The 104461-nt window shown below is 39.5% G+C and overlaps 2 protein-coding genes across 2 annotated transcripts; both read left to right on the top strand.

Annotated features, from left to right (window-relative positions):
* Positions 1 to 285: 285 nt before the first annotated feature.
* DENND6A (DENN domain containing 6A) lies at positions 286 to 72366 on the top strand. The gene is made up of 20 exons (XM_049861979.1): positions 286 to 594; positions 28255 to 28293; positions 28394 to 28436; positions 34439 to 34551; positions 37049 to 37129; positions 38129 to 38234; positions 39755 to 39834; positions 42002 to 42064; positions 42824 to 42879; positions 48553 to 48675; positions 49172 to 49267; positions 54023 to 54117; positions 64766 to 64831; positions 64920 to 64984; positions 66371 to 66460; positions 67828 to 67881; positions 67989 to 68098; positions 68221 to 68323; positions 69506 to 69580; positions 70087 to 72366. The coding sequence occupies exons 1-20, from the start codon at positions 358 to 360 to the stop codon at positions 70216 to 70218; spliced, it is 1827 nt and encodes a 608-aa protein (XP_049717936.1). The 5' UTR covers positions 286 to 357; the 3' UTR covers positions 70219 to 72366.
* A 12771-nt stretch (positions 72367 to 85137) lies between these two features.
* ARF4 (ADP ribosylation factor 4) lies at positions 85138 to 103456 on the top strand. Its single transcript, XM_049862621.1, has 6 exons — positions 85138 to 85512; positions 93944 to 94024; positions 94389 to 94498; positions 97980 to 98051; positions 100643 to 100768; positions 102512 to 103456. The coding sequence occupies exons 1-6, from the start codon at positions 85446 to 85448 to the stop codon at positions 102596 to 102598; spliced, it is 543 nt and encodes a 180-aa protein (XP_049718578.1). The 5' UTR covers positions 85138 to 85445; the 3' UTR covers positions 102599 to 103456.
* Positions 103457 to 104461: the final 1005 nt, after the last annotated feature.

The following is a 104461-nucleotide window of genomic DNA, read 5'->3' as shown; positions in this document are numbered from 1 at the left end:
TTTCAATGATTTAATAATGGACCTTGTAACTCCAAGAATAATTCATCCCCTGGTCACTGGACTGCGAACGACGGTGACAAGGATTCCTTAACCACCGTTTCAGCTTTGGAGAGCTTAAAGACAGGAAGACAAGGCATTGCTTAACCCCCTAAAGCGCCGGCGTGACGTCCCCACGTCCGCACGGTGGCCCGGGCGCCCCGCGCGCAGCCGGGTCCGTGGGGTCACGTGGGCCGCGGCCCCGCCCCGGTGAGCCGCTCCCCGGCGGCTGCGGCAGCGGCGGCTGCGCCTGCGCGGAGCCAGGCGCGCTGTGCGGCGCGGTCGGCTGTGGAGGCGGCGCGAATAGCGAGGGGGCGGCCGATGGCTCTGCGGGGCCTGGCCGGGTCGGGGCCCAGCTCCCGCGGGCCGTTGGACGAGGCAGTGGCGGCGGCCCTGGAGAACGCGGCTCCGGCCGTGGTGGCGGCGGAAGGCGCGGCGGAGGAGGATGAGGAGGACGAGGGCCGCGGCCGGGGCCTGCTGCGCTGGGACGGCTTCTCTGCCTGGCTGCACTGCGTGTGCGTGGTGGGCTTCGACCTGGAGCTGGGCCAGGCCGTGGAGGTGAGGCCCGGCTGCACCTGGCCCCCGTCCCGTCCCCGCACGGGGCGACCGGCCTGGACCTGGGCCGCCACGCATCCGGGCGTGGCCGACCCCTCGGCCGGTCCGGCCGGGCTGCGGGCTGCGGGCTACGGGCAGCTCCCCTGGGACTGTCGTGGGCTGCGGCTAGGGGTGGAAAGCTCTCTCGGGGCCCCTCCTAAATACTTGTTAATGCTCTGGTTTTGTTTTGTTTTGTTTTGTTTTAAACGCAGACCGAAGGACTGTAACCAAAGGGTTAGCGGCACCCGGAGAAAGCTGCACGCAGGATGCTTGTTTGGGACTTTGAGGAGGGAAACAATGCCTGACACAGGGCGAATTGCAGTAGTTAAACCTTGCCCACCCAACTTTCTAGACACAGACTGTTTGGTAATTTGCAGTAACTCTTAGAACATTTCGCTCAGACAGCCCAAGTGCTTATTCTCAGCATGCGCTTTCTCTTCTTCTGTTCCTCATTTCTGTTACTTCTTGATGTTGCTTCAGGAAGAGTAAGCCTGAAATCCGATGTCAGGATGAATGAAGGGAATATATTCTGTGAATCTGTCAAGTTGTCTGTCTTTATGGCACTTTAATGAAAGGCCTTCGAATACGGTCTGTTCTTGATGAACTTTTGGGTCCTTTTTGTAGCTTAAGTGCATGCTTGCTTTGTTTTTTATGTAGCCAAGCAAAACATTACCAAAACATTGTATGTTTAGAAGATTTTTTTGTTTTGCTGGCAATGCCAGATTTTAGTGAACCCTCTTATTCTGACATTAGTGGCATGAGCTGGCTGAGAAAATTGACCAGGGAGGTTTTTCTGAATGCAGACTTACTGCATTTGTATTCATCCTGCCTTCTTGGTCTTTTATGGTTAGGCAGTGCAGTAAACATTATCACTAAGATCTAGGCATTATGCTAGTTGCTCGGCACACAAATGTGAACTGTATGCTCTAACCATGTATTTGTGGACTGAGACTACAATTTAGACGAGAACCAAGAATTAGTGACAGAAGCGGATTGGGCCAAATGCAGTGCCTGGTACATAGTAAAACCAAAAAAAACAAACCCACCGCCATCGAGTCAATTCCAACTCATAGCCACCCTCTAGGACAGAGAGGAGTGCCTGGTGGATTCGAACTGCTGACCTGTTGGTTAGCAGCCGTAGCACTTAATCACTACGCCACCAGGGTTTCCTGACACATAGTGGTGTTGATTAAATACTTGTTAATATCATTAGTGAATTCATGAACAATTCTTTACTGAGGTGGAAACAAGAGTCCGTCCATAAAGACTTTGAAGAAGAGATTTATAAGCCATTTGTCATTTACATTGACATGCTAGCATGAAGTTGTTATGTACAGCAAAATACAATTTAACCAGAAAGCATAGGATTGGGTTGTTTTAGTTGACTGCGTGTGTGTGTGTGTGTGTGTGAAAATATACACAACAAAACATACACCCGTTTGGCGATTTTCACAGGTAGTTCATTGACAGTGATTACATACTTCACGTTGTGCCTCCATTCTCACTGTTTCTGCACCTGTTGTTTCACCACCCTTGGCATATACAATCCGCCCCTTAAAGTCCTCATGTGTGCTTTAGGGTTACTGTTTTCACTTCAATCTCATATATCTGTTTCTTCAATACGGCTCAATGCTCAAAGCAGTCATTATTTATGGAGCTGAATTTTTATGATGACTTCATAGAACAAGTTTTGGCTCAAGGTTCAAAAGTTGTTTCTAGGCAATAGATTTGAGGGTCCCGCCGGTCTCAATGTGTCCAGAAAGTCTATTTTCCACTAAGAATTTGAAGTTTTGTTCCACAATTTTCCTCCTTGTGATGAAGATTCATCTATTGGGTCCCTTATCAAAAGGCTCAGTAATGGTAGCTGGGTACCATCCTTTTCTTCTGGTCTCAGAGAGGCAATTAGACCTTCTTGATTCCTTGGATCTTGATTCCATTTTCTTCTTGATTCTTGGATCGCCTTATTTCTCTTTTGCTACAGGATGGCCATTCACAAGCTTTTAAGATCCCAGGCACTACCCACTGAACTAGAAGGAAGAGCAGAAACTCTTAAAATAATATTAGGCCAATTGACTGGACAGGCCCATGAAACCACCGCTACAAATACTTGAAGCAAGAAAACTAATTCCATGAGGTGTTTACTTGTACCTAAGTAGTATAAACAGCTGCAGCCTTTTTTTTTTTTTTCTTGTAAAATTAAATGTAGCATTTTATTTGTCATTTTACACCCCCTTTTAAAAAATTTTCTCGGGAACAGTTTAGTGATAAATCAGTTGAAACATTCAAATTCTGTAACCATTATGCTTACGCAATTTTCCCATCACCACAGGCAGACATTCAGTACTTCTAATACAATGATTTCCACTCATCCTAACACTCCTGGTAACCAATGGTAACCACTGATTTTTATATGTTTTGCTATTCTTGTCATTTTATATGATTGAGACCATGCAGTGTTTTTCCTTTCATGATTGACTTACGTCACTCAGCGTGGTGTCTTCAAGGTTCATCCATTTTGTAGCATGTGTCAGGTCTTCATTTTACCTTAAGGCTGAGTAATATTCATGGTACGTATGTACCATGTGTTATTTATCCATTCATCAGCTGGGGGGCACTTGGATTGTTTGTCTTTTTGCCATTGTGAATAGTGCTGCATTGAACATTGCAGTACATATGTCTTTTCATGTCTCCACTTTAATGTCCCTGGGGTATGTACCTAGGAGTGGAATTATTGGATCATCTGGGAGGTCTGTTTCTGATTTTTTGAGGAATCACTATATTGTTTTCCAAAACAGTTGTACCATTTTACGTTCTCACCAGCAGTGGATAAGGATTCCTATCTCCCCACGTCCCGGCCAATATTGTTCTCAGTTTTTTTTGATCATTGCCATTCTGATAGGGGTTAGGTGGTATCTCATTGTGGTTTTGATTTGCATCTTTTTTTTTTTTTTTTTAACGGCTAGTGATGATGACCATCTTTTCATGTATTTGTTAGCTGCTTAAATCTCCTCTTTGGAGATGTGCCTGTTCATGTCTTTGCCCATTTTTTGATCAGGTTGTTTGCCTTTTTGTTACTAAGTTGGAGAAGGTTTATATATATTTTGGATATTAGATCCTTATCAGATATGTGGTTCTAAAAGATTTTTTCCCAATCTGTAGGTTGTCTTTTTACTCTTGATAAAGGATTTTGATGAACACAGTTTTTATGAGGTTCCAGTTAACTATTTTGTTTTCTGTTGCTCATAAGTTTTTTGTTGTATTTAACAGTCTGTCATTAAAGAAAACGAAGTCCCATAGATTTGCCTCTCAGTTTTCTTCCAGGAACTTTATAGTTTTGGCTTTAATATTTAGGCCCTTGATCCATTTTGTTTTTGTGTATGGTGTACAGAATGGGTCCTGCTTTATTTTTCTGCATGTGGAAATCAGTTTTGCCAGTATTACTTGTTGAAAATACTGTTCCTTCCCCATTGAATAGACTTAGCGCCCTTGTCAAAGATCAGTTGTCCGTAGATGCATAGATTTATTTCTGGGTTCTCGATTCTATTCCATTGTCTATGTGTCTATCATTAAACCATTTTTGATAACTAAAAGAGATCCTTTTGAACTGTCATTATTTGGAGTATTCATTATAACATGGGGACCCCGGTAGTGCAGTGCTTAAGAACTCGGCTACTAACCAAAAGGTTGGCAGTTCAAATCCACCAGCTGCTCCTTGGAAATCCTATGGGGCAGTTCTACTCTGACCTACAGGGTTGCTATGAGTTGGAATCGACTTGACGGCAAGTATTTTTTTTTTTTTTAATCATATGAGCGTATTTTTCTGATTAAATAAACGGAATACTCCATAATTGAGGTGCTGCAAAATGTGTATCATTGAAAGACTTATTTTTAATTTGATTTCCCGCAGTATATGCTACAGAGTTTAAGTCCGTAGTTCTTGACTGTTTTTGCATCTTGAACCTTTTAAAAAGCTTATTAAAAAACTTCGTTCATTGGAAGAAATGGTCACTGATACAGAATTACGTATATACTTCCATGGACTGTCTCGGGTAATCCGTGGATCCTCTATTCTGTCGTCCCCAAATTTAGGATGATTTGATTTTAGCAAATCCACTCTAGAAGTTGTAGGAAGAAGGAGGCATTATATCTTTTCACCTTACTTATTCAGTCTGTCTGCTGAACAAATAACCTGAGAAGTTGGACTAGATGAAGAAGAATGTGGCATCAGGATTGGAGGAAGACTCATTAACAACCGGTGGTATGCAGATGGCACAACCTTGCTTGCCGAAAATGAAGACAGCGTGAAACACCGGTGAAGTCCTTAAGCATGGTTTACACCTGAATGTGAATAAAATGAAAATTTTCACAATGACTGATAGAAAACATCATGATAAATGGAGAAAAAATTGAAGTTGTGAAAGAATTCATTCTACTGGGATCAATAATCAGCATCCTTGGAAGCAGCAGTTAAGAAATCAAATGATGTGTTGCATTGGGCACATCTGCAAAAGACCTCTTTAACGTTTTAGAAAGCAAAGATGTAACTTCGATAACTACGGTGCGCCTGGCCCAAGCCATGGTATTTTTCAGTTGCCTCATATGCATGAGAAAGTTGGATAATGAAAAAAGAAGACAGAAGAAGAATTGATGCATTTGAACTGTGGCGTTGGCAAAGAATATTGAATATACTGTGGACTACTGGAAAAAAACTGGAAGAACAAACAAATAGAAGAAATACAACCAGAATGTTTCTTAGAACTGATCTTGGTAAGATTTCAGCCTGCTTACTTCGGTCATGTCATTAGGAAAGACTAATTGCTAGAAAAGGACATCATATTTGCTAAAGTAGAGGGCCAATGAAAAGAAGGGAAGTCCTCAGTGAGATGAATTGACACAGTAGCTGCAACGATGGACTCGAAACATATCGACAATCATGAGGATGGCGCAGGACCAGGCAGCGTTTCATTCTGTTATACGTAAGGTTGCTGTGATTTGGAGCCAACTGCATGGTGACTAACAAGAGAATGAGAATGGGGGTGATTCCCTAATAAAGGATCCAAAGAAAGATAAAAATGTTAAGATGCAAACGTAAACATGGCCCCACCAAAAAAAAAAAAAAAGTTGCAAAACACAATTTTGTTTTCCTGAGAGAGAAATGTAGGATATTGTACTTTGCCACTTTTAAAATGAAGAAGAAGGGAACACAGATTAGTAATTAATGTAATTAGAAAGTTGAAAATGTATTTCACTTTTGTATTATTGCATATTAAGGAAAGTGACGGGAGGAATGGCTGGGAATGGACTAGGTGAGTGTGTAATTGTGTGGGGAGAAGCAGTCTCATTCCTACTCCTGCAATACACAACCATGGGGACTAAAGGAAAATTACTTAAAGAATAGATAAAAACTTAAGTTTGGACAGTAATATCCTGGAACCCACCTGTATTATCTAAAAGGCAGTTATTGAATCTTAGACTTGAGAGGTACTTAAGAGGCTGTTCTGCCAGGCCAGAAAGTACACGTTGCAGGTTTTTAACAAATGGGTAAACTGTGCCACTTATTTGAACTTAAATCCCTACTAAAGAGGCAGTATAGGAGAGTGATTAAGAACTCAGACTTAAGAGCTGGGCTGCCTAGGTTTGAATCTGTGACCCCAGGCAAGTGAGTCTGTCTGAACCTCTTATTCCTCCTCTGTAACAGGATACCCATTGCCGTCGAGTCGGACTCAGCGACCCTGTGGGACAGAGTAGAGCTGCCCCTAGGATTTCCAAGGCTGTAATCTTTCAAGAGGAAACTGTGGTGGTCTAGTGGTTTAAGAGTTCAGCTATTAACCAAAAGGTTCACAGTTCAAATCTACCAGCCACTCCTTGGAAACCCTGTGGGACAGTGTTCTACTCTGTCCTACAGGGCCTCTATGAGTTGGAATCGACTCAACGGCAACAGGGTTTGTTTTTTTTTTTTTTTTAAATCTTTCGAGAAGCAGACTGCCACATATTTCCCCACAGAGCCGCTGATGGGTTCAAACCACCAACCTTAAGGTTAGCAGCTGAGCACTTTAACTGCTGCACCACCAGGGCTCCTTCTATAACGGGATAACAGTACTTATTTCATGACATTGTGAGGATTAGGTAACTTACTATTAGTAAAGCCTTTGGAACAGTGCCTGGGACATAGTAAGATGTAAGCCTGTACTTGGGAAGCATTGATTTTCTTGAAAGTCACTTTTTAAAATTTTCGGTGGAGTAAACTCCTAACTTTTGTGAAGTTGTAGATTTGGGGCTTTAGTATTCCCACTTGTAAAATGAAGCCGATGTATTAGAATCAGTATTTTTTTTTTTTAAACTGGGGAGCTTCTTTTCCTCTGCATAAAAACAAATCTAATGTGGAACCTTAATAGTTCTACTCTGGTTTAATGAGAAATTTGCTGTAAGACGATTAGGGTGTTTCAAGTCACAAATATAGTGGCACTTCAGAAAGTGGGTAAAGCCCAGAACTGCACAAGCCTCTTATGTTCTTTTTCATAGGCCTTGTTTATGCCTCATGCCATCTGCAAACTGACTTCCTCTGCTCTTAGCTTTATGCTGGGGAAGCTGCCCTTCTGGCCACTTGAAGAGGTTGAGTCTGTCTGTCTCATTTTTAACACCCGAGGAAGGTACCCAGTCTGGTTGGAGCAGATTCCCACTCTGATACAATCAGCTGAAGACCTGGGTGGATGGGGATGTACTCTACGTTGTATGAAATGTGTGCCAGGGGCTCTGTCCTAAGTGCCGGGGACAGTTAGGGAGGTCTTTGAGCTGGGAAGAGACCCCAAGGGGTGTGCTCAGCTTCTTTTCCACAGAATCCAAGTGTGCTCTGGAACAAGGTATGAAATTCTCTGGATTTTATCTACTCTTTGTCACTTCTAGCTCTGAAATAACCTGATATATAGTAAAGCCTTCATTATCTGAACCCAGAATTGCCTCATTTATTCACAGTTGGGGTTTATTTATTTATTTTTTTCTGATTGAGTAATAACGTTCATTGTTGAAAATTTGGCAAGAAAAGAAAATTATAAACACCAGAAAATGTCACTCAGTTCTGCTACTAAGAGGCAACTGCTTTTAATATTTTCCATTTTGGTTAATGCTTTTTTTTCTTTATTCAATTTTGTATCTCTCAAGGATTTGATTGTTAGGAACAGAAACCTTCTCAAATAAATTTAAGGGAGATTTATTACAGAGATTCCAGGCAGTCTTCTGGAACTCAGTTGTAGGAAGCAGGAATAAGCCTTATGGGATTTGGAAAGCCCCAGGCTTTTGCCTTTGTCTTTGTATCTGGACCTATGTGTGTAGTCTTTTGTCTCTGCTGCTTTTTGCTGGTCTCTTCCGTTTTCCATGCTGAGGCTGGCGTCCTCTCCACGAGTCTCAAGTCTCTGCCCTCCCCATAATTTCACTTGACTTTGAGTTACCATGGTAGTGATTTTAGCTTAGCTCTACTCTTATTCCAGAGCCAGGCTGAAGCTTAATTCAAATCCTGGAGTATCTGATTGGCTCAGCGTGGGCACCACTGTTGTTCATTCAGCTGTGGTCAGGAGACAGGGTCACAGTTACAGAGTGGTCACTTAGGCTCATCCCTACAACAGAGAAGGGGTCACTTCCAAAGCCTGGACTGGGCAGCAGTCCCTAGACATGTCTGTTACAGGGTTCTGCTTTTATTGATAAACATTCTCATAAACAATTTGCCAGATTAAAGACTTTATAAGTAAAATTTTATGGAACATAATATGTTTCCTTAATTTTTTTTTTTGCAATGCATGGGGTTATTTGCTGCCTATATACACATGTTGGAGATGTTCTGTCTCTCGTGAACTCTTAGCAGTTCACGTTGTTGTTACTACTGTCGAGTCAGCTCCTACTCATGGTGACCCCACGCACAATGACATGAAAAGCTGCCTGGTCCTGTGCAGTGAGGGCAGTGGTGGTTCAGTGCTCCAGTTCTCGCCTTCAGTGTGGGAGATCCAAGTTCATTTCCAGCCAGTGCACCTCATGTACAGCTACCTCTCACCTGTCAGTGGAGACTTGTGTTGCTATGATGCTAAACACGTTTCAGTGACACTTCCAGACTAAGACTATGAAGAAAGCATTTTGTAGTAGGTTGTTATTTCTACAATTTGAGATCACCTTCTGAACATCTCAAATCCAGTTGTTGCCAAGTTGATTTTGACTCATGACGACTCCATGTGTGTCACAGTAGAACTGTGATCCATAGCATGGTCAGTGGCTGATTTTTTAGAAGTAGGTTGTTGACCTTTCTTCCAAGGCACCTTGGTCAGCAACCGAATGCGTTAAGCGTTAACCGTCTGTATCATCTAGGGACTCCGTGAACCTCTTAGGCCCTAGATTTTACAAGAATGGAGATATCATTGAGGAATTTTTTCTTTTTAAAAATTATGACCTATCAATTTCTTAGAATTTGCAGCTTATAAAATAGTCATAAACTTTGAGTTTTTGAACACCTGCTAGTTGATTTTGATGAATTTTTTTAACTGCGTCTCATTTTCCTCAACTGTAAAGGGGGAAATAATACCCTGAGAGTGTTGTTGGAGGTACTAAGTGAGATAACGAATGTGAGAATTTATGCCTCAGTGTCAGTCCCTTTTTCCAATTAGTGTCCTGATACATTAGTGTTTGACCATTCCTAGCTGTTCCCTCAACCCGAAATTGATTTATTTTTTTTAAAGATACACAGTTTTGTATGTGAATCATCAGTATTAAATGTACTTCCGGGGAGTCGGGCTTATTAGATTTGATTTTGCTTATAATCTATTATATAGCATATATGTATATACATATAGTTTATATTTCATCTCTTGTTGAAAAGAATTTCAAGTCACTTATATAAAAAGCAGGACAGTTTATCCTTAACATATAGTGTAAGTCATAGATTTCATTCTGATTACTGATTTCTGTAAAAATAAATTATTAACAAATTGATAATTTTTTTTAATATTTGGGGGCATAAAATAGCTTTATGTATTGAATGGAGTGTTCTAGCTCTGGCTTGGGGGTGAAGGGAAGCTTATGTTACATTTTTTTAGAGCACTTATCAGAATTGACTCCTTTCTTCCCCATTTCTGCTTTTTTGGGCCACTGCTTAGTCCCCCTCCTCTCTTAGCATGGTGGAGTCTGGAGAAGTCATGGCAGTTTACTTTATCCGAGCTAAGTTTCTGTTTATTCCTTTGAGAAGGATAAAGGCAGTTTCATGAAGGGTTGTTTCCCTTTTGTTTGACCTTGCTTTCTTTCTTTGCCTCTAAACTGGGTGATCCTTAGCTTCAGCAGTTGATCCTCACTAAGTTTATTGTTTTAATTGAAATGTGTTGTGTGTAGTTGTTTGTTACTCTGCGTCTCATTGAACCATCTGTTTTGTAGATATTAATGGGGCAACAACCATCCCCCAAGCATAGGTATGTGCTGGGGATATAGCCTTGCTCATCCCTGCTGTAATGGAGTTTATAATGTAGCAGGGGAGATAGGCCATTAAACAGTGAGTGTTAGGATAGGAGGAAGTGCAGGGTACTGATAATGGCCTTTAAATTTCCTTGTGAACTAGTAGCACTTAAGAGTAAAAAAAAAAAAAAATTTTTTTTTTTTAGTAGCTTGACATAATTCAGTGATTTGAGGGTTAAAGCCTTGGTGGCCTCGTGAACTTTAGGGCCCCAGATTTTACAAAGGCTCTGATTCTGTTATGAATTTGTATGATCCCAGTCTGGAGATGATCTGGGACATCTTTCTGTCCAGTTGATTGCTCACAAGTGCCTCATGTGTTTTGTTTTAACTATGATAAGGTGGCGTAGTGGTTAAGTGCTATGGCTGCTAAGCAAAAGGTCAGCATTTCGAATCCGCCAGGCGCTCCTTGGAAACTCTATGGGGCAGTTCTACTCTGTCCTACAGGGTTGCTATGAGTCGGAATCAACTCGACGGCAGTGGGTTTATAATAAGTGATGTGAAACACAGACATTTGCATCTAAACTTTACTCTTTTTTGAGAAAAGTGTTTCATTGATCAAGGTTTCCACTAGTGTAGTTTAGTTTAGATCTTGGGTAAACTGTAGGCTTAAAGCAAGTCCCAGCCTGGTCCTGATACTGTGATATCAGGCCATTTTTTCCCACTTTTAAAAATAAATAAACCTTTTTATTGAAGTATATAACATAATACAGAAAAGCACACTCATCCTAAGTCTGTAGTTTGATATATTTTCACAAAGTGAACATACCCATGTAATTACCACATAGATCAAAAAACAATATTACCACTGCCCCCAAAATTTCCCTTATATCCCCTTTCAGTCACAACCACCCACTTCCCCTCCCACAAAGGATAACCACTTATCCATACCAGACCAGTTCCTGGAATCTTAGGTGAACACAAGTTGATTCTCAGAGCTTTTCTAAATTCAATTAGAGGTAATCTGACATCATTACAGGTCACCCAGGCATACTCTTGTCTTTTCCAAGAATGCTTATGCCCTCTCCCCTTAACCTGTTTTACCTAGTTAACTTATTTTTATGATTGAGCTTGGATGCCTCCAGCTCTTAGTGTGCTGTTTTTTTATTTGTAACCCTGGCACAGCTTAGCCCTCCTGGAGTGAGACTGCTGTCATCATTATCCTTTTGACATCTGATCTTTATTACTCTGCCTGTGTTTCTGACCAGTTACCCTTGGTCCACCAGATAAATCTCCCTGAATTATTTTGCCTAAGTTTATCTCAAGGTCTTTATTTCCTCTTTAACCTTACCAGCTGAAATTCCCAACTCCCCAACTCAGACCATCTTGCCACATACACCATAACTTGTTTCTTGTCACATACTGCATATCACCAGTATCCTTCCAGCTCAACTAGGGAATCATTCTGTTGATTCCTATTGGTCAGATTGGGTAATTTTAAATCCAAAACAAAATTATGCTTTGGGATGGTGGAAAAAGGGTGGCAAAACTCCTGCTGGTGCTCATTTTGTGCATGTTAGCAAGAGATCACCATACAGACATTGGCATTTTGTCTTTCATAGCTTTAAGCTTGATTATAGCTTGATCAGAGAGACTGATATACTGGTTATCGTGTTAGTTCAGCTGCTATTACAGACACCCAGAATAATACTGGCTTCAATCAGATAGAAGCTTATTATTTTCTTGTGAGAATCGTAGGAAGGCAGTTAGTTCAGGCAGGTGTGGTGGTCCACAGTCATCCTGGACTCCTGTCTCACTCTGCCATTCTCAATACATGCCATCAGTTTTGTGGTGTAAGATCACTGACTGCTCATCATGTCTGCGTACTAGCCATTGGAAATTTTTCTGTAGGCTTAATTTGTTTTTCTTTTCAACTTTTTATTTTGAAGTATTTTTAAACCTGCAGAAAAGTTAGAGGAATAGTCCACCAGATACCCTTTTAATTCAGTACCGAATTCACTTCTGAGGTTCACCCTTCAGCCAAAGATTAGACAGGTCTGTAGGGCCAACAGTAACACATGTGAGGATCGTGCTTCATGGTTCAGTCATGTCTTAGGGACTAATGGGCACATGTGCCCAAAAGCAAAGATGAGAAGGCAGGAAAGGGCAGGAAAACTGGGCGAATGGAAACAGGGAACTTGGGGTGGAGAAGGGGAGAGTTTTATACATCACGGTCTTGGCAACCAGTGTCACAAAACAATTTGTGTATTAACTGTTTAATAAGAAACTAATTTGCTCTGTAAACTTTCAAACCTAAATGATAATAATAATAAAAAAGAGGAATAGTGTTGTTATTGCTGTTGAGTTGGCTCCAACTTATGGTGACCTACCTTAAGTAAAACAGAATGAAACACTGTTAGGTTCTGCGCCATCTCCATGATGTTTGAAATGTTCGAGCCCATCGTTGTGGCATTTGTGTCAGCCCATGTCATTGAGGTTTTCCCTAATTTTTGCTAAGCCTCTACTTCATCAAACATGATGCCTTTTTCTAGCAATTATTCTTTTCTGACGACGTGTCCAAAGTAAGCAGACAAATTTATGACCAACTTATTAGTTCTTCCAGCAGTCCACAGTATATTCAACATTCTTTGCCAGCATCACAGTTCAAACGCATCAATTCTTCTGTCTCCTTTTTATTGTCCAGCTTTCACATGCAAGCATGAAGTGATTGAAAAGACCATGGCTTGGGTCAAGTGCACCTTAGCCATCAAAGTGACATCTTTGATTTTTAAAACTTTAAAGAAGTCTTTTGCCACATATATGCCCAATGCTGTATGTCTCCTAATTTCTCAACTGCTGCTTCTGTGGACGTTGATTGTTGATCTAAGTAGAACGAAATCCTTGAAAACTTGATTTCTTTACCATTTATCATAATGTTGTTTGTTGGTCCAGAATAGCATAACAAATACTTGTAAACCATTTTACCATATTTGCACTCTTTATTTCCTCCCCCCTTCCCCATTTCTCTTCTTTATGTGTGTATATAAGGAGCCCTGGTGGTGCAGTGGTTAAGCACTCAGCTGCTAACCAAAAGGTCAGCAGTTCGAACCCACTAGCTGTTCTGTGGGAGAAAGATGTGGCAGTCTGCTTCCATAAAGATTACAACCTTAAAAACCCTATAGGGCAGTTCTCCTCAGTCATGTAGGGTCACTCTGAGTTGGAATTGACTCAACAGCAGTGGGTTTTAGGTTTATGTATATACGTGTGTGTTTACATATATGCATGTATGTGTATAAAACGTCCATTTGGGCAACATCCGACTTTGTATACATCTGTGGTCGCATAAAGTTATAATAAGGTTCAGAAATCTCCATTGGAGAAGGAGAAACGTAGTGACGTAACTGGACATCGAGAACCCAACAGCTTCCCACGCACAATGCGTGTATCTCATGTCTCTTATACAAAGTGATTGTGCTGTCAGGTGTATAATGGTACAGTACATATATAACCTATAACACATATATCTTGGTAAACCTGTTGCCGTGGAGTTGATTCCGACTCATAGCGACCCTACAGGACAGAGTAGAACCCCCCCACAGGGTTTCCAAGGAGTGGCTGGTGGATTCAAACTGCCGACCTTTTGGTTAGTAGCCGAGCGCTTAACCACTAAAGCCTGTGTTACTGGCTTACGTATGTACTGTACTGTACTTTTTATTGTTATTTTAATGCGAACTGTGCCTACTTAATGGAAACCCTGGTGGAGTAGTGATTAAATGCTACGGCAGCTAACCAAAAGGTCAGCAGTTCAAATCCACCAGGTGCTCCTTGGAAACTCTGTGGGGCAATTCTGCTCTGTCCTATAGGGCCCCTATGAGTTGGAATCAACTTGATGGCAGTGGATTAGGTTTCTCCGTGCTACAAATAAAAAGTTTACCATATAACAGTGTATGCTTCAACTCGTAGGCAGCAGCATCCAATTTCATGTATCACGCATCTCTTGAGTGTTGTAGCGTTATCTCTGTTTAACTTTCTTTCAAAAATATTACTGCGAAGTGTATCACAGCTCCCCCAAACACAGCAAAACCAGTGTTAGTGATGGCAGCAAGAGGCAAAGGAGAAGTATCGATTTAGAAGTGAAACAAAAGGTTATTACGCAACATGAAGGTATTAAGGGACACATGACTGTACGTATATATATACATGTGTATGCCTATCCATATTTCTATGTATTATATATTTTTTGGGAGGAAACAATACAACATAGATGATATATTCTTGCCGTGTCCGTTTAAGAACAATACCTGGAAGCTGTAAACGCTGTTTGTTACCTGCTGTAGGTCAAAACCTAGTCACATATCCACAGTAGCTGCAAGAAAGGTTGGGAAATCTTAATCCTGGGCGGTCATAGGCCTGGCTAAAATTCATGGGTTCTATTAATAAAGGGAGAACGGAAGAATGGATGTTGGGAGACAACAAGCAGTTACTGCCATGTCTGGGAACAGTTTTAATCTTACACAATCGAAGATGTATTTTGACATGTTTCTAAGCTTGGGTTTTACAATATGATCTTTTATAAATAAAATGGTAACTTGGAAGTCTTTGGGAGTCAAGGATATGTGTGCATGAAAATTTTACACCGTTCCATAACTTTGAATTAAAGGATTGTTCTACCTAGAATATGGAGGAATCTGTTAATGCTTAATGAAAATGAGGCTAAATATTTACATTTCGATAAGTGTAAGCTGTTTTTATATCAATGGGAGTCTATATATTTGAGTTATTTTGTGTTTTCCAAACTTTTCTGATCATAAAAATCATCTGGAATTCAGAATCAGGTTTCCAGGTGATTATTATGGGGGAGCATGTTTGTTATGTAAGTTTTTGAAGTATCTCTTTAGATAACACTTTGTTTTTCTTGTAAACCAGCTATTCTCAAAATGCCGGGTAAGTACTTCTGGGGGTTTCTGAAACCATTTCAAGGAATCTGTAGGATCTTTATTTTTCCAACTACATATCTGTGATCTGAGCTTGTCTTCATATACTTCAACCAAAGCAACATTTTGCAGTAGTGTGAACGCAGAAGTAGCTATGAGGATCTAGCTATTTTTATAAAGCCAGGCATTAAAGAGATTTTGTGTATTAAAGGTGTAAAACAATTCCACCCTTCTCACTAACTTTTAAAATATGTATAGTTTTTTTTTAATAAAAATGTAATATTCATGTTAATAATAGGTTATCTTTATTTTAAAATAAATATCTGAAAACTTTGTTAATTTTAATTTCTAATATTGTGAATGTTGTTAGGTATAACCCAGATAAACTAAAGCTCTTTGGGATCCTCATAATTTTTAAGAGAGTGAAGTGGTCCTGGGACCCAAAATTTTAAGAGTTGCTGTTTTAAACTTGAAGTTTGAGATGCTTTGATTAGTTGACTTGTGGGAGGCAGGATAACGTAGTGATTAAGTAGACTGCAAAGTTAGACTAGAGTTGGAACCTTGGTTCCAGTACTTCGTAGGTGTGGTCTTCGGGAAGTCACTCAGAATATGCTTCAGCTCCTCTTGTATAAACAGGAGTAATGGGACCAACCTTCACAGAGTTGCTGTAAGAATTAAATGAAGTGTATGAGGCACCAAGGGCAATGCCTGGCGCATAGCATGCACTCAGCAGCTCCTGGCCATGTTATCACCGACATGTGGTGGACGTATGGTTGGTGGGTTTTGTGGATTCTACATAGAGGAAGCAGGGCTAAGAGCCTGGGTTGCTTCTTTGATTGCACTACTGCTTTAAAAAGACAGTTTGTTATAATTGATTTACCTATAACTTAGTTAAAAAATCTGCTTCTGACTGGCCAGTGATGTTTGATTTCTTCCTAATAATTCCTTTTTCCGGTGCTCTTTCCATTATTATAGTCCTCATGCCTAGTGCTTCCTAGTAGTTTCTTACTAAGGGAATTGGAAAATAAATGGGAATTAGAAAAACTAGAGAAGGTCAGCCTTACATGTATTATCTCATAAATTCCTTTAACCACCCTAATTTTTAAATACTAATTATTAACCTCCGTTTTAATGAGGAAACTGAAACTTAGGTAACTTGCCCAAAATCACGTACTTAATAAACTAGGATTTAAACCCAGGTCCTTCTGACTCCAAAGCCCTTCTTTCTTGACTATGTTATCCTGGTAAAAAATTAAACCAGTTTTTTTAATACTTAGAGAAAATTGAAGCAAAGTAGAAATGTGAAATGCAGTGGTAACTGAAGCTAAACACCTCAGTTACTGGGAGTGAGGATGTACCTTCATTCCTGTCTTCTCCTTTATATCTAATGCTAAGTGGATTATTAAACTGGAGGCAACCTTTATTACCTAGGGCCATTTTGTGAGTTGTATATGAGATGTTTTTAGCATTTTTATAGTCCTTTAAATGGCAAAATGCTTTAAAATTCCTATGAAATGAACAGTAGACAACTTCTATTTGGAGAAAAGAGTAACTGAACTAGTGTGACCTATGTCAGTGACATATAAGTGTTAGGTTTCTTGAATGTAGGTATTCCTTTTTTTTTTATACAGGGCTTTAGGGACCAGTTCGTATTTTTGGACCAGGAAAAAAACAGTGGCCACGGTGGGAAAAGGCTTGTAGATCTGAGTATTTGCATTCAGGGGTGAATAGAAAATCTCAAAGATGATTTGGATTTAGGACTGAAAAAACAATTGCAGTGGTTCTTGGCAACTGAGTTTTTTATTTACACAAGAAGAAAGCAGGTAAAGATAATTAAAAGTAAGCTGATTTGAAATTGCAGAAATTATGACACCATGTTTCTTGCTTACTTCACATTTCATGGAGTGATGCTGCTGTGAAGACTGCTCATTTCCAGCTTCAGTTTCTGTAAGAAGCTCTGATACCTGTGGTGCATTAATGACTTTTGTGTGTGGCCTTTATGTAACTCCTACCTAGGTGATTGTGTGATAGGGTAATTGTGACCTACCAACGGGATTGGTCAGTTTTGCCTTAAAAGAGCTAATTCCAGAGAAAAGAGAAGAGCCCACCACCACCGAAGAAGGAGAGACCTGCAGGAGATGGTGCATTGGGCTTTCTGGCCTATGGAGCGAGAAAGCTGAGTGCAGAGACCGAGGGCCAGGGAGAAGTTTACGCCTGACCCATGAATTTGGTACTCGGCAGCCTCCAAAACCTCGTGAGCCATTTCCTTAGTATGGTTTGTGAGTTCTGTGAGAGGTTGCAGGAAATGAGGGAACCCAAAGACAGAGAGTACTGAGGTGAGAGGGAGTAGTTAACGTTAGAGATGATGGAGTGGTGTAGCAGCTTGGAGAAGTTAGACATTTGGGACATCCTTAACCTCTGCTTCGCAGGAACCAGCTTTGTGCTGATCCTTACAAAAGAATTATTCGTGTAATGACTATAACTGATGTACCTGCCATTGTTTGTGAAGCCAGCTTCCAGTAAATATCCTGGGATTCTAGTGAACATGTTTCATACATCTTGAGTTTTTACTAAGTGAAATTTGAATCTAAACTCCTTAGAGGGAATGTAGGTACAATAAACTTGTCAAAACATTTTAATTTGTTTTTAAAATAAATTTGTTAGAATGAGACTTAGAAAAATTGACTTTTACCATGCTACTTGGAATAAACAGAATTAAAGTTGAATTTTAAAATCATTAGGAAGATTAAATCTTGTAAAAAGTGAGTATACTGTCAAAATCCTTTGTTGAATGTGAAAATCACCTTTGTAGATTAATCCTAGGTTTGGACTCTTGATCTCTTTTGGACGGGTGATTTTACTTACATTGGCCATTAAAGAGGTGAGAGTGGCAGGCCCTGGCTCAAGTTCTAGTCCTAATACCAATTCATGACCATGGTCTGATGCTGAAGTGGGATGATAATAGTTCCCACTTTTCAGTGTTTTTGTGAGGATTAATTTACACAGTGCAAGTGTGTCTAGCACATTGCCCTGCACACGGAAGCACTTGATAAATGTTACCTGTTAAAATTATTGAGTTTTTCTTAAATAATGAAGTCACCTTTTTGGACTAGTTCATTTGAATTCTATCAGTATTACTCATTCAGTGAATTCCTGCCTGACTACAAGAGTTCTTCATAACTAACATAGGGTCAGTGCAGGGGAGAAGAAGGCATCAGATTTTTGTTGGTGCCTATAATGGAAGCGAGGATGGCACAGGACCAGGCAGTGTTTCGTTCTATTATACATAGAATCACTATGAGTCAGAACTGACTTGACGGCACCTAACAACATCACCATAATGGAAGGACTGAGGCTGTTTCGTAGGCCATAGTAACTTATTTATTTAGCACCTACCATGTGCAAAGGATTCTTTTAGGTACCTTAGTCAAAAGATGAAGATATAAAAATGCCTGCTTTCTAGGAATTTAAGTGAAAAGATAAATAAGAGCAGTCAGTAGATGCTGAATGCCAAATGAGACATCCAGAAACTAAGTGAGAACTTCCTGTGGAAAGTGAGAATTGAATAGAACCTTAAAGACCATACGGAGTCCTGGTGGTACAGTGGTTAAGAGCTCAGCTGCTAACCAAAAAGATCAGTTTTTCAAATCGACCAGCTGCTCCTTGGAAACCCTATGGAGCAGTTGTACTCTGTCATATAGGGTTGCTATGAGTCGGAATCAACTTGACGGCAGTGGGTTTGGTTTTTTTTATTTTTTACCTATATATATTTTAATTGAGATGTAATTGACATACATAAAACTCATCCTTTTAGTATAGTCACAGTTATGCAACATCATTATGATCTAATTCCAGAATATTTTCATCACCCCAGAAGGAAGCCGTGTGCCCATTTCCCCCTCCCTCAGCCCCTGGCAATCACTAACTGGCTGTGGTGCGGTGGATGGCTTTTGTGTGGCCTTTCTTACCATGATCTTGTAACTCCCACCCAAGTGATTGGGTGGACTGTGCAAATAAGGTAGTTGTGGCCTCCCAAGGGGATTGGTCAGTTTTGCCATCCCGTGAGGCTTAAAATGAGCCATCCCAGAGGCGGGAAAGAGGATCTTCACCACCACCAAGGAAGAAGGGCCAAGAGCAGAGCACATCCTTTGGACCTGGGATTCCCTGCGCTGAGAAGCTCCTGGAACCAGGAGACCAAGAGAAAGAGAAAGCTGTAACACTGAAGACGGTGAGAAGCAGGGGCAGAAAAATGGCAGTAGACACAAGAGACCAGCAGGAGATGGTGCAGTGGGCTTCCTGGCCCACGGAGTGAGAAAATTGAGTGCCTTCAGCTGAGGCTTACTGGCAGAGCAGGGTGTCTCTGGCCACTTACTGGCAGTTTTATTATAACAAAAAGGGTACAAATGAAGAGATGCACAGGGTGAGGTTTGGGAGGGCTCCAACTCAGAGCTTCCATGTCCCAAAAAGGGATGTGCTACCCTTCTGCATTCATCAGTGTCTTCCACTGACTAGGGGGTCCATGGAGCATCTGTGTCCAGAGCCTTCACTGGGGCATCGTTACGTAATCATGATTGATTGAATCAGCCCATCTCTCCCGAGGTCAGCCGGTATCATGAGGTGGTCTTTTCTGTCCTGGCCAGCCCCCACCTGAGTCACCTCATTTGCATACCTCAGGTGTGGTCTGAAGACCTCATCAAAGATACTTCAATCATTGGAGAAATTACAAGGTTTTACAGGTTATCTTTTAGGAATCAAGGACAGAGATCAGATTCTTTGGCTAAAATTAATGTAAACCCCAGAGGACTTGCATAGACATTTCTCCAAATACGATACGCGTGTGTCCAGTAAGCACACAAAAAGATGCTCCACGTCATTACCTGTTAAACTCTTTGCCGTGGAGTCCAGCTAATAGCGAACCTGCGGGACAGAGTGGAACTGCCTCTAAGGTTTCCAAAGCTGTAATCTTTACGGAAGGAGACCACCATATCGGAAGGGTTTGAACCCCTGACCTTTTGGTTAGCAGCCAGGTACTTAAACACTGCGTTATTAGTTGTTAAAAAAAAAAAAAAAAAAACCCGTTGCCATCAGGTGAATTCTGACCCATGATGACCCCGTGTGTAGTAGAACTACTCCATAGGATTTTCTTTGCTGTAATCTTTATGGAAACAGATTGCTAGGCCTTCCTTCTATAGTGCTGGGTAGGTTCAAACTGCCAACCTTTATCTTAGTAGGCAAGCACAAACCATTTGCTCCACCCAGGGACCTTCATTAATCATTAGAGCAATGCAAATCAAAACCACAATGAGGTGCCACTTCATATCCGCTAGGTTGTTTATCAGAAAAATGGAAAACAGCAAGCGTTGGCGAGGATGTGAAGAGATTGGAATCCTTATCCATTGCTGGTGGGAATGTAAAGTAGTGCAGCTGCTGTGGAAAACAGTTTGGCAGTTTGTCAAAAAGTTAAAAATACATGTACCATGTGACTCAGCAATTCCACTCCAAGGCATGTATCCAAAAGACTTGAAAGCAGGGACCTGTACACCAATAGTCTTTGAGGCACTATTCATAACAGCCAAAGGTGGAAACAACCCAAGTGTCCATCAACAAATGAAAATGTAGTATATCCATACAACTGAATGCTATTCAGCCGTAAAGACAAATGAAGTTTTCATATGTTCTGCCACATGAACGAACCTTGGGAACATGATGCTGGTTAAACTAAGAAACAAAAGGTGCAATGCTATATGACCACACTCACATGAAACACCTAGAATAGGCAAACGCATACAGACGACTTTATTGGGGGTTTTCAGGGACTAGGGGAGGGGAAAATGGGGAGACATTGCTTAAGGGGTGCTGACTTTCTGTTTGGGGTGATTTTGAGATGGCTAGTAGTGATGGGGAAACCTGGTGGCGTGGTGGTTAAGTGCCACGGCTGCTGACCAAAAGGTTGGCAGTTCGAATCTGCCAGGCGCTCCTTGGAAACTGGGGCAGTTCTACTCTGTCCTCTAGGGTCGCTACGAGTCAGAATTGACTCAAAGGCAGTGGGTTTGGTTTTGGTTAGTGGTGATGGGGAGCTCTGGTGGCACAGTGGTGAAGAGCTTAGCTGCTAACCAAAAGGTTGGCAGTTTGAATCCACCAGTTGCTCCTTGGTAACCCTATGGGGCAGTTCTACTCTGTCCTATAGGGTCACTATGAGTTGGAATTGACTCGATAACAATGGGTTTGGGTTTTTTTTCTTTTTTTTGGCTTAGTGGTGATGGTTGCACAACATGGTGAATATAATCAATGTCACTGAATTACACTTAAAAATGTTAAAAATGGCAAGCGTTTTGTTATGTATATTTTACAATAAAGGGACCAAAACAGACAAACCGACCAACCATCGGGTAGTCCAAACAGAAACAAGGTCTATTAAAATGAAATTCTAAAATACTGTTTAGCAGTCCAGTCCAGAACTTCTAAAAGGCAGACTTGATAAGTTATGTACTTCTTTTATCCTTTTAGCTTGCTTAAATTTGTGTATGTATATGTATCTATGGAGTCATGGTGGTACAGTGGTTAAGAGCTTGGATGCTAACCAAAAGGCTGGCAGTTCGAATCCGCCACCTGCCCTGTGGGGCAGTTCTACTCTGTCCTTTGGGGTTGCTAGAAATTGGAATTGACTCAACAGCAACAGGTTATCTGTATCTATCTATATATATGTATAAAATATAAGCTCTTGAAATACAAACACATGCATATATGTAAAAATGGCGTGGCATCAGACCTAGGCTAACTTCACAAAGGGGAGGAGAGAGAATCATCATGAGCCACAGTAGCCCAAAGCTGATTCCTGTGAGGTCAGACGTGCCTCTTCTCTCCAACCTATTTACCAATTCTGACATCAACCATCCCTCCCACGACACTCTACTTCTCTGCTGGGTTCGATAATTCGTTGCAGTGGCCACACAGAACTCACAGACATACTTATGGGGTTTATTAGGAAAGTACCAGTTTCTGTCTGGGATCAGGATCAACAGACTACAGACTACAACTGGGGATCAGGATCAGGAAGCCTGTAGGCAAAGTCTCCCTTCTTCAGTGCAGGACAACTCTCAACTCTCTTGTCCTTGTAGGGTGCCTCTCGGGCCCCCTGAGGACAGACTCCTGTATACCCTCGGCCCTGTTTGAGCAGGTGTTACAAAGCGCTTTTAGCTCTGTTGATAAGTGCCTGGAGGCACAATACTCTGCCAGCAAGCCTCCTATCTGAAGGTGCTCAGCTCTCCTGCCCCATGGGCCAGGAAGCCCACTGCATCGTCTCCTGGCTCTGTTCCTTTCTCTGCTGCACTTGCCTCTGTTGCTTGCTGTCCCACATATTCTCTGATGTTACAGCTATCTCTGTCTCCTGGGTCTAGGAAGTTCTCAGCTCAGGGATCCTGGGTCCAAAGCATATGCTTCACTCCTGGCTCTTCTTATTGTTAGTAGTGAACTCCCCCTCTTCTTGCCTCTGGATGGCTCATGTTAAGCCTAGGGAATGGCAAAACTGGCCAATCCCTCTTTAGGGTTCCATACATCTTTTACATGGTCCCACCCCTCAAGGGTTCCATGTACCTTATTTGCATTATTAACAAGCTGTCCAATCCCCTTGGTGGGCCATGAGTACCTTATTTGCATAGTCCCACCCAATCATTTTGTGGGATTCACAAGACTGTGAGTGGCAAGAAGGGCCATATTAAGTAATTCACTGTACCACAATACATATATACACCCATGTTACATGTTTTTAAGGTACTTTTTTTACTCATGTATATGGGTAAAAGATTTTTTTTCTATGTTGTCATGCTGGTATTTTAAACCACAGGAAACAAAAGTTCAAAGGAACCACTGATCTCTTTGTGTAATGAAGGATGAAATTTTGTGTGTTTGTTTTTGAGTTGATATTTTAATTGCAGAAAGTAAAAATCTGAAGGATACTCACATAAAACTGATTTTAGAGTTTTAAGATTAAGCTGTTATAGGCCACTAAATTTGCCAGTACGAATCAGACCAGCAAAACTACATGAAATGAATTGTAATGAGATTTTCATAAAATATGGCTAAATGGGGTGGTTTTATTTTGATAACGTCAGGAGGGATGGTTATAAGCTTGCCATTTCTGTTTTAAAGATGACAAGGTAAGATAGTCTCAAGGTGAAGCAAGGGCTATCTAGGTCACATAAAAAAAGGATTACATATTATTCTGATTTGTTGAATGGAACTAATTCGAAGCTGACCGAACATTATTTATTGAGTACCTGCTATGGACCAGAGACTGTTCGAGATGTAGAGATACAGTGATGAATAAAACAGACCAGGTTCTTGCTCTCATTAGTTGTAGAGACAGAGGTTAAATAGTCAGGAATACATCTGTAGTTAAAATTTGTTCTACAAATAAAAAATAGAAGTGGTCATGAGACAAAATCACATGGCGACCCAGTTACCCAATGTAGTGGTGTGTGTGTGTGTAAAAGAGAGAGAGGCTGAGAATATATGTATCTGCTCAGACCTGAATTATCCTTTGGAATTAGCAGGGGAAGGGCTCTCCAGAGTCACTGATGGAATATCCCCCATGGTGGACAGAGCCGAAGTCCAGTGATCCGGGAAGGGAGTGGGGCAAGATGAGGCTGAAGTAGGCAGAGGCAGGATTAAGTAGGGGACTGTGAACTACATTAAGGAAGCTACTGAAGAGTTTTCAACCTTGAGCGAGTCAGAGGTACAGGCTGGGAAGGAGACAGCTCAGCCACTGCTGGTGAGGAGCTACAGGAGCTGCAGATGCAAAACAGCCCAGAAGCAGCTGGCAGGGCGAGGCGGAGGTGGAGAGATGGCACAGGGCCCTGCGCATGCTTTACAGAGAGAACTGGTGAAAGATTTATTAAAGTTGATAGTAGATTATCACATATCAACGGGAAGTAGTCTTTTGTTTGGAACAAATGTTGGGAAAATTGGCAACTTGAAGAAAAAATTAATTTGATCTCTAGATCAGAATTAAATGAAGGCCCACAAAATATTAGAAGAAAATATGCAAAAATGTTACTCATTGTTAATCAGCCTATACCTCAGTTGCTGCTTACACAAAATAAGGAAGTACCTTCCAGATTAACAGCCCATTGCCGTTGCAGCTGCTGTTCTAACAGTTCTCATTTTTCACAAGGAGCAATTGAAACAGCACTAGTGAGATAGTTCCTGCTGAGACAAGGAGGTGGTGGCAACCAAAGGGTAGCTTTGTTTGGAGCTCACCTGATAGAAAAGAAATAGGAGAGAGAGAATACCAAAAACAAAACAAAACTGTAAGTGCAAAGAAAAAGTCAATAAGCCCGTTATGAATGAAATCCAGTTTCCAAAAGAAATAGAATTGGGGAAAGTAGCGTCTAAGCTGAGAGATGTGGCAAGGAAGAAATTGAGATGCAGAGGGGAAAAGGAAAAGAAATTGAGATGCAAAGGGGAGAAGGAAAAGGCATTTGGAGGAAACTTGAAGGATCATTTAAAGTCATGTGTATCTGAATGCACAAAAGTATTCATGTACCATCAAAATTCATAAAGATGGAGAACATTGGAATAATGATTAATTACTAGTTGCATGGATGGTAATTGTTGCATAGAATGATAGAGAATTTGAATACCCATTACCCATTGCTGTCCAGTCGATTCCGACTCGTAGTGGACCTATAGGACGGAGTACAACTGCCCCATAGGGTTTCCAAGGAGCACCTGGTGGATTCCTACTGCCGACCTTTTGGTTAGCAACCATAGCTCTTAACCACCATGCCACCAGGGTTTCCTAGAATGTGAATAGTAGGCAGAAAGATTTATTAAAGATGATAGTAGATTATCACATATCAACGGGGAATAGTCTGTTTGGAACAAATATTGGGAAAATTGGCAACTTGAAGAAAAAATCTAATTTGAGCTCTAGCTCAGAATTAAATGAAGGAAAGGCCCATAAAGAATTAGAAGAAAATATGCAAAAATGTTGATTGTTGTTGCTCAAATTTCAGAAATTACCTGTTTTATCTGTACTATTTAATTTTTATTTATTCAGTTACTTATTTAATGTTGTTGTTGTTAGGTGTTTTCGAGTCAGTTCTGACTCAGTGACCCTGTATATCTCAGAATGAAACACTGCCTGGTCCTGCACCATCATAATTATTGTTATGCTTGAGCCTACTGTTGCAGCTACCGTGTTAATCCATCTCATTGAGGGTCTTGCTCTTTTTCACCGACTCTCTACTAGGAAACCCTGGTGGTGTAGTGCTTAAGTGCTACGGCTGCTACCCAAGAGGTCGGCAGTTCAAAATCCACCAGGCGCTCCTTGGAAACTATTGGGCAGTTCTACTCTGTTGGGCAGTTCTACTCTGTCCTATAGGGTTGCTATGAGTCGGAATTGACTCAACGGCAGTGGGTTTGGTTTTTTGGTTTTCTACTTTACCAAGCATGATGTCCTTCTCCAGGGACTGGTCCCTCCTGATTACATGTCCAGAGTTATTTAATATTTATTTAATAGCCCTCCTATTTTTTACTAAGCCATGTCTTAAGCAGTAGTATCCATGATATGTTGGTTTTGAGTGTTAGGTATTTTTTTTCCTAATATACCTTAAAATAAGTACATAAAACTAATAAAAAGTCTGTGTACCATATAATATCTCCACTGGCATGTGTGCCATGCTTTAGAAAATAAGGATTTAACTGTTAGGCGATTGGGGGAGGCCTTTCTAAGAGTAAGAACAGAAAGAGAAATCACAAGTGAAAAGTCTATAGATTTGACTACATAAAAATGTAGAGTTTGTTTCCATCAAAAAAGAAAAAAAAAAAACTGCAAACTGTATACTGGGAATTTGCAAAGTTTACAGAATTCTGAGTCATACTGCCAGGTATGTAGGGAAGACTAAGTTGTGCGTGTATATGTGGGGAGCCTGACTCTTAGCCCCTCTTGGCCTCTTGGCACCACCACGTGACCCCTAAGGCACCTGGTGTTCTGTTTGAAAATCACTGGTCTAAATAATTGATGACATGAGGGAGAGGCATTACTGCCTATACCACAAGATGCCTGCTATACATCAGCAATGTAGCAGGCCAGTCAGTCAAAAAGTATTGAGTATCTACTTTTTGTCATTTTGATAAATATATTGTTCACCTGCTGAGATGGTCACGTTGGTCATTACATGGGATATAAAATGGAGTAGGTAGAGAGGAGCCCCAGTGGTGCAGTGGCTAAAGCACTCAGCTGCAAACCAAAAGGTTGGCAGTTTGAACCCACTAGCTGCTTTGTGGGAGGAAGATGTGGCAGCCTGCTTCCCTAAAGATTATAGCCTTGGGAACCCTAAGGGCAGTTCTGCTGTGTGTTATAGGGTCTCTGTGAGTTGGAATCAACTTGACGGCAACAGGTTTGGTTTTTCAGTTTTTAAGTAGAGTATTGGCCTTGGTGCCCCTCTCTACTCCAGGAATGGTGGGTGGTTTTCATGTAACATACCAGCTCTATAGCCCTTCGCCATGGCCCTGAATTGAGAAAGATGTGCTGCATCTGGCTGGGGGAGCAGAGGGCTGCAATTGCTTGCTGGTGATTGCTACTATGGGTGGTGCTTGTCTATCTCTCAGTGTTCTTGGGAGAACTGACTAAGATAAATTTATAAAACTACTTTAATAATGTTCATAATGTGATGTTACTATATTTTGTTTCTGGAAATGGAAGATTCTCAAGTTCTTTGGGCAGCTCTGGAGAATGGGAAAACTCATGTATCCTAGAAGTAGGAAGTCATGGATTCCCACATTAATACTCTATCATTAACAGGAGTTAGTTACTCTCTGTGTTTCTGGTTTTCCTCCCATTTGTTACCAGCCAGTAGCTAACTTGCTGCCCCTAATTGCACCTCTTTTTCACATTCCCAAGAGAATCTGTTGGTCCACTTGAGCACCAGTATTCTTTTGGGCAGAATTTTCACACCCAGCCACTTCTAGGCAGCTGGGTGGTCTGCAGGTGCCCTTGGATCTGGTATTTACTAGTTTATTGCTGCAGAGGGAGCCAGTGGCACAGTGGTTAAGAGTTCAGTTGCTAACCAAAAGGTCAGGAGTTCAAATCCCCCAGCTGCTCCTTAGAAACCCTTTGGGGCAGTTCTGCTGTTCCTGCAGAGGCTGGTTAGGCCTAGTCCTGCTTACTTTGTAGGGGCTTTGGGAGTTTGCCTCAGAAGGTGGATGTGGTCACTGCAGGCACTAAACCTACTTGTCTTGGAAAGTGCTTTATGATTATGTAAAGGAATTGGAGAGAATTAGGATAGGCTTTATAGTGGGAAATGGCCTGCAAATAATTATTTCCTTTTTATTCATTTCAACCATATCTGCCACCTGCCCCTGATACCACTAATAAACTTAGGTTTCTCTGCATTTACCTGTTCTAGAGAGTTTATATAAGTGGGATCATGCAGTATTTGTCCTTGCTGTCTGACTTACTTCACTCAGGATAATGTTTCCAAGGCTCATCCATGTTGTAACATGTGTCAGAACATCATTTCTCTTTATGGCTGAGTAATATCCCATTGTGTTTATCCTTTCATCTGTTGATGGACACTTGGGTTCTTTCCATCTTTTGGCTGTTGTGCTGCAGTGAAGATTGGCGTACAAGTATCTCTTTGTGTTTCTGCTTTTGGACTTTGGGTGTATACCTAGGAGTGGAATTGCTAGGTCATGTGGTAAGTCTTTTTAAGGAACTGCCAAACTTATTTGTTACAGTGGCTGCACCATTTTACCACCAGCAGTAGATGACGGGTCTGGTTTCTCCACATCCTCACTGACAGCTGTTGTTTTCTATTTTTCTGATAATAGCCATACCCATGCACTTTCTTGGTAAAGTCCTTTGATGCGTAAGTTTTTTATTTTGATGAAGTTCAGTTTATTGATTTTACCTTTTTTTGCTTGTACTTCGGTGTCATATGTAAGAATCCATTGTTGAAAATTTAGGTCCTGAAACCTTACCCCTATTTTGTTCTTAGAGTTTTATGGTTTTAGTTTTTACATTTAGGTCATTGATCAATTTTGAGTTAATTTTCATATATGGTATGAGGTAGGGACCCAACTTCATTCTTTTACCTAATGTAAATTCTACTTAATTCTCCCAATTTATGCCTTGTTTACTGTTAAAGTCTGTGAACTATTCCTTAAACCTATTTGATCACAGCCAGTATATCTTAGAAGTACGTACTGGTGTTTACAGTATACACCCAATACATTTGTCTAACAAAATTTAACTCTTTTCTTTCAGGTAATTTATCCTCAGCATTCCAAGCTTACTGATAAAGAAGTAAGTACAAAATTCTGCTCTGTACAGTCTGCTCATGTATTTTTGTTTGTTTTATTGGTGTGTGTGTCTCAGCATATATAGCTTTTGTTTTCTTTTTCAGAAAACCAATATTTGCTATTTGTCTTTTCCAGATTCAAATTCAGGTAACTATTTTTCATGTGGAGTTTCTGTTGAATTTTATACTAAGAATACTGATTATACTCTTAATATGTGAAAATTAATTGAAATATACCATATTAGCACGTAAACTCAAATTTCAGCCCAACAGGTCAGTGATTTTGACGCCTAGTTTTATGATACCTGGTCATGTCATTGTTGCTTTTGTTTAATTCAGCTTTTAAAATAACTGGTAAAACATCAGCGCACAATATTCTTTTGAAATGATGAGGAGATTGAAAATCAGTGACATACGTATGTTTGAGTGATTCGCAGTCATTTACTTTTAGTTCAGGGTTTGAGAGCTTGCCAAGAACTCTAAAAGCAGTCAGGCTAAGAAAAAAAAAAGAAAAGTAGGGTGTAAATCTGGTTATGAAGCATGACCATCAGTTATTTGCAGTAGTTTATGTGAGTTAATGTATGTAAAGCTTATACTTGGCTTTACTTGGCTCATAGAAAACACCATGTAAGTGTTTGCTATTATTTTTAAGTGTAGTTTTGCTGGTCTTTTTCAAACTCTCCATTTGTGTGGTCCTAATTGTTGAAATCTTTCAGCTTACCTCCTGTGTTCCACTTTCAAAACAGCTCTGCAGGCTTACAGTGACCAGAACATTAAACTTCTTGGACCACACACAGTTAGACACTCATTTCTCTTTTCTTTTGTGATTACTTCTAATATCCTGTTAATGTAGTTCAGTTAATTTGATTTGGGAAATTTGACGTTTTAATTTTTTTTTTTTTTATAATTTTCTCCTTATAAATGCTTCTGGTTTTTTTTTCCTATATATTTGAAGCTCACCTTTTGTGAAATATGTAAAAGAAAAGTAATGCCTTGGTGTATCAGCTATTGCCTTTGAGAGATTCCAGTAGGACTCCCATTCTGACTTGGAATTACTAGACTCTTCCAGTATGTTCTGCCTGTTAATGAAAATGATGATAGGGAGGTCTTGTACGGTCTACCCTTGCTTCAGTTAGCATTTTCTTTAAAAATCCCCACGTGTAATTCTGAATGTAGTGAGTATTGGATTGGGTTTCTTGGACTCAGGGTAGGCTGGGTTGTATGGATTGCAGGATGAACTGACTTTGTATGATTTCCAGTGGATTATACTGCACACTCTTCTCTTTATGATTATAGCTGGTTATCGTGGCTTCTTCTCTTTTTGCCTCTTCACCTGGGCATCAAGGCTGAGAAGTTAATTGTATGGTGTTTGGATAGGCTTTTTTATTTCTAATTTTATAGTCAGTCTCTCCATAAGCTGTTTTCTTGTCGGAAGTTAAACTCAAGCATAAACCTGTGTAAATCAGAGCTTATATAGGAGGAGTTTAGGCATATGAATGACCTACAGATGTTTTGTAATACCTTTTTATAAGCTGCACATCAAATGAAGTGTGATTCATTTCACCTAAGTACGGTTGGTACTTACAAGTAAAGTCGACACACTGTCTTGAAAGCAGGCATCTTGCCATTTTAACAGATGAACATGAATCTAGACAGTCAAGAGACTGTGTGTTTTGTATGTGTTTGAGATCAGTGTTCCCAGTTGTGATTATTCAGTTTGTTTCTCTTATGTATATATTAACTGAAAGTTAGGATTATTGTGCCAGCCTTGTAATGAATTTAATTTTTCCCAAAATGGCCCTTACTGCTATGGAAGGAAGTGTGGGCACAGCAAAGCAGTCTTCAGAAGAGAGTCATAAACAAGATTTCGTTTCCATGGTGCACACTTGAAAAAGGAAAGCAACATTTTAGACCCCGTGGTTGGCTGTCAAGGTAAAGAAAACTGCTCTTGAGATTTCCAGTGACATGGCTTGCCAGCCTCTTCCCTCGTCCTCCACCCACCCCAGTACACCTTAGGATTCTTGTGACTTTAGAAAAACATTTTGTTTAGTTCGGTGTTAGGTTTCAGTTTCTTCTTGAATGATGGCTATTATCTTTAGGAACCTTAGTTTAGTGTGCCTTTCTTCTGATAAGTATTTGTCAGATTTTTTTCTTCTTTCTTTTTTACCGTTAGCATCATCTAGATGTGGTATTCTCGAGGCTTACCTGCAGTGGGTCCTCAAGGACATTTAAGCATGTTTAGAGAGAAAACTCAACATTAACAGAGAGTTTGAAGCAATGATGAATCTGAGGAAAAGATTACCCTTGTTCTGAATGGACTTCGTGCATAGGCAGTATTAGTCTCAGCATAATTTCTCCTCTGTAAACAGCAGGGGTGTCATCAAATACTTTACGCTTCCCAGGGGCTGAAGCATTGCCTCTCATGCTATGTGTGTTAAAGGGCCAGTTTGGGTTTTTTAATTTCCAGTACGTTGTGGAGCAATACTCTGATAAAATGCAATTTGAATGAATTATTAAAAAATGAAATAAGAAAAAAACAAGTACAAAATAGAAATCCACATTTGTCACGGCAATATCAAATGCTATAACGGTTTCTAAATGTTTACTCTGAGTTTGTGTGTTTGCAGTAACAAGAGTTTGTGGACTAGCATCAGTCCGTGGACTACACTTTGAGTAGCTCTGGTCTAAGAGCACTGGTTTTGGTTCTTCCAGCCCAACCACCCTAACCTCAGCGGGAGTGATTACATAGAGCTGAGGGCCAAGAGATGGAGCTAGCTTATTTTTTCTTGGTCTTATGCATTCTTATCCACTCTATAGCTGTGTTTGTGCTAATGTAGAAATAATCTTTTAAAGTTTGTCTGTTACCTTCAGAGGAGCCGTCATGGTGAGTAGCTAAAGCGCTCGGCTGCTAATTAAAAGGTTGGTAGTTCAAACCCACCAGCTGCTTCTTGGAAACTCTATGGAATAGTTTTACTCTGTCCTGAAGAGTTGCTGTAAGTTGGAGTTGACTTGACGGCAGTGGGTTTTTCAGTGGGTTACCTTCAGAGAAAAAAATTGAAGTTTTTTCCTTAAGTCTTTGAATGATATCGTTGGTACAAGTTTACCTGTAGCTTTGCAGTCTCAGCTTGAGCTGTAGAGGTAAAGGAAGCTTGCAAAGTACTCTCTTGTCCTTGACAGTTTTAAAACGGGAGGAGATTGCTTCCTGGCTTACCACATGGTATTCATATAGGAGGAGCTGTGGTTGAAAGGATGTGCTCCTTACTTGAATGAGCTGTTGGTACAGAGACCAGTGAGTTAAGAACCCTGTGATCTGAGGGGCATTTTTCAGACAGCCTTTTTTTTTTTTTTTTTAAAAAAAAAAGGTGTTTGATTTTTGATTGAGGTAAAGAAGATTTATTGAGATATAATTGACATACTGAACAATTCACCCATATAAAATGTACAATTTAATGGGTTTTACTGTATTCACAGAGTTGTGCAGCCATCACCACAATCACCAAAAAGTACCCTGTATCCTGTTTCCTCCTACTCTCCCAGCCCGAGGCAGCCACCAATCTACTTTCTGTCTCTGGATTTACCTTCTTTCCATCAGTGGTGAGGTCAAGACGGAGAACGAAGGACTAACCAAATAGGGGTTGATATTTTTTCAGTTACTTTTCGTGTAACTGAACTCGGGGGGACAGAACCCTGAGGTATAAAATGAGGACGACTTATCTTGCGGTTCACAAAGACACTATGCCAGAAGCCTTTTTGACCAAGTGAACTAGCTTCCTGATCAACTCTTTACAGTTTGAGGTGTGCAGCAGGTCATTGGAAGGTTCTCACATCACGCCCTTGATTTGGGTATGGAGCCAAGTGGGTAGAGATTTGAGGCTGCGGCAGCTTCATTACCTCCCTTCCACAAAGCTCAGCAGTCCTTACACTTTGTAGATGCTGTATCCTTTTCTTAAGATACATGTGTGCTCTGGTGCACATTTCCTGCTCTAGTGTGTCCTTCTCTGTGGGCTTCCTTCCTTCCTTTCTCTTTTTCTCTCTCTTCCTTTCTTTTTCTTTCAGATTTAAATGTCTTTTAAAGAGAAAAAATGAATCATCAGGATATACATTCATTGAATAAAATAATACTATACCTGTGTCACAGAATATTTCCCATTATCTCAGGTTTCATTTGTTTGCCTTGTTAATTTTAAGCTCTCTGCTCTAACAAGTAAAAGAACTGAATTGTCCCACCCTCCACTTTGCTTTGCTCACTCATCCCCTCCGCCACCAAAGAAATCCCGGTTTCTGTAATTGCATCTGGTTGTGCATTCTGGAGGATCCCTAGTACATACTCAGTTGCTTTTTTTAAAATTTAAACATATTGTTGGGTTTCTGTTTTCTTTCTTGAGAACTTCTTATGCTAAAGAAATGGAAGTACTTCTGAATGTAATAATAAAAGGCTTGAGCTCATTGCATGTTTAATATAACCTTGTCGTTGTTGTTAGGTGCCATTGAGTCAGTTCCGACTCATAGCGACCCTATGTACAACAGAACGAAATGCTGCCCGGTCCTGTGCCATCCTCACAATCGTTGCTGTATTTGAGCTCATTGTTGCAGCCACTGTGTCTGTCTCCTTGAGGGCCTTCTTTTTTGCTGACTCCCTACTTTCCCGAGTATGATGTCCTCCTCCAGGGACTGGTTCCTCCTGATAACATGTCCAGAGTATGTAAGATGAAGTCTGGCCATCCTCGCATCTAAGGAGCATTCTGGCTGTACTTCTTCCGAGGCAGATATATGTGTTCTTCTGGCAGTCCATGATATTTTTAATATTCTTCACCAGCACTGTAATTCAAATGCATCAGTTCTTCTTCAGTCTTCCTTATTCATTGTCCAGCTTTTGCTGCATATGAGGCGGTTGAAAATACCTTGACTTGGGTATGGTGAACCCTTAGTCTTCAGAGTAACATATTTGCTTTTAACACTTTAAAGAGATCTTTTGCAACAAATTTGCCCAGTCAGTACATCATTTGATTTCTAGACTGCTGCTTCTATGGGCATCGATTGTGAATCCGAGTAAAATGAAATCCTTGACAACGTCAATATTTTCTCTGTTATTCTAAATATAGTAACCAAGAAGAATTTGAATAACAAGCTACTTCATGTATTTTTAATAGGCTACTTTTTAGAGTATTTATGGTTTTGTGTAATTAGTACCTGACATTTAGTTTAGGTGAGGTTTACATGTTTTAAGAGATTTGCTAAAATGATTAAAGTAAAACAAATGATTTTTTAAAAAATGATTAAAGTAGTAAATCTATTACTTAGGCTTTTTCTTTCTTTTTTTTATTATGATGTAGGTAAAAGTTCACAGAGCAAATTAGTTTCTCATTAAACAGTACATCTTGTATGACTTTGCCCTGGTCAAGTTGTGCTAACTTCCCCGGTATTGTGTACTGTCTTACTCTTTACCAAAGTTACCACTTCACTGTTCCGTTAGTGTTTTTCCCTTCTCACCCTCATAATCATCACTTAGGCTTTTTCCAAGTCTTCTATTTTATGTCTTTTTTTTTTTATTCAAAATTCAGTAGAAATTAAAACACACACACACACAGAAGGTCAAGAAATAGAACTTTGCCAGCACCTCACGTACTTCCTCAAGCCCCCTCCCAACCACTATTCCCATCCTCCTCCAAACGTTACCACGATCCTGACTCTTATAGTCATAAGTTTCTTGCTTTTCTTTACAGTTTTATCACCCGACCATGAATCTCTAAACACTGTAGTTTTGTCTGCTTTTTTTTAAAACTTTATATAAATAGAGTCAAACAGTATTTGATCTTTTTGTTTGACATCTTTTGCTCATTATTCTGTTTGAGTCAACTTTTGTGAAAACAGTTTGCAAAAAAAATTACATGGGCAAAATGGAATAGAAAAGAGAGTAAAGGGACTTAGGAATTAAGATACATGTTTTACTTCTGGCTTTGCCTCTAACAGGCAAAGATGATTTTGAGCAAGATGCATGAATTCTCAGGATTTCCTTTTTCTTCTCTAAAACATGACAGAATGGGTTTAAATCATTGCTGGGATCCCTTTCAGCTCTAAAATTTGATGAAGCTGCATAAATAATTGTTAAACTAAACTATCCTTAATTTCTTTCATTTTTGTTTTCATTAGGTTGTCTTGGAGATACCCAGTTTTGTTTTAGATTTCGACAGTCTTCTGGGCGGAGGATGTCACTGCATTGTCTCCTGGATCAATTTGACAAAGATTTACCAGTTTACTTAAAGGTTGGAAAGTAGTAATAGAAAAATGTCCATGTGCAAGGAAACTTTAGAACTCAGTTATTCAGTTACCTCAAATAGCATTCAGAAATATTTGCTTTTGTTTTGTTACTGTAGTATACAGCTGGATTTCCTAAATGAGTCTAATTCATAAAGATTCAGCATATGAACAAAAGACTACAGAATTACTGAATACATATTATGAAACATAATCCCATTGAGAGTTATAGAAGTGGGTTAGAATGTTGAGGTAATTTCATTTGTTAATAACTATTTTAGATGTGGGCATGGGGTGGTGCTATACCAGTAAATATCACCTAGAATGGAAGTAGCTCCCGCCTGTGGTAATCTCTACGAACTTTATGATAGCATTGCAGTTGTCCCTTTTTTATTTTTTTAAAACAAACTTTTACAGTTATTGTTTATTAAGACAGTTTTAATAATTATATGATTCCAGAATCTTTGTTTTTCTCTCCGAAATTCTACGTTTTCATCTCTGATTACACAGGGAACATTTCCATCTGGGTGTCCTATCAGCAGATCCAATATGAACTTGACACCATTTGCCTGAAATCACCTTTTACAGTTTACCTCCTTGTTTCCACTAATGGTGGGAATCCTCTCCTAGTTTGCCGCAGAGTGGATTCTGATACATGGTGACCCTGTAGGACAGAGTAGAACTGCCCCATAGGGTTTCCCAGGCTGTGAATCTTTATGGAAGCTGACTGCCACATCTTTCTCCCAAAGACCTGTTGGTGGGTTCCAACTGCTGACCTTTTGGTTAGCAGCCAAGCACTTAACCACTGCACCACCAGGGCTCTTCTTTGCAATGATGCTACCCATGAAATATTTCATTGTTGTTGTTAGTTGCTGTCAGGTGGATTCCAGCTCATGAAATACCTTATAGCCATCCATATTCTTTCAACCAAAGATAATAATAGCCTTATTTATTTATTAGAGCTTACTGTATTTCAGGCACTGCATTAACAAGCACATAAACAAACAGAAAAAAACATACCCATTGCCGTCGAGTTGATTCTGACTCATGGTGACCCTATAGGACAGGGTAGAACTGCCCCATAGGGTTTCCAAGGAGCGGCTGGTGGATTTGAACTGCCAACTTTTTGTTAGCAGCCGAGCTCTTAACCCCTGTGCCACCAGGGCTGCCTGCGCCACCAGGGTTCTCTGTATATTATTAACCTTCCTTACAGTGCTCTGAGAGAGTTCCTTTTGGAGGTGAGGAAATTCAGGTTTACTGAGGATAAGAAATTTCCCTAAGGACATCCCACTTGTTTTTTCCAGTGCAATGTATCTTATACCAATGTGTTGTCAACCAAAGTGTACATACATTATATATATATGTTATCTACAATGACCACCTGTTACTTAATAAATAAAGAGCTAATGATATTACTTCCTCGTCCTCACGTTTTAGGCCTTCCAATATAAGACCCCTTACCTTTCTAGTTTCCAGCCTCATTTCCCTTCTGTACATGTACCATTTTAGCCAAACTGAACTCTGTGCTTTTTCCTGAAATAGCTCTTACTTTCCTGTCTCAGTGTTTTTGCCCAGACTCTCGGCTCTCTAAACCTAGAATGGCTTCGTTTTTGTCTTTGCTTAAATCATATCCATCCTTTCACGTCCAACTCAGAAATGGCTGCCTCCGTGATTACTGATCCCCTTAGACAGAGATAACCTCTTCCTTCTTGGCTTTCTTCATGGCACCTGCCCTCCTATTACCTAGTAGTCATTTTTGTGCTTTTCTTATCCCTCCTAGATTGTAACCTCCCTAAGTAACTACATCTTATGCATCTTTTTTTCTTCTGTCACAATGCCTTGTTCAAAGTAGGTGGTCAATAAGTATTTGTTTAAAGAATAACAATCAGAAATAAGTAACAGGGCCAAAGTTTATCCTGTTACAATATAGAAGCTTCTTAAGCGTTTTGAAATGTAATTATCTCTCAGATACTATGTTGCATTATTAACCCACTACCCACTGCCATTGAGTCAATTCTGACTCATGCATTATTATTGGGATAAAATACAGTTGACAGTATAAGATTTAGATTGGCATTTAATGCCTTTTATTTTCTCTCTTGAAATTCTGTGTTAATACACCTCATTTTTAAAAAAGACCCCTTTACAAACTCAAAATTGGAGGCAGAATTTTTTTTAACTAAACATAGCTCTGGAGAAAACACAGAATTTGATTGTTTCTAAATTCCATTAATTATCACAGATATGAATAAAGAACATAAGCTGAGTGAGTTTTAGGGGGAATGATCTGACTTTTGTTCTTTAGTTGTGACGATGTCACCTTTGGGCAAGTTAGCAGATTTTTAGCTGGCGTTTAGTCATGATTAGTTTGTTGATAGAGAAGCACAAGTAGCTTTTTGTGTATTCGCCTTGTCTCAGTTGGGTTTGTAAAGGAGCCTGATGTTAATATGAGAGGACAGCTATATTTATATATATATTTTTTATTATCTGTCACTTCTTCCATAGAGGGATCCTGCTTATTTTTATGGATATGTGTATTTTCGACAAGTTCGAGATAAAACTCTGAAAAGAGGCTACTTTCAGAAGGTAACTTGAAGATATGCTAATGGAAAGTGGTTTTTATATTGTGATTAGAAAAACAGAACTGGTAATTCTAAAGTCTTCGCTATTTTATCTTTCAGTGTACTGGAGTTTATATCTTCTTATCTTTGTATTTTAGGTTATAGACATCTATCCCTAGATTTTAAACTACTGAATTCTGCCTTTCTGGTATCTCTGTGCTAGAATTGTGATAATGAGTTAAAGTTACTGTAGGAGCTCTGTCAAAAATCAGAAGGGTACGCCTAACTTTGATATTTTAGAATAAGGGAACGACTAAAAAGATGATAATATTATCACCACTAATGAAAGCCTGCAATATTCCTTTTTTTTAAGAGCCAGTAAATAAGCTTTAGCAAGATTCTTAGCTGTTTTTGTTTCCACTATAAAGGTACAGTCTTTTTCTTTCTTAAAAATAAATAAATTCGTTGCAATTTAATCTCAGTCGGAAGGAACACAATCTGCCTTTTGTAACTAGAATATGCCTCGACCACTAATTGATGCTACATAATCTATATCTGAAGTGATCAAACTCTAACGTCACAATTTATAAGTTTTTAACAATTGATCTCTAAAATAATACAGTCATAGGTCTCATTGTGCAAAAGCATCACCATCTGCTCTTTTCCTGTTAGGAAGAGCTCGCCTGGTTAATTTCCGTTGCTGCTTTGTGAATGACAGCAGTAGCTAGCTTTGGAAATTCATGGCATTAGCCTGTTTACAGGAAATTCTTTTTCCTGGAGAGCAGGAAAATCTGTCTTTATGCTTTTAAAGTGTGGTGATAAATGAGGTTAAACTTTTGCTTTCTGCAGTTGTAGTTTTATGTCCCCTTTTAACCATCCGCTGTAAAATGCTTTTCATTTCAACATTCCAAGTTAGGTACTAGTGAATGTGGCTTGATAGAGATTGCTCATGCAAGAAATGAATGGCAGACTTAAAACCATGACCACTAGGTGATTAAAAACATTGTTTCTTTTTCCCCTCTAGTCCTTGGTTTTGATCAGCAAGCTACCTTATATCCATTTTTTTCACACTGTGCTAAAACAGATAGCACCAGAGTATTTTGAAAAGAATGAACCTTATTTGGAAGCAGGTAAGCTAAACATTGTGTGAGTTATGCAGCCTTCTAAAGGAGTTTTTAAAAACTTACTAGAAATGAGTGGTAAAATGAAGCTGGCTTTCTAAGAACATCAGATAAGAATTTAAGGGCTCTTCTGGCATCTTCACCAACAAACGCTAAAGACTGTATCTTTCATTATCATCTCTTATAACATCTCGTTGCTGTTGATTTCGACTCAGAGTAACCCTATAGGACAGAGTAGAACTGCCCCATAGGGTTTCCAAGACTGTAATCTTCACCAAAGCTAACTGCCACATCTTTCTCCCGCAGAGCGGTTGGTGGGTTCGAACCACTGACCTTTAGGTTAGCAGCTGAGTGGTTAATTGCTGCACTACCAGTACTCCTTTTTCTTATAACAGATGATGCTTATTTATTAGGTTAACAATATCCATATATTCTAATATTTAGTGCTATTGAAGGAAAATCCGTATGTCACGTGATATGTAAGGAAGACTTCGGCCATGTTGGCGTTGCTTTCAGGGCTTTGAACTGGTTCTTCCTGGTTCAGTGATGGTCGAGGAGGCAACACCGGAATAGACGTGGATTTTTAAAATTTGGTTGAATTAGAACCATAACCTGAGTGGGAAAAGTTACGGGTCAGAGCCCTGCTAGAAACTTAATCTTCCTTTTAGAAAACAAAGGCAGTGTGTGCGTTGCATAGCAACCAGATCTCTAGCCTGTGAGATTTTGCTCGGAGTTGGAAACAGCAGTACCCTGCTCAAAGATGGCGGCCGACCATGCTGCTTTGAATGTGTGTTGGTGTCCTGAGTCCTGGCAATAATCCAGTCTCGTGCATCAGGCTCCTGAAAGGACTCACTTCGCCTTTTCTAGTCTGCCACTCCAGTGCTTTGACCCGTAATTTTTCCGTTCTAGTTGTGGCTCCAGGTCACCCAAATTAAGAAATTTGAGTGTGTTCCAGCTTCGCTTCATTGGCCATGACTGAACCAGTGCAAATCGGCTCGAAGCCCTGGCTCCTTTGTAGCTATTTTTAGTTAGTTATTTTTCAGTACATTATATGCTTTATTTACCAGCTCTTATTTGGTGTCTTTTTCCAGGCATTATAGTTAACATATACATTTTCATTTTCCTCAGGGTAGATATTCTAGATTTCTTTATTTACAAATGTAACATTAAATAGAAATAAACTATATAGGGTACATAGATAGTAAATCTGGTGTCATATGAAATTTCAACTCCATCCTTTGTCCCCTATCTTTGTAGCTAATATTAATCGTAATACATAAATGGGAAAACTCCCTTTAAACCTACTTAATTTGTTGTTTTCAGACAATTTATTAACCAGTTTACACCCTAGAATATATATGTATATTTCTAAGTGAAATTTCATCACTTTTCTTTTTCTTTTACCTTCCATCCTTCCCAGTATATGTTTTGCTTAAATCATAGAAAGTAGAATTTTAATTTCTAATGCCCCATTTTTCATATTTCAGTATTTCCACTTATACTAAGGAAATAACTGTTGTATTTTTCAGCCTGTAATGATGTTGATCGATGGCCTGCCCCAATGCCAGGAAAAACATTACACCTTCCTATAATGGGGGTGGTAATGAAGGTAATAGCTTTACAGCTCATTTGTTTCCTTTAAGAACTCGGTAAGAAGTTCACACATAGGCTTTCCTTTCAGCTTTCTAATAACACTCAGTCCTCTTTTGCTTTCCCTTGTTTGTCACTGATGTGAGGAGTTACCACAATTCATCCTGTTGCAGGTGACCACTAGTTAGACAAGTGCAGGGACTACCAGTCCATTGCAACCAGTGGAGTTTGCACCAGGGTTTCATTTGTATATCGTACATGTGAATATAAATTTTACCTTTTGGATGTGTGCAACTTCATCACCCTACCAGTGCCTCTAGGGATGTGTGGTCTTCAGAAACAGATGCCTCCATTGTAGGATTGAGTATTAGAGAAATGAGGAAAGCCCTTAGTCCTAAGTGATCTTCTTAGCATGTAGTGTCTGATCAAGCATGTTCGTTCCAGGGTACTGTTCTCTAGTAAGCTTTTAAAAATGAGTTAGCTTCATAACCTGGAGGAACCTGGAAGGCATTATGCTGAGTGAAATTAGTCAGATGCAAAAGGACAAATATTGTATAAGACCACTATTATAAGATCTTGAGAAATAGCGTAAACTGAGAAGAACACATCCTTTTGTGGTTACGAGAGGGGGGAGGGAGGGTGGGAGAGGGTTATTTACTGATTAGATAGTAGATAAGAACTACTTTAGGTGAAGGGAAGGACAATACTCAATACATGGAAGGTCAGCTCAACTGGACTGGACCAAAAGCAAAGCAGTTTCCTGGATAAATTGAATGCTTCAAAGGTCAGCAGAGCAAGGGCCGGGGTTTGGGGACTATGGCTTAAGGGGATTTCTAAGTCAATTGGCAAAATAAATTCTATTAAGAAAACATTCTGCATCCCACTTTGAAGTGTGGCGTCTGGGGTCTTAAATGCTAACAAGCGGCCATCTAAGTTGCTGCATCAATTGGTCTCAACCCGCCTGGATCAAAGGAGAATGAAGAACACCAAGGTCACAAGATAATTATGAGCCCAAGAGACAGAAAGGGCCACACGAACTAGAGACTCACATCATCCTGAGACCAGAAGAACTAGATAGTGCCTGGCCACAACCAATGACTGCCCTGACAAGGAGCACAACAGAGAACCCCTGAGGGAGCAGGAGATCAGTGGGATGCAGACCCCAAATTCTCATAAAAAGACCGGACTTAATGGTCTGACTGAGACTAGAAGAATGCTGGCGGTCATGGTCCCCAAACCTTCTGTTGGCCCAGGACAGGAACCATTCCAGAAGACAACTCATCAGACATGGAAGGGACTGGACAGTGGGTTGGAGAGAGATGCTGATGAGGAGTGAGCTGCTTGTATCAGGTGGACACTTGAGACTGTTGGCATCTCCTGCCTGGAGGGGAGATGGGAGGGTAGAGAGGGTTAGAAACTGGCAGAATGGTCATGAAAGGAGAGACTGGAAGGAGGGAGCGGGCTGACTCATTGGGGGAGAGTAAATGGGAGTATGTAGTAAGGTGTATATAAGTTTATATGTGAGAGACTGACTTGATTTGTAAACTTTCACTTAAAGCACAATAAAAATTATTAAAAAAAAAAAATGAGTTAGCCTTTTGCTTTCAGGCTTTGTATAAGGATATACTCCAGTGCTTTTGCAGTTCATTATCCATTTGGCCTTATTTTGGGTAATGCTTGTCTTTAGATGGGCTTATTTCTGTAGGATCTGCATTCTGCTTTCCCTAGGAAATCATCAAAAGTAGTTCTAATAGCCCTGTGTTGACATTTCTCATGGTTTCCTGTAAGATTTATCTCAGTTTGGCAAGTATGAAGAGGGTGTGTTTGGGTGTGTGCATATTAATGAAGCAAAAATTTGGAACAATAAGCAGGAAACAGTATGAAGATGGGTCTTTTTTCTATTTTTCAGTGCATTTGCTTTTCGTTGGTTAATGATTTCTTTGTGTTTGGAAGTGTGGAGACCTTGACTCACTTACCTTCTGTGACTAAAAATAAAAATGACCTTAGTTTTTTTTTTTAATTTGACATCAATATTTTATGGCTTTTTAGGCAAAGCTGAGTGTTACTTTTTTAGCAGGTTAGAACATTTCTGATCCTTCATTATAGTAGGACTAGCAAATTATAGAAACGAGTCTTTTAGATATATTCTTTTATTGCTAAAGCAGTTTTTTCTGTTTCTGTTTAAGGTACGGATTCCAACATGTCATGACAAGCCTGGAACAACTCAGATAGTGCAGTTAACTCCGCAGGTAGAATAATCCAGCACATACAGTTTCTTTAACGGAATTCTTAAACTGGCAAAGTTTCTTGAGTTTATATATGTTCGAATATTAGTGAAATGTCCAATTAAGTAGTTCTTTAATGATTGTAAACTAGTGTCTCTTAGGCTATTTCTTGCTCTTTTATTTTTATTTTTAGGCGAATTCATACTTTATACAGTAATTGTGGGATGAAAGGAAATATTTTTTTCAACAAGATTCAGTTTTAACAAAACCATCCGTGCATCTTATGGAGAGTGGCCAGCAGGCTTTCGTTTTTAGGAAATGCAGTCAGGTGTATTCTGTAGTTATAATTGCCTTTCATTTTTTTTTCCTATGGTTACATCTGTTCACGGGTGGGGTTATTTTTCATTTGAAATGTTTTTATTGGTATATTAGCACTCCCTTTGTTTTTCGAATTGAGTGAAAATGGAGACCAGCCGGAAAACTAGTTTGCCTGTTACATGTGTCAGCCAGTATTACAATACAGCTGGGAATTAATCTAGCATCTGACTGTTGGATTATTGCTTTATCTGGCTATTGGACTAGTGCTTTATCCTTGAGAGTTGTTGATAATTCAAATAGGGACGAGTGTAAGACTTTTCTCTCTGGCTGCTCCTGGAGGAAAAGAATCTTAAAACGGGGAACAGGGCAGCATGGCTTATTGATCATGAGATAGAGCGTGTGTTTTTAAAATCAGTGTCTGCAGATTTGGGTGATACCTTCTTTCTTATTTTTTCTATCTCTTAGGCAGATACGCATATATCTGTTATTTTGCCTACTGTTCACGAGGTGGATCTTTTCAGGTAATTGTTAAAATTTTTTGTTAACAGTGCTTTTTCTCTCTTTTGCTTTGTTATTATTTTTTTTTTTCTCCCCTGTCATAAGCCTCACCCTGCAGTCAGACCAACCCTCTCTTTTGCTTTGTGATACTGGTATTAATTTCTTTAGAAAATGAATGTTCTTATATAAGATGTGGAAGAAAACAGTCATTACATTTCAAATGCTACGAGACAGTGGTTTGATAGGTAAGTTTGGATTTGGATTGGGCATTACATAATATAAACAAATTACTTTTTGTTTGGTTTGGGGGTGAGAATGGTATTGCAGTGTTGTATGGAAATACACTTTTTTAAAGAGATGCATTTTAAAGTATGTAGGGGTCAAATGTCATGAGGCTGGCATTTTTTTTTTTTATTGTGCTTTAGGTGAAAGTTTACAGCACAAATTAGTTTTCCATTCAAAAATTTGTGCACATATTGTTTTGTGGCGCTTGTTGTAATCCTCGAAATGTGTCAGCACTTTTCTCCTTCCCCTTTCCACCCTGGGTTCCCCGTGTCCATTTGTCTGGTTTTCCTGTCCCTTCCTGCCACCTTGTCTTTGGTTTTAGGCAGGCATTGCCCATTTGATCTCGTATACCTGATTGAACTAAGAAGCATGTTCCTCATGTGTATTTATTGTTTGTTTTATAGGCCTGTCTAATCTTTGGCTAAAAGGTGAACTTCGGGAGTGGCTTCGTTTCTGAGTTATAGCAGGGTGTCAGACCAGTAAGTCTGGTCTTTTTTGTGTGAATTTGAATTTTGTTCTACATCACTCTCCTGCTGTGTTTGGGACCTTGTATTGTGATCCCTATCAAGGCAGCTGGTGGTGGTCGCTGGGTACCATCTAGTTTTTCTGGGCTCCGGCTGGTGGAGGCTGTGGTTCGTGGGGTCCACTAGTCGTTTGGACTAATATTTTCCTTGTGTCTTTGATTTTCTTCATTCTCCATTCCTCTGGATGGGATGGGACCAATAAATGCATCTTAGATGGCCACCATCAAGCTTTTAAGACCCTAGACGCTACTCACCAAAGTAGGATGTAGAACATTTTCTTTATGAACTATGTTATGCCAGTTGACATAGAAGTCCCCCGAGACCATGTCCCCAGCCCTCAGCCCCGGTAACTCAGTCCATCAAGGTGTTTGAATGTGTCTAGGAAGCTTCTGTGACTTCACCTTGGTCAAGTTCTGCTGATTTCTCCTATACTGTGCGTTGTCTTTCCCTTCACAAAAGTTAACACTTGTCTACTGTCTGGTTAGTAAATTCCCCTCCCCACCCCTCTCCTCCCTTGTAACCATCAAAAATTGTTTTTTTTTCCTGCATGTAAACTTTTTCTTGTGTTTTTATAATAGTGGTCTCAGAAAATATTTGTCCTTCTATGACTGACTTATTTCACTGAGCATAATGCCCTCCAGATTCATCCACGTTGTTAAATGTTTTGCGGAATCATCATTGTTCTTTATCATTGGATGGTATTCCATTGTGTGTATGTACCATAATTTGTTTATCCATTCACCTGCTGATGGTGAAACAACTTAGGTTGTTTCCATCTTTTTGCTGTTGTGAATAATGCTGCAATGAACATGGGTGTGCATATGTCTATTTGTATGATGGCTCTTATTTTTCCAGGATATATTCATAGGAGTGGGATTGCTGGATTGCATGGTATTTCTATTTCTAGCTTTTTCAGTAAGGAGGCACCATACTGTTTTCCATGGTAGTTGTACTATTTTATATTCCACCAGCAATGCATAAAAGTTCCAATCTCCCAGCAACCTCTCCAGCATTTGTTGTTTTCTGTCTTTTTGATTAATGCCAGTAATGACAGGGTAAGATGATATCTCATTCTACTTTTGATTTCCACTTCTTTAATGTCTAATGATCACGAGCATTTCCTCATGTGTCTGTTAGCTGCCTGGATGTTTTCTTTGGTGAGGTGTCTGTTCATACCCTTTGTTCATTTTTAATTGGATTATTTGTCTTTTTGTTGTTGAATTTTAGAGATTAGACCCTTGTCAGATGTGTTGTAGCCAAAATTTTTTTCCCAGTTTGTAGGTTCTCTTTTTATTCTTTTGATGAGCATAAGTGTTTAATTTTTAGGAGCTCCCACTTATTTAGTTTATCTTCTGGTGTTTGTGCATTGTTAGTTCATCTATTTATGCCATGTATTAGGGTTCCTAGCATTGTCCCTATTTTTCTTCCGTGATCTTTATCATTTTAGGCTTTATATTTAGGCCTTTGATCCATTTCGAGTTACTTTTTGTGTATGATGTGAGGTATGGGTCCTGTTTCCTTTTTTTTTTACAGATGGGCATCAAGTTTTTGCTAGCACTAGTTGTTAAGAAGACTGTTCCCCATTTAATGGACTTTGGTCCTTTGTCAAAGATCAGCTGACCATAGGTAGATGGATTTATGTCTGGGTTCTTGATTCCGTTTTGACTACTGTGGCTGTTTAGTGGGTTCTGAGATCAGGTAGTGTGAGGCTTCCTACTTTGCTCTTTTCTTCAATAATGCTTTGCTTATCCAGGGCCTCATTCCTTTGCATATAAAGTTCGTGATTAGTTTTTTCATCTCGTTAGAGAATGCTGTTGGTATTTGCATTGGGATTGCATTATAGCATTGCCATTTTTACAATGTTGAGTCTTCCTATCTATGAGCATGGTATGTTTTTCCATTTATGTGGGTCTTTTTTGGTTTCTTGGAATAGTGTTGTGTAGTTTTCTTGTATATGTACCTGATAGATTCATTCCTAAACGTTTTATCTTTTCGTTGTTGTTGTTGTGTTAGGTGTCATCGAGTGGGTTCCTATTCATAGCGACCCTATGTACAATAGAACAAAACACTGCCCAATCCTGCACCATCCTCACAGTTACTGTTACGCTCGAGCCCATTGTTGCATCCACTGTGTGAATCCATCTTGTGGAGGGTTGTCCTCTTTTTTGCTGACCCTCTACTTTACCAAGCATGATGTCATTCTCCAGGGACTGGTCCCTCCTGGTAACATGTCCAGAGTATGGGAGACAAAGTCCCGCCATCCCTGCCTCTAAGGAGCATTCTAGCTGTGCTTCTTCTGAGACAGATTTGTTTGTTCTTCTACAGTCAGTGGCGTATTCAGTATTCTTCACCACGACCCTAATTCAAAGGCATCACTTCTTCTTGAGTCTTCCTTAGTCATTGTCCAGTTTTCACATGCATATGAGGTGATTAAAAACACCATGGCTTGGTTCAGGGCGCCTTAGTCCTTAAAGTGACATCTTTGATTTTTAATGCTCTAAAGAGATCTTTTGCAGCAAATTTGCCCAATGCGGTGTGCATCGTTTAATTTCTGGACTGCTGCTTCCATGGGTATTGATTGTGGATCCAAGTAAAATGAAATCCTTGACAACTTCAGTCTTTTCTCCACTTATTGTGATGTTGCTTATTGCTCTGCTTTCTTTCACTCAGCGTATTTTCAGGGTTCATCCATGCTGAAGCATGAATCATTGGTTCATTAATGTTTATGGCTGAATTACTCCATTGTATGGATAGACCACATTTTGTTTATCCATCATCAGCTGAAGGATGTTTTGGTTGTTTCCCCTTTTTGACTATTATGAATAATGCTGCTGTAAATGTTGTTGTGAAGCTTTATGTGTGGACGTACGTTTTCAGTTCTTTTAGGTGCCAGACTTACCTTGTTTTTTTTTTTTTCTGTCTCTGCCTGGAATTGCCCATTATTCCAAAAAGCTTTGGTTCTTTTTAGTAGAGCGTAGGATTTTGAAGCCAAGATCTGGACAGTAGGTGTGCTCATTGCTGTTGGGATCTCACTGCCTTTAGGCCCTCTTAGTGTGTGTTTGTGTGTATATGTATAAATGCATGCCTACACACACATATATATATCACATACATTTTACATATATATTTACGTCTGTATCCATAAAAAAAAAAAAAAAAACCCACTAAAAGCATCCATATGTATTCAAAACCGTGAAACCTCACCAATACCTCTAATTGCAGTCCCACACAACAGGGTTCATTCTAGTTTTCATCCTTTCCATACTCATATGTCTCTTCTTTGACTAGGAAACTGCCATCTATTATACTTAATTTATTTACTTATTTGATCAGTTGCTTTGTTGGTAACCAATCCCCCTTCTCTCCTGCAACCCTCTTCCTTGTGCAAATTCCTGCCTAACCCTTCTTGGGCTCTGACAGCCCACACCTAGGTGCCCATCTGCATGGACAACCTCCTTATCCTGCTCAGGGTCTGATAACCCATGATGGGTTGACCCCACATGGATACCCTTCTCCCTTATTCAAGCTTCTACACCCCACGCTAGGCTACTTCTCTATATGGATGCCATTCTCGCCCTGCCTGGGCTCTGACTCCCCATGCCAGCCCAACGCCTCCTTACTCTACTTGCCACTTCTGTTCCTATACCCCACTTCAGGCCACCTCTCAGTGGGGATGCCTTCATTCCCCTGCCTTGTTCCTGGTGGTCCTACCCATGGACAACCTCCTTATCTCACTCTGTCTCTGACGTTGTACACCAGGCAACCCCTCCATGGGGGACATCTTGTTCACAGTACCTGGGCTCTGTCACCCCAAGCCAGACCAGCCCACACACGGACACCCTCCTCACCTTGTTTGGGCTCCAGCAGCAGGCCACCCCTCCCCCCATGTGGACACCCAGCTTAACTTGCACGAGCTCTGACATTCTGTTCTGGGCCAACATGGTTCCCCTTTCCTTCTGGCAGAGAGGCGTGCCTTGTTCTGTTTTAGAATTGAATTGTTTAGGAGGAAAGGGAGCTCCTTTGTCTTATCCTTGAACTTTTTTTTTTTTTTTTTTGCACTTCTTTCACATTTGCCTTCTTGTTTTGAGTAGTTAAAATCAACTCTCCCTAATTCCCATTACATAAGTTCATTGCATATTTTTGCACTTTTGTGTGTGTGTGTGTGTTTTTTTGCTGGGTGAATTGGTTATGATATTTGTAAAAAGGTAAGTATTTATTTTTCTCTACCATAATCTACTAGAAACATTTGTGACCCTACCAGAAGAAAATTACTAAATAAGTAAAAATTGCCAGTGGCTGAGTCTTTGTAATATACTAGCATGCTGATCTTCACAGGCCTTTCCATAATTCCAGGGCTACTATGAAAATGCGCTGCATTTCAGAAGGGAGAACATCTGCTCAGGAAGTAGTTTTGCTGTTTGGTGTTAGTACTCCTTGTGATTTGTTTTCATCATTCCTTTGATGAAACAGGATGATATATAGAAGGTGTCAGCTTTTAAAATAAGTATATCCAATAAACATTTTTTTGGAAAAGTAATTTTTCTTTTTTCCTTCAAAATAGAACAATAATTCAGATGTAACAAGGCAATATTGATAAACCAGACTACCATTTGGTACAATAATTTTTTATGTATTTTTATTGTTTGTCAGCTGTCCTGCATCAGTATATTGCATTAACTTTTGTAAAAACTGAGATAGTCAAATTGATACATTTTAATGTGGATAAAAGAGATTTATGTCTATTACTGTCATATTGTAAATGAATTTGTACATCAGATCAAGACATAAACATTGGGAAGAGTGTATATGAATGTGAAGCCTTTAGATAGATTATATAGGAACTTAAAAAACAAGATTGAATAAATCACAAAATATTTCTATTTTCAGGTGTTTCTGCCCAGTTTTCCTTCATAGTCAGATGCTTTGGGAGCTGGTGCTGTTGGGAGAGCCCCTTGTGGTCATGGCACCGTCACCATCAGAGTCTTCAGAGACCGTATTGGCACTTGTTAGGTGAGTATATTTGGTTCCTGGTGGTGATGGTGTAGCACTTCCCTGTCTGTTGTATGTGTCCACACAATTATTCCATTTGATCACAGCAACCCAGTAAGGAGGTCATGCTCCTAATACCACCGTATTGTGGCTGAGAAAGGGGATTCCATCTCTGTGAGGGCTAGACCCATGTTTTTGTTATTCTGAACACCGAGCATATTCATTCACTTACACATTGGCGCTTGATAAATATTATTTGTGTGAATTACCAGTGGCTTGTCAAAGGAATATAGGTAGTGAATGGTAGAGCCAGAATTTCACCCTATCTCCTGTCCCAAACCCAGTGTTCTTTCAGTGTGCTATTCTACATTATGTATTTCCATTTGTCTTTCAAAGTAAGTTTACCATTTATTGAAATAAATTATCCTGTATATACACTGTTTATGTAGATGTTTTATAATCATTAAGTAGGGACTTCAGTTGTGTCCATTGTTTTACATGTTCTTCTGCTCCACAGCTGTATTTCTCCGCTAAAGTACTGCAGTGATTTCCGACCCTATTTCACAATTCATGACAGTGAATTCAAAGAATATACTACTCGTACTCAAGCCCCGTGAGTAAACAGAATAACTTTCATTGATCTAGTATTACCTTTATGACCAAAATGTTGTAGAATTATTTGTGGAAATAATTTTAAAGTTGAATTTAAATTTTGAACTTGTAGGTAGATTAATTTTATAAAGGAAGGCTTGGAGAGCTACTGCTAATAATTTCAAATTTCAAGAGTCAGTATCTTATTTTCTCTGAGTGATTTTACTTATTAATTCATGTCCTGTACTTTCAATTCTATCTTCTTCTCTTATCTCTGAATCTCTTACTGCATCAATTATCTCTTCTCACTTCTGTAACTTCCTTTTTTTTCTTCCTCTTCACTGACTTAGCATATAAATAAGAAAAATCTTCCCAATCTGTAACCTTACCTTTATAATCTAATAATTTTACTTTTTCTTTTCAGCTTTTGCCCTATTGCTCACCTTCTTGTCATAACTAAATTTCTAGAACAACAACAAAATCTCCAGTTACTGTCTCCACTTCTTGGTATCCTGGTTCCTTCTCAGTCTGCTGCAGGTTGACTTCCCCATCTGCACTGAAGTTGTTGCCGAAGTCATCAAGATACTTCCCTCTGCCTGACCCCGTGGGCAAATTTTTGTCCTGGTTTTCCTGCCTGCCCTGTCCTGTAACATTTAAGCTGATGCCCTTTTCTTCTTCTTCTTCTTTTTTTTTTTTATAATTTTTATTGTGCTTTAAGTGAAAGTTTACAATCAAGTCAGTCTCATACAAAAATTTATATACACCTTGCTATATACTTGTAGTTGCTCTTCCCCTAATGAGACAGCACACTCCTTTTCTCCATTCTCTATTTCCGTGTCCATTCAGCCAGCCTCTGTCCCCCTCTGCCCTCCCATCTCCCCTCCAGACAGGAGCTGCCTACATGGTCTCATGTGTCTACTTGATCCAAGAAGCTCACTCCCCACTAGCATCTTTTCTATCCTATAGCCCAGTCCAATCCCTGTCTAAAGAGTTGGCTATGGCAATGGTTCTTGTCTTGGGCTAACAAAGGTCTAGGGACCATGACCTCCAGGGTCCTTCTAGTCTCAGTCAGACCATTAAGTCTGGTTTTTTTTATGAGAATCTGAGGTCTGCATCCCACTGCTGTCCTGCTCCCTCAGGGGTTCTCTGTCGTGTTCCCTGTCAGAGCAGTCATTGGTTGTAGCCGGGCACCATCTAGTTTTTCTAGTCTCAAGCTGATGTAGCCTGTGATTTATGTGGCCCTTTCTGTGTCTTGGGCTCATAATTACCTTGTGTCCTTGGTGTTCTTTATTCTCCTTTGCTCCAGGTAGGCTGAGACCAATTGGTGCATCTTAGATGGCCACTTGCTAGGATTTAAGACGCCAGATGCCACTCTCCAAAATGGATGCAGAATGTATTCTTAATAGATTATATTATGCCAGTTGAGCTAGATGTCCCCTGAAACCATGGTCCCCAAGCCCCTGCTCCTGCTACACTGGCCTTCAAAACGTTCGGTTGGCTGAAACTTCTTTGCTTTTGGTTTAGTCCAGTTGTTAAGCTCTTGACCTTGAATATATTTTAATCCTTGATACCACGCTCTCCTGACTGGCTGTGTGTCTCAGTCTCCTTTGCAGACTTTCTCTACCAGTCTCTTAAATGTTGGTGCTCTTTATAATTATATATGTTTTTTATTGTGCATTAGATGAAAGTTTACAGAGCAAATTAGATTCCCATTCGATAGTCTGTACGTAAAGTGTTTCACGACCTTGGTTTCATTTCCTGCAATGTGTCAGTTCTCTCCCCATTTCCACCCCAAGTTCTCTGTTACCTTTCATTCTGATTTTCTACCCCTTTCTGCCCTCTCGTCTTTGCTTTTGGGCAAATGTTGTCCTTTTGAATTCATATAATTGATTGTTCTAAGGAACACGTTTCTCTTGAGTGTTATTGTTTATTTTATGGGTCTGTCTATTGTTTGACTAAAAGGTGGTCTCCAGGAATGGCTTCAGTTCCAGATTAGAAGGGTGTCTTAGGGCCACGGTCTCGGGGGTTCCTCCAGTCTCTGTCAGACCAGTTTCTGGTCTTTTTTGTGAATCTAATTTTTTGTTTTACATTTTTCTTCCACTCTATCCAGGACCTTCTGTTGTGATCCCAGTTGGAGTGGTAGGTAGTGGTAGCCGGGTACCATCTAGTTCTTCTGGTCTTGGGATCATGTAGGCTGTGGTTCGTGTGGTCCATTAGTCGTTTGGACTAATTCTCCCATGAGTCTTTGGTTTTCTTCACTCTCCTTTGCTTCAGATGGGAAGAGACCAGTAGTTGTATCTTAGATGGTGCTTGCAAGCTTTTAAGACCTTAAGCACTAGTCACCAAACTAGGATGCAGAACATTGTCTTTATGAATTATGTTGTGTCAGTTGATGTAGGTGTCCTCGAAGCCCATGGTCCTTTGTCTTTGAGCCTAGGAACTTCATCCCATAAGGTGTTTGATTGTCTAAGAAGTTTCCTTGACTGTGCCCCTTGTGCGCACTATTGTCTGTATTAATAAATGAGGAGCACCTACGGTCATGTATGTAGAAATATCTACCACCAAACTTGTATCTGGCAATGGCTGTGCTCCCTTACACCTTCCCACACCTCTTGGCATATGTGTCTACCTATGTATCCACTCAAGTTGCTGTTTGTTAGTACTGTTGTTGCAGGATTGTCTATGCTATGGTAGTTACCATAGTTGTCCTTTATGCTTGTGTTCTTGTCGTTGTCCTCTCTTGCCTTGGTCATGTTGTGTTGACTTGTCTCATATTGTGCATTGCCTTTCCCTGCACCAGTATTACCACATGTTGCCTATCTATTTGGTAATTTTCCATCCCTCCTCTTCCCATCCCTGATAACCATCAAAGAATGTGTTTTTTTTTTTTTTTTTTGGTATGTAAACCTTTTGTTGTTTATAATAACAAACTCGTACAGTATTTGTTCTTTTGTGATTGACTTATTTAATTCAGCATAATGTCCTCCGGATTCGTCCACATTATGAAATGTTTTGCAGATTCGTCATTGTTCTTTATCATTGTGTAGTATTACATTGTGTGTATGTACACAGTTTGTGAATCCATTCATCTGTTTTTGAGTACTTAGGTTGTTTCCACCTTTTTGTTACTGTGAATGATGCTGCAGTGAACATGGGTGTGGATATGTCTATTCATGTCACAGATCTTATTTCTTTAGGGTGTATGCATAGGCGTGGAATTGCTGGATCATATGGTACTTCTATTTCTAGATTCTCTTGAGAAAATGCCATACCATTTTCCATAGTGGTTGTACCATTTTGCATTTCCACCAGCAATGCGTAAGAGTTCCAGTCTTCCCACAATCTGGCCAACATTCGTTATTTTCTGCTTTTTTGATTCATGCCATTATAGTCAGGTTGAGATAGTATCTTACTGTAGTTTTGATTTGCGTCTCTCATGAGTCGGAATCAACTTGACGGCGGTAGGTTTGGTTTGGGTTAATTGCTAATGATTGTGAGCATTTTTAGTAGGTCCCATTTATCTAGTTCATCTTCTGTTGTGTGTGCATTTTTTAATTAAGGTTGGTATCCTATTTATGCCATGAGGACCCTAGCATTGTTCCTGTTTTTTGCTCTATGATCTTTATAGTTTTAGGGTTGATATTCAGGTCTTTGATCCATTTTGAGTTAGTTTTTGTGTACGGTGTGAGGTGTGGGTCCTGTTTCATTTTTTTTACAGATAGATATCCATTTGTACCAGCACCATTTGTTGAATAGACTGTGTCTTCCCATTTAATGGCCTTTGGTCCTTTGTTGAAGATCAGCTGTCCATAAGTGGATAGATTTATGTCTGGACTCTCAGATCTGTACCATTGGTCTGTGTGTCTTTCATCGTACTGGTACCAGGCTGTTTTGACTACCACAGCTGTGTAGTAGGTTCTGAGGTCAGGTAGAGCTAGGATGCCTACTTTGTTCTTCTTCTTTGATATTGCTTTACTTATTTGGGGCCTCCTTCCATTCCATATAAAGTTAGTAATTAGTGTTGGGATTTGGATCAAGATTGCATTATATCGATATGTCAATTTGGGTAGTATTAGCATTTTCACAATGTTAAGTCTTCCTATCCAAGAGCATGGTATATTTTTCCATTTATGTAGGCCTCTTTTGATTTCTTGCAGTAGTGTTTTGTAGTTTTCTTTGTACATCAGGATGCTGAACTGTTTGTATTTCTACAAACAGACCACGATCTCACTTGTCAAAAAACTTACCTTTCATGCCTCACCGTGAATGTTGTCTCTTGGATGAGGCTGTCCTTCAGTCCCCTGGTAGATGCAAGTTTTCCTTTGTGATTATTGTACTTTTTATACTGCCTTTACTGTCTTCTGATTTCTGGCATTGTAATTTGGTATGTACACCGTTCTTTCTAGCCGGTGTGCAGTTGGAGGAACCATGTCTTTTTATCTTTATTTGCCTGGTGCTATTGGTACTGGCACACAGCTAAATGTAATGTATTGGTACTAGCACATAGTGGTGGTGCAATTGTTAAGCGTTTGGCTGCTCACCAAAAGATTGCAGTGTGAATCCACCAGCCAGTCCTTGGAAGCCCTATGGAGCAGTTCTACTCTGTCCTACAGGGTTGCTGTGAGTCAGAATCAACTTGATGGTAACTGTTTTTTTTTTTTTAATTGAGTGAAAAGATTATTTAACATTCACTCAAAACAAATGATAAACCATTCTTCACTGATGGAGCGTTCATCTTTTTCTCACTGTGTTTTTGTTTTGTCTTATTCTTATGTAGGCCCTCTGTCATATTAGGAGTAACCAACCCTTTTTTTGCTAAAACACTCCAGCACTGGCCACACATTATTCGAATAGGAGACCTTAAACCTGCAGGTAAAGTATAAACTCAGTATTATTTTCAGTGTGTAATCTGGCTGAGCAGATTTATTTCTTCCCCTTTGTTTTTATCCCTTTGTTACTTTTTAATTATCACATGTTGATGGCGACTTTCTTTTAGGCACCCTGAGTGAGGGCCTTTGAAGAAGAGCATAACTTCCCACTAAATTATGCTGGTTCCCATATGTGTAACCCAGCATATCCTTGTACCGAAAAATGCATTTACAATGTTACGAACCCCAAGTGAATTCTAATAGCATGAAACATCAAAAATTTGAGCTTTTTATTTATGCATTAGTCCAATAAAACAGGAATTTGCAATACTACTTGAGGAAAACCTTGTAGAAAGCTCAAATTATTCAAGATTTGGCACAAAATTCTTGGCTAGATCTGAGAACAAATATTATATCTCCGTGGCACTGGCCTGGATTAAGGAGTGGTCAAAAGATTGTGCTTTCCTTGAGAAAAAGGCATATACATATTTACATCTCATATAGAACCTTTCTCATGGTAGGGCTGAGTAATGAATTCTGAAGCTGGAAGTTTTGTTAGCCTAGATGACAGTTCAGTGGTACCGCTGACATTTCCCCTGAATTTTGCGTCAAAATAGTTGAGACACATGAGATATCTAAATCATTTTTTAATAACTTATGTTGTTTTTTAAAGGTTTCCCTCTAGTATACACAGGTGTTTCTAAAACTTTGTGTAGTAATGTGATTGTGCTCTGAGAGTTTCTACACATAGATTTAGATGTAGTCAAAGAATAACATTTCGAAACATACTGTTTATAAATATTGGATCCGATCTTACTCTGAAATCCTTAGAAGCCTTATGAAATAGAGGAAAGAGTGAAAAACTTCACCTTGGCAGTCAGAGCTTTGTGATTTTAGGCAGAACAGCCTTTTTAAGCCTCAAATTCTTTGTCTACTGGGAGGATTAACCATAGTGCCTGACATATGGCACTCTGTAAATGTCATAACGCCCCTACCATTTCACTAGTGCCCTGAGTGTCAGTCACTACAGTCTTAGCTGTGAGAGGCTTTTTTATTTTTTTTAAATCTTAGTTTAATCTTGACAGTTACATCACAATTTAGTCCTACTAATCTATACCATTTGTTTAATTGTAACATAGTAGAACGCCGTTTATTTTCTTTTCTCAGTGCAGGAACTTTTGCACAAAATCATTGGTAGAGTAACATGAATTAATATGTCTGCTTAACCTTTTAAGAAACTGCCAAACTAATTTCCCAAATTTGTTTACCATCTTACGTTCCCACCAGCAGTGTGTGAGAGTTCCTATTTTTTCATATCCTCACCAGCATACGGTCGCTTTGAGTCAGAATCGACTCGACGGCCGTGAGTTTGGTTTTTGTGGATCTTTTAATTATAGCCGTTCTACTGGCTGTAAAATGGGGTTTTTAATTTGTATTGCCTTGATGACTAATGATGTTGAGCATCTTTTCATCTACTTATTACTTATTCTATATCTTTGATGAAATGTCTATTTAAATCTTTTGCTTATTTTTAAATTAGGTTGTTTTCTTATTTTTGAGTTGTAAGAGATCTTTATATTCTGGACATCAGTCTGTTTTTTGCAAGTATTTTCTCCCATGATATAGCTTCTCTTTTCATTTTCTTAATGGTGTCTTTTGAAGGACAAGAATTTTTAACTTTGATGAAGTCCAGTTTATCAATTTTTTTTTTTTTTTTTTTTGCTTTATGGATTTTTCTTATGGTGTCATATCTAAGAATTTATTGCTTAACCCGAGGTCACAAAGATTTTCTTGTGTTTTTTTCCTAAGTTTTATAGTGTTAGCTTTTACACTATAATCCACTTTGAATTTTTTTTTTTTATGATGCAAGAGGCCCAAATCATCTTTTTGCATGTGGATATCCAGTTGTCCCAGCACTGTTTGTTGAAAAGACTATCCTTTCCCCGATTGAATTGCCTTGGCACCTTTGTTCAAAATTATCTCATCAGTGCAAGAGTTTATTTCTGGACATTTTTTTCTGTTCCATTGATCTATATGCCTGTCTTTACACCAGTGCCACACTGTCTTAATGACTATAGCTTTACAGTAAGTTTTGACTTCAGGAAGTGTAAGTCCTCTAACTTTGCTCTTTTTTCACAATTCCTTTGGCTGTTTGGGTTTTTTGCATTTCTGTATACATTTTAGCATCAACTTGACAGTTTCTGCAAAAAACCAGCTGGGATTTTGATAGGGATTGTGTTGAATCTGTAGAACTATATGGGGAGAATTGCCATTTTAAGAATTTTGAGTCTCGGGGGTCAGAAGCTGGCTGAATGGACACAAAAATAGAAAGTGGAGAGAAAGAGTGTGCTTTCTCATTAGGGGGAGAGCAACTAGGAGTACATAGCAAAGTATATATAAATTTTTGTATGAGAGACTGACTTGATTTGTAAACTTTCACTTAAAGCACGAAATAAAAAAAAAAAAGAATACTGAGTCTTTGAATCTATGAACATGAAGTATCTCTCCATTTATTTATATGTCCTTTAATTTTTTTTCTCAGCAGTGTTTTATAGTTTTCAGTGTACAAGTCTTTTACCTTCTTTGTGTAGCTTTTTCTCAAGTTTTTTATTCTTTGTGATGGCTACTGTGAATGAAATTGTTTTCTTCATTTTATTTTTGGATTTTTTAATTACCATTTTGTAGAAGTACAATTCATTTCTGTGTATTGATGGAAATACTATTTATTTTTTATATATTGGTTTTGTAACTTGTTTATTGGCTCTACAAGGTTTATTTTTGTTGTCGATTCTGTAGGATTTTCTATTTACAGAATCATGCCGTCTGCAAATAAAGAATTTTACCACTTCCTTTCATATCTGGATGCCATTCATTTCCTGTCTATCTCTCGATCTGTCTACTGCCCATCTACTTATCAGTCCATCTTGTCATCCATCCATCCATTTGCCTGAGTGGGCTGTCTAGAATATTCAGTATAATGGAGTAAAAGTGGTGAGAGCAGATACCCTTGCCTTGTTCCTTACCTTAGGGAAAAAGCATATGGTGTTTTACTATTAAATATAATGTTAGGTGTATTTTTTCTTTATAAATGTCCTTTATTAGGTTGGGGAAGTGCCCTTCTGTTCCTAGTTTGTTGGGAAATTTTATCATGAATAGTGTTGTATTTTTTAAAGTGCTTTGTATTAAGATGACCATGTGGTTTTATCTTTTAGTGATGTGGTATATCACATTAATTGATTTAGGGTGTTAAACCAACCTTAAATTTCTCAGATAAATCCCATTTGGTCATGTGTGTCTTAGTTATCAAGTATTGCTATAACAGAAATACCAGAAGTAGATGACTTTAACAAACAGATATTTATTTTCTCAGGAGCTAGAAGTTCAAATTCAGGGCATTGGCTCTAGGGGATAGGGGAAGGCTTTCTGTCAGTTCTCAGGGAAAGTCCTTGCTACTTCAGCTTCTGTTTCCTGCTTCCTCAGAGACCTCCATCTTCTCCCAACTCTGCTTGCTTAATCTGCTCATTTTATATTTTGTAAGAGATTGTCTCAAGATACACCCTACGCTAATCCTGCCTAATTAATATAACAAAGACAGCTCATTCCCAAATGGGATTATAACTACTGACATAGAGATTATGATTTACAGCACATGTTTTTGTGGGATACAGTTCAGTCCATAACATCCCACAGTTTGGCCACCCAAAATTCATGTCCTTCCCATATGCAAAACATATTTATTCTGTCACATCATCCCCAAAGTGTTGAAATCAACTCCAAGTCCCAAATCTCATCTTCTAAATCCCCTAAGTCAGATGTGGGTGAGACTTTAGGAGTATTCCATCCTGGGGCAAAATTCCTCTTCATCTATGAACCTGTGAAATCCAGAATACAAGTAATCCGCTTTCAAAGTACAATGATAGAACAGACACAAGGTAGACGTTTCCATTACAAATGGGAGAAATTGGAGAGAAAGAAGGAATAACAGGCACCAACCAAGTCTAAAACCCAACAGAACAAATTACATTAGCTCCGAAGTCTTAAAAATAATCCTGTTTTCTCTGAGGCCATCTGGGCAGTGGCCCCACCCTCCAGACTCTGGGTGTTGACCACATAGTCTGGAGGGTGGAGGCCCCTCAGCCCTAAGCTTCAGCTCTACCTTCCAGGCCCTCTGGATGGCAACTCTGTTCCCTTGGCTTTAGGTGGCCCCATTCTCCTAGTCCATCTGAGAGGCAATCCCACCCCCCAGCCCTGGCAGGCCCTCTTCTTCTGTCCCGTGGGCATGGCAGCCCTACCCCCTCGGCTTTGGGTGGAGGCCCCACCCCCTGGCGCACCTTAATGGCAGTACCACACTCTGGAACCTGGGAGGCTGTGGCCCCACCCTATGACATCCAGGAGACCATGGCCCCACCCTTTGAAACTAATAAGGCCCTTGCACCTTCCGACAGTTCTGCTGATCTCTGAGCTCCTGCAGGGATGGTCCTTTTCTTGGGGACAGCAGATGTTGCTCTTTTATCCTGTTCCTGGCCTGTAGAATTCAAGAGGTAGACAACGTTCTTTTTCTTTCAGTCTAAGCTGATGGGTTTTCTGCTGTGGTAGTTGGTTAGATCCATTAATCACAGGCTTAATCTCTTTAACAAAAGATTGAGTAGCCGTGTCCTTGGTGAACATTCTAGGACCCATGTCCTTAGTTTATACAGTGGAATTTTCCAGGTCTTTAAGTCCTGTTTTTATTTTGCACAGTTCATTTTTGAATCCATCTCTTTCACATTTTACTATGTGTGGCAAGGAGAAATTACACAACCTCTTTAAAATCTTGTTTAAAAATCTCATCCCGATATCCAAGTTCATCACTTAAAAATTCTACCTTCCACCAAACATTTGAACATAATTTAGACAAGTTTTTTGTCACTGCATAAAAAGCATCACCCTTTCTCCATTGTCCAATCACGTGTTCATCATTTTCTTTTAAAGCTTCACCAGAAGCACATTTAATGCCCACATTTCTAGCAACATTTTGTTGCTGGCACCGTATGTATTCTCTAAGACAATAGAGACTTTCTGTATAGCTCTCCTCACTTCCTTCTGAGCCCTCACAGAATTGCCTTTGATGTCCACAATTGTACAAACAGTCTCTTTAAGGCAATCTAGGCCTTTACTGTTAGACACTTTAAAACTTTTCCAGCCCCCACCCATTACCCAATTCCAAAACCACTTCCACATTGTAGGTATTCATTAGAGCAGCACCCCTACTTCTTGGTATCCAATTGTTTTAGTCATCTAGTGCTGCTATAACAGAAATACCACGAGTGGGTGGCTTTGAGAAACAAATTTTTTTCCTCACAGTTTAGGAGGCTAGGAGTCAGAATTCAGGGCTCCAGCTCAAGGGGAAGGCTTTCTCTGTCTTTCACCTCTTGGGGAAGGTCCTTGCCTGTTCAGATTCTGTTTCCTGGTTTCTTGGAGACCTCCATGTGCTGGATATCAAGTCTTCCCCGATCTCTCCTTGTTTAATCTGCTCATTTTATATCTTGTAAGAGATTGACTCTAGACACACCCTACATTAATTCTACCTCATTAACATAACCAAGACGGCCCTTCCCAAATGGGATTATAACCACAGGCATAGAGGTTAGGATTTACAGCACGTATTTTGGGGGGACACAATTCAGTCTGTAACAGTGTGTGATCCTTCTTTATGTTGCTAGATTTGGTTTGCTAATATTTTGTTGAGCATTTTTACATCTGTATTCATGAAGGGTATTGGCCTGTAGTTTCTTTTCTTGTGATGTCTTAGTTAGTTAATACTCTTGTTGCCCGGAGAATCTTCTTCAGGCAGGTGAAGTTATCATTTAAAAGTAGGACCAAGGGATGATAGGGGGCAACTCTTAAGTTTATTTTTCAGAATGAGAATGAAGGCATATAAAGAATATTAATTACACTCTTTTTTAAGCAGCTTAGAGGAGAAGTGTCGTGTTCTCTTATTTCTCTCACCATTTTATTTGGACCATTTCATTTGGTGTCACTCTTTCTGCAGGCTAGATGGTGTCATATGGAAGCATTATGCTTTAGAGACCCTTAAGTATATTCTGGTCAGTGAAGAGTGGTTCTAAAGAATGTCATTTTCCTTGCTTTGGTCATTTGTTCAGATAGTAGAGTGGTTAGCATGTTGTATACAAGGGCACTAGGGGTATTTCAGTGATTTTGGGTTATCCAGTGCCGTCGAGTCGATTCCGACTCATAGCAACCCTATAGGACAGAGTAGAATTGCCCCACAGAGTTTCCAAGGAGCGCCTGGCGGATTTTGGGTTAGACCTGTAATAACTGTTCCTGAGGTGGGTAAGTCTTACGTGAGTAGACTTCTTAACAGAGGTACAAAATCGTGTTAAATTTCGTATACTTATGATACTTTCCCCACTTACCTTTTAACTTACGAGTCTTTGCTATGTAACATGGGGTGTTTTTCTGCCCATTGAGCTGAAGACCAGGGTCACTGCATATGCTGCCCAAGTCGTGAACCACAGCAGCCCTGCCTAGGACCCTGGCTTTGAAGTTTCAAGATAGTCTGAGAGGGTCAGTAAAACTGTGGAAAAACATCTTCTATGGGTTCTTCAGGGAAGGCCCAGCAAAACTGGGCTTTTGCCCTGCTGGGCCCAGAAATGCATTGCTTTCCTAAGAACATTCAGTTTTAACCCCGTAGAGAAAGGGTGATTTCTCATGACAGAAAAGGCTTACTTTTTCTAGATTGGACCTAGTTTTATTTCAGCCAAGTCCTGTTAAACTGAGAAATGCAATATTAGGCTAATGGGTACTTAGTACTCCTCAAAGAGAACATAATTTCACCTGTGTATATTAGATCAAATTATGAACTGATAATTCCTGACTAGAAATTGTGTATAGTGATTTCAGGACACGAAAGGTAAAATACTTGGCCTAGGTTTAGAAGACTCTTTAGTAAATATGCATAGGTACATTCACGATAGCTCTTAATTCGTAATGTTGGACCTCTCTCTCGTGTGCCATGTATATAACAGACACTGAGTAAGTGGTTTTTTAATTAAATCTCTATAGTTACAGGACTCGAGTTTGTTTTCTGGCATTCCTGTTCTTTTTCCAGAGCTATCTGACATCCATTTTACTTTTTTGTAATAGATATATATCTTTCTGATTTTCTTGATATGCATTACATGTTTCAGAAAAGAATTGAGATAGCTAGTGCTGGACATGACACAGTGGTTAAAGTGCTGGGTTGCTAACTGAAAGGTTGACAGTTTGAACCCACCAGCTACAGTCTGCATCCGTAAAGATTTACAGCCATGGAAACCCTATGGGGCAGTTGTATTCTGTCCTGTAGGGTCACCATGAGTTGGAATTAGGCTCGATGGCGGTGGGTTAGGACTGGCGGTCACTGTGGGTCTTAGACCTGATGAGGACCACTGAATCAGAGGGGCTGTGTGGATGAAGATTGCTGTACAAGTTGTTCTTGTCTTTTTCCTTTGAAAAAAGAGATGAGTCACTATATATCTTCACGGAACCCTGGTGGCGTAGTGATTAAGAGCTCGGCTGCTAACCAGTAGGTTGGCAGTTCAAATCCACCAGACGCTTCTTGGAAACCCTATGGGGCAGTTGTGCCCTGTCCTATAGGGTGGCTATGGGTCGGAACCAACTTGACGGCTGTAACAACAACAACAGTCTGTCTTCATTAAGGCCACGTACTTATTGCATATAAAGAATGTATGAACCCCACTGTTGAATTACGCTCTTCCCTGATATTCATTTCCTTTCGCACAGTGAGCTTCAGGAAGTAGTATGTTGATAAACAGCATTTGTTGGTAGAAGAGTTACAAGTTCTTTTTTGACTTGGAGTAGGAAGGAGCAAAATAAACACATAAATACTTAGAATTATTCAAACCATTGTGGTTTTGACAGTTGACGTTCTTTGGTTTCTTGGCATCAGAAGCAAATGTACAACTTGAGTTTAGTTATCTGTATAGTTAAATATGTATTAGTAGTACATTTTAATAAGGGGAAAAAGCTTTACAGATTCTCCGATGATCGGCCACCCCAGCTCTGGAAAGCAGAACCACAAATAAGATGAGAGGCATTCTCAAAAGAATTAGTATATTGGAATAAACCAAAAAGACCAAACTCACTGCCGTCTAGTCAATTCTGACTCATAGCGACCCTATAGGACAGACTAGAACTGCCCCATAGGGTTTCCAAGGAGCGCCTGGTGGATTTGAACTGCCAACCTTTTGGTTAGCAGCTGTAGCACTTAACCACTATACTACCAGGGTTTCCAGTATATTGGAATAGATAGGATAAATTGACAAAGTAAAACTGTGGGGTTGTGATTCAGAAACATTACAGAAACCTGAGTGTTTCTGGACTCTTTCCTTCTTTCACCTACTCTGTCCCCAAAGCCTGTTGAGACTTTGTCTCCTCAGCAGAGCTCAGTAGCTCCCTCTCTTCTCTTTGCCTGCTGCACGTGCCTTGTTTGAGGTTCTGTTGCTACCTCACAGCAGTACTCTACAATGCATGCATTTCATCTTCTAGTCTTTTCTCTCTTACACCTCAGCCTTCTTTGGGCCACCAGAGTGATTGTGTTAAAATGCAGATTTGATAATGTTATCTTACTCTCCTCATCTGATGCTCCCAGGGCTCCCTTCCCCCCATTGCTTTCAGCCTCTCAGTTGCCTTATATGGCAGACACCTTTGTAGTTCCTCTTACTCTGACCCCTGAATACTTCTCTGGTTTCATTTTTTGCCCCTCTCAGCATACCCTCCATTCTTACCCTTATAGTGTGCTGGCTAAGAGTTATACTCTCAACTCATGATTAGGTAGGAACCTTAGCGGGGCAGTGAGTTTATGTTAATGGGGGAGGAGCAACTCAGAAAAGGAGGGTGAGAATGTAGTCAGTGTCATGGAATTGTACGTAGAAACTTGAATTGGTGTATGTTTTGCTGTGTATTATTCTTAACAAAAAATAACAAATTAAAAAAAAAAGAATGATGACTTTGGAGTTCAACTGCCCTATTTCATATCCGGCCCCCGCCCCCTCCCCCGTGTTATCCGGGTGTCCTAGGACAAGTCACTCCTCTGTGTCTAGTTAGAGCCACTAGAGCTAACACCATGTCTGAGCTGACTTTGACCAGTCAGAGTGAATAACAACGGTCAACAGTTGGTACCGATGTACACCAGGTGAATACAGTGTTCCGTCCGTGCCTTCGTTCCTTCATCTGTGAGATGGGAATGAGAAAACATACTTCTGTGGTGAAAATTAGATGTGATAATTTATGTAGTGTGCACAGACCAGACGGGCATAGAGTAAGTATTCAGTAAATGGTGGCTGTTAACTATTCCAGCATTATCTCCAACTCTTTAGGCAACATGTTGTTCATTCTTCAGAGTTTAACTCTTTTACCTCTTTTTCCCATGAATAAATTTTTATTTCTCTTACCCTGTTGCCATCAAGTCGATTGGATTCCAACTCATAGTGACCCTATAGGACAGAGTAGAACTGCCCCATAGGGTTTCCAAGGAATGGCTGGTGGATTTGAACTGCTGACCCTTTGGTTAGCAGCCAAGCTTTTAACCACTGTGCCACCAGGGCTCCATATACCTACCATGCATCATTAATTTAGAATTCAACTTCTGTAAAAATAGAGTCTAATTAAAGCAGTTACGTCTTTGCCAAAGTTGCAGTGTAATCAGGTATGGATAAAGGAAAAAATACTGGTGATAAGACTTCAAAATTAAAAGTTTATAAAAAAATATCTGTTTACTGTGGTGCCTGCTCTTAAAATTTTTTAACAATACCAAAGTATATAAAATTGCCAGTAAAAATGCTCCCTGATCCTATAACCCCGCCCTCACAAAACAGCAGTTAGATCTGTGTGATGATTTAAATAAAGGTATTTTGTAAACTTAGAAGGTTGAATTAGGTGATCTCTGATTGCCTTTCAGTTCTTAGGCTCTCTTAGTCCTCTTATGCAAAAAGAAAAAGGGCCAGGAAGGGAGAGAAAAAGAAATTCTGTTGAATTTAATGTGTCTGTGACATTTTCAAGTGTTCATCTTGAAGCATTTTTCTGCCCATCATAAATAAAGGTTGCTGAGGTTTGGCTTCTCTTGAGCTGAAGACCAGGGCCACTGCAGATGCAGCCTGTCCTTCAGGGGCCCTGGTTTGTGGCTGAGGCCTGTGCTTTTGGCACACACCATCGCCACCTGGTGGTTGTGTCTGTGTCTGCGTTCAGAAGCAGAGTTTGGGGACTGCATCTTTATACTCACTTAGGAATTGCTTTCTGTTCCATTTACTTGTAAAGAGTATATTATTCATATCTGACACGTATTTGGCATATAGATCTTAAACTACACTTTGAGAAAAGGGGAAAAAATTAAATGGTAAATGTAAATGAAAGATCAAGTATCCTATTTATTTTATATAATTTGCATGAATTGTTTCTCTGCTGCTGTAGTAATCTAATGCTCCCTTTATCCGGTTTTAAGAAATGAAGTCTTAAATGTTAATTGATGTTTAAAAGAATGCTTCAGCTGTAAATAACAACCCTGGTTAAGTAATGAAGTACATAGTCATAAAATTTCAGTTTTGTGTTATATATAATTAAAATAACTGTAAGAATCTTTATATTTCCTTCAGGTGAAATTCCTAAACAGGTCAAAGTGAAAAAATTGAAAAACCTAAAGACTCTGGATTCTAAACCGGGTATTGGCTTTTATTAATTTTTAAATATATACTTGTATGGCTATTTAGGTTTTTCTGTTTATCTTATTTTCTTCTTTTCACTTCCTAGGAGTTTATACTTCTTATAAGCCATATCTAAACAGAGATGAAGAGATTATAAAACAGTTACAGAAGGTAATTACTTGTTCATAGTATTAATTTAAATTTCCTTGTTCAGGTATGCAATGTCCGGTTGAACAGTATGTCTGTAGATAGTAATGTGAAGTATTATTTCTGTTTTGAACCAAAGCTTGGTACAAATCAGGAGACTAAAGTAGCAGCAATTGTGGGATAGAAATAAGGGGCTTTAGCTACAAACCAGTGCCAATCTTCCTAGAAACTTGGCAGTTACAGTGAAAAGCCATAGACTGCCATGAGGAGGGGCTAGGGGAATAGTCAGCATGTTCGGAAAGCTGTAAATAGTCTTAATACAGCAAATATAAAATATAATCTTCATTGTGGACTGATATGTGTAAATATGGGATGAATGAAGTTGACTAATTTAGAGATTCAGGTTTTGCTCTAAGGATTCTTTTCATGGGATACTGCATAATGAACTTTATCTTAAAGTTGTGCCTATAGAAACTAGTTAGACATCGGGACTGAACTACAGGACATGAAAGCTATGGACTATAGTCTCAGAGGACATCTAGGTCAATTGGCAAAACACAGGTCATAAGGATTAAGTTCTACATCCTAGCCTAGTGAGTAGCATCTGGGGTTTTAAAAGCTTTCAAATGGCCATCTAAGAAGCAACTATTGGTCTTTTCCTGCCTGGAGCAAAGGAGAATGAAGAAAACTGAAGATTCAAGGGACAAATTGGTCCAAAAGACTAATGCCCCACATGAACCACAGCCTTCTCTAACCTGAGACCAGAAGAGCTAGAAGTTGCCTGGCTACCACTACCAACCACTCTGACCAGGATCACAGTTAGAATGAGTAAAAAATGTAAAACTAAATTAAAAAAAAAAAAAACAAACCAGACTTACTGATCTGAAAGAGACTTAGAGGAACCCCCGAGACTATTGCCTTAAGACCACCTTCCAACTTGAAACTGTAGACACTCCCGGAGGCCACCTTTCAGCCAAGTAATAGACAGGGCTATAAAATAAACAATGATACCTGTAAGGAATGTACTCCTTAGAACAGTCGACTATAGGAGACCAAAAGGGCAACATTTGCCCAAAACCAAAGATGAGAAGACAGAGGGAAGGGAAGCCTGACTGATGGGAATGGGGAACCCAGGGAGGAAATTAGGAGAGAGTTAACACATTGAGGGGATTGCAACCAAGGTCAGGAAACAACTTGTGTAAGAATCATTGATTGGAAAATTAATGTACTATGTAAACTTTCACCTAAAGCACAGTGAAATGTTAAAAAAAAAAAAAAGATGAAGTTCTACTTTGTTTTTTTTATGTCAAGTGTAAATGTATACTTATCTATCATTTGAGCTTCTATAATTATCCATTGTTTCATATCCCTGTCACAAGAATATAGCTTGTCATTGTTCCTTCTTTTAAGGGTGTACAACAGAAACGTCCTTCTGAGGCTCAAAGTGTCATTCTCCGACGCTATTTTTTGGAACTGACACAAAGCTTCATCATTCCATTAGTAAGTTAACAAATGTAGATTTGCCAAATTTAATGATTTGTAGAAGGGTGTATAAATGTGTATCCCGTCCACCGAAACTTTATCTCAAGTTGTGTGTTTTGCCTGCTTGTGGGTTTAGTGATTAAAAATAGAGCCATTTGCAGGAGACCTGGATTCTTCATTCGGGTACTAACCCTGTGACTTTGGTAAGTCATTTCCTCTTTCTGACCTTCAGTTTTCTTATCTGTAAAATGTACTTTCCCTGCTCTGTAAAGACTACAGCCTAGGAAACCATATGGGCAGTTCTTCCCTGTCATACAGAGTCACTATGAGTTGGAGTCAACTCGACGGCACACAAAACAAAAACAGCAATGATTTATGAACATTATATACACGGGGACAACCTGGAGATCTTCGCTGTTATGTTCTAGGAAGAAATATTCTTTCTGGGATGTCTATTTAGTTTGTTCCATTTAAATTTCTGTTTAAGTCAATAAACAAATATAGTGCTTAATAGCATGGACTGAAATCAAGTAGATCTGAGTTCAAGTCCAGGTGTAACCTTGGGCAAGTAACTTAGCCTTTTGAGGCCTCAGTTTCCCAGTAATGCCTGCCACATAGGATGGTTGCAAGGATTAAAAAAGATTATGCATGTAAAATGTTGAGCACATTTTCTGGCACGTAGTAAGGTTAATTACTATCATTAGAAATATGTAGTTCCTTGATTATCCAAGATTTTAAAAAATTTTTTGTGGTGAAATACATATAACAAAAAGCTTGCCATTTTTAACATTTTTAAGTGCACCACTCATTAATTACATTCTCCAAGTTGTTATACCAGTACTACTACCTATTTCCAAAAGGTTATATCGCCCCAAACAGAAACTCCAGTCTCCCTTAGCATAACTCCCCCTCCCCCTCCCACCCACAAGTTTATATCGCCCCACACAGAAACTCAGCTCTCCCTTAGTGTAACTCCCCACTTCCTTTCCCACCCACTCCTTGTAACCACTGGTTTATGCACATTGACCTATTCTAGGTTTTTCATATAAGTGGGATCGTACAATATTTGTCCTTTGGTGTCTGGCTTATTTCACTCAGCATAATGTTTTCAAGAGTCTTCCATGTTGTAAGGTGTGTCAGAATTTCATTTTCTTTATAGCCAAATAATATTCCAAGATTTATTTAAATTTTTATTGAAAATCTCAGTCTCCAGTTGTATCTAAATTTAGCTCTATTTAGTGTGGGGAGTGGTAAGGTGGTTGTTGTCTGTTAAAAGAGCATGTGGTAAAAAACTGGGAACCCCATTTCTTTTAAATAGGTCTGTTTAAATGTTTTTGAAGACTACCTGGGTAAGAGCACCTAACTTTGATTAACCTTTTTTCTAGGAACGATATGTGGCAAGCTTGATGCCTTTGCAGAAAAGTATTTCTCCATGGAAGGTATGAATATATTCATATAAATTCCTCTTTGAATTCTTTAACAGTAATTAACTCCTGTGAATATATCCATTTCTAATCTTTAAAATATAGTATGTCCTGTTTCGTAGAGTCCACCCCAATTAAGACAGTTCCTTCCGGAAGAATTTATGAAAACGCTCGAGAAAACAGGACCTCAGCTGACCTCTAGAATAAAAGGCGATTGGATTGGACTTTACCGGTTAGTCAGTTTTTTTTTGTTGTTGTTGTTGTTTTCTCATTTTCACCCATATACAGAGCTTTATTTAAAAAAAAAAAAAAAGTCATAATCAGACTTTGCTTTTTTAAAACTTATTTTTATAGGCATTTTTTAAAATCTCCTAATTTTGATGGCTGGTTCAGGAGCCGGCGGAAGGAAATGACCCAGAAATTGGAGGCACTCCACCTAGAAGCCCTTTGTGAAGAGGTTAGAAAACAGCATGTTTGTGTGACAATTAACAACTTTTGAAAATAAAGATACAGTTATCCTTCGAGGTTGGAAGACTACACTTTTAACTCCTTCTTTATAAATACTATTAATGCTTATTTTTCTATGTCATGTACTATGTGCCAGGGACTTTATATGGATTATCTCTTTTCATATTCACAGCAAGTCACTGAGGGTAGGTTTATGATCTGTGTCACAGGACACCTGAGGCTTAGAGAAGGGAAACGACTGGCCCTAGTCCATATCACTGCTAGTAGTGGAGCCAGCAGCGGGTGCAGCCCCTCACAAGTGCTGATTGTGTGTGTCCCTGCTTTCAGTGACCTCAGGTTGGTAGCTTGGACTCGGCTATGTACTCCACAGAAATTGGCAAATGCTGCAAACCAGGGACTTTTTCTGGAGAGCTGTTTGTTAAATATTCGCCAGTATACCACTGGGTGGAGCCAGGATTCAAATCCAAGCTGTCTAACTCCAGGTCCTGAGTTCCTTTCCAGTATTCCTTAGTTAGTTGGTATTAACAATTCTTCATATGTCTGAACTGACTTCTTCATCTTCCATAACTTACACCGGACTATTTTAAATTAAACTATCTGTGAAGATACAAAGTGTAGCCTTATTTTCATTTGTATTTAGCTTGAAATATTGAGGTGAGCTATCTCCATGGTTAACTTTCTAATCATAAACCCCCAGTGACTGGTTTTGAGAGGAGTATGATGAAAACCACCACAAGGGAGCCCAGGTGGAGCTTGTTTGAAGATGGAAAACTCATGTTCACAGTTTGTTAGCTAATGATCCTTACTACTTGGTTTAGGGGAGGGGCATGCTTTTGCACTTGAAATTGCAGTTTTGCTTTTTCTTGATTGACCTGAATGGGGAGCTTCAGAAAATAATATTCTTGTACTTCTAAATATTAGACAATTGTTCTGGCTAATGTTGAAAGTTATGCATCTAACAGTTATTAGGATATTATGTACACAGTTATCCTTGTACTCCAATGCTATAAAAAACCAAGCCAAACCCGTTGCTGTTGAGTAGATTCTGACTCATAGCGATCTGGTTTAAAATACCCTGTCCTTCCTTCCCAGAAGCCTACCGTATTGAAATAGAGCCACTTGAATATTATTTTGGGTGAATACTGATAATTGGAATTATTTGTTATTCTAGGACTTACTTCTCTGGATCCAGAAACACACAGAAGTAGAAACAGTAGACCTTGTATTGAAGCTGAAAAATAAGTTGGTATGTAGTCAAAGCAGATAAAACTAAATTGACTTTTCTCTGAAGATATTTTCCTTTCATTTCAGCTGTCAATCCATGATGTACCTCAGAAGTCATTTTTTCAATGAGAAGACTTGAGATTGATCAATTGATAGATCATATTGAGTACAAATGGCTAAAAATACCTGGTTGCTCAAGCAGATTGTAAATGATGCCGTGTATCCTGAAGTTATTCACACAGAGTCTAGTGAGCTCTACAGAAACACTGTCGCTTATATTTACTACCACACAGCATGCCTGGACGTTATCTGTCAGTTTGCATAGAAGCTTTTTATTGAACCCAGTAATGTATTATGTAGATAGCATATTCCTTGCTTTTTTTTCCTACAGTTTTTGTAACTTGTGTTCTAAGTAAAGTCTGAAAGTTTCCAAATCATTAGACCATTAAAAGTATTTATCTAGAGACTATAATGTATTAGAATAAATTCAGAAGATAGTTTAAATGCTACTAAATGTTCCTTTTGTAGGTGCAAGCTGATCGAGAGCGCTTACCTGTGAAACCTGACACTATGGAAAAGTTACGGACACACATAGATGCAATTATCTTAGCATTGCCAGAGGACCTACAAGGCATTCTGCTCAAAACGGGCATGACATGAGATTTGCCAAGATTTTCCAGCCAAAAAAGATTGCACGTCATGAAGCATACTGACATTTCAACCAGACGCACAAAAGAGATGTCTCAATGGCAAAGAAGTGGACATGAGCCGTGAGTGCTAGCTACAGGGTGGAAAGACTGTACTGTATAAACAGACCTTTTTAGTGCATTATTTTTTAAAATGGGTCTCTGGTGGTTCCACTTTAATACTGAAACACCGAAAGGCATTTCTATATTTTTAATAATGTTCTGAAGTGCTCTTATGAGAGACCTGTGGGGCCATCAGTGTCAGTGATTCCAAACTGCAGTGCTGGCATTGCAGGTATTTTTTTAAACTGGCGCTGCTTTGCCCAATCATGTTAAAACTCAGGGGGATATAAAAATAACATTCACACTGCCCATCTTCTTCAGAAGGAGGACATGATGAACTGTTCAGCTAGAGCTAGAAGTAATGGACGCATATGTAGTGCCTTCCGTTGTCTGACTCGTTTCACAAAGCCCAGCTGCCAGTCTTGAAGCTCTTCTCATATCTTGGTTATGATACGTAGTTTTGTAAGGCATTTTACCGAGTAACCAGTGCTTAAAAACGTGTTTCTTGCCTCCCAGTGTGTTTATCAGTAGGCTTTTTTTCATTGCCATGTATAAGGTTTTAAATTCATTATTTTCATTAGCATTTTCAAAATTTAATCATCAATTTCTCCAAAGGCAAGAATATATTAGTATTAATTATGGATTAGGGAGGAATAGTTAATATCCTCTTAACTTTTACTAATTGGGCCTGTTTAGCTTAATTAGCTTGGATTTTTTTCAAAGATACTCTAATTATAAAACTCGATATAATCATCTATTTTTTAAACTGAACTATTCCTATTTTAAATGCATTTGTAAGTCATTTTATGTGATAGTCATTTGAGTGACTGTATGGTTGATTTTTCAGTGGCATTATGTGCTTGGCAGGGTTTTCTCCCCCCCAGTGTTTCTCAGAACACTTCTGCTTTCGTTTGACATGGGATCTTTGCCTGAATCACTGTTACAGCCAATTTTTGTTGTTGTTTGTTTGTTGTTTTTATTTTTATGTTGTTTAAACTGTACTACCTTGCCAAAAATAGAAGAATGTGGCTTGGTAGGGTAAGATTGCTTCGTTTGTGTTTGAATAGGAGTGTCCTACAGAAGCCACTGTTTAAAATAGGCACACGTGACATAGCATGTATGTAAATAGCTATGTCTTGAATTATCCTCTAAGTAACCAAATTTAGTTGTAGTTATTTGTAAAAGAAATGGCTTCAGAAGCTGTCTCTTGTTTGTTGGTGTAACTCATAAGGACTCCTGACCCAAGAAAGCCTCCATTTATTTCCTTGTAACTGTGGTCTAAATACCCAAATGTGTCCTTTTCACATGGATACAGTCTCTTCACGCATACCTCAAAGTCAGAGAGAGAAAATGGCATTTGAAAAAATCATCTGCCTTCGATCATATGAGTCATTTCGTGAGATAACAGTTGTCCTTACAGAAAGCGGACAACTGCTTTTATATGGGAAAATATTTCATATCTTTCTGGGAAACCTTATTTAGGTATAAACAGTCATCTTATTATTTTTTAAAAAGGTGTATTTTAATAATCTTACAATTTATATACAGTCTGTGACCAGAATTTGAAAGTTGTTAATGTCATACCAAGGATCTTTTAAATTATACCACTATAGGATGTATCATTTCAAATGCATTTTGCACAGTTGAAGAGTAGGAAAAGATGCCGGTGAGCATGACAACGCTGTCTTTATACGTTCTGCATTTCACTGAAACTTAACACATGTTGGAAACCATATCATACCTACCAGGTTTATCTCTTAATTTCAAATTACGTACTTGTAAAAATAACAAAATTGCTTTGGAAACCTGAGAAAGACTGACTGGGTAACTTAATTTTTTGTGTGTGATTTTCAGAGTTTTTTTTTTTTTTTTTTTAAGAGGACTTTGTTAATGTCTAAACCCTGCCATTTAATGTTTATCTCCACCAGCATCAGAAGGAATCACTGCTTTAAGGGCGTCATGTAATGCCTAGTGCCTTCTTTTTACAGTGTAAAAGAGGTTTTGTGAAGGCATTTATGGTCATTACTGAAAACAATTAAAGGCCTTGGATTTTAAACTACTTGGATCTCTTGTGTTATTTCTGAGTAGGGTTGGAATACTTTTAAAAAATACTTAGTAAATTAAACTTGTGCTTTTGGAGTTCCTTTTACTTCCTGAGAGTTTTTTTCTTTTTTTTTAATTCATGTAAACCTTCTCACCTGTACTTCACGTGGAGCTGGTGAACAGTTCAGCTTAGTAGCAGGCAGATGGCTTAACTGATTGCATATCTTCCCAGCAGTACATCAATTTTATAAAATATTCTGATGAAAATATTTTAGTTCACTAATCTCAGTATTGTTAGATTCTTCATTTTTTAAAACCTTAGTCAAATTATTTTTCTTTGTCTTCTTAAAGGTAGCAACTTTATGATACGGTTCTTTGGATTTTAACTTGTTTATTAAATAGTAAGAAGACATACTGGATATTACCCCTTTTGAAGGTACAGAGTAATATTTTTCAAAGCGTGTTACAAAATATTTTGTTGTTGTTAGGTGCCATTGACTTGGTTCTAACTCATAACAACCCTATGTATTTTAGTAGATTTAAAAGAGATGGCATTAAAATTTGTCATTTTGGTTTTACTTGTTTATAACTTAGTTTATTTGTTTTTACAAACTTAGACTTTACTAATGTTCTCCTTTTCAGCATAACTTAGGGAAAAAAAGTGATTTAAAAATTTTAAGTACCAACTTTCTAATACTAGTGTTACCAGATGGAAACCCCAGGTTCTTACTCAGCATAACTTGTATTGGCCAGTAAACAAGAGATCGAGGTGGGAGAACAAGAAAGTCACCTTTATTTCATTGTATGAGGAAAATGGAGTCGTTCGAAGCTGTTGCTGCCAAGACTGCTCACCGAGGGCGGGCAGGCCAGTTACTTTTAAAGGGGTTTACAAGTAGGGAGTTCATACAAATTACGTCAGCAACAGTCTTAGTCATACCGTGCAGGGCAGGTGCAGTGGGGTTTACAGAAAAGCAGAATTCAAATGCATACCTGGGGAGGGGGGAGGGAGCCAAGAAAATAGGATTTTTAATACAGTACTGTGGGAGCAGTCTCACTAGTTCCATAAAAGTAGACAGTTAAAGAAGATGAAAAGTTTCTCTAGTTACAGATAAACATCTTCTAACTCTCAAATATGTTAACTCATAATAATGACTAAATTCTTATCAATAACTTGATATCCCTTCAGATATCCAAGATACATTACTTACTTGCCATCTGCAACTTGGTCCAATTGTGGTATTAATTATGTCAGTGGAAATTAGTCTTGTTAATAAAATAGAGCTCGTAGAACTTTTTTCCCAATTATACTTCTCTATTTGAGATAGATGAAACCATTCGATACAAGATGCAGAATCATGGTTCCTAAAATTTATCCCATATCTAACCAATTTCAAATAGACAAGTTTTAAGTTAGCGGTTAGCTAATGAAACAGTTGGTGAAGTGTATTTTGCAGTTTGGCTGTGATGGCTGGATGTTGAGGGAAAACAAGACGAGAATAGAGTTCTGCTATGTCATCTTCTCGGTGTTACTTTGGAACTTGAACGCAGCCTTTCTCGGCTACTCGTTACTTGAGTGCTATTCTTTGTCCTTCTCCAAATTTAAGTCATTGCTGCCTCAGAGTCATAAGTCTCATTCCATCTTACCAGCTTCACCTTCAGGCTTGGGTTCTTTTATTTATTTCCTTTTCCCCCTCCCCATTGTCTTTGTCATCCTTATGCCGTTTCTGCTTAACCATTAGAAAACTAAACCTCATGAACCCTTCATCTCTTTGCCTGCCCCTGGCGTTTTGTTCTTTATCAGCCAATATGGATACATTGTAGTATACATTGCTTCCAGATTGATAAAAATACTTTTGGAAAATGGTAACTCTAATTCCAGAGATACAGTCCTTGTTATTAAGTGAATGGATTTTTAGACGTCAGTAGGAAACTATTGAAAGTATTGATTTTGCTCTAATGAACTGAATAAATAATTTTATAGAGGCTCTGATGGTAGAGCCCAGCAATTTGTATTTTAAACCGCTTTCTTGTTGCTGGGTGCCCTCAAGTTGATTCTGACTCATAGCGACCCCGTAGGGCAGAGTAGAACAACACTATAGGGTTTCCAAGCCTGTAAGTCTTTATGGAAGCAGACTGCCACATCTTTCTCTCGAGGAGCAGCTGGTGGGTTCAAACTGCTGACCTTTTGACTAGCAGCCAACCGCTTAACGACGGTGCCACCAGGCTTCCTTTAAATAGCTTTATGGAGGTATAATTGACATGCAATAAACTGTACAATTTAAAGTGTACAGTTTGATAAGTTTTGACATTTGTATACACCCATGAAACCATCATTACAGTCACAGTAAAGAACATATTTGTCACTCCCCAAAATTGCCTCATTCTTGCTCCTTTGCATTACTGCTCTTTCCTGCCCTACCTTCCCAGACAGTGACTGGCCTGTTCCCTGTCACTATAGATTAGTTTGTATTCTCTGGGTTTTATATAAATGGAACCATACAATATAAACTATTTTTAATGTGTCTTCTTTCAGCATAATGATTTTGAGATTTGTTCAATAGTTCACTCCTTTTTATTGCTGAGTACTATTCCATTATGTGGATATACACAATGTTTTTTATCCATTCACCTGTTGATGGACATTTACATTTCTAGTTTTTGGCTATTACAAAATAAAACTTCTGTGAACACCGATGTATAAATCTTTGTATTGACATACATATCCTTTCTTCTTGGGTAAATACTTAGGAGAGGTACAAGTGGAATAGCTGGATCATATTGTAGGTAAATATTTAACTTTTTAAGAAACTGCTGAACTATTCTGCAAAGATGTACTATTTTTTATTTCCACCAGCATTGAATGAGAGTTCTAGTTTTTCCACATCCTAGCCAACAGTTAGTATGATCAGCCTTTTTAATTTTAGCCATTTTAATAGATTTGTATTGGTATCTCAGAAACGCTGATGGTGTAGTGGTTAAGTGCTACAGCTGCTAACCAAAAGGTCAGCAGTTTGAATCTGTCGGGCGCTCCTTGAAAACTCTACGGGGCAGCGCTACTCTGTCCTATGGGGTCGCCATGAGTCAGAGTCGACTCCACGATAGTGCGTTTGGTTTGGTTTTGGTATTGGTATCTTATTTGGATTTTAATTTGCATATCTCTAATGACCTGTGAAGCTCTTGGGAGGTGCAAATGATGAAGCACTCAGCTGCTTACTGAAAGGTTGGGGTTCAGAGGCACCTCAGAAGAAAGGCCTTGCGATCGGTTTCCAAAAAATCAGCCCTTGAAAACTATAGAGCACAGTTCTCTGACGCACACAGGGTTGCCATGAGTCGGAATCAGCTAGAGCAATTTTTTAATTACTGTGATGTTGAGCATCTTTTCATGTGCTTATTACCATCTGTACTTGGACTTACTTTGGACACATTGTCAGGAAAGATCAATCGCTGTAAACAGATATCATGGTTGGTAAAGAGTCAGTGAAAACAAGGGACACCCTCAATGAGATGGATTGACCCAATAGCCAAAACTATGGGTTCAAACATACCAACAGCAATGAAGGCGGCACAAGACGGGGCAATGTTTCCTTCTGTTATACATAAGGTCACCGTGAGGTGGAGCTGACCCTGTGGCAGCCGGCAACAAAACAGCATTAACAGTTTCTTTGGTGAAGTTTCCAAATCTTTTGCTTCATCTTTTTAATTTGGTTGTTTAGGTTCTTATGGTTGAGTTTTGAGAGTTTTTTATATATCCTGATACAAGTTTTATCAGATAAATGCTTTGCAAAGATTTTATTTCCCAGTCTGTGACTTGTTTTTCAATTTTCTTAATGTCTTTTGAAGAGCAGTGATTTCTTTAATTATGATAAAGTCCAGTTTATCCATTTGTTCTGTTACGGATTGTACTTTTTTTTGGTGTCATAGCTCTTTGCCTAACCCTAGATCACTAAGATTTTCTTTGATATTCTATAATATTTTAGTTTTAGATTTTACATTTAGATTTATAAACCATTTGAGATTAATTTTGGTATATGGTGCAAATTGGGATCTAAGCTTAGTGTCTTTGCATGTAGATATCCAGTTGTTCCCAGCATCACTTGTTGAAAAGGCTACACCTTGTCAAAAATCAGTTGCATTGCCTTTGCACCTTTGCCAAAAATCAGTTATCCATATATGTGTGGGCTTATATCTGGACTCCCTGTTCTGTCCTATTGAGCTTTTTGTCTATCTGATGCCAATAACTCACTGTCTTGATTACCATAACTTTTTCTCAAAATAACTTCGTTTTTCAAATCGGAAAGTGTTAGCCCTTCAACTTTTTTCTTCTTTTTTGAAATTGTTTTGGCTATTTTAAGTTCTTTGCATTTCCGTATCGATATTAGAATCAGCTTGTGAATTGCCACAAAAACTGCTGCTGGAATATTGATTGGGATTGTGTTGAATATGTATCAGTTTGGGGGATAATTGACAGCAATATTGAGCCTTCTGACCTATTAACACATTATCTCTCTCCATTTAATAATGTCTTCTGTAATTTCAGCATTATTTTGTAGCATCAGGGCATAAATCTTCACATCTTTTCTTTCAGATTTATCTGTAAACATATATTTTTGATGCTATTGTAAGTGGTATCATTTAAAAATTTTTTTTTATTCATTCAAAATTTCAGTTTAAAATATCGGTATATAGAAATAGTTTATTTTTGTATGTTGATCTTGTATCCTGCAACCTTGCATCTGTGAATGAAAACTTTTATTCCTCTTTTATCAAGTTGAGGAAGTCCCCTCTGTTCCTAGTTAGCTAAGAGTTTTTATCAGAAGTGGGTGTTGGATTTTGTTAAATGCTTTTTTTTTTTGCATCTATTGGGATGATCACATGGTTTTCATTTTAGTTTTAGTTTGTTAACATGATTGATTTGTTAACCTTTTTTTTTTTTTAATAACTTAGTATGAGGAGTGTGATGGGGGAAAACTAGGTGGACCAGGGTGGAGTTCGAGCAAGACTTCTCATTGTATGTAATTTCTTATTCTGATTTTTTTTAATTGAAGTAAAATATATATAACAAAACATTTGCTATTTCAGCCATTTGTACACATACAATTAAGTGACATGAATTACCTTTACCATTTTGTGTAATATCAACTTTATCAGTTTCCAGATTTTTTCTCACCCTCAACAGCCACTCGGTGCCCTTAAGCAAATGCTCCCCGTTTCCCTCTCCCACTTTCCCTGGTAACCACCAATTTTTTATCACTATCCACCTGCCATCCCTGAGTGGTGCAAACAGTGCATTCAACTGCTCACTGAAAATTGGAGATTTGAGTCCATGCAGAGGTGCCTTGGAAGAAAGGCCTGGTGACTGACTTCGCAAAAATCAGCCATTGAAAAATCTATGGAGAACAGTTATACTCTGACACACATAAGATCTCCATGAGTTAGAATTGATTTGGCAACAGGTACTGGTCTCTATTTGCCTATTCTAGATATTTCATATAAGTAGGATCACAAAATATTTTTCCTTTAGTGTCTGACTTACTTCACCGAGCATAATGTTTTCAAGGTTCATCCATGTTGTAGCATATACAAGAACTTCATTTCTCTTAATGGGTGAGTAACATTCCATTGCTTGTATATACTACACTTTGTTTATCCATTTAATGATCTGTTGATGGATACATGGGTTGTTTCTACTTTGGGCTATTGTGAGTAATGTTGCAATGAAGATTGGCGTACAAGTATCTGTTTAGAGTCCCTGCTTTCAGTTCCTTTGGGTGTATACCTAGGAGTAGAATTGCTGGATCATATGGTGATATCATTGCTGATGTCAGATGGGTATCATGGCTGAAAGCAGAGAATACCAGAAAGATGTTTACTTGTGTTTTATTGACTATGCAAAGGTACTCGAGTGTGGGAATCAACAAATTATGGACAAAATTGCGAAGAATGAAAGTTCCAGAACACTTAATTGTGCTCATGTTGAACCTGTACATAGACCAAGAGGCAGTCATTCAAACAGAACAGGGGGATACCGCGTGGTTAAAAGTCAGGAAAGGTGTGCTTCTGGGTTGTATTCTTTCACCATACTTACTCAATCTGTGTGCTGAGCAAATAATCGGAGAAGCTGGACTATATGAAGAAGAATAGGGCATCAGGATTTGAGGAAGATTCATTAACAACCAGCGTTATGCAGATGACACAAAGCTGGTGAAGGTTAAAGATGTCCCAAATGACCAACTTTTCCAAACTGCCCTACCACTCTATCATCTCTAACATCAACTACTCCCCCCACCTCAGCACTCTCCCTCCCGTCTTTGGGTTTGGTAATTCACTACCTCATCTCACAGAACTCACGAACTCGCAAGATGGCAGCCATCTTGCGCCTGTCTCCTGGTTCCTGCCTTCTTGTGGCATTGTCTCTGTCTTCCGTGTTACAGCTCCCCTCTCTCTCTGTGTCTCCCTTTAAGCCTAGTGGGATGGCAAAACTGACCAATCCCCTCATTAGGGTTCCACACACCCTATTTGCATGGCCCCAGCCCCACAAGCATGCCATGCACCTTATTTATATTATTAGCAAGGTATCCAATTCCCTTGGTGGGCCCAAGCACCTCATTTGTATAGTCGCACCCAGTCATTTGGTGGGAGTTACAAAGACTGGCCGGAAGGGCCAAATGTTCCAGTAATAGCATTCTAAGCAATAGTATTATTAGGCAAATGGACTAAATCTTTATGATCTTCGTGATGTTACTTGGAAATAGGGTCTTTGCAGAAATAAGGTAATAAAGATGAGATCATACTGGAATAGGATGGGCCTTAGAGAAGAAACACAGGGAAACGACAATGTGAGACAGAGATTGGAGTGATGCTGCCATAACCCAAGGAATGCTTGGGGCTACCAGAAGCTGGAAGAGGCAAGAATTCTCCCGGAGAAGCTCAGAGGGAATATGCCCATGACAACAACTTGCTTTCATACTTCCAGCTTCCAGATTTGTGAGAATATGTTTCTGCTGTCTCAAGGCACCAGTTCTGTAGCTTATGTGATGGCAGCCCCAGGAAAGGATGGCACCTGGCTTTGAGTCTAATTCCAGCCTTAACTCATCACTGTTAGGAATTTCTAAAACTGCAGTAACGCAAAAGCAAGACAGGAAAATCTGGGTTAGTGGTCAGTGAGGGAAAAAAACAAAAGGGAATTTAAATGTTTGAAAAAACTGATGTTTTTATTTTTCTGCTACAGACAATGCTGTAAAGAGCACTGTTCCAAAACCTTACAGATATAACCTAGAAAATGTGAGAAATTTTTCTTACCATAATTTCCTGGATGTGGAGTGAGTTGTGGGTCTTACATCAAACTTACTCTTCTGTTTTGCAGCATTTTTGGATCAAAGAGTATGCATATTTTAGAATTTGACAGACCAGTTAGTTATTTTAACATGCATTCAATGTAATGCAACCCTTAAAAAGAATGAGTTAAATCTATAAGCTCTGATATTCAAAGATGTCCACAACATATTAAATTGAAAAAGGAGTTGTTTAGCAGTATAAAATCCCATGAAAGTTTATACAGACATTAGGATTTCAGAGAGAAAAATCTGCAAGAATATATGCCAAGCTAACAATCATTCATTCATTCATCCAGTTCTAAGTTTCGTAAATTATATAAATGCATGAATAAATACACCTTGTAAAACTAAATTAATGCAGAAACAAACATTTTTACCCAAATGTTCATAGCAACTTTACTCATAATACACAAAACTTTAAAAAGCCTATTGTCCATCAATTGATGAACGCATGAACAAATTGTGGTATAACCATACTCTGGAATACTCAGCAATAAAAAGAAACTACTAATACGTGCAGTAACATGGGTGAATCTCCATGCCAAGAAGCAAGACGAAAAGTCTTCATATCGTATGATTTCATTTACATGAAGTTCTAGAAAGGACAAAACTACAGCAACAGCAGACTACTTGTCTGCCAGGGTCTGCCAGGAGAGAGAGCATGAGGGAACGTTTTGTGGTGATGGAAATGTCTTATATCATGATTATGGTGGTTACACTGCTGTTTATGTGTCAATTCATTGAATCATACACTTAATAGTGGTACATTTTATTGCGTGTAAATTATATCTCAAAATAGATTTTAAAAGCACAGATAAAGTTCCCTTTTGGGCCTGCTAATAGGGAGATTCCATCTAGTCAGGAAAGTCAAAGTATTCTGTTGTGAGCACTTTGTTTTTTGTATTTTCACTCCAAAGGAGTTAGCTTTTAAAAGAGCTGAAAGGTGGGGTTTGGCAAGGGTTGGGAGAAGCGGGGACTGCTAATTTTAAACTGCAGAAACAGCGTGGAGCAATATGTGGCAGGCGGCGAAGATTCTAGGGGACTTTTTAAAATACATATTATTCATGACGTATATTTTGTAATCACGAAACAATAAGATCCTAAATATTTTTAAAGTGCGGGCAAAAGTAAGAAATCTTTCCTGCTTTTACAGGAGGAAGGGGACAATAAAAGCAAGTCTTCCTCGTTGGCTTCTCTTAAAAAGCTGCAATAGCCACTGAGAAGGTTCTGGAGCTCCATCGTCCGGATATAGGCTTAGGGATCTTCAGTGTGACCCGGAATGGGGGTCGAAAAGTCCAGGCCTAGCTTCTCATCAGGTAACACAGGCTCTCCATTTCCATGCGGCTTTTAAACACTTATCTCCCAGGAGAGTAAGGCCAGCCCTCCAGCGGGGCAAGCGCCTGGTCCCGAGGATGAGGGGTGCACGTCTCAAACTGAGGAGCGCTAAAAAAATGTCTCCACAGAGCGGAAAGAAAGGAGGCTTATTACCTAACCCCTAATGGACAGCCCACCATGCTGGAAGCAAGGACTACAACTCCCAGGAAAAAGGCCCCTAGGCGGAAGTATCTCGCCTTCAGTCTTACAGGAAGTGACGCAAGTAAGGCATTGTGCGACTGGGTCCGTCTCCTAGCACGCATGCGCCTACTGGCCTCGCCCCCGTTCTAGGGGCCGTGTCCGGGAGGTTGCGGCGGCGAGAGGTGCTCGTCGGTATAGCTGGCCACTTCTGTTCCTGCGCAGGCGCAGTGTCTCGGGCAGCGCCGGAAACGCAGGGGCATGGGACGATGGTGACAGGATCTTGTCCGCGTTGGAGGGACTAAAAACCCACTGACATGGAGTGAATTCTAACTCATAGCAACTGTGTAAGACAGAGTGGAACTGCACCATAGGGATTCCAAGGCTGTAATTTTCATTTAATCGCCACCAGGGCTTCAAAACCCGGTTTCTTCACTCCCTGGGAAAGACCCCTCCTCACTCCACACATGTTAAAGAGAACCACTTCGTGCCACTATACAGATCACAAATCCAGATGCACACACACGAGGAAAAAAACATGTATTTTTTTAAATGTGTTTTAAGTGAAAGTTTACAAATCGAGTCAGCCTCTCAAACAAAAACTTATACTCACTTTGCTATGTAATACACCCTGTCTGCTCTCCCCGAAATGAGACAGCGCACGCCTCCTCTGCACCCTGTATTCCCTGTGCCCATTCAACCAGTTCTGTCCTCCTCTGCCTTCTCATCTCCCTCCAGGCAGGAGCTGCCCACATAGTCTGGTGTTTACTTGCGCCTAGGAGCTCACTCCTCACCAGTACCGTTTTCTCTCTTACAGTTCTGTCCAGTCCCTGTCTGAAGAGTTGCCTTCAGGAATGTTTCCAGTCTTGGGCTAACTGTGGGTCTGGGGGCCATGACCTCTGGGGTCCCTCTAGTCTCAGTCACGGAAATCTATATATAGGAGCCCTTATGGTGCAGCTCTTAAAGCACTTGGCTGCTAACCAAAAGGTCTGCAGTTGGAACCCACCAGTTGCTCAGCAGAAGAAAGACGTGGCAGTCTGCTGCCATAAAGATTTACAGCCTTAAAACCCTATGGGGCAGTTCTACTCTGTCCTATACAATCCCTGTGAGTCAAAACTCACTCCACCACAAAGGATTTCTTTAGTTTTCGTTGTAATTTCGCTTTTTTTTTCTACTAATTGCATCTTAGAGATCTTTTCATTAAAACATGTAGTTCTACATCATTCTTTTGGGAGCCCTGGTGACCCACTGGTTAAGAGCTCAGCCACTAACCAAAAAAGTCTGCAGTTCGAATCCACCAACTGCTCCTTGGAAATCCTATGGGGCAGTTCTAGTTTGTCCTATAGGGTTATTATGAGTCAGAATTGACTTCATGCCCATGAGTCCATTCTTTTTAACTCCTAGTAGTCTTCCATAACATAGATACACCATTGTTTATTCACTCGTTTCCCAGTATTTAGCTATGTTTATTCGGTGTTCAGGGTGTACCAACTCCAGGGAATACAGTGGAATATAAAAACAGACAAGGTTTCTGCCTTCCTGGAGCTTTCAGACGTGTGGGGGGGGGGGGCGGGGGAGGGCAGGAGGGTGGGGGTTCTCAAGAATTAGTAGCAGTAAATATAAAGTAACTATGAAAGGTGATTATGATACTATGGGCCTAAGTAATAGGGAGATTCCATCTAGTCAGGGTGGTCAAGAAAGTATATTGTTGAGTATTTTGTATTTTCACTCCAAGGGAGTTATGTGGAGGAATATGTGGGAGGCAGCAAAGACTATAGGGGACACTTTTTTTTTTTTTTTTTTTTAGTTTTTATTGTGCTTTACGTGCAAGTTCACAAGTCAAGTCAGTCTCTCATACAAAAACTTACATACACCCCACTATACACTCCTAACTGCTCTCCCCCTAATGAGACAGCACACCCCCTCCCTCCACTCTCTATTTTCATGTCCATTCGGCCACCTTCTGACCCCCTCTGCTCTCACACTTCCCCTCCAGACAGGAGATGCCAACATAGTCTCATGTGTCCACTTGATCCAAGAAGCCCACTCCTCACCAGCATCACCCTCCATCCCATAGTCCAGTCCAATCCCTGTCTGAAGAGTTGGCTTTGGGAATGCTTCCTGTCTTGGGCTAACAGCAGGTCTGGGGACCATGACCTCTGGGTTCCTTCTAGTCTCAGGCAGACCCTTAAATCTGGTCTTTTTACAATAATTTGGGGTCTGCATCCCACTGTTCTCCTGCTCCCTCAGGGTTTCTCTGTAATATTCCCTGTCAGGGCAGTCATTGGTTGTAGCCCGGCATCATCTAGTTCTTCTGGTTTCAGGCTGATGTCGTCACTGGTTTATGTGGTCCTTTCTGTCTCTTGGGCTCATAATTACCTTGTGTCTTTGGTGTTCTTCATTCTGCTTTGCTCCAGGTGGGTTCAGGCACATTGATGCATCTTAGATGGCTGCTTGCTAGCGTTTAAGACCCCAGAAGCCACTCTCCAAAGTGAGATGCAGAATGTTTTCTTAAAAGATTTTATTATGCCAATTGACTGAGATGTCCCCCGAAACCATGGTAGGGGACACTTTTTAAATGTATTTTTTTCATGATGTATATTTTGTAATCAGGAAACAATAAAATCAAAAATACTTTTAAAGCGAGATTTTCAATTTCCTCAACACAAGGAAGAAATCTTTCATGCTTCTTTTACAGGATAAAGGGCACAAGAAAAGCAAGTCTTCCTTGTTAGCTTCTCTTAAAAAGCTGCAATAGCCAATGAGGAGGTCTTGGAGCTCTCTTGTCCTGATATAGGCTTAGTGATCTTCAGTGTGACCTGGAGTGGGTGTGAAGGAGTCCAGGCTTACCTTCTTAAGGGTGTGACACAGCCTCTCCATTTCCACGTGGCTTTTAACCACTTATCTTCCAGAAAGACAGGGCTGGCCTTTCAGTTGGGCAAGCATCTGGCTCTGAGAATGAGGCATGCACGTCTCAAACTGCCTAGCGCTAAAGGGAAAAACCTCACAGAGCAGAAAGAAAAGAGACTCACTACCTAACCCATTGGATTGGATCCATAATCAACACACATGGAAGCAGCAGTGAAATAAAAGATCCATTGCGTTGAGCAAATGGGGGGGCAGAAGAACCCCTTAAAGTGTGAAAAAGCAAAGATGTCACCTTGAGGACTAAGGTGCACCTGGCCTAAGCCATGGTATTTTCAGTCACCTCATATGCATGTGAAAACTGGACAATGAATAAGGAAGATCAAAGAAAAATTGATGTCTTTCAATTGTGGTGTTGACAAAGAACACTGAATATACCGCGGACTGCCAAAAGAATGAACAACTCCGTCTTGGAAGACATAGACCAGAATGCTCCTTAAAACTAAGGATGATGAGACTAGGTCTCACATAGTTTGGGCATGTTGTCAGAAGGATCAGTCCCTGAAGGACATCGTGCTTGGTAAGACAGGGTCATTGAAAAAGGAAAACCCTCAAGAAGATGGATTGACAAAGTGGCTACAACAGTGGGATCGAGCATAGCAACAATTGTGAAGATGGCGCAGGACCTGGCAGTGTTTGGTTCTTTTGTGCGTGGGGTCGCAATGAGTCAAAAGCGACTCGTCGGCGCCTAACAACAGCAACAAATCCATAATGCACAACTCGCCTTCGGGAAGCAAGGACTACAACCCCCAGGATACAGTCACCTGGGCAGAAGTATCTCGCCTCTACTCTGATAGGAAATGACACAAGCAAGGCATTGTGCGACTCCGTCCGTCTCCTACTACGCATGCGCCTACTGGCCTCGCCCCCTCCGTTCTAGGAGCCGCTTCCGGAAGGTAGCGGCGGCGAGAGATGCACGTCAGTGTAGCTGGCCAATCCTGTGCTTGCGCAGGCGCAGTGTCTCGGGCAGCGCCGGAAGTGCAGGGGGATGGGGCGGCGGTGACGCGATTCTGTCCGCGTTGGAGGGGCTGGGCCGCCGCTGGAGTCGCCGCGGCCGCCGCGTGACGTGGCACAACCAGAACCTTAAAGCTGGAGCCGGAGCTGCCGCGCCAGTCGCCGGTCAGATCCTTGCCCGCTAGTTCTTGTCCCGGTTCTGACTGAAGCTTCGTCCAGTACGCCGGCCGGCCGTCCGTCCCTGCTGTTCTCATTCTTCCTCAGCTCTTTCTCTTCCCTCTCGCTCAGTTTGCCGGGAGTGTGAAAGGAGAAGGCCCGGGGACGCCCTAAACCCCTTCTGTTCCTGCCCATCGCAAGTGCCACTGCCGCCATGGGTCTCACCATCTCCTCTCTCTTTTCACGCCTTTTCGGCAAGAAGCAGATGCGCATTTTGATGGGTGAGTGAAGGATCGCGAGCCTCAGTGGGCCGAGGAAAGGCCGGGTCTCTCCGCTTAGGGCGGTCTCGGCCTGTTTTTTCCTTCGCCGACCGTGGTGGGGGAGGGGCGGTGGGCCGGGGGTCGGGAGGAGTTCTTAAGGGGGAAAAATGCGTTGAAGGGTGAGCAGTCGCCGCACATCTGTCGCCCAAAAGGGCAGGGACATGCCCGCGGGCAAGATTTCCTCCTTTTGGGTTTTGCTTTCTTCTTAATCCTATTGAAAGTCCCACCAGATTGGGCGGGGATGTGAGGAAATCGAACTCTCGGATCTCGCAGGGCCGAGCAGGCACGGGCCAGTCTCCGTCGGAGGGAGCGTTTTGACTCCCCTCTCCCCCGGTGTAGGCAGCGATCGGGAGGGAGGCAGAGCGAGTCCAGCCTTCCGCATCCCTCTTCCCGCTCGGTGCACACAGTGCACACTCCGACGGTATGTGAGTGAGCGGCCGCCGGGACCCGGAGCCGGCCGGGCAGGAAGTGACCAGGCCTAGCGCGGTGGCCAGGGAGCACGCCGGGTTCTGAAGAGTCCCGAGTTCTCAGCGCTCGCTTTGCTAAACTTTGCTTTGCGCTAGATTCTGCCTTTTTTTTTTTTTTCTTGGTGTTAGTAAGTTCACACCACGAAAACGGAGCTTACCGTGAATCTGTTTATTTTGGACGCTTGCAAAAACTTAGTCTATTTGGTTGACTCTCCTGTTTTCATTACTAACTTTTAGCCAGGTGGCTAAGGCTTAATGCACAAAAACTTTTAGAAACTGATTAAAACAAAGCTCGATAACAAATTTTTCAGTAACTAAACTGAACATCGTGACCCCAATATTTAGGGCCCATCACCCACTGCTGCCTACTCCATTCCGACTCATTGCGACCCTATAGGTCAGAGGAGAACTGCCTCCACTGAATTTCTAAGGCTGTAAATCTTTTGGGAAGCCAGCTGCCACGTCTTTCTCCCGCATACCTGCTGGTGGGTTCCAACCGCTGACCTTTTGGTTGGCAGCCGAACGCTTTAATCATTGCTCCTCCAAACAAACAAACAAAAAACAAACCCATTGCCATCCAGTCTATTCCGACTCATAGAGACCCTATAGGACAGTAGAATTGCTCCATAGCGTTTCCAAGGAGCGCCTGGTGGATTCGAACTGCTGACCTCTTGGTCAGCAGCCGTAACTCTTAACCGCTAAGCCACCAGGGTTTCCACTTGCCCTAGGGTAGCCTTGGGAAATGATAATTACAGCTTTTTTTTTGCCTTTTTAATTCTTTTAAAGAGTAGACTTTAAAAACTGCTTTTCAGAGTCGGGTTTTGCTCAGTTGAGAGAAGGGGCTGTCACTTGGGTGATGTAAGCATCTTCTCCCGGTAGTACTGTGAGTAGTCTCCACATCATAGCTAAACTCCATGGAGCTCCGCCCCCATCTTTGAACATTGAAATTTGTTGGTTCATTAGTTTGTTTTCTGGAGTGTGGTGGGGAGGCTTTATTTTTTGACCTCTTCTACCATCGAGGAAACCCTGGTGGCGTAGTGTTGAAGTGTTACGGCTGCTAACCAAAGGGTCGGCAGTTCAAATCCGCCAGGCCCTCCTTGGAAACTCTGTGGGGCAGTTCTACTCTGTCCTATAGGGTCGCTATGAGTCGGAATCCACTCGACGGCACGGGGCTGGGTCTTCTACCATCAAAGAATTCAAAAACAAGTTTTCTGTAATATCTCAAGGTATATAGGATATACATACTTAGTTCTTTTTTCACCTCCCTGTTAATCCAGTTTCTTTGCAATTAATGACAATTGGTAATTCATTTACAAAGTTAAATAAAAATATTTTGTTTTTCAGGGTTTCTCAGATTTCATTTATGGGGAGGACAGAATTAGTATAGGAGGACAAGGCTATTATTTAAGCTTTAAGTGGCTGAAATTGGAAGTCTGACAAGAGATCTGAAGTCAGTGGAAGGACTTTGGACTGTGATAAATAAATTTCCAGTCTGTTCCTTAGAGATTAAATAGTATGTGGTTGTGTTCCTGAAAATGTTGTGTGTTGGTCCTTTTAAGATTTATTGTGAGTGATTTTTCATTTCAGTCTTTTGCGATGGCTAAAGCTTGCAGCGAGAGAGGAAAAGTAGAATTATGTCCTAGCCCTTTCCCGTATTTACTCTCAGGAGTGACAGGGTGGTGCAAACAGTTAACACATTCAGCTGCTAACTGAAAGGTTGGAGGTTCGAGTCCAACCAGAGGCACCTCTGAAGAAAAAATAGCCGTTGAAAACCCTATGGGGCACAGTTTTACTCTCACACATGTGGGGTCGCTATGAGTTGGAATCAACTCTTTGACACCTGGTTATATTTACTATATTGAGAGACATTCTCCTCTCCTCCCCCCTACCCTCAAATGCTTGAAATAAAATAGAAAAGTATTTGATTTCTGCAGGGGATAGAAGTCATGATTTGGGATAATTCATTTTGTCAGATGTTTCATTACTGAGGTTTGCTATTTTTGTTTTGCACTTAATTTCGGGAAAACCAGGTTTCCTTCATTAAAAACACTTTGAGTCACAAGGTCAACTTTTATGCTAACTCATCAAATGAAGTATAAACATAGGAGGCATATGTACGTGGGGGAATATGTTAAGTGAATAGGCAGAAGGTGGTTTGGAAGTTTGCTGATTATTAGGTTTTATTCCATGTTTGTTAGAGATTGACAGCATAAAAAAGCTAAGCACTTTCAAGGTGGCTGTCCCTATTGAAGTATTAGAATTACCAGTCAATGATTGTTTTTTCCTTATGACATTAATATACTCTGGCAGGTCTGTGTGCTTCCTTTTCCTTTACGAGGCTTAGATAAAATTCATGCCTTCTCGAGTCATTGTTTTTTTGAGATTACCATTTTAAATTGTATTAAAAGATAGCAGTTTAATGTGTCTGATTTGCCAAATGGTTATGGAGTTTTAAATTTTACTCTTAAATCTGCTTTTTAAAAAGTTTAAAAAGGCATTTGAAATTAGTGTAATTAAAAATAAAAAGCTAACACAGTATCAGATTTAGAGTCCTCTGAACTTTTGATTGACAGTTGTTTATAATGGGGAAATTACTTATGTATTGTCGAGCTTAGATTCAAAAGTAACCAGTTTCCACCTTAGATTTCTCTTGTAGCCCAAGTTAGCAATCAACAACTTCTGTCCCAGTTAGAAATCAACAACTTCTGCAGTATCCTGTTTTAAGTCTGGTCTCCATATCTTGATCCGTGATCAAAAAAATTTTGGTATTGAATTCTCAAATTTTGTTTATATCCCAAAACATTAAGGCATTCTTTATCAATCATTAGTTCTAGTCTCTACTTTGGACTTTTCTGTTGAGAAGTTGAACAAGCGTTGCTTTCTAAAAGTTTGCTAATACTAGTATAGTTCTGAATTGCCTTGTATTATGTGACTGTGTGATTTTTTTAGGGGGGAGTAGAGAGACTTAGGAGGAAGGATTCTTGGCCAATTTTTAAATATTACCAGTATTTGAAGGAAAGCTTCAGGGTAAAAAGTGGTGTTTCTTACTTTTTCCCTAGCATATTTTATAAGTTCATTTATTATGTAATTTTTAATTTTTTTTCCTGATTCTAAAAATGTTCTTTTTGTTAAATTTAGAAAACATGGAAAAGAGTAAAGGTAATTACCTGTAATTCCACCATTCCATCATTATTAATATTTATTATATTTACTCTTCGCCTTTTAAGAGATTTTGTTCCTCGAAAATTGTAGTTATGTGTATACAGTTTTTTGGTTTTTTTTTGACTTTCATGTTATAAGCATTTTCTGATTGGTGAAGATTTCTTTAGTAGTTTTGCTGCTGTTAACACTTTGGTCACAAACACTTTTACAAAAATTTCATTTTACTTGGCTCCACAATCAATGCCAATGGAAGCAGCAGTCAGGAAAACAAAGGAGATATTACTTCCAGCGAATTTGCTGCAAAAGACCTCTTTAAAGTGTTTTAAAAAAAAAGCAACGATGTCACTTTGAGAACTAAAATGGGCCTGGCCAAGCCCTGGTTTTTTCATTCTCCTCATACGCATGTGAAAGCTAGACAGTGAGTAAGGAAGACTGAAGAAGAATTGATGCATTTGAATTGTGTTGGGTAGAATATTGAACTGCCAGGAGAACAAACAAATCTGTCTTGGAAGAAGTACAGCCAGAATGTCCTTGGAAGTGAGGACGGAGAGACTTCCTTCCACACACTTTGGATGTGTTATCAGGAGGGACCAGTGCCTGAAGAAGGACATCATGCTTAGTAAAGTACAGGGTCAGCAAAAAAGAGCGAGACCCTCTACGAGATGGACTCACACAGTGGCTGCAACAATGGGCTGAAATATAGCAATGATTGTGAGGATGGCCCGGGACTGGGCAGTGTTTCGTTCTGTTGTACATAGGGGTCGCTGTGAGTTGGAATCGACTTGACGGCACCTAACGACACCTTGGTCAAAGCACAGATCTAGTTAAGTAATTATTCTAGTATATCTGTCAAAACAGCAACTTGCTTATGGGGGTTGGGGCCAAGGACATTCCTGTACTGTACAGATTAGAGTTTTATCTTGGTTACTTGAGAATTGGTTACATAGTGAAACCTATGAGAGCCAGAACTCAGTGGAACTGCCTATTTTTTCAGGTCTTGCAAGTGTTTTGCCTTTGACAGGGCGCAATCTTACCACTTTTCATTCACTCATTTTAGTAGGAAATATTTGCGTTTTCCTTCTCTGTCAGGTTACTGCCTTACACAGGTTCCAGCATTCACAGGTTTACTGTAGTTTCATTTTGTGGAGAAATCTTGTTGCCAAATATTGCAACATTAAGGAAATACATACTTTAGGAAATAACTAAGGTGGCACAAAATTGTTAGACCAACATGATTTTGAGAAAAGAACTATCTAGCAAGTTTTCAGTGGTAATGGTTTATAATTGGTGTATAATAAAGTTCACTGTAGATGTGCTTTTTAAAGAAATTTTTTTTTACTCTTTTGTTTTGCATTTATACAGCCCTGTGATTTAGGGGAAACCCTGATGGCTTGGTGGTTAAGTGCTACGGCTGCTAACCAGAAGGCCGGCGGCTCGAATCCACCAGGTGCTCCTTGGAAACTGTGGGGCAGTTCTACTTTGTCCTATAGGGTCGCTATGAGTTGGAATCGACTCGACAGCAACGGGTTTTTTTGGTTTTGTGATTTAGGGTGCAGCTGCAAAAGATATCTTTGTGATTTTAGAATCTTTTTTTTTTGTTACTGTGAGCCACTAAACTGTCTTGTAATTTTTATTTTAAAAATAACTTGGGTTAATGCTTAGAGACTTTATGGTTGGAGTGTTTTGTAAATAACTTCCTGTTGTTTTTTTAATGAAAGTTAGTAGTATATAACATATATTCAAGGCCTTCAAATAGATACATCATAAATTTTAGTAAAGGAAATTCACTCACTTGGTAAGAGTTTTTTTATACATAAATGTAGTATGTGTTGGGAAAAAGCCCTAACAACATATAAGTAAAAGAAACTAGTGAATGTGCATACAAGCTGGTATTGAACTTCTATTAAAATAAAAATTGAATCACACCATACCTACTTTTCTATGACTTAAAATATTTGGCCTGGATTTCTTCCATTCTTTCATGGATTTATATTGTTTTCAAATGGTGGTATCAGGTCCAGTTGACCTGCAGGCACTAACATTCTCAAAACCTTTCTTAAGTGTTTTGACTTGGGCTTAATCATATTTGGACTTACTTAAAGGTGAATTTTGAATTTATTTAAAAATCTGATCAAAATCACGTGAGATCTTAGGCTTTCAAGGGACTTAGCTTTGTAGAACAATTAAAGGATTAGGATTTTTACCTCCTAAGTTTTTTAGTTAAGATGCCAGGCTTTAAGGTGACTATTTTGTTTGTGTATTTTTAAAAAAATTGTTTTCTGATCTTTCTGATACTGTTACATACTAAAAAAGTAACACTTGGTGGAGCCCTGGTGGTACAGTGGTTACAAGCACAGGCAGCTAGCCAGAAGGTCAGCAGTTCGAATCCACCAGCTGCTTCTTGGAAACCCTATGGGGCAGTTCTGCTCTGTCTTGTAGGGTTGCTATGAGTCAGAATCGAGTCAACAGCAGTAGGTTTATTTTTGTGGTAAAAAATTTTTTTTTTATTTCTGTGAATGAAGGTTTGGAGTGGGTTGTTCACTCTGACTAGTAAAATATAGTAGTATTTTGGAAAGAGTAAGTCTGACTCCCAGTAGGAAGAAATGGGAAAAAGGGTTTGATTAGAAGGCAAGGAATAAGAAGGCATAAGAACTTTCAGTCTCTAGAGGGGTCCTAAAGCTCTCCTTTGTAGGGTACAAAACAATGTTACTGTACAGGGGGAAGGAATATGAATTGCTTATTGTCTTCAGCTGTGCTTTGGAGGAGCTGATAAAAGTTAAAATACTTGCAAAGGAATGCAAATTAGATAAGTAAGGTGATGTCAGCTAAGTCATGCTTTGATTTAAATATTTAAAAAGTGGCCTTGCTTAAATTAATACTCAGTTGAATTGATTTCAAAATCTGTGATAGCATAAGTTCAGATAGTTGAATGTGATGTCCCTAAGACAACGATAAATTTAATCAGGTTTTCAGATACTGATCTTTTGTTTATGAAGGCTTTAGCAAACAATGTAGAATATGCAGGTTTTGAGAGATTCGTAGTTTTTTGAATTTAATTGATACTTTTTAAGTATTTGATTTGCTGTTCAGTATCACTACCATAGGAGCCCTGGTGGTGTAGTGGTTAAGAGGTATGGCTGCTAACTGAAAGGTTGGCGCTTGGAATCCGCCAGCCTCTCCTTGGAAACCCTATGGGGCAGTTCTCTCTCCTGTAGGGTCGCTATGAGTTGGAATTGACTGGACCACAATGGGTTTTTTAAAACACTGCCATAAATCACTGCCTCTTGTTCTGTTGTGGAATTTTTCACAAATGCATTATGCCATACTTGTATAATTGCCTCAAATGAATCATTTTAAGATTTTAGACATTACTTATTAGGGCTGAATATGATAGAGCCATTTTTTACAACCCAAATTAACCAGACTTTTGTTCTGATTTCTTTGCATTTGATGTTGAAATAGATTTACATCGGATTAAAACTGGCTTGCACCTCATGCACAGTTACCATCTGTCAGTGGAGGCTTGCATGCTGCTATGATGCTGGACAGGTTTCAGTGGAGCTTCTAGACTAAGACTAGGAAGAAAGGCCTGACACTCTACTTCCAAAAAATCAGCCAGTGAAAACCCAATGGATCACAGTGGCTGCTCACACAGGACTGGGCAGCATTTTGTCCCGTCGTTCATGGGTCAACATGCGTTGGGGGCTGATGGCAGTTAACAACAAAATTGTCTTCTTCATTATCGCTGTAAGGGAACTAGGGCGTAGTTATGCTATGCCTACCCCCCAACATTAAGACCTTTTTACCCAGATTTTGTAAATAAAAGGAAACTGAGTTTGCTAAATGTACGGTAATTTTTTTTTTTTAATGTGCTTTAAGTGAAAGCTTACAAGTCAGCTTCTCATATAAAAATTTATGTGCACTTTGCTGTATACTCCTAGTTGTTCTGCCCCTAATGAGACAGCACACTCCTTCCCTCCACTCTCTCTTTTCCTGTCCATTCGGCCAGCTTCTGACCCCCTCTGCCCTCTTACCTCTCCTCCAGGCAGGAGCTGCCCACGTAGTCTCATGTGTCTGCTTGATGCAAGAAGCTCATTCTTCACCGGTAGCATTTTCTATACCATAAAAAGAAAAACACCCCTGTCTGAAGAGTTGGCCTTGGGAATGGTTCCTGTGTTGGGCTAGCAGAAGGTCTGGAGACCGTGACCCCTGAGGTCTTGCTAGTCTCAGTCAGACCATTAAGTCTGGTCTTTTTACAAGAATCTGAGGTCTGCATCCCACTGCTCTCCTGCTCCCTCACTTATTCTTATGATCGCTGATTCACTTTCTAATTTGTGTTTTAAAAAATGGCAGTTTGTGAAATAAATAAGGACTTGAGTTGGAAGAAATCTTAGATTATGTGATCCAGTCCCCTTATTTTATGACTAATTTCTCTGGTCTCAGTTCCCTAAAGTGACCTGCTTAAAGGTACTCAGTTTTTGACAAAGCTAGAGACAGGAGCCTGAGTCAGCTAGGTACTCTTTTCTCTTGACTACTGTGTTATATGATGTCTTTCTGGGTCTAAAAAGAAAAATGGAAAGACTTTCTGTAGGAAGTTTTGCTTTTGGCTGAGAATCAAAAATGAGATAATTTTATTTCCAAGTCTATTATTTGTGCCTTGCGCTCAGCTTTTACTTTCAAACTATACTTTTGTTGTAGAATTATTTCTTAGTGTGTGCTTTTGGTCTGCATTTAAAATCTAAAATGTCATCTTTTTCTCCTAGTTGGATTGGATGCTGCTGGCAAGACGACCATTCTGTATAAACTGAAGTTAGGAGAGATAGTCACCACCATTCCTACTATTGGTAAGAAAGTTGGCAAATGACTTTATGTCATAATAATATATTGTAAAGTGAAATAAAATGGAGTTTAATTTTGAAAAAAACTTACATTTTGAAACTTATTTTTTTCACCTTTTATAAAAATTGTGCTTTAAATGGAGGCCTACAGAGTAAATTAGTTTCTCATTAAACAATATCCATATTGTTTTGTGACATTGGTTGCCAACTCTGTGATGTGCCAACCCTCTCCCCTTCTTGACCTTGGGAAAACTGTATCCAGTAGGACTTTAAAAAACCAATTGTAAGAGAATTTCACAATAAAGGGGTTTATTTTCTTAATGACATTTTATTGTATACAGTGGTCATTTTTTATTTTTATTTTTTGAAGGTTTTAATGTGGAAACAGTAGAATACAAGAACATTTGTTTCACGGTATGGGATGTTGGTGGTCAAGATAAAATTAGGCCTCTCTGGAGGCATTACTTCCAAAATACCCAGGTGAGGAATGCTATACATTTTTACAACTTTGTGTTTTATGCTGTAAAGTTTACAGTAGTGTATATAGTGTTTACTTGGGTGTTGGGGTTCACTGTGTGTGAGTTGACTTTCTTATCACTACTTTCATATTCAGTGGACTCATCTTGGTTGTGAAGGCTAAATTATCTGGGGTGAAAGACATGGTGATCATAGTAAGATTTTGAGTGAAGGATGGGGGTGGGTAGTAGGTGTGGTTCTCAAGACTGAATTAGGTTTCATTACTATTTCAAATGGTTTCATTCTTAGTTTAGAAAGTAAGGCCTGTGTAATTTTCTGTCACTGTAGTTTTTTTTGTAGTTTAGGGAATGTAAGACAATTGATAGTCCTTCTATTAGCTCATTTAGGTTTTTACTATATTAAAAAATATTTTAAGAAAAAAATACATTAAAGTAGATCCATTCTGCTGATTTGTAAGGTATTTTTTATTACCGTGTAGTATATATATATTTTTTTTTAGTATATATACTACTCACCTTCCATGTGGGAGACCTAGTTTGATTCCTGGCCAGTGCACCTCAAGCACAGCCACCATCTGTCTGTCAGTGGAGGCTTGGATGTTGCTATGATGCTCAACAGGTTTCAGCAGAGCTTACAGACTAAGACTAAGACAGACTAGGAGAAAGGCCTGGTGATCTAATTCCAAAAAATCATCCAGTGAAAACTCCAGGGTGATCACGGTTAGACTGTGATATGCATGGGATCACCATGAGTCGGGGGCCGACTTGATGGGAGCTCACACAACAGATATACAGGCATGGAAGAGAATGTAGTGATTCTGTAGAGCAGAGGTTACCAAACTTGGCGGCTCACTAGACTCAGCTGGAAGGCTTTAACAATCCCAAAGCCCAGATCATAGCCCCAGACCACTGGGATTGGAAGGCAGGCATGAGAAGTGCGTATGAATCACTCGGGTATCTTGTTAAAATACAGATTCTGATTCATTAGGTCCTGGGTAAGACCTGAGATTCTGCATTTTTAGCAAGTTCTCAGGTGGTGCTGACGCTGTTGAGGAGAAAGGCTCTAGTCCAGGGTTTCTTAGTAGCAGCACTGTTGGCGTTTTGGGCTGGATAATTCTTTGATGTAGACAAACTCTTCAGATGCTTGTGGCAACCCCGACTGCACCCAGTTATGACAGCCAAAAATGTTTCCATACATTGCCAGACATTCCCAGGGCACAAAATTTCCCCATTGAGAGCCACTGCTCTGATCTAACCATCTTCTTTTGTAGATGAGGAAACTAAAGCTTAAAATGACTTAGCTAAGACTGGAGAGCTGGTTCTTGTTCATCCTTTATCTCTAGCTACCTGGTCTCAACTCTTGTCTTTTCCACTACACCAGGAGTTTCTCATTAGATTCCGTTTACTACTGGGGTTGATTTCTCCTTCCCCTGCAAAGTAAATTGTGATATTATAAGCATTTTCTGTGTTTAAGTTTCTAGATGCCACTCTTGGTCTTTTAACTCTAAAAACATTGTATACAAGTGAGGTATGTTGTCATATGCTCAGTTGATTCCAAGTCATAGAAACCCTATAGGATAGAGTAAAACCACCCCATAGAGTTTCCTAGGCTGTAGTCTTTATGGGAGCAGATTGCCAGGTCTTTGCTCTCACAGAGCCACTGGGGGGTTTGAACTGTGACCTTCCAGTTAGCAGCTGAGCGGTTAACCTTTGTGCCACCAGGGCTCAAGTGAGGTATAAAACCCACTGCAATCAAGTCAGTTTGACTTGTAGCAACCCTATAGGACAGCATAGAACTGCCCCATAGAGTTTCTAAAAAACTGTGTAAATCTTTGCCATGGAGCAGCTGGTGGGTTTGAACCACTGACCTTTTGGTTAGCAGCCAAGTGCTTTAGCAACTGCCCTACCAGAGCTCTTTCAAGTGAGGCATTCAGGAGGCTTCCAGGGGAGTAGCTGGAATCACTGAGTTTAAGTAGTATGTCATATAAAATAAGTGGCATGCTTTTTTAATTTAAAAACAAAAGTGTTAATGCTGCTGTGTTTAGAAAAGGTATTTTGACGTACAGTCTTGTGCTTAAAAAACCCTTATTATGGAAATTTTCAAACATTCACAGAAGTAAAGGGAATAGCTTAATGAAGTCCCATATATATAGTTAATAACCAGCTTCAGGCCACTACTGTTTAATCTATATCCTTCCCTAAAGTGCTGCACTGCCTGAATTATTTTTAAGTCAGTCATAAGGAACATACTTTTGAAGTAGAGTTAGATATGAAGTAAAGCCTTGTTAATCCTAAACCTTGTAAAAGGCAACCCTGGTCTTATCCCTAGACTTGTTTAGAATGCTCAATAATTTACTTTCAGTGCTTGAGATTAGACCCATTCCTGGCCTTCTGGACCACTTAGACTCTGAAGCCCAGGTACTTCTTCCTGAGAGCTCATGCCCTCTGGGCAAAACTTTGTTACCTAATAGAACCAGCTTTTTCAGCATTCCCAATCACTTCTAGCTGTGAAATTTAAAATAAACTAATTATAGATAGCAAATAGCTGTGTTTCTAATTCATATGAACAATCTTCTAGCTGTGAAATTTAAAATAAACTAATTATAGATAGCAAATAGCTGTGTTTCTAATTCATATGAACAATCCAGGAGACGGTGTTTCTAGTAGTAAATTCCTCTCCCTCTTGAGATAGTGCCAGTTATTTGCTGTTTTACATAAGTAAGTAAGTGTTTGGCCTTTTAAATAATTTTTTTTTACAGTAGCCAACTTTTCTCTAGAATCCTAGCTTTTTACGCTCTTGATTCTGGCTGTCCCAGAAAGGGAATAATTTGGAATTTATTCCTAAAATTTCCCTCCTCAATAATATTACTTTGGGACTAATAGAATTACTGCTAACCTTCTTTTTGTTAAGAATTTGTTATCTGATCAAGTGAACTTTGAATTTTTCTTGATGTATTTTGCTTAAGATTGCCTCTGATTCTAGAGTTGGCAGGGAACATTCTGGAGCAAGACTACCTTTTCCTTTCCTGATAAGCATATAAAAACTGCTGTAACCTCCCTCCCTTTCCTTTTTAATTTTATCTACACTTCGTGTATGTCTTTGAGCGACCAAGTTTATTCAGTTAGTTAAGTTCGTGATTCTTTAGTTGTTTCTTTTGTCCCCACCTTGTGGCCATTTTGCTACTTAACACTTTCCTACACTTAAATGTAGTAGGGAAAAGGACAGAATCGATTCCATAGTATAGTTGAAAAGAGTGATCGATTGGGGAAGAGTAGGATATTTTTTAGATCTGAAGTAACATTAATAAGTTGAAATGACAAACAGTACTTCAGTTTTTAGAGACTTGAGTTCATTCTTTCGTTTTTGTATGAGACATTTCTTCCTGACTTCTAGCCCTTGACATGATTTTGTGCCTATAGTTATTCATAGTTAGCAAGTCCTTTAAATTTAACTGTTGTAATTTATTGAAACAATTTCTCTCTAGGGTCTTATTTTTGTGGTAGATAGCAATGATCGTGAAAGAATTCAGGAAGGAGCAGAAGAACTGCAGAAAATGGTAAGAATATATTTGAAATTAATTGCATTTCCAAGATGTTTTCCTATGTGATGGCAGTGGTGTTAGTGGTTGGTTCATTTTAACTGTGATTTCAAAAAATCAAAAACCAAACTCAGTGCTGTCGAGTCGATTCCGACTCATAGCGACCCTATAGGACAGAGTAGAACTGCCCCATAGAGTTTCCAAGGAGTGCCTGGCGGATTTGAACTGCCGACCCTTTGGTTAGCAGCCGTAATACTTAAGCACTACGCCACTAGGGTTTACAAACTGTGATTAGATTTCATAAACATTTTTTTTTTTTTTTTTGAGGGAGAACCTTGTCATCTCGGGTTCTTAGAAATGCATGTAAAAATCTGTATAGAGCATTTTTAAAACACGTTGGAGGATAGCTAAGTAAGTTGGGGAGAAGCCCTAGCTAGTTTTTAGAATGCTCCATGGGTGATTTTGATGCATATCTATGGTGGAGGATGTCTGATTTAGTCCAGAAAACCAAAAAAACCTAACCCATTGCCATCAGCTCAAAGTGAATCTGTAGGATAGAGCAGAACTGCTCCATAGGGTTTCCAAGGAGTGGCTGGTGGATTTGAACTGCTGACCTTTGGGTTACTAGCTGTAACATGCCATAGCTATTAACCACTGTGCCACCATGGCCCCTGTGATTTAGTCCAGTTCTTTATTTTATAAATATTAAATCTATAGTTTTTTTTTTATTATTTTTATTGTGCTTTAAGTGAAAGTTTACAAATCAAGTCAGTCTCTCACACAAAAACTTATATACACTTTGCTACACACTCCCAATTACTCTCCCCCTAATGAGACAGCCCCCTAAATCTATAGTTTTGAAGTTGTCACTTTTTCTCAAGATTATCTGGTTCAGTTTTCTCTATGCTGTGCCTGTAATGACTTTAGAAGTGTTTTGTAATTGTAAAGAATTTCACCTGATAGTAGTGGCGTTTTTTTTTTACAGTGGCATTTTGGTCTTGCTCAGATTAATATTTTCTACCATAAATATTAGTATTTATGTTGTTAAAAACCCTGAGGAGAGATAAATTGTTGAGGAGCCTTTTTAGAAGAACTTCGTCATGGTTTTGCACTCGGAACTGTAACGTGTTTACTGAGATGAACTCCTGATGCTCATTCACCGCCCCTGAGGCTGGAATGCAGCTTGTGAAATGACCGTGTAACTAAGTCACCAGTGATTTTTTCCCCTAATGAAGTAAATGTCACCAACTTCTACTCTTTTTTTTTTTTTTACAGCTTTATTGAGATAAAATTCACCCGTTTAAAAAATAACAAGTCAGTGGCTTTTAGTGTATTTACAAAGTTGTACAACCAGCATCACAGTCTAATTTTAGAACATGTTTATCACCCCCAAAAGAAACCACATAACCATTAACAGTGACTCCTCTTCCCCCTCCTACCATTTTCTACTCTTTGGTACTATTCTGGCATTTTTCATGATGTTGCTAAACCAAAAAAAAAAAGAGCAAACCCGCTGCTGTCGGGTTGATTCCGACTCATAGTGACCCTATTAGACAAAACAGAACTGGCCCATAGGGTTTCCAAGGCTGTAAATCTTTAGGAAAGCAGGTTGCCACATCTTTCTCCACAGAGCAGCTGGTGAGTTAGGACTGCTGACCTTTTGGTTAGCAGCTGAGCACTTTAAACACTGTGCCACTAGGGTTAATGCCCTAAAATTGGGATGTCATACTGCTGTTGCCTGGTCTAGCTGGTTGGAAAAGATGAAAGTCCAAAAAGAATCATCATCTAAATACTTGTACTGCTAAGTACCATAAGATCCTGTTTTAAATACCTATTCCCGTCTGCACGTCAGTGTTGACCCTCAGAGGATCATCAGGAAGGCTGAAAAGTGGGGAGTGTAGGATGGTTGGTTTGAGAAAGTTTCACTTTACTCGAAAGCATCTGATTGTTTGCACTAGATTTAAAAACTGAAGGATATGAGATTTGACCCTTCTGTGCTCATGGGTACCTCTAGGGCCCAAGTACTTTTTCTGCCTCTTAAGGTTTATAGGGAAGCTGCTGTACCACTGACAATGTGTGCTGCTGCAAGCCAGGGGCCTTTATGACTGTGTGAAACCGAAGGAATGGATGTGTGCAGCAAATTACTGCTTTTACAGGGTATTGTATGAGGCATCTGAATTTTTGGTAGGAAAAATAGAAGTTTTGAGAATTTTTATTTGTTACACATATGTATCAATAGACCCCGGTGGGAACTCTGGGTTATAATTAGTGGTACTTCATATGTATGTACTACTAAACGCTTAGGGTCAGCTTGTGGGAGGGGGCAAGAAAAAAAAATCCATACTACCTACCAAAAATTCAGATACCCTCAGCGATTCAGTGTGCTTCCGTTAATGAAAACACGTGATATCAACAAAAAATTGAAAGCAGAAAATAATTAAGTTACAGGACTACCTGAACCTTTGTGTAGAGTATTAATTTAGGTTGATGTTCAAAACGTATTTAAGGTTGAATAACGGGTATGTGCAGCGGTATAGTGTTTCACCCAGTTTGTTACAGTAACTGGATTCTAGTTCCAGAGTCACTGACACCTGAGCTTTGATTTCCAGCTTCAGGAAGATGAGTTGCGAGATGCAGTGCTGCTGCTTTTTGCAAACAAACAAGATTTGCCAAATGCTATGGCCATCAGTGAAATGACAGATAAATTGGGTCTTCAGTCTCTTCGTAACAGAACAGTAAGTATTTGGAGGTTTATATTAAGCTAGTATTCAATTTAAACATCAATTAATTATGTCATTTGAACAGCTAAAAAAAAATACGGTAATATCCTGTTGCTTACACAAAAGTGAGCCATTTCACATTTAATGTTAACTTTATCCTCAAAATGTTCAGTATTGCTAACAATAAGGAAAACCACACTGTAGGAGAATTGGAATATCTAAAGACTTGATATTCTTAATTTTAATTCTGTATCTTTTGTATAGCTCTACAGGAAATGTTTTATAATTTGGTTTGCTTATTAAGGGTCTAGTGTTTTGCAGCCATATTTTAGATAATATTGTTCTGTATTGTTTGTAATCATCAAAAGCTTTTGTAGGAAACCATAATTACAGTATTAAACAAGATTCTAAGATATTTCAAATACAAGATTATAAGAAATGTACTTGTTTTCAAGTAGCTTACCATTTTAATGATTGGAATATTGGCAAAAAAAATCATGTATTGGTGCCACAAACAATTAGTGTGTCACGTGCTGTACAGTCGTCTGCCTTCGCTTGTCACAAGGCAGGTGCTGTGCTGTGGCACTGAGACTGTGCTGTGGCACTGAGACTGTGCAGCCTGACATGTCCCTGGCTGATTTAAACAAGATACGGTGTAAATAGTAAGTTTTCCGTGATGTGAAGGCACGAATTCATGCCATTCCCCAGCTTTCTAGGTTACTGGGGTGTTTGTTGCTCAAATGCTAATTGCCACCATGGTGTACTTACAGTGACCTTGCAAATGAAAGCAAAATAAAACTTCAGTTAACAAAATAATAAAAATAAGTTATCCTGTAAAGGTAATTGGGTTGCTTTTTAGGTCTTTTCTTGACACTTGTAACTTTTTATGGGATTTTATACAGTTACTAGAGATAAAAATTCATTGCCATTTTTAGAAGTGGAACTTTTTGGAATGCACGAGGCTAAAGATAATGAAATTATCTGAAAAGCTTTGCCCCTAAAATGTCAACAACCCTTCTACTCAAAATTTTGCCTTTTCTGCTTTGAACTTAGTTTTATAGGAAATAAGGAGGTTAAAAGAACTAGGTGGATAACTACTTTTCCCATGGATGTTCTCTTTAGATGAAGTAGTGGGTAGTTCGGTAGTTGATGAAGTCCAGTGAATAGGTAGGTGTAGCATTAGATATGAAGAGAGGTTTGGTTTTTGTTTTTTTTTTTTTGAGAAATAGGAGTTATAGAAGACTCCGAAAGGATAATTTTGAGTGATCTGCAGTTACTGAGATCATCAAATATAAAATTATTTGTTAATGAGATATAATACTTTAATATGTTTATACACGTTCATCCTTGTGTGTGTGTGTATATATGTGTATATATATATATGGGGTTTTTTCCCCCCCATTTTCCTGTGCATTTATGTAACTGGTGACTCAGTAACATGGGATTTGTGAAAAATAATTTTCTGATTTTATCCTTTGAACGATCAACTGTGCAAGACCAAATGGTCAATGTTTACTCCAAAGTAAAGGTGAAAAGGCAAGAAGGGGCGGGGAAGCTGGATGGATGGAAACAGGGCAGGTGGGGTGGCAACAGTGAGAGTGCTGACACATCGCGAGGATTGTAACCCACGTCACAGAACCATTTGTGTATGAATTGTTGATTGGGAGTCTAATTGGCTGTGTAAACTTTCGGCTAAAACACAATATTTAAGCACATCATTTTGTTAATCAGGTATTTTCTTGTTGCCTTTCTTTACAGTGGTATGTTCAAGCCACTTGTGCTACACAAGGAACTGGTCTGTATGAGGGACTTGACTGGCTGTCAAATGAGCTTTCAAAACGTTAAGTGAAACTGGATCTCTGACCAAGGACACGTTTGATAGAGTTGGTCTAGGCTTGTTACAACAAAATTAGTTTGCATCTTGGTTATTAAACAGTGTATGGGACTGGTTTTGGGCAGAATATGACAGCGTTTAAACTTTGTTGCCAATTATTGTTTACCAAGTGGAATATTGCTATTTAGCAATATGCTTGGTTTTAAAGAAATTCTCCTGAACTTGGAAAAAGAAGTGTCCTCTTTTAATTTTACTTCCCTTAAGCCTAAATGCCTGGACATAGCTATGTGAGACCTTTAAGTAAATCCGTTTTGAATGTCTTTTGAGCCCACAAGATAAGGTTGTAAAGTTACCCCTTTGCTACTTTCCTGATATCTTGATCATTCCGGGGACAGTCTGCTGATTAAAAGTATAGCATTCCATTGGTATTTATTTTGCTCCCTTGCCAAAAAGATTTTCTAATAATGCTTGTGCCAGCCAGGGAAGTGCTCCAAAACACTATTCAGATACCTTGCACTGAGGAACTTTTTTTATTGCCATTGTTGACTCCTGGCTTCCATCAGCCAAACAACCTTGGTGTGGTTTGGAATTGATAGCTAATTAGTTCTGTGCTGGTTGCAAAGAGTTCCCCAATTGAGATGATTTTTAATACTCAGCAGGTTGTCTTCCTTTACATTGTTATCTTTTTATGTTGCATGTTGCTTTCGGTATCACCCTGACTCTTTGCCCAGTATGGTAGTTCTCCTGATGTGTTGTTTATTGGTGAACATATCTTCATGAAGAATTTTTGGAAAACTCATCAAAGGCAATGAATAGGTTTCTTCATAACCCATTTGGAATTATTCCTAATAAAATGATAAAATATGTAATTGTGTGTGTTATTTTTGTGTCTTGAACATATTTGAAATGAATTTCAACAAAGTTGGTTTGCATATTTTACATACCATGAACAATAATACAGATCCCAGGGGGTTTGCTGCTTGTTTAAATTAGACATAAAATATGGGTTGTTATGTGTATAACACTGGGGAGCATCTTCAAAATTCATTTCTCTTTGATAAAATAGGATTTTGATGCTGTAGATTTCCAAAGTCCAGTCAAGAAAAGCTGTAATAAAATGAACTGCCCAAAAAGCATGTGTTTGTTTCATAGCTAACAGTAGTTTAAGAAAATCAAGTGTGATTTGCATGGAAGAGTACATACACTGTTGGTGGTGTTACTCTTCTGCAAAGAATAAAATTCACAAGCACATTTCTTTTAACTTCACAAATTTCAAAACTTCAACAGAAAGATACATGTGATGATTTTTTTTTTTGAGAGCCCTTTAAAACAATAAAGATACACCTCAGGTCAGCTACATTTATGGCATTATTAAGGATTCACCTTGATAACCTTATAAGTAAATTAGTTTTTAAGTCTACATTCTAATGTATTTTATACATTAATGTATTTTATAAACCTTGTTTTTTTATGGGTTTTTTTTTTTTTTTGTACTTCAGATGTTTTAGAGAACAAACTAGTTTCCCACACATCGTTCTGTGACACCTGTTAACAACCCCATGACATGTCAACATTCTCCCTTCTCAACCCTGGGTTCCCTATTACCAGCTTTCCTGTTCCTCCTGCCTTCCAGTCCCTGTCCCAGGGCTGGTGTGCCTATTTAGTCTTTTGTTCCACAGGCCTGTTCAATCTTTGGCTGAAGGGTGAACCTCAGGAGTGGCCTTATTACTGAGCTGAAAGGGTGCCCAGGGGCCATACTCTCAGGGTTTCTCTAGTCTCTGTCAGGCCAGCAAGTCTGGTCTTTTCTTTTTGAGTTAGAATTTTCTACGTTTTTCTCCAGCTCTCTCCGTGACCCTCTATTTTGAGCCCTGTCA

The sequence above is a fragment of the Elephas maximus genome, chromosome 20, assembly GCF_024166365.1.
Source record: "Elephas maximus indicus isolate mEleMax1 chromosome 20, mEleMax1 primary haplotype, whole genome shotgun sequence".
NCBI classification, from domain to species: Eukaryota; Metazoa; Chordata; class Mammalia; order Proboscidea; family Elephantidae; genus Elephas; species Elephas maximus.
The sequence above is the reverse complement of the archived record's forward strand: the minus strand, read 5'-3'. Positions and strand labels throughout refer to the sequence as shown.

Excerpts from the sequence above, each read along its gene's own strand:
- ARF4 (XM_049862621.1), top strand. The coding sequence starts at position 85,446 with ATGGGTCTCACCATCTCCTCTCTCTTTTCACGCCTTTTCGGCAAGAAG. Across the intron at positions 85,513-93,943 it reads GCAGATGCGCATTTTGATGG|TTGGATTGGATGCTGCTGGC; the intron begins GTGAGTGAAGGA and ends TTTTTCTCCTAG. Across the intron at positions 94,499-97,979 it reads ATTACTTCCAAAATACCCAG|GGTCTTATTTTTGTGGTAGA; the intron begins GTGAGGAATGCT and ends ATTTCTCTCTAG.
- DENND6A (XM_049861979.1), top strand. The coding sequence starts at position 358 with ATGGCTCTGCGGGGCCTGGCCGGGTCGGGGCCCAGCTCCCGCGGGCCG. Across the intron at positions 68,324-69,505 it reads TAGAAGCCCTTTGTGAAGAG|GACTTACTTCTCTGGATCCA; the intron begins GTTAGAAAACAG and ends TTGTTATTCTAG. Across the intron at positions 69,581-70,086 it reads TGAAGCTGAAAAATAAGTTG|GTGCAAGCTGATCGAGAGCG; the intron begins GTATGTAGTCAA and ends TTCCTTTTGTAG.